The sequence below is a fragment of the Jaculus jaculus genome, chromosome 3, assembly GCF_020740685.1.
Source record: "Jaculus jaculus isolate mJacJac1 chromosome 3, mJacJac1.mat.Y.cur, whole genome shotgun sequence".
Classification (NCBI taxonomy): Eukaryota; Metazoa; Chordata; class Mammalia; order Rodentia; family Dipodidae; genus Jaculus; species Jaculus jaculus.
The window spans coordinates 106,278,497-106,422,675 of NC_059104.1; the positions used below are offsets into that span (position 1 = coordinate 106,278,497).

General features: G+C 37.9%; 1 protein-coding gene and 1 long non-coding RNA gene across 4 annotated transcripts; one reads left to right on the forward strand and one right to left on the reverse strand.

The window, feature by feature from the left end:
* Window positions 1–808: 808 nt before the first annotated feature.
* Window positions 809–60,409, reverse strand: Zc3h12c (zinc finger CCCH-type containing 12C). 2 transcript variants are annotated; one of them, XM_045145623.1, is made up of 6 exons: window positions 60,321–60,409; window positions 27,385–28,136; window positions 11,067–11,206; window positions 7,215–7,449; window positions 4,245–4,351; window positions 809–3,378 (listed from the first exon to the last, which is right to left on the reverse strand). In XM_045145623.1, the coding sequence occupies exons 1-6, from the start codon at window positions 60,342–60,344 to the stop codon at window positions 1,982–1,984; spliced, it is 2,655 nt and encodes an 884-aa protein (XP_045001558.1). In that variant the 5' UTR covers window positions 60,345–60,409; the 3' UTR covers window positions 809–1,981. The 2 variants fall into 2 exon arrangements, with proteins under 2 accessions (XP_045001558.1, XP_004666554.1); XM_004666497.2 differs by lacking the exon at window positions 60,321–60,409 and adding an exon at window positions 34,820–34,922.
* Window positions 59,646–105,757, forward strand: LOC123459362. Of its 2 annotated transcripts, none has more exons than XR_006636243.1 (4): window positions 59,646–59,703; window positions 101,128–101,199; window positions 105,126–105,220; window positions 105,705–105,757. It is a non-coding gene; the product is annotated as an uncharacterized LOC123459362 (long non-coding RNA). The 2 variants fall into 2 exon arrangements; XR_006636244.1 differs by having other exon boundaries at window positions 105,126–105,227; window positions 105,705–105,744.
* The last annotated feature ends 38,422 nt before the right edge of the window (window positions 105,758–144,179 follow it).

The window sequence follows — 144,179 nt, forward strand, 5'->3', positions numbered from 1 at the left end:
AATTAAGTTTGCTGAACATGGTTCAGATTATTGGATATGCCAATATGCACAATGCCTTTTAGAAGCATTTACTGTATACCCAAATCCTACTCCATGCAACACACAGTGTCACACAAGTAGTGAAAATGTTATCCTAGTCAAAGTTGCTTGGACATTATTTTCAGGCAGCATTTTACCTTTATTTTAAGTTTATACTAGGTAAGTTTTAGGAGAAAGAAAATGCCAATAAATTTAATATATTTTAATATATAAAACTAAGACAGACACTTTTATTTACCTTGTTACTTTTATTTTCTACCCTATTCTAGACCTCAATTTTACCTTAAAATTTTGTGTTTAAATAAGGGATAAAATGTTGCCCAAAAGTCTAATTATAGGTACACATTTGTGTTTTTAACTAGATCTACAAATCAAAATAGTTATTATTGTTAAAAAGATACAATTTGTATCAACAGTAAAAGGTACTTTCTAGTTTTGCAGAGTTTTGCCTCAAACTGCAGAAAAATCCGAATGATCAGAGCATCCAGGCAAGTTAAAGAAACCGATCTGAATGTGCCTCACAAAATGTGTCCAAGTAGAATTCAGAATCCAGAAGGAAGTCAACTTATATCCATCATGTAACTGCCTGCCTCTGATTGCAAAATCTAACTTCTAATCCTCAGATATGTAACTGCAGTAAGCAAAACCCATGACTTTGAAACCAGAAATATCCCTTACTAATACTAGGACAGACTTTTAAGTCTGTATCTAAAACTACACTATTTGTGGCAAGAGTCTGGCCTTAATAATATAACAGGCCCTCAAAAAAAAAAAAAAAAAAAACCCACCCACACACACACACACAAATAACGAAAACAACAAAACTACCTTCAGGAAAATGGAAAATATACAATATCTTACAAAAGTTTTAAGATACCATATACAACACCTTGTCACCATTTCTATAGTGCAGTATCATTGAATGTTGCATATCCTTAGTTACATAACCCACCTCAGGCAGCCTTGGTACAGCGGGAAAGCTGGAGTACAGTGAATATAAAAGTTGCATTGAGAGAATAATTAGATTCATTAAGAACAGGCAAGTACTGTGAAAGGGTTATTTATCCAGATTGTTGTGCCCCACACAAAAAGACAAACATTAACAAACGGGTCAGTGGAAATCTAGGAATTCAATTCCATTTCTACTGCCTAGAAGCACATTATAGCTGGATAACAAAGTTTTAACCTGTAACAGTTACGGCTTTTGCCTTATGTATAAAAAAGGAAATGGAAACTTTTTTCCATTGATTGCATCGGCTTTCTTCTAAACTGACCATATTAAATTAATTTCTTAACAGAGAAATATCCAAACAAAAAAAAGTGCCATTCTGTGAATCATTCTAATATATACTGTTACCTATTTTAACATAACGGGTAACTTAGGTTTTGTTTAAAATATAAAGTCAGTGCTGTAGTAAGTATATCTTTGTTTCTATAAATAATGATTATAGCACAAAGAAGCCCACTTCCCCCAAATAAAAATAACTTAAAAAGCTGTAAAAGATTCTAGTTAAGCTTGGCTTGAAAAAATAGTTTGCTAGGTCTAGTCAAATGTTCCACATTCTGAAGGTATTGTAATTGCTTGCAATTGACAGATAAACACCAAGTTAGTAAAACATGAAACAAGGATAAAAAGTGCTGCATAGAAACCCCTGATGCACCAAAGATTAATATCAAAGATCACAGATACATCTATTAAACCAAACTGGAAAACTTCCAGCCAAGGATATATTGAAAAAAAAAGGTTTGAATGTAAAGCAATCCCGTGATACTTCCACCATGTGGGGCTATACATACAGATTCCATGATACAGTATTTCACATAAATGGATACTATATAACCTCCTTGCTGAGAAGGAGATTACATGTGCTATTGTAGCAAACCTCCCTCAGCATTTGAGCTGAACAAAAAACTACTAAACACCACAAAGATGCATCACCTTTCAATAACCCAGCTGTGATTTCTCCACTAAGATGGCTGCCGCCAGCTGCTGGGCATCTGTCATGTGAGGGTTCCTTTTCATAACAATTCTCACAAGGTCAGGTGGGAAGATATTACACAAGTTGATATAAACCTTCTCTCGGTTGTCCTGGTACCTTGGAGGATCTTGTGGCACTCCACAGTATGGGATTCGCCAGGTGGGCTCTTGCTGTTCAGGTAGGCTCTGGAAGGTAAAGGGCTCATAACATGGGGGTGTGGAGTTATCGGGTAAGGAGTAAGTCTGCCGATACCCATAGGCATCCATCCCATAACTCGGCCTATCCCAGCTGCCTAGCCCTTCCTGGCGAGTATAAGGCTTTCTCTGTCTTGATGGAGAACTATCATAGAGCCGAGAATCAGAAATGCTGTCTATTCTTGTGGCTACTAAGGACCTTCCTAGGTGTGGTGCCTTGGAGCGTGCTGAGCTTGGAGGAGAAGGGTAATCACCAGGACAGCTGGACCGTGTACCCACAGTGGGGTGCTGCAGATGCATAGCCAAGTGCGGAAGAGGAGGCTTATGATGGAACTTTGGTTCTTCATGACTGTAACTTTGCACTCTGGTTAAGGGGTCATGGAAATTCTGCAGGAAAGGCTGGGAATTAAGGCGGCTGTGAGGGTGCACGTGTTGACACTTCAAATTCTCATCAAGTTGTGGGTCAGGAGAACTGACATAGGACCTGTCGTTGTACCCTGCGTAGGAGTCACTGCTCCCACAGCTCATGCTCCCTTCACTGCTGCAGTCTGAAGCTACAGAACTCACTCTGTAATCTGTGTCTAATGAGAAACGCCTTTCAGGACTTCGTGGGCCTGAGATACTCAGATTGGAATATGCATTCAGCATGGAATAATATCCAATGTCAACAGGCGAGTCGCATTTTGGATACTGTTCATAAGGCATTGGCGTTCCATGATTTTTGGTTGCCATCATCATTGAAGGATATTGTCCCTGTGGTCTTTGATCCTGAGGTGGGAAATGAACTCCAGATGGAAGGCCATTGCTTAAAGATGTAGTGCTTTGGGGTTTTGCAGTAGAAGTGGCCGGTATACTAACTAAGGAAGGTACAGACCTGGTTTCCAATTTGTTTTTGGTGGGAAGCTTTTCTTCTAGGTCTTGGTAGACTTGAGTCCTTATGCTTGGATCTGATTGCCTCTTTGGAGCACCTCGTTTAACGTCAGAAGTGCTATCTGTCTTAGTGCTGCAAGGAACACTGTTGCTCTTTACCAATCCTCCTTCATTTGTAGCTTTGGCTGCTGTGTTTCTAGACATGGCACGAAGTTCATCAGCCACTGATCGCTGAGGCTGGCTGCCCCTTTCTGGATGGTAATATTTGCACTTGTGTCCATAGGTGCACTTCTTTCCTATGAAGAGTTAGATTTGTTAGGGAAAGGAGCATACCATCAGATTCTGAAACGTCAATGTGGTGATATTATCTAGACTTGTGAAAGAAACACAAGAAGACAAGGGATGTGAGCTAAGAGACAGTCTGACCCTGACTTTTAAGAAATGTCACTTTTCGGGCTGGAGAGATGGCTTAGCGGTTAAGCGCTTGCCTGTGAAGCCTAAGGACCCCGGTTTGAGGCTCGGTTCCCCAGGTCCCACGTTAGCCAGATGCACAAGGGGGCGCACGCGTCTGGAGTTCGTTTGCAGAGGCTGGAAGCCCTGGCGCGCCCATTCTCTCTCTCTCTGTCCTTCTCTCTGTGTCTGTCACTCTCAAATAAATAAATTTTAAAAAAAATTAAAAAAAAAAGAAATGTCACTTTTCATTCTTCTCACTATGAAGAATACTGAGGAAGTGTATCAGATGAATAATGATCACTTCTACATTTCTGGCTAGTGTTGAAATGTCTCTACTATATCTGTTTCTTTCCTTCCAGTAGGACTTTATAATCAGGTAGGAAATATTGTTATGAAGAGTAATTGCACTGCTGTAGTAATATGATACAGCTCATCTGATTTGTATCTACATGCAAGAATTTAATTTTCATTCACCTTGAAAATAACTTCATATAGAATTAATACTAAGTTTTCAATTATATATTCTTTCAGGGAAATTTATATGTACTGAGTCCAAAAGGTTAAAAAAATCATGGCTAACACATTTTTTAAATTTCATTATAATCAAAAGAACTACATAATAAATAGGTCATTCAAAAAATTTAAACATTTACTTTTATTAACAGAAGTTAAACAAAGGAAGACATTAAGTATGCAAAAAGAAAGTTACCATATGGACAAGGCTGTTTTTTATGTTCAGGAACAATGGGTTTTTTCCTCAGGAAATTATCCAGACTTGGGCCATGTCTGCCAAGAGGGTCATCAGGGGGCATGAACCTGTCACAAAGATTCAAAATAAATAAATAAAGATATCTAAGTAGGTGGTTTACAATCTAATTCTAAAGGTGGACAGCAAAGATTCTTTTCACTCCATTTTCTCTTGAAATTTAATCTGTATTTTCATTCAACATTTATAGGATAAGAATCAGTATACTAGGTCTTTCTTTTCTTATTTTGCATGTGTATGTGGTGTGTGTGTGTGTGTGTGTGTGTGTGTGTGTAAGCCAGAAGTTGATGTTGAATTATCTTCCTTATTCACTCTCTCTACCTTACTTTTTGAATCTTTCTATGAACCTAGAGCTCACATGCTTGGCTACACTAGTTACTCAGCAAGTTCCAGGAATCTTCCTTTCTCTACTTTTCCAGTGCTGGGATTATAGGTGTGCCTGATACCACATCCAGCTTTTGACATGGGTGCTGGAGTTATGGATTCAGGTCTTCAAGCAGCACTCACTTTTACCTACTAAGCCATCTGCCTAGTCTTTCTCCTATTTGTTTAAAAATATTTATTTATTTGAGAGAAAGAGAAAGAGAAAGAGAGAGAATATGACTGACTGAATGAATATGGGCCTGCCAGGGCCTCTGGCCACCACAAACAAACTCTAGATGTATGTGCCACATTGTGCATCTGGTTTACCTGGGTACTAAGGAAACAAACCTGGATCCCTAGGCTTTGCAGGCAAGTGCCTTATTCATTAAACCATCTCTCCAGCCCCTTTCTCCTTCCTTAATGCAAACAGTTTTAACCTGAACTTGTATTTTATTGTAATTTAGCATGTCTTTAATTTTTCTTTCATCTCAGTCTTGGGATTTTATGGGGATTTAAAAAATGATTTGGAGAGTACTATGAACATCAGAGTTGTGAAGTGGTATGAAGTAGGTGGGAAAATGAGGTGGATAAGCTAAGGCAGATAGAGAGGGGATGTAGAATAAACACACTGGAAGTTGTGTGTCAGATGTAATATATATGTGATTTCATTTCAAAGTATTAGTACAGATCAATAAACTTCCTAATTTAGGTTTAGAGAAGTTGATTTTTTAATGCCATACCATGGAATAATTGAGTTTCAGTTATATTCAGACTTGACTCTCAAGTCTGTGCTATTCCTACTCTAGTACTGGCATCTTAGCTTCAAAATAAAAGTATCTTAAGGAAGTCAAACATGGTGGTGCATACTTATAATCCCAGTTATATGAAAGACTTAGGTAGGAGTATTATGATTTTGAGACCAGTTTGTGCAATACAGCAAGATCCCATTTGGATAAAACAAAACAATTTAAGGCTATGCCTCATGGTACAGATCTGTAATACAAGCTACTTGGAAGGATGAGGCAGGAGGTTTGCAAGTTCAAGATCTCCCTGAGCTACAGAATGAGTTCTGCTGGAATAATTCATGAGACGTTGTCTTGAAAAGAAGGAAGGAAAGAAGAGAGGAAGGAAGAAAGAGGAAGGTTGGGGCTGCAGTTCGGTATGGTAGGGCACTGGCCTAAGATATACAAGTGATTTGAGTGATTTGATCCCCACCACCACCACTGGAGAGGAAGGAATCAATAACAACAACAAAAATATTAAGGATATAAGCTTATTATTTTGGATTGACTATCCAATGGAGGAATGAATCCATAGGATTCATGAAAATAAATTACACTACTTGTTACATTATTAACTTGAAATAAATACCTAAAAAATGAAAATAATGTGAGCAATATATAAATTCTAAGAGGAAGTATATAGCTAAGGATAACATTTAGCAAATACAGCATATTATAACAAAAGCAATATGGCAATATTAATAATGGAAAATAGGGGTCGAGAATATATAAGCTCAGTGGTGAATATACACTTTAGCACGAGGCACTTGGTTCTAGCCCTAGCATTGAAAAACAAATAGTTATTCAGTCCCAGAAATTTAAATGTGTTTTATGCTTTGTCATTTTAACATAAATATACCTTTAGATTTTTCTTTTTTCACTTCTCTCCCTCATTCTTTGTCAGTCTCCCTGTGTAACCTCAGGCTTGCTTGCACTTGTCTTGTCTTAGCCTACACAGTGCTCGAATCACAAGACAGTATCAATACATCCACTTTCTATGTTTCTTAATGGCCTTCATAATTACACTGAGTAGCCAAATAATACTGCAGCAGGATTTGTACTATAACTTGATTGATTTCTTTATGGTCTTGTAATTCTTAATACAGAAATGAACGTTTGTACTTTTTGTCCCTCATTAACATATTCCAAGAAATGAGATTATTGGGTTGGAAGCATAGTTTTAAAGATTCTGCTAACCTCTGCTAAAGTGTACATGAGTTTACATACATCTTTAATAGCATAAACATTCATAATTTTTTGAATAAAACATCTGAGAAAAACTCTCTTTAGGTTTAGATTAGCAACAGGTAGATTTCTTACACCCCCCCCCCCACACCCACACAAACACACACATACACACACTTACTGATTTCTCATTCATCAACTTGGGGACAGGCATCACACCTGAAGTCTTACCTTGATGAAAACAATTTTAAAAATGTATATATTTAGTAAGCTATCAATGCTCTAAGATGATTATTATAGGCTTCTTTTTTTTTTTTTTTGTGAAGATTGGAATTCTGTTAGCTAGTACAAGGCCCCCCTCTGCCTCAGGCGCTGTGCTGCTAACCTCAGAGAAGGGTACCATGCTCACAGTGGCCCTCCTATACACAAGTGTGGAGTTCTTCTGATTCCCACTGATGAATAGTGTAGAATCAGTATAGACCTAAGTCTGGTCAAGTGGGCCAAAAAAAAAAAAAAAAGATTCTTCACCAGCTGCCAAGGGACAGTTATATTTTCAGGAAAGTATTATAACTGGTTTACTTACTTATCATTGACAAAAGAATACATTAATAGCCGTTCATCTATGAACTTCTTCCACTCAGGTTTTTCATTAGCTAAATCCCTGTAGTTATCATTGGACACAATGATCCCGTCTGACTCAAAAGCCAACTTCACAATGAACCTGTCATCGTAGCACACCACTCGCCTTCCTTGGACTCGCCGGGATGGCGTGAACACCAGGATTTTCTCCTTTTCCAATTTACGTAAAATTTCTTGATCTACAAGAATAATGAATAGAATTCCAGCAATATATACATAATTAACATATATAGCAATTTTTATACAATATGAATTTTTAAAAGAATTGGAATATATATAATAACAGGTTATGGCTTGTAGATGTAACTTAATTTGTGACTATTGACAATGATCTTTTAAAATTCAATAACAGCTTTAGAAATAGTTTAAAAAGTATGTAGCCAGATGTGGTGACACACACCTTTAATCCCAGCACTCAGGAGGCAGGGGTAAGAGGATCACCATGAGTTCAATGACACCCTGAGAATACACAGTGAATCTCAGCTCAGCCTGGGCTAGAGTGATACCCTACCTCAAAAAAACAAAAAAAGAAAAAAGAAACTTCTTCATAACTGAGCAAATACTGATTTTTACTGCACAGTGTGTTTCAAAAACTATTTTCATAAGTGCGTGTGTGTATGGGCACACCAGCATCTTTGCCACTGCAAAGGAACTTCAGACACATGTGCCACTTTGCATCTGGCTTTACGTGAGTGGTAGGGAATTGAACCCAAGCTAGCAGGCTTTATAAGCAAATGCCTTTAACCATTGAAACATCTCCCAGCCCCTTGAAAGCCATTTATATAATTCACTGATTTTTTTTTTTTTTTGGCTTTTCTTTTTCTTCCCCTCTACCTTTTTAAAAATTTGAGACAGGGTCTTACTAGGTAATTCAGGCTAACCTTAAACTTGAGATTCTGTAGCCTCATTCTGAATGTAATGATTATAGGTGTATATCACACCATGACAAGTTGTTGCTTTTTCTTTTTAATCACAATCCACCCTCATTTATTAAATTGCAAATTCTCTGTGGGAAAATTCCAAAATAAAGGGACAGAACCACAAGCAGTTGTTAATGTGCCAATCTCAAGCTACCAAAAGGTGGACAGCACCTTCCTGCTGGACCCACTGGATTTATGTCTACTCTGGACAGAGTATGGCAGCCTAAGATTTCATCACTCTACTCACAACAGTGTGTAATTTACAACTTAGGGCCTGTTTGTTTCTGGAAGATTTTCATTTAGTATTTTCAGTATTTCAGAACACAGAAAGAGAAACTTCAAATTAAAATATACTGTTAGTAGGAAAGTTGTAACAATTTACATTTTCTCAGAAGTGTGAATAATAGCTATCTCAAAGCATTTTATATCATTACCTTTTTATGTTAATTTGGTGGTAAAAAGCAGTTATTTTGATTTGCATGTCTTTAACATAATGTGGTTAGAAATTTCCCCTTTATTTGGTACTTGTAAGTTGTTTATTCTCGTCATTTAACCTTTTTGCTGTTGTTGCTTGGGGTGGTGTGGTGTGTGTATAATATGTGTGATGTATAATGTGATGTCTATGAAGTGGGTGCATATGTGTGTGCAGATGCACACAGCCTGTACATACATGTAAGAAGGCCAGAGAAAAACTTTGGTGTCTTTTGCTCATTCACATTCCATTGAGACAGAATTTCTTACTTAGCTCTACCCAGAGCTGGTGTTTTGATGTTTTGTTTTCCAGTCAGCAAGCCCCAGCTTTTTTCTAGTATCTGTTCCACACTGGACTGAGATTACATACATGCATGACCAAATACAGACATGAATGTTTATTCAGGGGGGTGCTGGCATACTTGGATGGTCTTGGGCCCTCTCAGTCCCTCAGAGTTGTACAGCAAGTAATCTTATCTGCTGATCCAACTCTCTGGTCCTGCCATTTTATATTTCATATGTTAGAAACTTATCAATTTGTATGAGTTCTTTATGTGAAGGACATGAATTCTACTTGCCTCTTTTTCTAATTTAACTAGTGAGTTTTTTAAATGCTGTTTTCAAGTTTGTTTCTTTTTAATATATTTTATTTATTTATGAGAGAGAGAGAGAATGGGTGTGCCAGGGCCTCCAGCCATTGCAAACGAACTCCAGAAGCATATACCCCCTTGTGCATCTGGCTTAAGTGGGTCCTAGGGAATCAAACTTGGGTCCTTCGGCTTTTTTGGCAAATACCTTAACTGCTAAGTTATCTCTCTAGCCCAAGTTTGTTTCTTTTATTATTCTTTTATTAATATTTACTTATTTGAGAGCGCGAGATAGGAGAGAAAGAGAATACAAATGAATAAGCAAGGGCCTCCTGCCAATGCAACTGAGCTCCAGTTGTATGCACCACTTTGCACATCTGGTTTTATATGGGTACTGGGAATTGAACCTGAGCTATCAGGTTTTGGAAGCAAGTACCTTTGACCACTGAGCAATCTTTCCAACTCCATGGTTTATTTTTAAGAAAGCCTGTCAATTGAATTACATCCACCTTTCCCTTCCTAATTCTAAAATTTCTAAATTTAGAAAGGCTAACCCTACCTACAGACTATAATCTTCAATGGTTTAATTTTTGATAATTGATTCTTCAGCTATATAAAATTTATTGTTATATGGTTTAAGAATTTAAACAAGTATTTTTTGAAAGGGTTATTCCAAAATTATCATTGTCTTAGCTAAGTCATGTTAGTTCCCTTTTACCTTTTTTTTAGTGTGTGCAAATGTGGAATATTGTATGGTGTGTAGTGAATGCATGTGTGTGTATACATCACATTTGTGTGTGCAGAGAATAGAGGAGAATCTTCCTCTTATCATGCATCCATGTATTTCCTTGAGACAGCATTTCTCCCTCAACCCAGAACTGCTGTCTATCAGTGAGTACCGGTGATTCTCTAGTCTATGACCTCATGGACTGGGGTTACATACCAGCTTTTCACATGAGTTCTGGGATGTCAAATTTAGTGGCATCCAAGCCTGAGAGACTTTCATGATTAAGAAGCAACACTAAGCCTCTCCATAGCCTCCTACTTTACATGCACTATTTAGGATACAAACCTAGTCCATGGCTTTGACTTCCACCATTACTGGTCTTCTCGTCTTAGGCTGGTGAATAATGGCAAATAAAAGCAAAGCCTTAAAACGATCTTCCCCTTTGGTAGGTGCTGCCTAGTCTTTTTAAACATTTGGAAACTTCTATAGTTTCCTTCATATAAATTTATCAATACTGGAGGTAGACAGGATAGAGAAGCTTGATGCTGACTGCAAGTCACTAAAATTGAGCCAAATGTTCAGCAACAATTAATATTACACATGGAATCTTTGCCCAAATACATTTAAAACAATAAAATATTGCAAAATATAAAAACATTATTGAATCTGGTCATTTTTGTTTTAACTGTATAGCATACCACAGTGTCTTATAGGTCTATTTCTGACCTGTATTCATTCAAACTTGATAGCCTTGTACTCTAATTACACGTAATATAAGAGAAAAGTGGGGTCCAAAAAGCTTCAGGATATTGTTCAAAGTGCCATGATTAGTGAGTAGCAAATCCAGTCTCTGGATTCTTAGACTGTCTCTAAGTCAGTTTTTGTATAAATGAAAACAGAACCTGACTACAGAAGCGAACATTTGTATTTAGTTAATATGATCCGATGATTTTCAAGCTGAGAAGTAATGACTGCTCCACCTGTGACAATGTGACTGAACAAGCAGAAGCAGATTAAGAATACCTAGATTGCCAGAACCTGCCTAGGAATCCTATGGAGCAGGAGCAAAGAGCCTCCTGTAACGAGCTTACCTGTAATGAGTGCATCAGGTCGGGATTGCTCTTTTCTCCAAGCAGGGACAAAAACTGTAATATCTTTGTGACCTCTTTCCAAAAACCAATCCACAGCCAGTTTGATTCCTCGGCAGGAAAACACTTCTTTGTTTCCATGGCTGAAAGATTATTTTAGAATATTTAAAACACAAAAGCTTGAAATTTAATTTATGCTTCTATAAGTAGAAATGATCATATGATTACACTAGTAATTTGAGACCTGAAATTCAAAATGGACTTGCTAAACTCTGAGAAAAATTAAAGTAACTTAGTTGAAAATCAAAATCTGTGATAGAAAAAGAGCATGATAATAATTATATAGAGAACAAAAAAAGTAAATTTTCAAATGCAAAGTTAGAAAGGTTAAATATATAAAATCTCTTTTTGATCAGAATAGGGAAAAACAAAGGGCATCAATAAACAACAGGAAAATTCAGTCAAGTATACAAAATTTACACGAAAAAAAATCAGGGAAAAACAAGGGAATCGAAATGAGTTTCCAGAATCTTGTAGAGAATTTTTATGGCATATTTAATCAAGCTGAGTAATGCATGAAGTTTATTAGGTGAGCTGAGTAAGATAACATTTCTGAAAGGAGAAACACATTTACAATGCTTCATCTCACTCAGTGAATACTTTTCATACCCTGTAGTGAAGATGCCTAGTTCTGTTCAACAATGTTGTGTTGGACAAGGATTAATGATGACATAGGGGCATTCAAAATTGGATTAGCAGTCTCAGTGCCTTAGAAAATGCCCAACTCAATGAAGTCATTATATAAGTATTTATGTAGCACTAGACCCTGCTCACAACTAATCTAATAATTTTAAAATAATACATTCGAATCTTTTTTTAAAGAAAAAAGTTTCCTTCTTTGAATGTAATCTGTTGCCTTCTTTTAGGTTCCATTTCCTATACATACTCCCCCCCCTTTAGGGCTAAGAAGCTGAATAAAATAATGTAGGCAAATGCTTTGTTAATTTTTAGCATATAAAAACACTGACATATCAATATGTTGTCCAGTTCTAACCATTAGGAAGCACTAGAACCATATGAAAAATCTTTTTTTTTTTTTAGTAAAATCAGAAATGAATTTTCTTGCTTCAGAGGTGCTGAAGGTTAAAAATGCAAACACAGACTATTCATGGTTCCACAGAGCTGTCTCAATGATTCAGGGTAAGATTAGAGGTGACATTAGATGCCCTGAAGTTTCAGAAAATGGGACTATGAGGAGTTTAAGGTCATATTTCTTCAGCAAAAAGGGCCACCTGATATAAACACCCCAACAAAAAAGTACAATGTGATGTTAGGCTTTATGGAAATATACGGAAATTCAATTAGTCTCCTGAAAAACTAAAAACATCTCAAGTTATTCCTTCAGAGAATATATACAGTAAGTATTCCTAAATACACTCACTCAATTTGCTAAAACTTTACGTTTTTACTTGGTATTAGTGCTTTCAGATCTATTGTATTATGCTTTGCTAATGAATGGTGATAAAATTGGTAAACTGAAAGTTGACAATAAAATGCTTTTGCCTGTAAAAACAGACCTGCATAAGCATTTTCTTCCTGGTGATTACATTAGGTAAGGGCAATTGTCACATTCACTTACTCTAAAAAAGTATGATTCTATCCCCTTATGAAGAACTTTCATAAAAATTTGTGTAAACAATTGAGTATTTGCAACCATGGAACACAGATTATACAGGTGCTAAATAGGAAATTATATCATATAACTTTAAGAATAAAGGTTGCTTTCATTATCCTCTTCTTCCCTCCACAAAGCCTTTTAAGGAGAAAAGAAGCTTGCAAGTAAAGGGTACACATGCAAATAGCTTTCTGAGCAAAGGGACTATGTTCAAGCTTGTTAACTGAGAAAAAACCAGATACCAGCACAAGGGGGAAGGAGACCAACACAGAGAAAAATCAACACCTACCAAATCAGAGAGCCAGAGCCCCAGAGGCCCCCAACACCTCATCACTGAAGCAGACCAAAAATGAACCCAACATTACTCAGGGAAATTTTGCGGAAGAGGGGGCGGAAAGAATGTCAGAGCCACATGTTGGATCATGATATACAGAGACATTTATCATACCAATAACTGTGGGCTAAACCCACAATACACGACCCATATGCCTCAACAAGGAGGGGCAAATGGGGAGGGGGTAGGTCATGGATGAGCCTAATAATGGTACCAAACTGCCTGTACTTGCAGAATAGAAAACTAATAATAAAAAATAAATAAATAAATTAAAAAAAAGAAATACCAAGAATTGAAAGAGAAAAAAAAAGTAGAAATATTACTAGGAATCTAAATAGTTATTACATAAGTACAAAAGGGGAACAATTTATAGGAAGCTAATGTAATAATGAAATCAGACTTTGGATTAGTAAGGCAAGATATCACAAGGTTACTAGAAGAAATGAAAATCTATATTCATGCCAAGTGATTGATAGATAGGAGAAAACACTTAAGTAACTAGAAAACACTTAAGTAACTAGTTACTAGAAGAAATTAAAATCTTTATTCATGCCAAGTGATAGATAGATAGGAGAAAACACTTAAGTATACAGAAGATAGGCACAATCAATTACAAGCTGGTCTAATGGACAAATCCTCCAGAAAAACAAATTAAAAAATAAAATGATAATACAAATCAATGAGGAAAAGATGGACTACCCAACAAATCGTACTAGAACAAGTTCGATTTTATGGTAAAACACAACTGCAGGATTGTCTCTTACCATATGTAAAGGGATTTACATTCATAAAAAACACTGTATATTTCAGAAGAAATGCAGAGACATGCACATTAGATTACAAAGTACTTAAGAAACATAGCTACATTTCATAGAAAAGATGAATAGACTTGAGGACATAAAAGTTCTTCACACAAGACTCCAAAAATGTGGTGATCAACTGAAAGACCAGATCTGTAACATAAGAACCAATTAAAAGTCAAGATTCACAGCACATAAAGAACAGTTGATTCACAGAAGAAATCCACATGACTAATTAATATATGAAATGATATTCAGTAGTAGAAATGCAAATTAAAGCCAAAGTAAGACACCATTTCACAGCCATCAGAATGGTAAAAATAAAATCTGCAAACACCAGATGTTGCCAAGAATGTGTGAAAGTAGGAACCCATATATTACAGGTGGGAGTGTAAATTGGTGTAACTAATTTAGAGAGCAATTTGGCAATACTTATAAAGTTGAAGGCGTGCTTTCTCTAAAACATAGTAATTCTACATATAAGTATACTAGAACCTTGCAGTAACCTGAAGTTGAATTTGATGCAGTAAACTATCAGTATTCATTCTCTGCTCAGCCTTAACTGTCACATTGGGATAGGATACCGTCCCTCCTTTTGCAGGGAGAAGGAATACAAGACAAATGGGATTGTGCACATTAGGTCCTCAAGTCTCCAAGAATTCCCCCAGCCAATCTTCCCATCATTAGGTTAAAAAATGAGTGCTAACTAAGAGTTCCATACAAATGGCTGCTGTCTTAGTAGTCCCGATCCAAAAGCATCCCTAGTTATATATAAGCCTGAACAGACAACTAAATTCACTCCAAATTGTAGATGGGATTTGGGCAGTGAGATGTGGGGAGACTGAGCTTCAGCTGTCTCTACTGTGTGCTGAAAGATTTGACTAGTCATGTGGGTTAGATATTATAAGGAGTGAATGTAGGAGATTTTGACAAGGAGTAATAGAGTAAATTTAATAAAGAATTATGAAAAATAGGATGTTGGAGTAAGTTTATTATTACCTATTTACTTTAAAGAATTGTACTTTTGGTCTGGAGATGTCTTAGCAGTTGGGCGCTTGCCTGTGAAGCCTAAGGACCCCGGTTCGAGGCTCGGTTCCCCAGGTCCCACGTTAGCCAGATGCACAAGGGGGCGCACGCGTCTGGAGTTCGTTTGCAGAGGCTGGAAGCCCTGGCGCGCCCATTCTCTCTCTCTCCATCTGTCTTTCTCTCTGTGTCTGTCGCTCTCAAATAAATAAATAAATAAATAAATAAATAAATTAAAAAAAATGTTTTAAAGAATTGTACTTTTAACTGCAAACAGAGCAGGAAACTTACTATAGCTTTGTAGCCATCTATAGGCTATCAGCACCCATGTAGTATTTTGTCAAGTCTGTACATATGATTTAATATGTTCCATTGGATATCAATATCTTAAAATATCTTAGGAATAAGTATAGTAAGTATGCCTTATGTAAGTCCTTCTATTGGGTTAGTATGTTGGAGTATCACCTTGGGTTAGGTAAGAGATCCTGAATATTTTCTAAAAACTCCCTCTAACTATTTTGGTTTAATGGAATTGAATTTCCAAGAGTAATTCTAAACCATTATCTGCAAATTTGAGTTTCTGTGGAGCCAAATGGGTAACATGAGCTTGAAGGTTCCATCGGATTCACCACTTGCCACAATAGAAAGATATGAGAAGCTGTGGAGATCAAACTAATTGGATAGAATAGGATAATCTTTGCACAGGATAAGCCTGGGGACAGGGAAAACTATGAGCCTTGGGTTGAGCTTCTTGAAGCCAGGAATCTCACAGCGTCTCCAAGATTTCCTGATGAGATAAACCTAAACAAACAACTCATGATCTAGTCTGATGTGAACTTATGATCTGTCTCAGGCTCTGACTCCCAATAGTTTTGACTGCCTGAGTCTAAACAGAAGTTGTGAATACAGTCAACAGGGGAGCATTCAAACTCATATTCCTGACACTCCATTAAATCACATTTTGCCTGTGGTATATTCCCTTTCACATTTATACAAACACTTCTGGATGGTGGACAACAAGAAGCCTAACATATTGTTACCATATCTTATTCTTACAGATATAAAGTTAATTTTACTGGTTTGTGCTGGGTGTATATGCCTATGAAAATCTTGCTTTGCAGTGGCTATAGGAAGGCTCACTTAACATAAACAAGTCAGTATATTTTCAGATTCTTAGAAAAACTCTACTCTAAATAAAAGGGTTATTGGTATCTCTGGATAGCATTTTATTTCTCAGAGAATAAAAGAAATGATCTAGACAGCCACAAAGAATGACTTAGGAAAATGGAGAGCAACATTAACATTCTTGCCCTTCTCAGCTGGTGTTCTCCTTTTGTTCATCTCCCTCCTTCTTTGCCTCAATTGGGGACTTAGAATGGATGCTTCATAATGGGTGTGGGGATAACTTCTTCAAAGGGGAGAAACTGCAGCTTTATTAGAATATCCTACTATGGATAGGACTCCTCTAAACTAGACATGTAAAAAACATAGTTGAAGGAGAGGAAATGAAGAGGAAGGAACAAGGTATTTGACAGTGTGGATAAGAAATTGTTTAGAATTAAGGCATTAGGTTGACAAGTAGTTGCCCTGATAACTTGGACAACAGGGAAAACAGGAGTCAGGACACCAAACAGCAAAATGAGACTGAAACTACAGTGCATTTAAATCAATGTATTTTTTTAATCTCAATATGAAGACCATCAACCTAAGCTCCTAGATCATTTTAATAAGTGATCCAGGACTCCTAAGACACCAAGCATGGGACTACACAGACACTGTTTCTTAGCTGGTACTATTTATCTTAAAAGTTATTTTTCAGCACACTGGAAAATCAGCAAAAAAATTACCAAGGTGCTCTGTAAATGTTTTCTGCTTATAACTAACTCTATGCATGACTATGAAGGCTGAATACTGCATAGTGATTTTGCTTGACTAGTGGGAACAAGCAAGATGGGCTCAAGGCTAACACCCCTGTGTTTGAATATAAAAATGCTCCCCATAGGCTCATATGTTTAAACACTTAATCCTCAACAGGTGGAGTTGTTCTGAAAAGTTGTAGAACCTTTCAGAGGTGGAGCCTTGCTGGAGGAAGTGTGTCACTAGGGGCAGGTCTACATTACAGCTCTGTCCTGCTTGCTGTTGTTGCTCTCCTCTACTCTCTGTTGACACTGTGACACTGGCTTCCTGATTGTACCATGCTTCCCCACCATGATGGATTCCACTTTCTGGAACTATAAGCCTAATGAAGCTCTTTCCTCCCTAAGTTGCTTCTGGTCAAGTATCTGTTCCTTGCAAGGAGAACCTAACTTAGGTGCTCTCTTATATGTTCTCAGGAAGCTGACTACCTATTCTATGCTTGGCTGTTCCTTGTGCCTTGGAATCTATCATAAAGCACTTTTGATACTTGTCCATGAAGTTCTGCAAGAGGGGAGCTAGGAGGAGCTTCAGTACTGTTGCTGGGAGGGACTCCCATGAACTTCATCAGTGGTGCACTGAAGTGTTATTTTAAATCAATGAGAATGTATGTATGGGCATGTCAGAATGAACTATTACCTTCTCTACTCTGTGACTGGCTTTTGACTAGGCATTCCAACATAATTAAGAGGAGACATTTATACTTGGAAGGTAAAGATAGACATGTTTCATGTTTGTAGTTACCAGAGAAACAAACAGGTAGATTTCTCTACAACCTTTGTCATTCCTTCTCCCCTGAGGTTCTGCTTGTAGAGGAGTGGTTTCACTGTTATCTCTCAATACTGCTCATCTGTAGAAAGAACTAGTGTATTCTGTACCCAGGTAGATTTTGAAGCCCTGGGTAAACATCACAGATACCCGAGCTGGTGAATGTGTGTACATTTATACTGATAATTCATGTTGACAATATATCAGAATAATTTTCCATGTCTTGGGACCAACTGTGAAGAGCAGAAGCTTTCCTACACTAATGGAAACTGAAGTATCACATGGGAATTAGAGTACTGTAATTCACTGCAAAGCTAGTGCTGGACAGTAAAATTAATCTACATGTGAAACTGTGACACTGACTACCAAGTTTTAGACTAGTTAACTGGGGTCCCATTACTTCTATCCTAGGATGTCTAATCAGATTCAGACATACTTAATACCCTATGATCTAGTAAACTGGAAATCAGCAGGAGCTAAAATAGATACAAATTAACTACACAAATAAGTATATTCTTCATAAGACTGCCACTATTTTTCATTATTCTGTAAGTTTACTTTTTATCATATATTTAAAAGAATTATTTGTAATTTAATCAAATTTGTTATTGTAATATGTCAAAAAATATCAAAAATATCAATTTTACTTTTCTTTCCAGAGAAAGGCAATTCCATAAGAAGTCAAGGTTATATGGTATTTGTGGTATCACATAACATGAATATTTAAGAATGGAGAACTAAAATATACTTACTTGCTCATTGCCACTAAATGAGCTACTTAGTAGCATTAATAGTTAATAAAATAAATTTTTGAAATACAAAAAGAAATTCAGGGGACAATTTAATATAATTTGTGAAATATATAGGCTGGGGATGATGAACCACTCTGCCTATCTTATCTAATAAGTGCAAATCCACAAATCATACTTTCTTCAGTTATATCATTTACTAGGCTATCCAAAAGAAAAGAAAGGTGATTTTAGAATTATAAGTGTGATCTTTGAGAGTGTGATACAAGGAATAAATGACAAACATGGAGAAACCCTAAAAGTGAACAAAGATATCTATCACAGGAGACTACTTTTTAATGCATGACATGGCAGTCATGAACAAAAGGAGCACAGGTGTCACTTTTCACCTTCATTGTGATTTCCTCACAATTTTATTTTATTGCAGTCTGTATTTCACACTTGTAAGAAACCTTGGAAATTATAGGTGACCTTTTTTCTTTATATTTTCTAAAATTTATGTTATATATATTATCTATACTATCAGAGCAAATCTATTCTTGAAACTCCCTTCAATAACATATATGGTCTAATTATAAAAATTGTAACTAGAATGGCATGTTTTAATATTCCATATAAATATGGCTTTTCAAAAGTAGGTTAGCATGGTAAAAATATTAATAGCCCCTGAAATTAGACATAAGATTTGCTTTGTGATTTTCTGTGATGTCTTTGAGAAAATTCTTATTCTGAACCTTAAATTTTCATATTTAAAACTGTCAACCATGTGACTGTGAGAAACAAAGCATTATACATAAATAAAATGTCTAGTAAATAGACAACTTCAACAAATATTAGTTCATTTTCTCATGAGTCCTGAGACCTATGGTGCCCTGAGAAAATCGATAAACCCTTAGTTTGAATGAAAATGAAACAAGTAAAATCATTCTTAATAGCTTTAATCTGATCAGAGAGTAAAATGACTTTTACAGCAGTGTATCTGATGTGTGGAGCTGAATGAACAGTTTAATTTCAAAAAAATGGCAACAGGATCAAGGTAATTAGGAGACTCCAAGAAGCAAGAAGACAACCAATTGCTTGTCTCTAATCCTCTCCTTCTTTGATTTAAATGGAAATGACTTGTACAATATGCCTTTATATGGTACCTTCATCAGTAGGATTAAAGTGTGATTATAAAACTTCTAAGACTTTAATGGGTCATTATACTAAACCACACACCATGATGAGGAAATAGCAGGGCTTGACAACAAGCAAAAGTATCTAGAATTTAAAAGTTAAATAAAACAGTCTCTCTCTCTCTCTCTCTCTCTCTCTCTCTCTCTCTCTCTGTGTGTGTGTGTGTGTGTGTGTGTGTGTGTGAGGTAGGGTCTCACTCTAGCTCAAACTGACCTGGAATTCACTATGTAATCTCAGGCTGGCCTTGAACTCACAGTGATCCTCCAAGAAGTATCTTTTTAAAGCTAGAAAAGCTTGCTTGACTCTTTAGTATTAAAGTTCTTCAAGTTTAGATATTATTGTACTAGAGAAAATCAGGGTATATTTAATATTAATCAGAATAATAGCTATATAATAATATTAATAAATAAACAATAAATACTAAATTTATATAGTCTAGGTATCCTTCAAATATTGGAATTATTTTTTTTTTACTATAAGCAAGACTGTCACTAGGCATTTTTCAATGTTAAGTAATTAAAAGAAATTCTCTTAGGCCAGGTATGGTGGCACATGTCTTTAATCCCAGCACTCGGGAGGCAGAGGTAGGAGGATTGCTGTGAGTTTGAGGCCACCCTAGTACTACGTAGTGAATTCCAGGTCAGCCTGGGCTAGAGCGAGACCCTACCTTGAAAAACCAAAATTAATTCTCTTGACAGTTATTCTGTGTATCTTGAGCAGGGAGAAGTGTAGATAACTGACACCTTAAACATGGAAATTTGGAAGGAAGAGGACATTTTACTTTCAATTTTGTAGTCCAATTGAATTTATACTGTATTTGAGAATCTATGATTAAATCCATGCTCCTGACTCATGGGTATTACAGTTTTTCCCTTTGGAACTGAAGGCACATAACTGTGTGTTTACTTATTTAGGTATGCCTGTTTCATTGCCCTATGTTACTCAGCTTTATTGTCTATGATCTCTTTTCACTAACACCAAGATAATTGTAAAGCTAAATCTAGTTCTGTGGGTGCTAAATATTGACCATGCCACAAAATAGTAGATCCATGTTGCTACCGGTCATTTAAGCTACTGTTTACCAAGTTGTGTTCCAGACAGACAACCCAATTCACATAAAATTCTGCTTTTATTTCTTTGAAAGACCAGGCTTTAATGCAAGTTTGCAGAATTGTACTGCACTAAGGGTAAAAAAAGTCTCACTGATTTAGATAGGGCAATGAAAATCTTCAATAATAGAACATTCAGACCAATAGCAACCATTTTGACTTGAAAAATCTGTGTATGATTTCTAATCAAGCTTCAGAACAAATGCTTGATGATTCATTCACCTGGAATACTTTTATACATCCCAGTTGACATTTACATTTATACTAATATCAGCTGCTTTCCTAAAGTCTTTATGTTTTGAAGGGGGTGAGGGGAATATAATCTGTTAGGTGAATAGATAGCATATTTCTCTGTTCTGTACCATTTGATTGATATGTGAAAGTAATAATACTGTCAACTCATCTTTCTCTAGATGTTCACAATATGCCCACATATTTTTAAGTAGGCCAGTGTGTCCCCAATAATCTTCGTGCCCAAAAGCCTGGTCTCTAAATAACACGACAGAATAATGTTTCTAAAAGTGAAATATACTATGTCACTCTGCCTTCAAATTCTTCTAATGGTTTTCTGCCAGTAACAGAAGTAATACAAATATAGATCCCATTGGCCAAAAGTACCTCATGTAAGATTATTAGCTAACAAAGTATTGATCCTAATATACTATGTTGAAATGTGCACCAATAAAGTCTACTACCATTCAGGAGATTTGTACAACCAAGAAACCTGGGTTCACTGACCAAAATAGAAGACTTGCAATGATGGGACAGGGGGAGCTCAATAGTTTGGTCATATCAAAAGAAGACTGGTGTGCCCAGCTTCCATTCCAATACCTAGCAGGATAAGTTATGCTACAGAGTGGTGTGGAGGAACTGATGAAGTTCTATTATTTTTCTTACCTCTCACAATTTGGAAGAAGCTTAAGTAGGATATGGAGATTTAGTTAATTTTAATGAGAACAGAGACTAAGCCTTAGAAGAATACTAAAGAAATCAAACACTTTTGGAAACCTGGAGCTTCAACATCAACTTGTATTCTCATCCATGATAGCTCACAAATTAGTGCTTTCTTCACAACATATAAGTCATCTAAGCCTAAAACCATAGGGAAATTTTAAAAGTATCCCATTTGTTTAAGGCAATACATGAATTTAAACTAATGGGTACCTATTGATAGAGACTAACTCCATATTCCACTGCTAAGCTACCCCAAGCCATGATTTTGAAGGACTATACAACTATGAAGAGGCAATAATCATATTATCATAAGAAATAATTTAATCAATATGATTAAATATTACTTGGTTTTGTTTCCATGTCTACATCTAGAGTATAAATTTCAGGGCTATATTGGTATGGAATATTATAATAAGGAAAGGTTAGTTAATGAATGAACAATTTGTTCAATAACTTAAGAATATCTTATTTAAAGAACTTAAATTAGCTATAGCCATTTTTTAGAATATGCCAGTCTAGCTGCACTAAATATAAATTCTATTCTGTTCCATTTCAGAAACCAAGCACTTCCTTATTCTTACCACTTTATGAGAAAGTTTAGTGATTTCTCTAAAGTCAGTTCACGTTCTGTTTTAGTTTTGTATAGCATATTGTTGATTGTATACTAGTAGTAAAGTAGCTATCATAAGCTATGAAAGTCTAAATATTTGTCTCTCAATTTCTGCCAAATTGCTTATTCACTGAAGTATATTAAATAAAAAAAATAGTCAAGCTCAAACAAGAAACATGTTCCTCAGGTAACATAAAATCTCTATAATTTTAAGATATGCTATAGGTACTCTGGGGGCAATTTTGGAGTATTCCTAGCTTTAAGAGACCAAGTCTCCCTTATATCACTGTAGAAATCAACAATGAAGACATTAGAGATATAAACTGGATATAAAAAAAGTTATTGTTCATAAGAACAAGATGAACTATTAAGTTACCATGCTCATTAAATGTTCAACTAAAAAGCTGGTATAAGTTTGTATTTGTACTACATTCTGGATTCAAAGATTGGCCTTTTCAAGTAATAGTACCTATAATTTAGTGATTGTCTCTTACATGTCAAGCATGTGTTATCAGTAATCTCTAATCCTAATTAATAAACTGGCAAAGTAAGACTTCTTTTAAGAATTAGAAAATAGTACCTGAGAGGTTAAACACTTGATGAGAATGTTTCAAAAGCCTGTTTGCAGGATATAGTTCAAGGGTACAGTGTTTGTCTAACATGCACAAGGACCTGGATTTGATCCTGAGCACTGAATTAAAAAAAACAAACAAACATATTTTGTAACTTAAATAAAAATGTTATTGCTTTGCTACTTTTAAAGACTCATGTATAACAGTTCTATGGTTGGCAAGAGTATAACATTTTAAAGAAAAAATGAAGTTGGCAGTTGCTAAGATGTAAAGGTTAGAGCAGAGATCAATAAACTATCCTGCTGCCTGCTTTTATAAATAGTATTATGTACACACACAGAAAATGAAATATATTTCCTATATAAGTCATCTGTCAAGAGAAATAAGAAATGAGCCTTTAAACTAATTCCACATTTACTTAGTATATTTAATCTGTTGCATCTGCTAATACTTTATATATAAAATTGGTATGCTAAGCTTAGCATGTGTGAAAAAAATTTAAAAGCAAAAGTATATAATATTTATGCAATATGAAATGGTTGAAATATCTCTGCATCTTTGTTACAGCAAGATCTTGTACCTAACTTAGATATATATATTTTAAGTGGCTTTTAAAAAATATTTTATTTTTATTTATTTGACAGAGAAATAGGGAGGGGGAGAGAGAGAGAGAGAAAGAGAATGGGTGCACCAGGGCCTCCAGTCACTGCAAATGAACTCCAGATGGGTGCACCCCCTTGTGCATCTGGCTAATATGGGTCCTGGGGAATCAAACCTCGGTCCTTTGGCTCTGCAGGCAAATGCCTTGACCACTAAGCCATCCCTCTGCCCCTTAACTGATTTTTATTGTAGGTAGAACTTATAAATGCCACAGTGTAAAAGTTCTCTATAAATTTTCATGAGTTCTAGCACTTTTGAAATTACGGATGTGGTTCAACATTTTATTTTGACTGACAAAATGCTGCTGCTGCAATAAAAAAAAATTCCTGTGAACTTGTTCTCTCCTGAAATGCCTGAAGCACTTCAGTTTAAGTGTCAGATTAAAATATATGATGGAGAAAAAATATGAACCTGCATGGTTCCATCTGTACAGCAAGGGATGCTGATGGAGCCAAAATGATATGGCATAGATGTTTGTTTGTATAATTATATGAAAATGACTGTTTAAAATACTTTAATGATGACATGTATTTTTGCCTGAAAGTTCTCTAGGTAATTATCACCAGGTCAGATAAATAAGGTTTAGAACAACATAAACATTCTCAGTTACCCTGAGATAAATATTACTATTGGGGAGAAGGTTTTAGTCATGTGAGTTCATATGAGGTTGGCTTAATGTTTCATCAGTTATTTTAAATATTTTATTTATTTATTTGACAGAGAGAGATGGGGGAGGGGAAGAGACAGAGAGAAAGAAAGAAAGAGGGAAAGAAAGAGAGAGAGAGAGAGAGAAATGGGTGATCTAGGGCCTTCAGCCACTGCAAAGAATTCCAGATGCATGTGCCACCTTCTGCATATGGCTTAAGTGGGTCCTAGGGAATCGAACCTGGGTACTTTGGCCTTGCAGGCAAGTGCCTTAATTGCTCAGCTATCTCTCCAGCTCTTATCAGTTATTTTAAATGACATTAATCTTAAAAATAATTTTCTGTAAGTTTTATACTATTTTCTCACCTAAGTGTTTTTCTATCCATCCAAAAGTATATTTCTCTTGAATAATTTTTTTCCTTTCTTACCTTTTACATAGTTTTGCTTTGAAATTAAAATTCTCTTATAATACTCAACAAAACCCTTCCCAAACTCTTGCTCCTCATACTCCCTCTGTCAATATGCTAGAATAACAGTTGAGATCCATTCCTTCTTTTCTTAACATTCAACAACTAGTGGCTTGTATCTTTAATACCATATGGTATTCTTGAAGGCAATACTTTCCTGACCATCATGAATTGTGACTTTTTTTTTAGTACAATACAGGATATTCTCTTCTTCACGCCTCCCTCTTCTTTTGGCTTAATGACATTTTTATGTCTCTTGGTTTTTCTAGTAACATATTTTTTCCCCTTAACTAATGTGCCATTCACATGAATGTTTGCCTGAATCATCACATTCTTCTATTTCCTGGTCTAGAAATACCAGTACTTTAATATTAATATTAGATGGGTCTCCATATTGATGATGCCTCTGGCTTTACATGGATATTTGGGATTTAAACCCAGGTTGTCAGGCTTTACAAGCAAGTGCCTTTAACTATTGATCCATCTCTCCAGCCCTGAAAGATACATTTTTAAAGAACTCTTTCTTTCTTTGTTTTGTTTTTTTTTTTTTTTTTTGAGGTAGGGTGTCGCTGTAGCCCAGGCTGACCTAGCATTCACTATGAAGTCTCAGGGTGGCATTGAAATCACTGAGATCCTCCTACCTCTATCTCCCGAGTGCTGGGATTAAAGGTGTGTGCCCATACCCAGCTTGGTAAATGTAATTCTGGCATATAGCCATGACTGCTACATGTTCTCAAGGATCTATGATCTTCTTTACTGCTCTTTTGGCAATTTCATGGCTCTGGACCTATATATTTTCAATATGGCACTCATTCAGTATTCTTGACTGCTATATGGGAAATCATTCTGTCACCAAATATGGGAAAGATCAAACGACAGCCCTTACTGAAATATTTCTCAAAGCTATGTGCACACTTCATCTCTATGGCACTTGTCTTCACCGCATTAGAAGGCATCAAGTTGATCTACTTTATACACACATATCCTTGCCAAGTCAGCTTAAGGCACTATTCTTGACTCTTCTACTTCAAACCCTTCAGTTACCCTTGGATGGCAAAATCAAGTTTATATTCTCTAGCATAACACTCAAAGCCTTGTTGTAGTGCTCAGGATCAAACCCAGAGAAGTATACATAATAGGCAAATGCTCTAAAACTGAGCTATATCCCCATTCAACTTCAAGGCTTTACTAAATATGGCTAGAACTTTTGCTGTTTTTTTTATTGTACGATAAAGAGTGTACTTTGAAATCAGATATACTTAGGTTTGAATAAATGTCTAGCCATGTCAAGTAATTTAAATATTTTATGCTAATGTGCTTAAAAATGAAAGATAATATTGCTTCCATCTTAAAAGGCTATTAGGAGTATTTGTTGGTCCTCAGACTTTATGTAGGATAACTTGGTGTACAGAAGGTAATAGTTCTTAAATTTCAGCATATGTTATTGTCAAAATAAGTAACTTTCTAAATGAAAGTTTGAACTACATCTTGAACTTCAGTTGGTAGGTCTGTGGGGGACTCTAGAACTAAACTAATATGGTAGTCAATAGCTATATGTGCCTCTAAGCACTTAAAATACAGCAATTCCAATCTAAGACAAACTAGCACAGTCAAGAGACTAAATATCATAAGAACAATGTTAGGTATTTTCAACTTAAAACATGATATTCATATTAATTTTAGCTGTTTCTTTTTATTTTATAATGTAAATTCTAGAAAATTTAAAAGAACGTATGTGTCTTGCATTGCATTTCCACTGAACACTGCTAGAGACTATGTACTTTGACCAATTTCTGACTGGGCATCAAGAACTTATGACTTACAGTAGTTCAAGCATAAGCTTTCTCAGAAGACTTAACGTCTTTTTCTTTCAACTCTCATGTGCACTGAATGTAGTAGGTGGGTGACTAGATCCTGGACGAATTTAGATGCTCTTTAAATTTTAAGCCATTTGAAAATGTTAAAAGGTTAACATAAAATGTTAAAATACAAGTTTTGTGCTCATTTTTATTTTCCTGAGTTCCCACAGAATTATTTTTGAATATCACGTCTTCAATGGAATATAAAACTGAAAATTGGGGGCTGGAGAGATGGCTTAGTGGTTAAGTGCTTGCCTGTGAAGCCTAAGGACCCCGGTTCGAGGCTCAGTTCCCCAGGTCCCACGTTAGCCAGATGCACAAGGGGGCACACGCGTCTGGAGTTCGTTTGCAGAGGCTGGAGGCCCTGGTGCACCCATTCTCTCTCGCTCTCCCTCTATCTGTCTTTCTCTCTGTGTTTGTCGCTCTCAAATAAATAAATAAATAAATAAATAAATAAATAAATAAATAAATAATTTAAAACTGAAAATTATAGCATAAGATTGCTCTCAAATCAATAAAATAAACTTCTTTCTCCAGAAGGGTTAGTTTTATTAATGACTATGTTTTTTCCAAGGCAGGTTCTCACACTAACTCAAGCTGACTGGGAATTCACTATGTAGTCTTAGGGTGGCTTTGGACTCACTGTAATCCTCCTACCTCTGCCTCCAGAGTGCTGGGATTAAAGGCACACCCGACATTAATGGCTATTTAGTTTCACGTAGAAATGGGCTATGTGACTAGATTTCATACGGGTGAATGTCATCATTCTCAAGTCATTTTTAAACCAGTATTAGCACTAAACCAGTCAGAGACAGAAAAAAGGGTAAATATATAACAAAAGAGGGTCTCTATTCAGGGACAGAAAGTAACATTTTCTAATGCCAATGCTGAGATGCAGAATAATGGTGAATTCAATGACTGAGAAGGGAAATAGTCACAAAACTAGACATAGCTTTTTAAAGGTGATTTAGTATTAATTCTCAACAAAGACTTTCCTCCCACTTACCTCATTGCCACATTACTGCCATCAATAACAACTGGCCTCAGATTTTCACCATCATCTGTTACAATTTCTTGCATTGGAGATTCAGACCTCTGAGATTCCAGGGATGATGTTTCCCGCATTATACTATTAATGGTACTAATCGTTTGATCAGCTTCACTTTTATTTCCAAGTTTGACAAGTTCTCCCAAAATATCATTGATTAAAGCATCAGTACCAAGTTTGTTAAGCACGAGCTGAACCTGTTCTTCAGAATAACCTAGCTTAAGTGCAAATTCCAGTTTCGTTTGGTATTCTCGTACCACATCAGGGGGTTTCTTCACTTCCTTGGTTGGAGTCTGGGACTCTTCTGGTTTAAAGTCCTGCAAAATTTCATTGCGTTTGAGTAGGTGAGGCTCTAAGCAGGGAGACCTACATAACTGCCTGTGAGTCTTGGTTAATAAACATGGCTCTACTGAAATGCTACTCAATTGTTCTGACTCATGATCAGAATTTGTGCTTTCTTCAGAGTCCCCAGAGCTCACATTCTCTTCAGATACTTCTTTTTCCTCCTTCCCAGCACTAACTGCATCCATTGTTGGTTTTTCTACCATTGGCCAAGGTACAGCTGCACTTATCTGTGGGTCAGTGTTCTCCACATAAAGGTGGTCCAGGTCATGCCCCAGGTGATCCTTCAAGCCCATGAAGCTGTTTCGTGTACTTGACTCCACTTTGCTGCTTTTTCTGTATTCTTGAATACAAATCACCCCGTATTCCTAGAGAAAAATGCAAAATATTTAAAATATTAGACTTGTTGATTCCTGTCTCATTATAAAAGTCAGAACTGCCAAAATACTTTGTATTTTGTCGACAGCCTCATGTCACTTATAGCACTACTGCCAAGACTGCTTCAAATGAAGAAATTACAAACTAGAGGGACCATGTACTTCCTCCCAGGCAACAAAGCAAATAAAAAACTAAGCTGTAGTTTTCACCCAGCTTTTGTCTAACTCCAAACCCATATTTTTCCCACTACATCATGCTGCTTCTCAATCTTGATGGAAGAGGTTTGCCCACTTATGTAGAAACGTGGAATGTTTATCCTAAGGCATACTCACATATTTCACGACAGCTTATATAAACTTTCCTGACAGAATGAATTTAAAAAACTGAAAAATAATTTTAAAGAGGGCTGGGGTATCATACCCATACCCATGTATAAAAGCTGGGTATAATGGCATCTGCCTATATCCCCAGTGTTGGGGAGGTGGAGACAGGCAGATTCCTGGCCTCAATGACCAGTCTAGGCTTTGGTGAGTTCCAGACCAATTAGAAACCCTGTCTCAAAAAGAGATGGATGGCATTTCTGGTCTGTGTTTGTCCTCTGGCCACCACATGCACACATATGTACCTGAACACATATACACACATGCAATTTTAAAGAGACATCTGGGCCTAAAGAGATCAGACAGTAAGTGTTTGGCATGCAAACATGAGGACCTGATTCAGATCCTCAGAACCCATGTAAATGCTGGCTCTGGCAGCACGCGTTTGCAATCCAAGTGCTCAGAAGGTAGAGTCAAGCAGATCCCCAGACAAGCTGACTTGACAGAATAGTCAAATTGGTGAGCTCAAGGTTCAGTGTGAGGCCCTGTCTCAAAAAATATGGTGGGCAGTAATTGACAAAGACAGCTAATATCAATCTCTGGCCTCATGTATGACTGTGCATACACCACATGCACCCCCACACCTATGGAACCCCCCCAAACACACTCACGAGAAAAGAGAAAGCCAGGTAGAAAGAAAACGTTAGCTTATCATACTTGAAAAACCAACAGTTTGGATAAAGATTAACAATAACCTAAAGAAATGCTAGAAATAATCTAGATACTAAAATGAATTAGCTAACAAGGAATTAAATAAACATAAAGTTGGCTGTAGCTCTAGCTAGGTATGTGAAAGTATGTCTGTAATACCCTCACATGAAAAACTGAGGCATGAAGATAAAAACTTTGAGATCAGCCTGGACTACTTAGTGAGTTCCAGGCCAACCTGGGTAAATTGGGGGACAGCCTGTGTTACATGAAGATACCCTGTTTCAAGATTTTTAACAACAGCTAGTTACAGGCTGGAGAGAGAGCTTAGCAGTTAAAGCACTTGCCTGCACAGTGAAAGGACCCAGGTTTGATTCCCTAGTACCCATATAAAGCAAGATGTACAAGGTGGTACATAGATCTGGAGTTCATTTGCAGTGGCTAGAAGCTCTGGCATGATCATTCTATCTGCCTTCCTCTCTCTCTCGGGATATAGAAGTAGGAGGATTGCCATGAGTTTGAAGCCAGCTTGAGACTGTATAGTGAATTCCAGGTCAGCCTGGGCTCGAGTGTGACCCTGCCTCAAAAAACCAAAACCAAAAAACAAACAATAAAATAAAAATGCTAGTTACTACCCATTTAAACATGAATGTAATTCTGCATTAATAATCATGACACTGTGAATACTGAGCATAGTAAAATGATATATTTTTTCACATTATGTTCTCTTATTAAGTGGCAGGGACTTGATAATTTTTTTTAATCCCAAGAAAAAAAAGGCCTTTTAGCTTATATGCACTTCGTGAGAGCAGAGAAATTAAATAGTCCATATGAAGTTAGCAGGAAATAAGTACACTAAATGTTGAATCAGTTACTTGATTTTTTTCTATATGTGTATGTGGTGCGCATACATGATATGTGTAAGAACACGTGTGTATGCATGCATATTGAGGTCAGGGGTTGATGTCAGGCATCTTCCTCAATCACTCTCTACCTTACTTTTGGAGACAAGGCCTTTTTAATTCATTTTTATTTTTAATAAAAAGGTTTCACATGGGGCTGGAGAGATGGTATAGTAGTTAAGGTACTTGCCTGCAAAGTCTAATGACCTGGGTCTGACACCCCAGTATCCATATAAAGCCAGATGCACAAAGTGGTATATGCATGTTTATTTGAAGTAGCTGGAGACCCTGGTGTGCCTCTTCTGTCTCGTCTCTCAATCTCTCTCTGCCTGAAAATAACTAACTAAATAAAAATAATAAAAAGGTTGCACACATAGAACCCCCTCTTCCCTCATCCCTTCAATCTGGCACTTACTGATGCAGGTTACATAAGCTAGTGGGCAAGCACCAGGGATCCTCCTCTGTCTCCCTCCCTGTCACTAGACTTACAAGTGTATGCTGAAACTCCTGACTTTCATATGGGTGCCGGGAATCTGAATATAGGTCCTCATTCTGCATGGTAAGTCCTTTACCATCTAAACCATTTCCACAGCTACTGTTATTTGATGTTCATGGTAGGAAATATTTTTGTACTCTTATCAGATTAATTAGTAGAATACATGCATTTTATTAAAAAGTAACCCTTTCTTCTATCTTCCCCTATAGGGATGTTTTTTAATCATCTAGAATGTTTCTGTGATTATACTATTTTCCCTTAAAACCTGTTGGAATAACTGTTACATCTCTACCAGGGAAAAGTTAGAAAAATAAAGTTACTTTCTTTTGTGCTTCACTGTCGGAACTATATAAACATCAGTAGCTTATTAATCAAGGGTATTCCAGTGTTTTACCAGGTATAATATAAGCAAGACAGTGACTCAATTTGAGGCTGTTATAAAATACCTATTTGAATAATCTAATGAAAACTGTGATGACATTTTCTTTTTTAAACATATTTATTTGAGAGAGAATGAGAGAAAAAGAGGCAGACATAGACAGAGGGAGAGAGAGAATGGACACACCAGGGCCTCTAGCAACAGCAAGTGAATTCTAGACGCATGCGCCACCTTGTGCATCTGGCTTACGTGGATCCTGGGGAATCGAACCAAGTCCTTTGACTTTGCAGGCCTCAGCCACTAAGCCATCTCTCCAGCCCCTGAAGACATTTTCTTAAAGTTTTTCAACTTAATCTTTGCACCAGAAAAGAACAATTGTATGCTAAAAGAAAATGCTAAGTGATTTTCCAAGATATTCAAAAGTATATCTGACAAACTTCAGAGAATCAAGTATTTTTACATAATAAAATGAATTTTATTAACTATGATATATACTACAGAAAAAGCATAAAATCTTTAAAAATGAACTCAAACTAAATTTCCTCACTGTAGAACTCTTCTACATTTCTATATGAGTTTCTTCAGGGTCTAGCCTTTGAGAAAATATGTAACTCTAATATTATTGTTCTGTAAATATAACATTCAATAAAGACACATCAAACTTTCTTAACTCCCATAGGCCAAACTGAAGAAAGAATGCATCCCTTTAAAGACCACTGTATACATCTGCTTCATTATGAAGCTATAACCATTTCATTTTCTCGTTATATGTATATGTTTGGGACCAGTTATTTAGAATTAAAGGATTTTGAAGACAACATTGTATTCGCCATGATTTATTAACTACTGTAATGTGCTAATACCAGAATGCAAGTAACAAATCACAACAGCATCCTAATAATGGGATACAGTTAAAAGAAAATCCACATCATGGCGTTCACTGAGCTCCCACCAAAAGTATCTTAAAACAAGGAAAACCTATTGGAAGTTGGGCTGCCTGGCAACCAGAAGATGGTTGCTAAGCTGCACTCCTTTAACATGCCACCATGAATGCTAGCACGGTGAAAGAATAATTTGGTATGAACAAAAGCCTATAAAAGAGACCAGGACTTAAGTGCGTCTGGTTTACCCTTAGAGAACAATGCAGCTGCCAAACCAATCTGGAAGCTCCGACATCATTGTTCTGTAAACCCTACAATCTGCTCGGACTGCAGGAAGTGCATTTAATGGGAAACATTTTTGATCTCCCCTGAAAAGTTTGGGTTTTGCATAAGTGCTATTGTGAGATAATTCTTTAAGATAATGACTTGCTGACCAAATCCCTGAATTGAACTAGGAAATATTATTATAATATTGAGCAGTGATTTTTTTTGTTGTTCTTGGACCAGTATTAGACATGATGAATACTTTAAAAAAATATAGCCAATGAAGAACATTAAAATAAAAATTCTGATCGAGGGATATGTGAATTTTCTTAATTTTATTTTTCAAGGAACAAATACAAAGTTTACAGTTTTAAAACAGAAAGTCAGCCAACTCTAAAAATGTATATGGATGGGATTTATTAGTTGTTTATATTTTATAAAATTAAAACATTTAAAACTTTTGATAATAGTTAGGGTTATTATATAGTTTTAAACTTGTGATAAACTATGTGATTTATACATGACATTTAAATAAAAGTCTATAAAAACCATGAAGATTTTTTAATGTTAGGGATAAATATAAGCTTGGCCTATTTTTGAGACTAACATTTGAAATAGCCTGATTTGTATTGAGCCAAATGGAAAAGATTTGGCTTTCAAAATTTTGGTCTCTAGAATACTTCTTAATAACATATAATTAGTAGAAGATTGCTCTGTATTAATATGGCACTTTGAAAATCCAGAATTTGACAATATTTTAAAACCATTTTGTAAAAAATTAAATGCCTGGCCTAAAATTTAAAAATAAAATAATTTAGAAAAATAAATATTTTCACAGTCTATAGTATGTTAATGTAGAAGAATATAAAAACTTTATAAATAATTAACATACAAAACTTTAGAACACTGAATAATACATGATCTATACTTTTGCTTAGTGCAAAAATGACTAACATATTTTACAAAAGAAAAAAAGACTTAAATAATATCACTGAATGTTTCTTACTACATGTAAGACAAAAACTTTCTTCCTCATTTCTAAATCATGAGTGATTTAGACTTTTATATTTTATGTGTACTCAAACTCCAGTGATGTAAATCTACACAAAGCTTAACTAAGTAGTAACTAATAAGGGTCACTTTCCTCACTTCATGAAAAACAACATAGTCAATAATTAATAAACAAAGTAGAACAGTGTATTCTCCCAGAGTTACTGTAAAACTGCAAGAAAAGAAATTTAAACTTTATCCCAGGGAATCCATTATAATTGGTGTCCCGTACTACATTCTTGAATACAAAAGGTTAGGGGCACAGGACAAAATTCTATAGATTACCTAAAAGTTAAATACGAGTATTTGTGGAAAAAAAACTAATTATGCTAATTTTCTGATGATGATGAAATATGACTAATTTTTAATTTCCAAAAGAAACTCTGTAATAGCTAAATGCTGGTTTATAATATGAATATATGTATATGTTATATATACATATTATATATACATTAGATTTTCTAATGTGTGTACAGAAATATATACTGAGATGTGATAATATTTATATGCATATAAGATTTTCTGAAAGTTCTCAATAGATAAGTTGGATAAAAATTCACCTCAAACCAAGTAAGACTTGTTTTAAGTATTCTAAAGGGTCTCATAGTAATTGAGAAAATTAGACCATAAACTTGTTACATCCAATTATTTGTTTGTAAAGTTACAATGTCATGAAAGTGGGTCCACGTTATTATCCAAATGGGAATACTAGGAGAACAATGAAAATAAAATAATGAATATGTAATAAATACCTACTGCTATGGTCTCTGTGTATTTAATTACCATTGTATTTGAGTGGGTGCCCTTGTCTGTATCTCTCTAGCTAACAAAAGAAGGATGTCCCTTTGAACAGATTGGTTAATGCTCTAGGGCAACAGATGTCTACTGGAACTGCAGGAGACCAGCAACTGGTGGCCTGCCCATCTTCTGAAAACTTTCAATAGACTTATGCATATGTTCACACAATAGGGCATGTGGTAGAAATGAAAATCTCTTCTTAACCCTTTACATTCTTTCTTTCTTTCCCAACAGATAGATGTCTTTGTATATTCCTCACTTTCCCTTACAGAACTCTTTAAAGCAACTGGAATGACATCTTCAACATATAAAAAATGCATACAAGGGGGAAAAGAGTAGGAAAGGAGAAATTAGAAGCTGTACATAAATATCAAAATCACTGACAGAAGCAGAATGCTTAGTCATCATATTTAAAACTGGCTGCTTGGAATCATCTACCAGTACTAATTCATTTCTGCAAAGTAGGCTTAATGCAATGGAAAACTTATCCAATCGTAACATCACTTTATAGCTCCTAGCAATGTAAATAACACCTTAAGAAACGAGTATATGGCAAGATAAAACCTAACTTCATTGATTAACAAAATATCAGAACTTTGCTACAACTTCACTTTATGTCTAAATGATTGCATGTAATACCTAATAACTTAAAAACATTCACAAAACAATTATTTACAAAAATTCAACAATACCAAAATGTAAAAATCTGCCTCACAGTTATATTTTACAGAATAATCCAATTTTCTGGTATACTGGCACTATGTAATAATTTTCAGGCTTTCATTTGAGGTGATTCCTGTCTTTACAGAGCTCAAAGTACTTCTCTATTTTGGAAGTCTAACTTCCAAAAAGCAGTATGTAGCACAGATACTCACGTTAGCTGGAAAATATAAAGACATTGGTTTCTATAGCAGCTTCAGCAGTTACTTCTTAACACAGTTTTTAGCCACAGACTTCCAGGCAGGCAAGAAGAACAATGAATGGTTGAACAGATGGAATGGCAATGTCTTTGCTTAACCTATTACGGAGTGGAAAACAGCCAATCACAGCCCAGAAAGCTTACAATTAGTTGGTCAGGCAGATGCAAGACAACCTCAGCGCCCTGCGTCAGGTTCGTAGGTTTCTAAGATAAGCAAGTTGATGTCATTCTTGGGTCCGCCTGAGGCAGCATGTGTATTAACAAGGGGTGTGCAGCAACAATAGGCCATGCAAAGCTGACTAGTAGGCAGCTGCTCTATGAGAGCAGAGTCATTAGGGAGCAGGCTGCCAACAAGAAACACCTGGCTTGGGCAGGCTTCAGCTTTTCCTCATAGTTTTTAGTGCATGAAAACAAAGAAACCAATTATATTTTAAAGTAGTAAAAGTTACGTTTCCAAAAAGTTGATGCTACATACTAGTCTATTAGGGTTTTGTTTTTATTTGCTAAATGAAGAAAATGAGGTGTGTCAAAGTGGCAATTAACTACTGCAGAATCGTTTTTCTTTAATAAATGAGTTACTGGTGAAATGAGACAGAAGGTTAGAGTTAATCTATTTCCCTGCCAATAATGGGAAATCTGTATTTTCAAGTGTTTGTTAATATGTTGCAAGACAAAAACTAAAAAGAGAAAGACAGTCAAGACTGCCAACTAGAAGGCATATGAGCTTAAAAAATAATTTTTAAAAGTTCACTAAAAATGTAGTAAAATAAAAATTCAGCCCAACTTTGTGCCAAATGAGTAATATAAACTGTATATTTAATAAAACTACCTTCAGCCTACAATCATCAGAACAGTCCATCTGATCTGTTCCACAGCAGTGTAAAACTCTTTTATTGTGGATCCTAGCTAGCCATGCAATTCAATGCAAGCAAAATTGTTGTTTCAACAAATAACACATTTGTGAAAATATCTTCATTTCATTATATTTTAAAGCTATAACATTCAAATTTCAGTTCAAAATATGTTAATACTAAAAATAATGAGCTGTTTGAAGGGTATAAAGTATTAAATATAAGTCTTCCTGTAAGGAAGTTTGTTATTCCTGATTTATTCCAATGCTCCAGATAAAGCATAATAACTGTAATACTTGGATTACTTTAGATAGCTGCATAGGTTCTACCTTGAATGAATTACTACCCATGTATGTGATGTAGACTACTTATTTATGTGACATGCTATCAACACATGCACACATATATACTTCCTGTTCATTGACTGTAAATTAAATTACAGTGTAGGCAATACATTTTTCTAATATTGGTTGATTAAAAAAGCACTCAGACTTTAAAAAAATTGTATGACTATGAACATTAAAGATCTACAATATAAAGCCTCCCCAAATACCTAAATCAATTTCTTTTTTACATACATAAATACTGGTTATTTACTACTAGGACTACTTATAAAACTTGAAACAAAGATACATTGGTTTGGGACTATTGGCCTTGCCCTATTTTGTTCACTCAAATGCAAATCAGATCTTTTCTCTTTACAAAATAAGAGAATGATCTATTATATATGGTTAACTATTTTCAGTTACCTTAATAGAAATTTTACTGATATCTACCAACAACCTGAAAGTTACTACTTCCATAAAGAAAGGGTATAAAGTATGATTAATTGCAGAGCACTGTATCTGTAGAAGGGTTTCCTCAAAAGAACTTGCTATTTTATTGAAGTGTGCCATTCCAAAAATGCCAGAAAAAAGTGATAATACTTTTGAACTAAATAAAATGTGAAACTAATTTTTAAAGCAAGAACAATTCTTTTTCTGCTAGCCATTATAGTGATATTACTAAAATAGTTAATCCCATGGTCTAATTTCATTAGCCCATTAAAGATCAAGATAAGGAATCTTTAGCACTATAGTTGATTGCAATTTCTAATGTGAACTACACAGAATCCAAAACCTCAGTTTTGGATTAAGCAAATAAACATCACAGAAGTAAATAAAATTGGAATTTATCCTTGCCTTGACTTGTCCCATCCTGGTGGCAATTCTTTTTTTTTTTAAGTTTTAAAATATATTTGACTAATTTATTTATTTGAGAGAGAAAAGAGGCAGAAAGAGAGAGAGAGGGAGGGAGAGAGAGAAAGAGAAAAAGAATGGGCACACCAGGGTCTCTAGCCACTGCAAACAAACTCCAAACACATGCACCACTAGGTGCATCTGGCTTACGTGGGTACTGGGAAATAAAACCTGAGTCCTTATGCTTCACATTCAAGTGCCTTAATTGCAAAGCCATCTCTCCAGTCCAGTGGCAATTCTTTTAAAAGGTAAAAAAGGCACCAACTCTGACAAGTTTAAGTCCTAAGATAAAAATGAAACACATAGCATACACCCATGAAAAGTGTGGACAATTAAAACCTAAAGGGAATCTAAATACCAAAACACTGACCAGAAAGGACAGTAAGATTGCTATTGTTGAGTTTATATTAAAACTGTCTTGTTTATAAATGGAAAACCACTTAGTATGAATGGTACTATCTTTTCCCTTGGGTTTGCTTCCTCTTTATCCCTTGCTACTATAGTTACTACTTTATAGCTTTAATTCAGGAATAGGAATCTCCTCACCATGCCATCATGAGCACAAAGAAAGAAAAAGCAAAAACTACCCAAGAGCTCAGCAGGCAACCTCATCTATAGCACTGGATTAAGCTTTTTTATTTTTCAAACAGAAAATAAAGGTGGCGATCTAAAAAGCTAACCAGATCCTGTGGTGGTATTTAGACCATCTCATTGTGAGTATTGGATAATGTTAAGCACATTGTAACATCTGTAGGTAAAAGAGGGCCCCTGTCCGGCTTTCTTGGTCACATGAGTATGGTGCACTTTCCACTGCAGGACAAGTATTAACAGCTGCACTGACCTCTGTTTTTGGGTCCCTGCATGACATGACTAAACACAGCGCACACATATGACAGGAACAAAACAAAAATGGGGGAATAAGGAGAAACCAGTATAGTCTTAGGTGTTTACTAAAATTTGTCAATGCAAAGGGTTGGTCTAACACTTGAAACCTGGATCTCATATATTTCTGAGGCATGAAAGGAAAAGCAATTCTCTTAGCAGTGGTGATTCAAATGGACTTCCTGGTACCTCTCTCTTAATATGGACTTACTCCCTTTTAATATATAGTGCTTCTTGACCCTAAAAATCACACCATGGAACTTAAGATTAGTAGGTCAAATTTCCCCAATTGCCCTGCCAAAATTTACATTTTTAACCAAAATCTATTATTATTATTATTTTTGAAAGTTAAATTAGCCAGGCTTCTAGCAATAAAATCTAATCCATATGTAAAAGATAAGAACAAATCAACTAGGTACTAACTTTATTATCATCTGGAAGTTTTATATGAGGAATTCATGAGATCTTTATATATAAAATTACTTTTCTAAGTGTTACTCAAAACTTTATACCATAAAACAATGATGAGAATAGTGACTTTATGAACTCAAGACAAATGGCTATAGATCTGTGTAGTACTAGTTAAAGAAAGTCATACAGTCAATTGGCACAAGACCTGGAAAATAATCTCTGACGTCCCAGTGAGAGAGATTTCTGGAGAAAAATGCACATTCCCCTAATTCCCCCTGGCCAAGGAAAACTAGAAAGAGGCAAATCATGAAAGTTCCAATACCAGGACATATTAGGATGTGGCCCTCAATGTAGTCCACCCAAATAAAGTGTATGCTAGGAAAGTGTACCTTTCACATTCAACTACAGCCACAAGAAAAGAGAACTCAACTAAAACTGGAACCTGTACTTAAATCGTCAAATATAATTTAGATTAAATGAAGCTTAAAATCTGAAAAAGTATTCATATTGAATAGAAATTAATAGGGCAAGCATGATTTTGGATGTCTCTAATTTCAGCAATTAAGAGGTGGAGGCAGGAGAATCTCAAGGTGGAGGATGCATACACCTGTCTCAGAACAAAAGTGCAAGCAAGCAAACAAACAAAATGTATACTAATAAGAGATAATAAGGAAGATAACAAAAACTAATGAAAATGGCACTATTTGAGCATGCAGTGCAAATGAAAAAAGCTCCAAACATTTTCTGCTAACACTTCTTTCACTTACACTGCTATCTCTGGCATTTCTCACTGGTATCACTAAACAATTTTGATGGATGGGGAAGTTGGTTAAATTATGACCAAACTATAGCTATCTCCAAGGTCATAAAAATGACTAGTGTTTTTTTCCCAGTAGTGGTTTTTTTTTTATTTTGTTTTTATTTTTATTTATTTATTTGAAAGCAATAGACACAGAGAGAGAAAGAGGCAGATAGAGAGAGAGAATGGGCACGCCAGGGCTTCCAGCCACTGCAAACGAACTCCAGATGAGTGTGCCCCCTTGTGCATCTGGCTAACGTGGGTCCTGGGGAATCAAGCCTCGAACCAGGGTCCTCAGGCTTCACAGGCAAGCACTTAACTGCTAAGCCATCTCTCCAGCCCCACCCCCCAGTAGTGTTTTTAATAAAGACAGCTATATTTCCTGTCCATATCAATATTCATCTTTTGGACATCCAAAATTCTATTTTACTAGAAGCCATATTTGTTCCCCAAAATACTACACAACACAAACAGTATTTAAAAGCAGAAAAAAATAATTAGCTGGGTGTGGTAGTTTATACCTATAATCCCAGCACTTAGAACAGCTGTGTGTTCAAGGTCAACCTGGGCTCCACTGAGAGTTCCTGACCAACTTCGATTTCAGAGTGAGAACTTTTCTCAAGTTTAAAAATAAGGATGAAGCCGATGCTGGTGCATGCCTTTAATCCCAGCACTTGGGAGGCAGAGGTAGGTGGATCACCGTGAGTTCGAGGTCACCCTGAGATTACATAGTGAATTCCAGGTCAGCCTGGGCTACAGTGAGACCCTATCCCAAAAAACAAAACAGCAAAATAAATAAATAAAAGAGGAGGAATGAGAGAGGGATGTATATTAACTTAATCCTTAATTAGAAACAAAAATGGGCTTTTTTAAAAAAAAAAAAAAAGGGCTTGGGAGAATTTATTGAAAGAACATTATTATTGAACTCACAGGATTCAATAGGGGATGACATTCAATACTTGGGAGGTCAAAGACCAGGGCAGAACTCAGGGTTTTAGCTATAGAGCTTTAACAATACTCCATCTGATTTACCATTTATATTCTCTGACCTTACTGCAGTCTCGATTTCCCAAGACGGAATCTGACCAGTAGTTTAGGTAATACATTCACATGCCCAATTAGTGTGGCCAGAGGTTTGTATGACATGGAACCACCTGGAGATAGGTTGAAAATTTCTCAGGTGAAGTGATATTAACAAAAGCAGAAGGAAAGATAATGTTGGACAGAAACATTACAGGAAGATTCTATACAAGTCCCATAAAATTTACCAAAATGACTTTCAAAAGGAAAGAAAATGGAAGGAATGAAAGTAAAATTTTTAAACACTTTTTTTTTGGTTCATTTTTTATTTATTTGACAGCGACAGACAGAGAGAGAAAGACAGATAGAGGGAGAGAGAGAGAATGGGCGCACCAGGGCTTCCAGCCTCTGCAAACGAACTCCAGACGCGTGCGCCCCCTTGTACATCTGGCTAATGTGGGACCTGGGGAACCGAGCCTTGAACCGGGGTCCTTCGGCTTCACAGGCAAGCGCTTAACCGCTAAGCCATCTCTCCAGCCCGAAAGTAAAATTTTTAAAGGTGAACTAAATGAAGGGCAATAACATTAAATAAAAATGAAAATCTACATTTAAAAATTTTCTCATTTACAAAAAAGAAAAAGTAGGCAACACACATACACCCATGGAGAACAAAGGTACCGGTTGGCTTTTGCAACTGAAGTAAATCATATCTCAGTCCCAACTTCCCTTAAAGAATACTGTTGCAGCATAACATTCTAAAAACTTCATTCACCTTTGTCTATTTTTCAATTATCACTCATTTAATATATCCTCAAGTTCCAGTTAATGAATTCCTGATTATTTTCCTCTTCTCAATGTTTTCATTCTTGTAGACATGAGCAGCCCCTAGGCTAAGCTCTTAAGATTACTTACTTCATCTCCTTCCTTTAATAACCTCTAGGTAACTTCCTGACAAAGTCATTTCAAATAATATCACTCTTAGGCTAAACAGATAAACAGCTGTCAATCACAAGTTACTGATTCTCTGCTTTGTTGTCAAGGCTTTATTCACAACCTGGACCTCTTCTGGTCTTTTAATCTTTTCTTACAGGGAAGGAACAGTGACGGGAAGCTACAGGTCCTCAAGCAACTGTCCCAAGTGTTCTCTTGCATGGTTTCACTTATTCTGATCACATCTGTTTTTTCTAAGTCAAGTTCAAGTATTATATTTTCCATAGAACCTTCTTGGCCTTGTCTAGTTTGTATTGATCCCCCACTCCTTTGAATTCCATAATATGACCAGACTATACTGCACTTATTTATGAACCAGCATAAGCTTGAGAGTAGAACCAGCCATGTTTCTGTGATTCACATGTGCAACCTATTTGTAGCAGTGTACTGACCTCTGAAGATCCTTCAATGAAGAGCAAGATCAATAAAAACATAGGTCCTTGCATATTGAATGCAGGCGTTCATGTGAACAAAATGGCTACACTGATAGTTTTTGTTTCTGTGTGACAGAATGAATTTGTTCAAGAGCCCTCAACTGAGAATAGGGCCCCTATAAACTCTGATGTTGCCAACATTCAAGGAAACTCACTGCTTTCCGGATAAGAATAGACTTGCATACCAAAAAAATCTCTCAGTAACTTTAAACATACCCTTTATCCTAAGCTATTCTCACTTTTGATTGGAGAATGTTCTATTTTAGAGATGGCACAGAAACTGGATGAGACCCAAGACCCATTGATAAGTCAAGATGATAGCCGAACGCTCAACATGGGACTAGCCAACTCTAGCATATCTGTCAGGGTCCAGAAGAAAATGCAGTGTAAACTGTAACATAAACATTGCTCTCACTGCTAGCCCGACAATCAGCTCTAGGGTGACAGTGACTTACACCTATCAAAGCAGCAATCCAGAGGCTATGAAGAATTTAGCACTAAATCAGACTGCAAAAGGCCCCCATGGCTCAGGGAACATTGAGGCAGAGCCACAGAGTGGGTAGGAATATCCTGAGGAAAGGGCTCCCCACTACCCCACAGGGACTGCCTAGGCCTTCATGACCCCACACTAATACCAAAACCACACTGAGGAGGATCCCCACAGAATGGTAGCCAGGGAGAGGGGATAAAAGCGTAACTCTTTTTTTTTTGGTTTTGTAAGGTAGGGTCTCAGTCTAGCTCAGGCTGACCTGGAATTCACTAAGTAGTCTCAGGGTGGCCTCGAACTCTCGGCAATCCTCCTACCTCTGCCTCCCGAGTGCTGGGATTAAAGGCGTGCGCCACCACGCCTGGCAAAAGAGTAAATCTTGTGTGTGTGTAATATACATACATATATCATTAAAAAAACCAAGACAAAAAGAAAGGAAACCCAAATCTTTCAGTGACAGTGGCTCCTGATATTTCTGAAAGTTCATGGCCACTGCAGCCTCACTGGAGCACCACTGCAGCCTCTGCCTTCTGATGCACATGTCTAGGAGGAGGGCTTATGCAGGCAAAGCCCAGCCTCTATTGTGCTCCAGGACCTGAGACTTCATAGCTAAATCTTGCAAATTCTAGGTCTCAATGTTACAAGTCATATTCTCAAATAGTATTATGAATAAAAAGAACTGCTATTTTGAGTTATTTTTGCCTGGTTCTTTTATTTCTCAATTGGTCCAGAACTAAGGCAGGACAATAACACTTTCAAACTAACAATACTCAATAACAAAAGCAATTTTGCTATAAAAAGCTTTTTAAAAAAAGAGGGGTTCATAGTGACTACATAAAATAGCTTAGTCAACTTAATACATATGGAGGGATATAGTTATTTTAAAAGGAAGAATGAATTCAGGAATAAATATGAAGATAATTTTGCTCCTCAAAGTCAAGTCTTAATCTTAAAGCTTATATAAAAATCTTCATGTCACCAAGAGTAGATCTGTTTTGGGTTCAGACCCAAATATACTATATCCATAAAAATAGTACTAGTTTCCTATAACTTCAAAATGACCCATCATCATTTTAAAGACATTACCTGTACATGAAAATTTCATTAAAATGTTTTCTTGTGAAAATACTCATATTCCTGTTAAGTGTTTTTTTTTTAAAGATGATCTTTGTTTACAGTGGCTAGAGGACTGGGCAGGCCTATTCTCTCATTCTTTCTTTCTTTCTTTCCTCTCTCTCTCATAAATAAGTAAAATATCTTTAAAAAATAAAATTGAAAAGATGGCCTTCAATAAGTACAAGACCTATAAGTACTCAAGGAATAAAGAATTCTAAAAAGGTTCAGGGAATACATATGGCATCTAAAATGCTTATGTAGCAGGTTTCTAAAATAGGCAGGTAATGTTTGGGGAGAGTAGAAAAGAGGAAACTCATGAGAATGGCACATATAATTTTAAAAGAAGTAGAAACATAGGACATCACCCATGTTAACAAAAAAGTTATTCTTACATTAAGAATAACTGAAATTGCAGTTGGGAGATGGATCACTGGTTAAAGGTATTTGCTTCCAAAGCTTGACAGCCTGGGTTTCATTCCCCAGTTCCCACATAAAGCTGGAAGCACAAAGTGGCACACATGTCTGAAGTTCATTTTCAGTAGCCAGAGGTCTTAGTGCACCATGCTCACTTTCTCTCTCCTACTCTCTCTCTCTCCTTCAATCTCTCTTAAATAAATAAATGAAATTGCTCACTTGAAGATAAACAAACAACAAGATTTTAAAATACATAAAGTGTATGCATGACATTTTTTGACTTTTTTTTTTAATTTATTTATTTGAGAGTGACAGACACAGAGAGAAAGACAGATAGAGGGAGAGAGAGAGAATGGGCGTGCCAGGGCTCTTTGACTTTTAAAACAATATGATGGTAGATACGTGACACTGTCCATTACAGTAGTGATAACATTTATGAAATTATCATTCAAGCTCCATCAGATCTTATGTTCCTTTTCTATGCTGTTCTCTATACCATTCCATCCTTTTTACTTGGTATATGCTCATTTATAAGCCTGATAACTTAAGGCCGCTCCTACCAACTCAGGATGCATGCATGTCTGTTTTATTTTTTTTTAAGTATTGAAAATTGTACTTGGCAAACTAAGTTAAAATTGCTTGATAAAACTGACAGACACAGGGCTGGAGAGGTGGCTTAGCGGTTAAGCGCTTGCCTGTGAAGCCTAAGGACCCCGGTTCGAGGCTCGGTTCCCCAGGTCCCACGTTAGCCAGATGCACAAGGGGGTGCACGCGTCTGGAGTTCGTTTGCAGAGGCTGGAAGCCCTGGTGCGCCCATTCTCTCTCTCCCTCTATCTGTCTTTCTCTCTGTGTCTGTCGCTCTCAAATAAAAAAAAAAATAACCTGACAGACACAAAGAATAATCATGTCATAATTAAAGGAAGATTCTGTCATTAAGTCTGTCTATTATTTCTTACAGTCTAGAAGACAGAATGCAAATAATATATAAAATGCACATAAAGGAGCTCAGGAAAAAGATGCAGTGGGAAAAAATCAATACAAAAGGAACTGCAAAGTTACTTTGACCCAACAGAGGTGCTTTGTTAATTGTATACTTGCTCTAAATATCAACTCTTAAGAATCAAGTAGAGGGCTGGAGAGATGGCTTAGTGGTTAAGCGCTTGCCTGTGAAGCCTAAGGACCCCGGTTCGAGGCTCAATCCCCCAGGACCCACGTTAGCCAGATGCCCAAGGGGGCACACGTGTCTAGAGTTCATTTGCAGTGGCTGGAGGCCCTGGCATGCCCATTCTCTCTCTCTCTCTCTGTCTGCCTCTTTCTCTCTATGCCTGTCAATCTCGAATAAACAAACAAACAAACAAAATTAAAAATTGTAAAAAAAAAACCCAAAAGAATCAACTAGAAACTAGCCACTTCTGGGCTAGGGAAATGGCACAGTATTAAAAAAAAAAAAAAAGAAAAAAAAAAAAGAAAGGTAATTGCCTTCCAAGCCTGCTATTCAAGGTTCAATTCCCTAGTATCCATGCAAAGCCAGATGCACAAAGTGGTATATGCATCTGGAGTTGGCTTCAGTGGCAAGCGGTCCTGGTGCAACTATTCTCTCTCTCTCCTCTCCCTACCTTCTTCCTTCTCCCCCCTTAAATAGATTATAATGAATGAATAAATAAATTTATTCAGTCAACTTAAATAAATAAAAATATTTTAAGAAAGAAATTAGTGACTTCAGGATAAATTCTCTTGGATGGGGAAATGAAGTGTGTGTAATGATAGACTTGCAACGGCTTTGGATGTTAAGTAACCACATAGTGCTGGTTTTAGACAATGTCCTGGTGAACAAGAAAATGAAAACTATTAAGAAGCTTAAAAAGTGAATGGCAAGGGTTACCGGAGAGGTGTAAAGGGGGTGGGAACTACTCAAAAGTAATGACAGCATGAATCAGGATGAGAAACCTCCCTTCTGGTTAGCTAGTTAAAAGATATAACTCTTAATAAGGTTGGTGTAAGGAATTATCCAGATATAAGTGTCCTGTAAAGGGGGGGGGGGCTTAACTCTAAAATCACAGGCTCTGACTGGTAAATCCCAGTACCAGAACTGGATTACCCCTCACAGAGGCTGTTGGTCGGGGAGGCCCATGAGGTCCCCAAACCAATACAGGCTATTGGTACAGCATTTAAGCACCAAAGCAAAAAGGTATGAATCCATCCCTAAAGACACCACAGGACACAGACATAGGACATCCAGAGATCATGCTGAAATATAGAAGGAAGCCACTTCCTGCTGGCTGGCCCTCACAGTGCCAGAAAGTGCTATGCAAGCTGCTAGGGAAAATAGCCACCAACAGTGGGAGCAAGCAGAGATCCTGCAAGCTACAAAATCAACCAACTTGGCAATATGTACACATGTACACACCTATGCAATAGTGGCACACAACCTATGCAGTAATCAATGGCTCTCTGATTGAAGATGAGGCCAGATAAGTATGAAAGAACTCACACCTGATATTGAGAACCAAATTAGAATCCTATGGATAGGAAGGAAGGTCATAGACTTTAGAGAGAAGCTCTCACTATTCTTTGGCTAAAAATAGACTATATGGTCATCAAAAAGTCTTTAAAAGAACTATACATGTCCCCTTTAATCCATGCTGCTCTCACTCTTGATTTGAAAATCAGCTTTTTATATATGGTAGCATATACTGGGGAGAACCAAGATCCATCAATAGCATAAGAAAAGATTGCCTGGCAGGAAACCCATCATCTCTACCACATCTGCCAGGGCCTAGGAGACACTGCAGAGGAGATGGTGATTTAAAAATGTGTGCTACTCTCAGAGATAGCCTGACAATGTTCTCCAGGAAGATGGTGGTAGACATTGAGAAGATCAAAAAAAATCACCAAAGCAGAAAGCTTAACACTAAAGCAGAGAGCTTAACACTAAAGGAGAATTATAATGTACCCACCAAGGGTCATGAAACATTGTGGAAGAGGGGGCTAAAAGACATAAAAGCTACAGAGTGGGATGGTGTACCCTGAGGCATTGTCCCACCCATAAAGACTTGGTAAATTTCTGACCCTATGGTGAATATCAAGAACCCCGCTGAGGAATGCCCTCAGTGTAATGGAGGCAGGGGAGAGGGGATATAAAAGTATAACCCAATGGGAGCAATATTTCATACTGTGAAGTTCATCAAAATAAAAACACTTATACTATTTGGAAAAAGGAAGGTGTTCAGAGGGAATAGGAGGGGACAAAGGAGGAAGACTGCGAATATAATCAAAATATATTATATACATATATCAAATTGTCAATAACTTTTTAAATAAAAAAGTGAATGGCTTTGCCACAAGGAAGTTAAAACATTTCAATACAGTATTTCATTGTGGATTTCTATTGTTATCAGAAGGTAATACAATAACTTACATATTAAGAATTCTGGAGCTTGAAAGATGTTCAGCAGATAAGGCACTTGCTTGTAATGCCTAATGACTCAGGTTTGATTCCCCAGTACCCACATAAAACCAGATGCACAAAGTGGCTCATGCAAGTGAAATTCGTTTGCAACAGCTGGAATTCCTAGTGTACCCATTCTTTCTGTCTCTTTCTCTTCTCTTTCTGCTTGCAAACAAATAAAGAATTCTGAGTATTTAGGACAAGGTTCCTTCAAAATACTCATGACCAACTGCCCTGTGAAGTATATGAAAACCTGTAAAGTATTTTATTTTATTCTACTCTGTTCTATTTTACTTGTTATTCTAGAGATCAAACCCAAGGTCTCACACACGTTCAGCCAGTACTTTGTCAATGACCTAAATTCCCAGGCCCCCAATTCATAAATTTAAAAATTTCATGTGATTCTAAGGAAAATTATGAAATCTCACATTGTCACTGCTCTGTCCTGCCTGGGATGTGAACTGCCCCTTTGTCCAGTGTTTCTGCTGATTTAATGACTTAGAAACCATCCAGGTTGTCACACTGCCATGGTATCCCAGTGCTTGCTTAAAAGGTTCAGTACTAGCTGCAGTTTAGGGCATCCAAGGATCTTAAATTGTATCCTCCACAGAAGGGATTACTGTACTTCCTCTAGGAGGACATGACTCTGTTCATTAACTCACTGTGGTAACTTTATGTGACAAAGTTATAATGTATCACAAGAATCCACTGTAATCTTTCCTTCTCTTAAAAATCCTAACAGAGGGCTGGAGAGATGGCTTAGCGGTTAAGCGCTTGCCTGTGAAGCCTAAGGACCCCGGTTCGAGGCTCGGTTCCCCAGGTCCCACGTTAGCCAGATGCACAAGGGGGGCACACGCGTCTGGAGTTCGTTTGCAGAGGCTGGAAGCCCTGGCGCGCCCATTCTCTCTCTCTCCCTCTATCTGTCTTTCTCTCTGTGTCTGTCGCTCTCAAATAAATAAATAAAAAAAAAAATTAAAAAAAAAATCCTAACAGAGCTACAGTCTCTAACACTAGTTTTCACTCAAAAATGAGAACATCCTGGGAGTTAGACATTGTAGATGCAGCAAAAACAAAGTGAGTCATTTTATCAAGGTTACAGCATAGTATATGTGGAGAGGTAGGGAAAGAATGTTAAATGCATCTCAGATGATGGTAGCTTATTTGATTAAGAAAAACGTGAAAGGAAATGTGTACCAGAGTCATGGTATGAGAGTGGGTGCCACTGCAAAATTCATATGTTGGGATGTGATTCCTAATATAATAGTTTTAAGAAGTAGGCTGGGGCCTTTGGGAAGTGATTAAGTGTTATGAATCAAAGAAAGATCTTGAACATTATGATTTAGGAAGGTGGGGTGGAAATTCCACATCTTAACATGTTCATCTTTGGTTCTCTTTAAGTTGCAAGACTGTAGTTTGCAGAAAGGATTTGGCTTTATTCTGAGATGGGAAACTACAAGGTTTTAAGAGAGAAGTGATGTACAGGTTTCATATTAATTATCTCATAAATTCGGGCTTATTTCTTTACATTTATCTGTGTTACACTGATCCTATTCTATTTCTATGACTACCATAAATTAAGAACTGTAGATTATAATACACTGGGTACTTTATATATACAAGTCTTTTATTTTTACATTTCCTCTCCCCTCATTGTCATATTTTTATCCTAACAATTTTGTATGTAAGTGTTCCCAGATATTTATGAGACATGTATGTATGTATATATGTATGTATGTATGTATGTATCCCAATGCCTCAATGTTCTCAACTGTGGGGAATAGAAGTATATGACTGTTTTGAAATTGAATGAGCTAACAGACACAAAACTCTTAACTGTGTCAGGCACTTAATTATTATTGACTAACACTAGTTACATGTTTATGTTCAAATATATCACACTACGCATAGCTCTTCAAAAATCATTTACAGAAACACATTTTTCTCCTATATCAAAGATTTAGGAAAAGCCAGGAATGTGTATCGCATAAAATGATTTGATGAGGTGATTGTATCCAGGAAGCTGAGGCAGAAGGATTTAAGTTCCAGTCCGGTCTGGCTATATAGCATGATCCTATCTCAAAAAAAAAAAAAAAAAAAAAAAAAAGCAGGGCTGGAGAGATGGCTTAGGGGTTAAGCACTTCCTGTGAAGCCTAAGGACCCCGGTTCGAGGCTCAATTCCCCAGGACCCACGTTAGTCAGATGCACAAGGGGGCACACGCATCTGGAGTTCGTTTGCAGTGGCTGGAAGCCCTGGAGCGCCCATTCTCTCCTTCTCTCTCTCTCTCTCTCTCTCTCTCTCTCTCTCTCTGTTGCTCTCAAATAAATAAATAAAAATAAACAAAAAAAACTAAGCAAACATCATCACACATTTTTTTCTTTAACTTACTAAGTACTATGGGTGATATTAATAGGCTACCTGCTATAGACCAAGGGGAGGATATACATGAGGAGTATATTTACTAATATTTCACTAAGAATTTTTGTGTATCTAATCATTGAGACTGACTTGTCATTTTCTGTAACTTACTCACTTTGCTGCTTAAAAGAAACATGGTTATTTCATTAAGCTATTTCTCAATAGCCAATGCTCAACTACTATAGATCTTTGTCCTTATGCCATTATTTCTAGAGACCTGATTTACTGGGTATTTAGCTATAAGAACCAATACCATGCCATCTACTCTGTCCAAACCTAACCTAGTAACCTGAAGAAGTTACTTGTCCTCTTTTCCAACATCACCATTGGAACAAGCTTATTAGGACTGTGAGTTAATGCACAGAACAGTGTCTGTCCCACAGTAAATGTAAAGTATACGTTTAAAAATCTCTACAAGTGAAATTGCAGTACAAAAATTAAAAACTTGATTTACACTATGTGCTCTGTATTCTCATTAACACAATTCTAAACATTCTGTTCTTGTTAATATAGAAGAATATTATGCAACAGTTATTATTGTGTTGCACTTGCTGTTCTAGCCAAGTATTTACAGAATCAAGATATCAAATGGGGGCTGGAGGGATGGCTTTGTGGTTAAATCATTTGCCTGCAAAGCCAAAGGGCCCAGGTTCGATTCCCCAGGACCCATGTTAGCCAGATGCACAAGGGGGATGCATGCATCTGTAATTCGTCTGCAGTGGCTGGAGGCCCTGGTGTGCCCATTCTGTCTTTCTTTCTCTCTCTCTTTCTCTCTCTCTCCCTCCCTCCCTCTTTCTCTGTCAAATAAATAAAAAATAAAAATTAATTTAAAAAGATATCAAATGATTTGAGAGTTCACATGCCCTATTATCTTTCTTGGTTCATGACAGCATATTCCATAAAACATCTATAACAATGTTTCTGAAAAGGAAAATAAACATAACATTTAGTTTAGAAAAGTCAAAGGTTTGTTTTTGTTTTATAAGAAAAAATATTTAAGATGAATGTGCTGTGAAATACTTTGGCTAGTGAGGATAATTAGAAAATGTTAACTGGCAAAAATATGTGAAAGACGGTTTGCAACTAGGGATGTAGAACTTATTTAATGGAGGGCAAAAGCAGGAGGAAGAGACAGAAAACAGAGTTGTAATTAGAAGATGATGTAACAAGACTTGAAAGGAAACATGCGTTATTTCTATAAAAAGCACAAATTATTCATTTCCGTTTAACAATGTAGATAAGAGATGGTGAAAACTCATTTTAAAATACATGTAGAAGCCAAAGGAAGGGGAAGATACAAAGTGGCCTTAGTATTCATGACCTCACAGGGGCTGATGCTACCTACACAAGACCTGCATAGTAGGAGGGAAAAATGATGGCATCAAAATAGAACAGACACTAGTTAGAAAGAAGGAATCAAAAAAAGGGAGGAAGGGGCTGGAGAGATGGCTTAGCGGTTAAGTGCTTGCCTGTGAAGCCTAAGGACCCCGGTTCGAGGCTCAGTTCCCCAGGTCCCACGTTAGCCAGATGCACAAGGGGGCGCACGCGTCTGGAGTTCGTTTGCAGAGGCTGGAAGCCCTGGTGCGCCCATTCTCTCTCTCTCCCTCTATCTGTCTTTCTCTCTGTGTCTGTCGCTCTCAAATAAATAAATAAATAAATAAAAATTAAAAATAAAAATAAAAAAAGGGAGGAAGAAAGGGGGTAGTGGGAGGGAATTATGATTATGATATTGTAAGAAGCTTACAATAGATTGGTATGCACAAAGTAGTGTATGTATCTGGATTTCATTTGCAGCAGCAAGACCCTGGCGTGTCCATACTCTGTCCCTGTCTGTCTCTCTCTCTCAAATAAATAAGTAAATAATAATTTTTAAGCATACCAATCTATTGTAAGCTTATGTTTAACTGCTATTGATATTTTTCAGAACATGTGTATAGCAGCAGGGAAATCTTGTGTTACAAACAGCCAGAGTATAAGCAGATGGTCAGCAGTTAAGAGTGCTTATCACATATGCATGAGGGCTTCTGAGACCAGAGATCACCAAGTCTGACTCCCCAGAAACAATATAAAAAGCTGAGTGTGGACACACACACACACACACACACACACGAATAATTTTATAATTTTATTAAGTAGCAATGTGGGAAGAGGAATTATTATAGCTTTAACCATTTTGCTAATTTATAAGAACTATAACTACTGAAAAGTATAACAATTAGCAATCTGTAATTTCAGTCTGCAATTTCAGCCAGTGCAATAAAACAAGAAAAATGGGTATTTGAAATATTGAAGAAACTGGTATTATTGAATTAAATATCCTAGAAATCAAAATCAAGAGACAACTGAAAAAGAATTGGAACAAACTCTTATGATTTATCTAGCAGGGCACAAAAGAGTTTGGTAAGACAGATAGATGATTATATGAAAATAACTTTCTTTTATACTAGCCACTACCAGGTATAAAACATAGTATTGATTATTTCTTACTCAAAGTATATGGGACCAGAACTGTTTTGGATTTTGTGCATGTGGGGATTCTAAAATATTTTGTATACATAATGATGTATTTTGAAGATAGTACCCAAATCTAAATATTAAATTCATTTTTGTTTCACCTGCACAGGGCCCAAAGTAATTTTACATAATATTTTATTAACTTTATGTAGCAAATAAAGTTTCATAGTATAAAATTTTTCACTTGTCCCATCATGTTGATACGGAAAAAGTTTTGGATTTTGTAGCATTTCTAATTTGAAATTAGGTGACATTCACTTCATATATAATGAGAAATTGCTCATAATAAACAATTACAGCTAAGAACTTAAGTGTTTCAATGCCTATCACCAGCCAATCCTAGGAATAATAACATATATGATTTTGTCAATATAGCAAGTATTCTTCTTATTATTACTTTAAAGGTAAGGAAAGTTTGATTTCAGGAGATGAAAAAGAAACTTACCCAAGATCTCATCCATTACCAGCAAGGATCACAACAGAAACTCAACTGGTTTCACTGACTCCAAAACATGCTCCTTAGCACCACGCCCATTCTTCTCTATCAAATTAACAACATCGACATCAAAAAAGGACTGTGTGTAGAGCTGGAGAGATGGCTTACCGGTTAAGCACTTGCCTGTAAAGCCTAAGGACCCAGTTCGAGGCTTGATTCCCCAGGACCCACATTAGTCAGATGCACAAGGGGGCGCATACATCTGGAATTCATTTGCTGTGGCTGGAGGCCCTGGCATGCCCACTCTCTCTCTATATATATGCCTTTCTCTCTGTGTCTGTCATTCTCAAGTAAATAAATAAAAATAAACCAAAAAAGATTTTAAAAAAGGACTGTGTGGAGAAACAGTCATGGGTACATAGAAATGGACCCTTGTGCAGCTAAGAGAAATACAAATTGGTGACTTTTTCTAGAGGGTGGTTGTCATGATCATGTCAGAATGAAAAATGTGTTAAATACTATTTATATCCATATCAATTATAGTCATTTATTACATAGTTTGTTATACTGAAAAGGTTACTATCTGTGTGCCCAGAAATTTATGTGCTCACTTCTGCTAGTCTTTCCAACTTAGTAGTGTATAACTGTTTATAACAGGCCCTTATGCTTTTCTTATGTCTGCTGTTTCAATTGTACTGTCTCTTTGATCATTTCTAATCCTACTTGGATCTTTTCTCTTTTCTTTTTTTTTATTTTGGTTTGGTCACAACCTAAAGATTCATTATAAAATTAATTAAAGTGAAGTACTTGACTGTACTGAATGCCATCTAGCCTGTAAAAATAACCCCAGAAGAAAATATTTAAGATCACAGGAAATCATTTAGGAAAGGCAAGAGATAAAACTATGCCTTTTGAAATGAAAAGAAGGATGTTAATATTTTAAATTACTCTAAATGAGAATAATAGGTAATTTCCATTATCATTTTATGCTTTTTTGTGTTTTACGTATGTGACAAAATATACCAAAATATTAAACTCAAATTCCATTTTAAAAAATAGACTAAAGTAATCAAAATTGGCAGTTTGGAAAACATTTTTCCCATTTAAAACTATTTTTCTTAGATATGGTATTGTAAATTTTACTTTAATTCAATTTATGCTCATAATCTTCATGTTACTTAATGTACTTTTTAACTTTAGCAAAACCATAATTAATGCATTTCCAAAAAATAGTTAATTTATTACACATTATAAATCTTCTACATCTATACTAGTTAAACTGTAGTTAAAATTCCAGATAGGTTTTAATACATAAAATCACTAACACAGCAGGGTTAAAGAAAATGACATAAACATTTAAAAAAATATAACTTGGGGTCTGGGAAAATGGCTCAGTTGGTAAAGTGCTTTCTGCACATGCAAGGGACCTGAGTTCAGATTCCCAGCACCCACAGAAACATGGGGCACTATGGCACTTGCTGTAATCCCCACAGCAGGGAAGCAGAGAGAGAAGGATTGGTAGTGGGTTTCTGGTTAGCTAGTCAGTGACAAAGGCCTGTCTCAAGAAATAAGGGGGAGAGTGATTGAGGAAGACACTGAATGTTGACCTCTGGCCTCCTCTCCTGCATCTGCATATACACATACATGGAATACAAATGGACCTACCAAGCAAAGCATAAGATGACAGTGAGATAGATTCCATTCTATGAGCAAACTATTCTCTGTAAGTGCACCAAACAATGCAGATAAATTACACAGTGAAAGCCAAGATCTGAAACAGACTAAGTCCCAAAATACAGATAAAATTAAGCCCACATAATTCTGAATAGAAAATGAGTACAGATGACTAAGAACAAAAACTAATTTTAGCTTTATCCTAAAAGACATAAAGTCAAGGTTTAAAATGCCTTTGAAAAACCAAATGAATAAACTTATCTATTGACAACAGAATTTAAATTTTATGTAAGTTTTATATCTGGTAATTCCAATTACTCAAGACAAAACTAAGAGCCAGGGATTAAGTAGAAAACCAAAATAAATAACTAAAGCCTCTATCCAATAAAAGTAATGGATACTGCTAAATCACATTGTATAATAGGTGAATGTGTTCTTTGTGTCAAAACTGTTTATTCATTATCTTACATCAGTAAAAACAATACTACCAAATAGTGTTTGATGGGTAAGAAAGAAAGGTGAAGTTAAGTCTTACATAGGACCAGAGTCATTTAGACTAGGGTCTAACTGATATCAGAAGCCTCACCTGCTCTCTCCATGCAGTGCAAACTTTTATTCTTTAACCTACATTAGCTGAGCATCTTCTCAGCATTCAGCCACTGCCTAGAAGCTTTCCTTTTACATGTACTATTAGCTGGCTGACATCAATTTCCACAGTCTAGAGTAGTAATCATCTGTAAATTAGAGGGAATGAATGACAAGGTCAGCAAAGAGTAGCTAATACAAGGAGAGAAGACCCAATATCACTGATGTGGGCCAACATAAATGATTCCTGCTTCCTCCCATAAAACTAAAACAAATAAAAACAAACAGCATAACGAGTACTGCTATTTAGTTTAAGATAAACTGAAAATCTCTGCAGCCTGGGCCATGTTTTGTAGCATGTATAGATGTCAGTTTCATCACCCAGAAGATACATGAAACAGTAGTCTATGTCTTATGGAGTTGTTGAACTAAATTAGATAATGTGAATAAAGTACAACACTGTGACTGGCACATGAGAGTTATTATCTTTCAAAATAAGTGAATCATGGACCACATATTGTTTGAAAAATACATAAAATTAATTCATATGAGGCCATGATTCTTCCATCTGAAACAGCTAAACTATTTTTCTCTTAAACACTAACTTTTTTGGAAATTTCAATTTTAAAAGTTTGTGCTCCTGTTTAGAGGAATAATTAAGGTTAATTCTATTCTTAAAAGGCAAGCCTGTATTGTTCTTTAAGATAATAAATATATCCTAAATTAATATTTAATGTTTGGTACCAATTGTATCTGTTCTACATTGATTATTGAAATTATATTTTATGCATCTACTTGTTTGCTTTATCATTAAGAACATTAATAGATTCATTGAAAGTACTGTATGTCTGGGGAGATAGCTTAGTGGTAGAGAACTTGCCTAGCTTGAGTGAAGTCTTGAGTTTGATCCCCAGAGACACAATAAATAAATAAATTAAATCATGTAAAATACTACATGGTTTTTAAACAATTAAAAATATTCACTAGGTATCTATTTTATATCAAACTTTGTAGAAGAAATTTGCTAAAATGATATAGCTTACAGAATCCTTGCCCTCAAGGATTGTGAAGACTACTGACAGATTAAAAAAAGGTTAGGCACAGTAATTAGGATAATCAGCATTTTATATTATCATTTACTCCTTATGAGAAACATATGCATTTAATTTTACAGGTAAAGAGCAATGACATAGCAAGAAAACAGAAATGAAGAAACTGTCATATAACTTGTAGGTGATATGAAGAAATAACACAGGATTGAGCAATTAAATTTGCTGGAAAGTTAGGAAAAGCTTGTGATATATTTTTGCTTAAATTCCAAATATAAATTCTGTAAAGTTTAGCTATATGAGTAAAAAATAACTTTAAGAGTATTTATTGTGCTGGTGAAATGGCTTAGAAGTTAAGGTGTTTGCCTGTAAAGCCTAAGGACCCCTGTTTGATTTCCCAGGACCCACGTAAGCCAGATGTACAAGGGGGCACATGCGTCTGGAGTTAGTCTGCACTGGCTTGAGACCCTGGTGTGCCCATTCTCTCTTTCTCTTCTCTCTGTCTGCTTCCTTCTTTTCTCTCTCTCTCTTTCTCATAAATAAATAAATAAATAAAATAATTTAGAAAGAATATTTATCAAAATAGTTTTTCCAGGGTAAGGACATTTCAGATTCATATTTATTTTTTTTCTTAATCAACTTATACTACATCAATAAATTAAAATATAAGTAGAAAAGCAAGTATTAGTATTACATATTAGTGTATATCAAATTGTCAAGGATTTTAATAGTTAATGTTTAATTTGAAAAGTATGAAATCAGCCCTCTTACTCTTTGTTAATGGGCGCACATATCAATACAACTTTTTTAGTAAAGCTTTATTCTCTTTCATCATTCTGTCTAGAAATACATCCTAAAAAGAAGACACCAAGAAAGTTTTTATTGAGATGTACAAACAAAGCATTATGTTAAGGAAAACACAAGTGTCTACTGAAATGAGAGAATAGTTAGACAAAATAACATTGTTAGGAAAAAAATGTCCAAAATATGTGTAATGATGTAAGAAAATACTTAGTGTATATTGGAACAGGAAAGTTGGATTTAACTCTATAAACAATATAAAGTCTCAGTATATAGGAAAGTGGCATATATGTTCTGTTCTTTTTAGAAACTCCCAAGAAAGATGATGCTATTATAGAATTTAAACTTCCTAATAACTGGTGAGTCTTTTAACATGCATTAGGTTACACAGATCTTAATATATCTTAGCAGGGACAGAGCATGGCTAAGTTAGACCCCGCACTCTCATAATTAACCATGGATCAATGCCACAGACCTATGACACATATCACCATGTAAGACAGTAAGCTTTTTTAGAGTACTTAGCAGACTGGAGAGCAAACTCCAGTCCCAATATTTTAAGATTAAATTTGAATGTGCTTCAGTTAGTGTTCATTATTCACTATCTTATTGATGTGGCATTTCTCTTCCTAAGGCAAATGGCATCTCATGACAGTACTTGGCCTCTTGATCACCCACTGCTGTCACCGCTCCAGTTAGGGGCTCACCCACTTTGCTTTCCTGCCCCAGGTCCCTGACTCACTTGGTAATGACTCTCACCAGCTCCAGCTGCTTGGATCCTAACTTTGAGGCCTTCCTTAGAATCTGCATTTCTTACAGATATTCCAGTAAGTATTCTTTTCTTTTTTTTTAATTTTTTTTTTTTTAATTTGAGAGTGACAGAGACAGAGAGAAAGACAGATAGAGGGAGAGAGAAAGAATGGGCGTGCCAGGGCTTCCAGCCTCTGCAAACGAACTCCAGACGTGTGTGCCCCCTTGTGCATCTGGCTAACGTGGGACCTGGGGAACCAAGCCTCGAACCGGGGTCCTTAGGCTTCACAGGCAAGCGCTTAACCGCTAAGCCATCTCTCCAGCCCATTATTTTCTTTTTATAATTGATCCTTTTCGAGGTTAGGAACCTTACTCTGCACCTAGATTAATAGTTATTTGCCAATGGAACAGAAGTTCACCAACTTCAAATGAGCAATAACTAGCATATATTCATCTGTAATCTTACAGTCCAACAGTAAAAAAAATCTTTTTAAAAATCCTTGTTTCTTTAAAACTGCACTAAATCCGAAAGAAAAAAGTTCTAAATTTACATGAAAATGAGAAGCATTAAAAATATATGCTAGCAAAACCTTTACACATTTATAGCAATCAAACACAGGATCTGCTAGGACTAAGACAAGGGAATCCAACTGTAGATGAGGAAAATACTTTAAAGATACATTTTCTTTTTAAAAAATATTTGTTAGTTATTTGAGAGACACAGAGAGAGAGAAGCACAGAGAGAGAGAGAGAGAGAGAGAGGGAGGGAGGGAAGGAGGGAGGGAGAGAGAATGGGAGCAACAGGGCCTCTAGCCACTGTAAACAAACTCCAGATACATACGCCAACTTGTACATGTAGCTTACATGGGTCCTGGGGAATTGAGCCTGGATTTTTGGCTTTGCAGGCAGATGCCTTAACCACTAAGCCATCTCTCCAGCCCTAAAGATAGATTTTATATTAACCACTTGGTATCCAATTTGCTAGATGTAACCCAGTAGCATAGCTTCACAAAATCCTGCAATATAAAATAGGCTCATTTTTATTATGGCAGTTAAAACAAAAATTTGGTAAAAGGAAATGACTAATACAAACTCCATCAACATAGAAGCATTAAAAGTTTCTGTTTCCTACCCTTTAATATTTTCCATTATACTAAAATATAGACTTTCATTATTAAATGGAAGCTAAAAATATTGATCCTTTTGTTATTTTATTTAAAAGTTCATTTGGATACAGGCTCTAGCTCAGTGGAGAGTACACAGCATGCAGAAACTCCTGGTGGAAACTCTAGCATCAAGAAGGAAGAACAAAAACAGCTCATTTTATCTTGTTTATAGTGTTTACTTTTTAGTGCCCAGATGCTAGAGGTAGAACTGTAACTTACTTAAAAAGTAAGGCCAGTTCTTCAAATAAAAGTGCATAAACATTTTTAAAATTATGGATTCATATTCACTAAACAGACCACTTTTGATGTTTTCATGGCAGCTTCGCTTAGACAGATTTAGGTAACTTCAAGTAAGCATGCTGAACTGGAAGGAAAGACATGAACAGAAGGGCAAGTCTGCAAGACGCAAGGTCCTGGATTGTCCCAATGAGACTGATTCCATAAATTTTTAGTGACACACTATCCACATATTCAAAGGTAAGAGAATTGCAAGATAAAAAATTACTACCAAAATTAATAGCATATATAAGGGGTTAAATAAATTAAAGCCATATCCCTTATACCCTTGATTTTTTTTTTTTCCAGACTCGGCTTTGCTATCTAGCCCAGGCTGACCTTGAACTCCTGACCCTCCTGCTTCATCTAGGTGCTGAGGATTGCTGTTCTTTGCTGTACTCATGGTATATTATGGGTCTTGGGAAGTCTATAAAGTATATTTGAGGCATGTCCTCTGTTTTCTGCTTATGTTAGTATTAGCACATGAAAATCTCCACAAACAAGGGAAGGACCCGTACAACTCCCCCAAATTTCTAACTATAGAGTATTAGGCCCAAGTATCTGCTTATATTCCAAGATGGTTTAAAGAAAAAAAAAAAAGATACGAATCAATAAGCGCTTGATGGGCCTGGAGATACACCAATAAGTCTCGCAACCAATAGAAAAACTTTCCCTAAATGTGGATTAGTGTTTCATCTCTTTACCACAAAACTCAAACACAAGCAGAGTGTTAACAGATATCCAATTGGCAAGAGACCCAGTTAGAGTAATGAATGCTTGGAAGCTACCGCTGTTTTGAAGGACTTTAAGGAATAATACAGGACGAAACGGTTTAACGACGAAAAGCGGGATTCATTTCTCTAAGTTACAAACAGAGCACCTCGTTGCAGGGAGTTAAAACATGTGAAGAAGACAAGCTAAACAGGACCTAGCACGGAAAAGGACATCAGGCAGGGCCGAGGGGTGATGGGGGCGGGGGAGGAGAGAGGAAAGAGGGCGGAGGGGTTTTCCTCAGGACCGGCCCGGAGGGGGAATGGAAGGACGGACGATAAACGCCGACAGCCGGCCGGGGCTGGATCCCAGGTACCGGGTGATGCCCGCCTCCCCCACGAGCGCGCGACGGTCCCGGCGCAGGAGCACGGCCCGCCGTGGGTCCGTTTCCAGGCGCGGCGGCCGTGGCCCGCCTCCATGTTCGCCGGCCGAGCCCGGGGGCGGCCGGGCGGCCGGGCGAGTGGACCAGCGTCCTAGGCCGCGGGCCGGAGGACGGGCTCACCTCGCCAGGCACCCCGCGGGAAGAAGGATGCGCGGCGCGGCGCGGCGGGGGCTCGGCGACGCGGGGCCGGGGAGCCGGCGCGGCCTGGGCCTGGGCAGCCTCGGGTGCGGGTGCGGGTGCGGGTGCGGGTGCGGGTGCGGGGGGACAGCGCCCGCCCCAGCCCGGCGCTCGGGCGCGGCCTCCGCGGCCCGCGGGCCTCCCGCGTCCCGGTCCCTCGGAGCCCCTCGCCGCCGCCGGCGCCCTCCTCCCCGCACGCCTCGTTCCGAGGGCCGCTCTCCGGCATGCCACGGCTCGTCCCGCGAGGCCGGGCTCGCGGGCGGCGGCAGCGGCCACCCGGCCCGACCCGGCCCACACCGCCACCCGCCCCCCGCCGGCCCGGCCCGGCTCGCCCCGCGCTCCCGGCTCGGCTCGGCTCGCCTCCACCTACTTGCAGTCCTTTCTCCGCGGCCATCACAACAACATGCTCTGCAAGTCCCGGGCAGCCCCGGGGCCCTCCGGCAGGCGGCCGCCTCTTGCCTCGGCCCTGGGCCGCCGTGGCCGCCGCTAGGGCGCGGGCCAAGCGGGAAGCTCCCCCATGCCGCCCGCCTGCCCGGCTCGCAGCCGGCCGCCCGCCAGGGCCGCGGCTCCGAAGCGGCCGAGAGCGACCCCGGCTCGGCCCCGCCGCCCGCCGCGTCCTCCTCCCCGCCGCTCCGCTCCTTCGCCGCCGCCGCCTCGGGAGCCGAGGTTGGCAAACCAGCACCTGCTGCTGGAGATTGCCGAGAACTGAAACAGGAAACCCCAAGCCAGGGGGGTGGAAAACCCGGGAGGCGTGGAGAAGGGTGAGGGGAGCTGCAGGAACCTGCCCGAGGCTCGCGCGCGTCTCCTCCCCTCTTCCCGTTCCCTTCCCCAGCCCGACCCGAGGGTCCCGGACCTCCCCTGGACTTCTTCCTCGGCGGCTCCCCGACGGCGACTCCCCACTGGGCCGCACTGTCTCCACCCCTGCCACAGCCCGGGATCAAGCCCTGGGCGGGCAGTCAAGGAAATGCACGAGCTGCGATCTTAGGTCATGCTCCCGTGCTTGTTTACCTATTCTAAAACGACTAGGAAAAAAAAAAAAAAAAGGAAAGAAAGAAGCCCACACCGTTTGTATGCAAGACCAATAAGGAATTCAAACAAATGAAGCTGTAGGGATTTCACCCTGGGAAGGGCTACCTTCTGCTAGGAAATTGGCATTGTTGGAAATGGTCATCATGTTGACCCAAGGTAAATCCTGATCTCTTTCAGGAGGTTGGGAGGGAGGAAACAGCCCCTGCACTGAGGTGGACACCCGGGTGCTCACTCTGAATAACTCTGAGAGCACACAGCGTCCCTGCTTTTTTTTTTTTTTTAATTTATTTGAGAGCGACAGACACAGAGAGAAAGACAGGTAGAGGGAGAGAGAGAGAATGGGCGCGCCAGGGCCTCCAGCCTCTGCAAACGAACTCCAGACGCGTGCGCCCCCTTGTGCATCTGGCTAACGTGGGACCTGGGGAACTGAGCCTCGAACCGGGGTCCTTAGGCTTCACAGGCAAGCGCTTAACCGCTAAGCCATCTCTCCAGCCCGCGTCCCTGCTTTTGAGAATCAACACCACCCAGCTCAATCTAGTCTCAGAGGTGGTCATAGAATCTTATTCACCTGCCTATGGAATTGTTAACAGGTGACTCCTTCCTAGCTCTGGGTAAAATGCTTCAGATTCTGAGCAAAAGACAGACACCAATGGACTGTGTCTCTACCATGTTCCACCACTGGTAGTTGGTGGTAGTTGGCTTTACCTTATTTGTTGTCGCCACAGCCAGGTGAGCGATAGTGAGTAATGTAATAGTTTGTCTATAAGATAACCAAATGGAATTTGCCTGTAATTGTACCATTTGAATATGAAGACGAATCTATATCTGTTACATACAAAGGACATATTTGCTTCTTTGGACCAGGCTTGACGCCTTTGACCACTTTTCACCTTTTTTTTTTGGTTTTTCGAGGTAGGGTCTCACTCTGGTCCAGGCTGACCTGGAATTAACTCTGTAGTCTCAGGGCGGCCTTGAACTCACGGCGATCCTCCTACCTTTGCCTCCCGAGTGCTGGGATTAAAGGCGTGCGCCACCACGCCCGGCTCAACTTTTCACCTTTAATAGAATTCTTAACCTTTCTGGGCTGGAGAGATGGCTTAGCAGTCAAGGCGTGTTTGCCTGCGAAGAGTCAAAGGACCTCTATTTGAGTCCCCAGGACCAATGTAAGCCAGACGCACAAGGTGGCACAGGCGTCTGGAGTTTGTTTGCACTGGCTAGAGGCCCTGGTGCGCCCATTCTCTCCCTCCCTCTGTCCTTCTCTCCCCCCCACCCCTCTCTTCCTTCCTGTGACTTTGTCTCTCAAATAAATAAATACATATTTAAGAAAAGTGTGGGTCACTCCTGAAAAAAAATTATTTCTTACCTTTCTAAATTGTTTCCAGTAGGGCATAGATAAATCATTGAATGCTGGAACCTTGGACTACTTACCGTTAGTAATATTCATAAAGTTATTAAGGCTTAAATTGTATAGTTTCTAGTTTAGTGCTCTTTACAAAAAAAAAAAAAAAAAAATCTAAAAATTTATGGTTCAGGCAACCAGCGCAGATTCATGTTTGACCAGCAACCATTGATCTTCAGCTACTGATGAAGTTGCAATGGAGAACATTCTTCGAGGGATACCCTGGGCACAAACACTCCATCTCTTAGGTGAAATAATACTGTCTTATTGAATCACATTGCAGTTTACCCAACCTTTTTAATAAAACTGTAGATAGGAGGCTGACTTCTGTGATTCACAGAACTATCATGTTAAAGACCTGAGAAAGACCCCTTTCTGCAGTAGGGCCAGATTTAGTTGGCAGGAAAGTTAGAATACTCTGGGAAAGCAACCCCTTTACAATGGGTAAAACCCCAAGAAATCTGTGAAGCAGGATTAGAAGGTGGCAGGGACTTAAAAGAGTTTGGCTTGTTCCTGAGAATATCACAGTCTGCATGATATGACTTTAGTGATGCTGGGATGTTCCATAACATCGTCAATGTCCTGCCTACTTTTTTTTCTGTGTGTCCCACAGATAAGACAGCTGGGTTCTGGGTAATATCTATTAAGCATGGCTGCTGCTTAGGGCATTCACTAGATCTTTTGGAAATGAGTAGTCTTGCAATAACTGACATTTATTGACGATTGCAAGGTTTTGGGCATTATTCTTTGCTTATTCTGTCTCACATAATGGAAACAAAACCCTATAAGGGAATACTTGCCATTATTTACATTTCTCTGATGAGACAACTGAGGTGGGATTTGAGTCAGTAAGTAAGGGTACAAAGGCTAAAATTGAAGTCTAGCTGTAGAATTAATATCACTTATGTGGCTACCCTTAGTCGCATTGTTATTTTGTTTGGCAGATAAAATCACATGAAAATTAAAAGAAAACTAATTAGAAAAAAATCACTTTATTGTCATCAAATATGTCAAAAATTACTTGTGCATCATAAATACTGTGAAGTGTCAAAAATAGTAGTACTACTTCAGGTTGGAGCAGTTGGGAGGGCTTGCATAGAAGATATATCTGAACTTTGAAAGGGGAATTTGAGCTGGATTGTGATGATAGTATTTTGATAAGGGGAGAGATAAAGATGATCATATCTGGGCTGTAGAGATGGCTTGTGGTTTAAGAATTTGTCTGCAGGCCGGGCGTGGTGGCGCACGCCTTTAATCCCAGCACTCGGGAGGCAGAGGTAGGAGGATTGCCATGAGTTCAAGGCCACCCTGAGATGGCAGAGTTAATTCCAGGTCAGCCTGGACCAGAGGGAGACCCTACCTCGAAAAAAAAAGAATTTGTCTGCAAAGCCTAACCACCTGGGTTTGATTCACCAGTACTCAAGTAAAGCCAGATACAAAAGTGGCACATGCATCTGGAGTTTGTTTGTAGTGGCTAGAGACCTTGGTGCACCCATTCTTATCCCCCTCTTCTCTTCCCACCTCTCTCTCTCTCTCTCTCTCTCTCTCTCTCTCACTCAAAAATAAATAAATAAATAAATAAGATGGTGGAATAAAGAGAGCCCAGTAATTTGGGGAGCAGGTTTTTGTTTTTTTTTAAGTTAGGGAAAAGTTGCAGAAATTTGTAAAACAAGAAAGAGGAGGAGAAGGAGGGAGGGAGAAAGAGTGAGATTGAACTTCATGTAGTTTACATACCAGTGGAAAATCTGAAGGATTTTGTCAGAAAATTGTGTGAAAAATGTCTTCTTTTAGGACAAAGACTATGATGTTTATTTAATGGGTTGGAAAGATGTGGAAGCAAGTTTTAAGGCTCACCTATCAGCTTACTTCAGCAAATAAAATGGAAAGGAAATGAAGCGACAGGTTATGGGAAACTGAGGTTTAAGCCTTGTGCATGATGGAACACTCTCCATAGTGATGAAGTTAAGCAAGGGGAGGAGTCAGATTGGAGAGATGGCTCAGTGGGTAAAGCAAGCCTGATGGCTGAGGTTGGGTCTGTCTCTAGAGCCCATGTAAAGCAGGAAGAGTACTGTGAATATGTGTAAATCCAGTCTACTGGGAGAAGTGTGGGCAGAGACAAGAGAATCCCAAAGCTTGTGGGCCAGCTAGCCTGACCTATATAGTGATAAACAAAAGAGATCTTGCTTTAAACAAGATGGAAGGCAAGGACTGACACTTGATGTTGTCCTCCAGCATTAATACATATGCCACAGCACATGTGCACCCCCATTCATAGGCACACAAACATATAATACATACACACATTTTTTTAAAAAAAAAGGAAAATGATAGCCGGGTGTGGTAGCTCACGCCTTTAATACCAGCACTCGGGAGGCAGAGGTAGGTGGATCACTGTGAGTTCAATGCCAGCCTGAGAAAACATAGTGAATTCCAGGTCAGCCTGGAAAATGAAGGCTGGAAAGATAGCTTAACAGTTAAGGCACTTGTCTGTGAAGACTTTTAGAACCTAGGTTTGTTCCCTAGTTCCAATGTAAGCCAGATGCACAAGGTGGTGCATGCTTCTGGAGTTTATTTTCAGTGTCTGGAGCCCCTGGCTCATCCATTCTCTCTATGTGTCTGTCTCTTTCTCTTTCTCCAATAAATAAATGTAATTTTTTTACAATAAGGAAAATGTGTCTGTTCCCATATTTACATGCCAACATATTATATGAACAAATGATCACCCACACAAAATTAAAAAAAAAATGTAAACAAAAGGAATGAGTCCCAACTGTGTATCCTGTGTAGCCCAGAGCATTGCGAACAGAAAGACTATCTTTCTTTAATTTTCATTTGGTTTTAAAGATGCATTTGAGGTAATGTCCGGATATGCACATGGAAATACCATAGTACTATCTTTCAACAGCAGCTGTTTTGTTAAATGACATTCTTCCTTCTTAATGAGAGCATATGTGTGAAAATTTAACATAGACTCTATCACAGTAAGTAGGTATGGCTAGTCATCTCTATAAACCAGAGTTGAAAGAAATTTCTAATAAAAATAAAGTGTTTCTATGACTGTGAGTTAAGTGAACATTAAGGAATTTTAACATATCTTTTCCTTTACCCCAAGTTATATTTACTTGTAAGGAAAATACAAATTATCCAGAGAAGAATTTTCATGAATTCAGGAAATAGATGACGAAAGGACACAGAGGTGATCTAATGTGAACTCACCTGTAATTTTGTTGGTGGTGAGACTGAGCGTCAATTTCTGAGTGTTTACTAGTTAGGCTTCACAACAGACATCAGGAAAACAGCACAAAAATAGCAGAATTTAATTTCAGTTACAAAATCAAGTCGAGTTGGAAAGAAGAGATTCAGTAGAGGGGGAATAAGGGAAGGAGAAAAGGAGGATGGTGAGAGGAGATTATGATCATGTTAAACAATCTGTATGTGTACAAGTTATCAATCAAAAGTTTTAAAAAATCAAGTCTGGACCCCGAATTGCACATAATTAAAGACTATGAGTAGCCATGACTACATATTGGGCAAAATCTTGGAGCAACCCCACTCTTTAACAATAATTTGAAATGAACATAGAAGAAGAGAATGGTTGTGAGGGCAATGCTCCTGCCTTTGCAGATAGAGTTCCCAAGGAGACTGTCACACTTAGATTCATGTTTGAGCCATAAACGACAGTTTTTAAATGTTGGTGCCATCCCACTGGGGCTGCCTTACTTGGGAACTTCCACTTGCTCAGTCATTTTATGTAAGATCTTTAGAGGATTTGAAATATTACCTGGCACAGGGTCAGAACACACCCCTAGCAAATGGTTCTTCTAACCAAAGGTTCCTGGGTAATGTCCTTGAGACTCTTCCCATAGGACATTTTATAGACCCTGTAGCTACATATGGGGTTGTAAGAGATACTTCTTCAAGTCCCAGGTCTCATTCCTTCACCATTTCTTACCTTAGTTGAAAAAATGCCAAGCCACTTTGATGAGTCTTTATTTCTTCGTCTTCAGCTTCTTCAGCCAGCAATTGATTTCTTTGGGCTGAAGGGCTTCACAAGCAAAGGCAGTGACTGCAGTGATGGTTTATCCACAGCTTCTATGTCCTTGAAAGAAGTTCCATGATTCCAACAGCCTACAAAATATCTAAGTTCATTTATCACTGTGGCACCACCAAAACCCTTTACTAAGCCTATGCACACAGAGAGCTATAACACATTCTTGCCCATGACTTGCAGTGACAGGTCACAGTTTCTTATTAACACTGACTTCTTAGGGAAGGAAACTATAAGGTATGAGATACACACTGCTGACCAATCTCAGGACTTCTTTCTTTTGATGGGTAACCACAAGATTGCCAGCATCTTGACTTTTTATTTCCTTGGGACATTACGAGATAAAGCCACCAGAGAGTCAAACTGCATAGTTTTCAGTATGCCACATGCTGATGTTTCTACTCAAGCCAGAAAGGGTGGCTGCCCTATTCTTACAAATATTTGGCAAGTACCAAGATTTTTGAGAATACTGATCCCAACATAGCTGGCCCTTTACCATCTTAAGAAGGGCCACACTTGTCATTCCACTGCAGTTCCCACTGCTTAGAGGTTTTAGAAGTTTTGCTTCACGATGGGATTTCAAGTAAACTGAAACACCTTCACTCCTTTAAGCATCTGAAAAGGAAACCTGTGCTCAGAATTAAAAATGTATAAGACTAAAATCATTGGAAATAGACATAAAAAAATGAATTATCAAGTTAGAATTCAATGGCCATATTGAATGAACATTAATTATAGCATGATTGGTGAAGGCAAAACCAAAATAGAATCTACTTAAATGTGTAGTAATAGAAGACTGCTGTGATAAATTGTAACTTCTCCATACCCTGGAATGACATTCTGAGTTGGTTTGCATTTATGTAATAAATTTCAAGAGATAATCATTTGTTGGAAAAGATGGCAAAAAATTATTTTTGTGTAGAGAAAAATCAGCATATAATATCTCTGATAAACACACAAGAAAATGGTAACACTGGTTGTCTATAGGCAGCATAGACAACTGGATCATTGAGAAGAAAGGAGAATAATTTACTTTTACTCTATACATTCAGAGTTTTTGAATTTTAAATTGTATGCTTGAATTCACAATTCAAAAATAAGTTTAATAGTGACACTTATTGCTCATGTGTTTTGTCTATGCCTTTCTGCTGAGTTCTATAAATAGCTATCTATTTTAAATGGTAATATAAATAATTGGGTTCTATAAATAGTTAACTATTTTAAATAGTAATATAAATAATTCTCACCTTATACATTGCTCATGGGAATGTAAATTCATGTAGCCACTATGGAAATCAGTCTGGTGGGTCCTCAGAAAACTAAGAGTAAAACTGCTGTATGACACAACTATACCAGGGCTCAATAATAACACCAAGGAATGAAATTAGTACACTTACTTCCAACAGGCATGATATGTAATCAGCCTAGGTGTCCATTTACAGATGAGTGGATATAGACAGTGTGGCACATATATACAGTGGAGTATCATTCATTTACACTGAAGAACTATAGGAACAAGGACACTGAAGAACAGAACCATGTTGTTTGCAAAGAATGGATGCAATTGGAAATCACTATGCTAAATGAAATCATCCAGACTTAGGCTTATTTGTTTATTTCTCACATTTTTGGAATCATGATTAAAAAAAAGTAGAACATGAAAGTAGAAGGGGGGACTGTTTAAGAAGAGGAAGGGGAGCAGTAGGAATGAAGGAGGGAGAGAAGATAAGGTAATGGGGGGCTGAATATGATCAAAGTACATTAAGTATATGTCTGAAATTGTAATGAAACACATTATTTTGTACAATATATGCTAATAAAAAAAAAGAAGTTCCTAGCACCAGGGAAGAGGAAGTTAAGGGAGTCCTGTGAGTTACACGTGTGGAGTCTGGGGCTTCCCAGTCATGGGAAAGATTCCCATGATCACGGGGAAGGGGAGATCCCATAATTGCTCAAGGATTCCCAGTCAACATTAATGAATGGGGTTACTCACTGCTTTTACAACCTCGTTGTTAATGCTCTAAATTCAAACCATATGAAGGATTTTGAGGGAAGCTGCTTTAATCAGGGGCAACATTCATGGATGTTTTCATGAGCATAGGAAGGAAGTGCACCTAAACTGGAAGAGTCCTAGCAGATCAGCTATTGTACCAGCAGAAGGAATATATGTTTTCGCTTAAAGTTCATCATGTAGAATTAGATTTGCTTATCTGTCTTACTGTGCCCCTACATCAGAATGTAATTTCCATGGAGGCAGAGGTTATGTCTGTGATGCTCCTATAGTGTCCTCAAGTCTTTTGTGCCTGGTGGGTGGAGGCACTCAGACTGGCTCCCTACTATGGAACATCCAATGACTCCAATCTGTGGCGATTTATTTTGCACTCATCTGTCAGAAGGCAGTGAAGACATGACTATAGGAACCAGTCTCTGAAAGAGTGGGCATGATAGAGTTAAAATCCCAGGGCTACTGGGAAAGTAGAAAAACACTCAAACAGGGCAATAAGGCAAGGAGTTAACTAGTAGCAGAGGGTAGCAGAAGCTTGGTTAAAAAAAAAAAAGCAAGAAAAAGAGGTCAATTGTGTAGCAAACAAAGCAGTATTACAAGCAACAACCAGTGCAACAATAAAATAGAAGACAGAGTCCTGTAATAAGTGCTGCAACTGACAGGAAATGCAGGATTATCTGCAGAGTAACTCGCTGCTGAGTCACTGTGGAGCCAGAGAGTTGGGTTCTGGGGGTGGATCCAGTCACCCTGATTTGAGGTCTAGATTGGCTTCAGGGTCTAGAATAGGGGCCTGAGGAGTACACTTAGCAGCTATCGGCAGATAGATATGGGGGGAAAACCAATCTAGATAGCTTCAAGTACTCACTTTCAAACTTTGAGTAGAAGTCAGGGGAAAAAAATGACACTGTCAGTTATTTTTATTTTAACACTGAAATCAGGAGCTGTTCAGGCCAGAAGCCAAGTATAGTGCTCTATACCTGCAATCCCAGCACTCAAGCAATCTGGGGTGGCAGGACCAAGAGTTTGAGGCTTTCCAGGATAGACTACATACCTAGAGACCCTGCCAGGGGAAAAAAATAAAAAAGGTAACATAGAAAAGAAAAGAAAAAAGACTGTAAGTATCAGAAATGAGGACTCCAGCCAGGCGGGACATGTTAAGCATGTCTTCAGGAGTTCCATAAGCAAGTGCAACAGAACTATGTCTGAATAATTATTTTTAAATGGATAAACATGTCGGAGGTATCTGATGGATTTTTAATCATTTTGGCTTGCCATATCTGAGATATGGTATTGCTGACCATAGAATAACTCTGCCTTCTGCTTTCTCTATTCTATGGGGGATGTAAAGCACACACATGGAGTGGGGTGGAGGTGGGGTTTAGGTTGAACAGACTGGCAAAGAGAAATCTGGCTGTGTTTCCAATACCGTAAATCCATTAGCCTATTTATGTCTCATGGTTCTTCATTTTGGTCCTGTTATTTGAAACAATATTGATAATCCTCTGAACTGTTTCTCTAGTTCTTTAGTCATTGTGTGACTTCTAGATTTTGAGTTTAGACACAGAACTCAGAAGAGTTATTGAGAAAGGCTATATCTACTGGATCATTCTTACAAGGTCCATTTTAAGTCCATTTATCTGTGTTGGGCAGTGCCTACTTTCTAATGGTGACATTGCCAGAATAATTCAAATATTTGCCATCAAAGCATAAATGGACATTATGCTTTGGCAATGACAACTCATTCATAGGAAGACATCACTCTGCTAAAATGTATTTACACCCCTGTCAGTGGTGCACTTTGCTGTAACATGCATTCATATATGCATGTACATATGGTTAGAGACCTGACAATTACTTGCATTTTCTTAGAGCTTAGTTCTTTGGGTACAAGTGTAGATGCTGGCATTTTCTGAGCCCCTTCTATATGTATAGCTGAGCAATAGGGAATCAGATGTGTAGACAGTTCAGCTGTCTAGATCTTAAACAAGGACTAGTGGCAAGGATTTCAATGGTTTTAAATTTTTAATGTTATTTTAAATTATAACAAGGATACATACTTCTTGTAGGAAGTTTTAAACTCATATAAGGTTGTAAGTCCACAAATCATATCTAATCCTATTACCTAGAAAACCAATCATCCTTACCATTTTTCATTCTCTTCTATTTTATACCTATATTCCACTGCCTTCCATGAGTTAATTCAATCAAATAAGTGTTGAGTACTAGCACTAGACTAATAATCATAAAATAAAGTACATGGTCCACATTTAAAATTTTTGGGGGGGCTGTGTGTAAGAGATACAGTTGAAAAAAATACTCAGTGTTCAAGTTGCCTATGTTAGGGCTCATTCAGTTGTTTGGGAACCCTAAGACTCAAGTTTTCTAAATAATCTAGACATCTTGGGGATTTATTTAGCTAGGCACTGTTTATATGAACTGCCAGTTCCTGAAGCCTCCTTGGATAATTTCTGTTTTTTAGTTTTCATTAATTTATTAGAGACAGAGGGAGAGGGTGATACAGGGCCTCTAGCCACTGCAAATGAACTCAAGACTGATGTGCCATCAATGTGCATCTGGCTTACATGAGATCTGGGGAATTAAACCTGGGTCCCTAGGCAAGGGTCTTAACCACTAAGCAATCTCTCCAGCCTACCTTAGAGAATTTCTAAGTCAAAGAAAGATATTTTGCTCTGTCCAGCCAACTCCTCATCTTCTATAAGTACTTTGCTCATACTCCACCATTAATAATGGCTTTCATGTCCCTGCTGTTCCTCTCCATGGAACATTCTTTGCCAAATGTCTAGGCTTTCTCCTTAATATATTTTTGTATTTACTGAAAAGAAAACTAATAAATTAAATTTAAAAAATATATATATATATATATTTTATGTTTTTGTGCCAGTATCACCTTATTAGAGGAACATCTCTCAGCACCCTCTTTGGAATATCACATATACCCTTCCTTTATATGCATTTCTGGCCCCTGTCTGTCCTCTCACCTTAAGCCAGAATGGAAACTAGAAAGCCATGATATGATGATGATTTGAAGGCTGAGGAAGAAGGATGAGCTAGAATATAAGAATCATGAATTCTTCCTGGATAATAAAAGTATGATCTTATATGAGAAGCAGAGTGGTAGTGTATGAGTGGAATTTTTTTTCTTTGCAGGTAAAACTGAAGGAAAGTTTATGTGACTGAGGTAGAAAGAAAACAGACATGGTATCATTATTGAGGCATATCACAGGAAACCCAGACAGATATAAATACACAGGAGTTTTCTTCAGTGCCCATGGGCATGAGAGTGAGGCAAAGGAATGAGACAAGCCTTGGCTAGCCAGCTGTCTACTGTGGATTCTCCTCAGCCTGAAGTAGGTTGTGTCTGATAAAGAGTCTTAGTTTGGGCCTAGTGAAATGGCTTAGCAGCTAAGGCACTTCCCTACAAAGCCAAAGGACTAAGGTTCAATTTCCCAGGACCCACATAAGCCAGATGTACAAGGTGGCACATGCATCTGGAGTTTGTTTGCAGTGGCTGGAGGCCCTGGTGACTCTGTTCTCTCTATATCTGCTTCTCTGTCTCTCTCTCAAATATATAAATAAATAAAAGAGTCTCAGTTTGTATTGTGGACTCTCATTTCCTTTGGCTTCTGTGATATCATTCCCTTCTTGGTTCTGACCTCATTTCTATGATCAATCTTTTTTGTATGAGAGAGAGTGAAAGAGCAAGAGAGAGAGAAAGAGAGAGAGAGAATTGGCACACCAGCACCTGCAGCCACTGCAATCGAACTCCATCCATATGCATGCACCACCTCGTGTGCATGTGCAATCTTACCCCTGAGTCATCCTGTGTGTCTAGCTTTTGTGGGATCTGGGGAGTTGGACATAGGTCCTTAGGCTTCACAGGAAAGTGCTTTAACTGCTAAGCCATCTCTCCAGCCCTATGATCAATCTTTTATTTGTTTTCTTCAACTACCTACTCCTACAAAGAATTTCTCTTGCCGCCCATTGTCTTTTGGCTCCAATATGTTGAGAGTTTTCTCACCCATACCCATGGCAATAGGTGCTCCCTACCTAAATTCTGACTCATGGCTGCCAAATCTATACCTGCAGTCATAGTATGTATGTAACACAAGATAGGTGTACAATATAAGCATCATTTATTTATTCAAAATGAAGGGTTTTATTAGGTGCTTACTATGTCAGCCTTTCCTATAGGTGCTGATAAAATTTCTCATTCAAATAGAGATATGTCATATCAAACAAATGCAGAAAATATACAAATAAACAAATGAGAAAAAAATAATTTCTTAGCTAGGTGTGGTGGTGAATGCCTTTAATTCTAGCACTTGGGAGGCAGAGGTAGGCGGATTGCCACGAGTTCAAGGCCACCCTTAGACTACATAGTGAATTCCAGGTCAGCCTGAGCTACAGTGAAACCATACCAAAAACAAAAACAAAAAAACAAACAAACAAAAACCTCTTATAGCAGTAAGTGCCTTGAAGAAACAAAGTGTTACTAGCAGGTCTGCAAGCTGATTTGTGGGAAGAGACATTGGCTTGAGCTGAAAAAAATGTTAAGGAGCCAGCAAAGCACATTTTGGGTAGAGCAGACAGCAAGTAAAAGAGGCTCCAGATAGCATAAACCGGGGGATTCAGAGAAGAGGATGGAAAGTCATGTACTGGGGCATGGTAAGGGAGGGAAGTCTCTTGGCACATGTACAGGCTGTTCCCTTGAGACAGGAGCCATGGTATGTGACGCTAAATAGGTGCTCTCTCCCGTTTGCTTTGGACCTCATATCTTCCCCTTGTTTTACTCAGACCCAACCTCCCTTCTTTTTGTGACTTGCCTGGTCTTTTCAGACTCTGGAGTTTTTTCTTCTTGCTAAACTTCACTGGCCATGATTAAAAGGTTCTGTACCTTTGCTTACTGTGGCCTTTACATAGACAGGTTACTCTCTTTGCCTATAACACCTTTCCCCTCATAACTTTGTGAGTTAAGATTCATCTCAGCATTTCATTCTATTTTAGATCATTCTTTGATCTCATCTGACTGTGTTAAATGTCCTTCCTCTGTGTTCTTTGAATCCCATGCAGAAACCAAATCACAGAAAAGCTCAGTGGGAGAATTGCATGGTATGATACAAGAAAAGAATTTGGCATAATCTTTGACCTTAAATGTTAGCTTTAATTACAGGCACAACTTTTAACTTGAGATGCTTATGGTTAAAGAAAGACACTGAAAGTCTAGTCAATAAGTGCATCTGAGAAGACAAATTGATGATCTAGGAGGCTCTTCATTATCATTCTACTACTTTTACTTGGAGTCCTTCCTGTATTTTCGTTTTTGAACCTTAAGGGTTTTGTTTTGATCAAAGAAACCCATTTGAAGGGGGTGTAGATATTGTGGGAAAAGCGATGAATTTAACTTTTGACCAGTTGTACTTGAAGTGACTCTCTGGAACGTCCAATTACAGATGACCATTAGGCTGAACAAATGGCAGTACAATTCCTTGTGTAGGTACCACCTTCCATTCTTCCTGTGCTACACTTCCACATTAAGGCAGTACTCATGGCTTATTGGTTTTGCCTTTAAACTGTCTCCATAATATGCCTTGTTAGTCAGTTTTCCATTTCTGTGACAAAATACCTGAGAATCTCACCTACAGATTTATTTTGCCTTATGGTTTCAGTCCTTGGTTGGCTGGCTGGCTCTATCGCTTTCAGGCCTGTGGCAAAGCAAAACATCATGGTAAGAAGCAGGCGGTAGAGCAACACTGCTCAGGTCATGGAATCTAGGAGGGAGGGAAGGAGGGAGGGACGGAGAGAAGAGAGACAGACACCAAGATTTCAATATATCCTTCAAGGGCCTGTAATCAATAATTAACTTCCTTTTAGTAGCTCTAACATCCCCAAGTTTCTACCATCTCCTAATTGTTCATTAAATGAAGAATCCATCAAAGTAATGATCCAATGATGGTCAGAGCTCTCATGATCCAAACGTCTACAAAAGGCGCCCCCTTCTGGAAACACGGGAGATCAAGTTTTTAATACATGAGGTTTTGTGGGTCATTTAAGATTGAGACTTACCTCCTTTTCTCCTCTATTTCCTTGATATGAACCCTCACCATGTCTCTGCATCTCATTTTCTCCATATGTTAAATGGGTACACTAATAGGGTTTACAATATTGGGTGGTTGTGTACCTTAAACAAGATAATTTATGTAAAGCTTTCAGAATTCTATTTAGCACCTAGACAAAGGAAGGACCAAAATGTATTGAGAAAGTACAAAGATTGTAAGGGCCATAACAAATGTTTCTAGAAGAAAAGTAGCTACTCGATGTTAAAAATATTGGAAAGTTCTAAACAAAATGTTTTGTTCTTTTAGGGCATGTTTATATGGAAAAAGAAAAGGGTGGAACAGGGTTAACCTATTCAGTCACTTAATCAAAGGAGTATACCCAAGTGTTACCTGCAGAAAGGTTGAGTCAACTGGAATCTGTTGGTCAGAAGGAGCTAGACTGGTCTGGAATCTTGATGACATAAATCACCTCTGTTGGGTCAAAGCTTCTTGTGTCAGGCTTTCTAACAGGCTGCCGATGGCTTCTTTGGGGATTATTTGCCTGCTGCTTTTCAGTATGTTGAGTCCCTGTGTGACCCATACACCATGAACACTAGACACTGCTGCATCAGACCCAAGACTGGCTGCATGAACTTCTAGAAAGCCTTTAGGACAGTATGTGTCCTATTCTCCTTTCCAGTTAAACCCTCACCAGTGGCTCTGAGCCCTGAGGGTAGCAGGTGTCATGGCTAACATGTACAGGTGAGAAACACAGTCAGTTGAGGAAAAGCAGGAGGGCTAAGGTCTAGTGGCTGGCTATGAGTCTGAGCATAGAGATAATAACGACTTGACTGTGCAAGTTGGTGAGCTTCACTCATGCCTCACTTTTCCACTGGTAAGTGGACATGTTCATAATCCCACAAGTGTTAGATTTGGTTGTTAAAGATAACCACCCTCACTCATCTGACTCTCAAATAATCTTTTTGTTGAGTAGGAAAGGCAGTTGTAATTAAATTATTTAAAGTAATTTCTGAAACTCTTTAAGATACTACTTAAAGGGATACTATTATCCAGAAACAGGACAAACATATTCTCACAAAAGTTTATCTTCTTTCAGAGGCATATAAAAAAAGACTTCCTTCATCTTAGTGAGAGGTAATATGAATCAATTCTAGCAAGAAGAGTCCACATGGTTTAATTTTATGCTACAATTAGCATAATTTACTGTCATGATTGTATCTTCTAAAGAGTAGGATGAAATGAAGTAGACTAGCCAAGACTCTGTTAAACCATCTTCCTGGTCCCTGCAAAGCTATATTTTTAAAAATATATTTAATAAACTTGTGTGTGTATGTGTGTGTAAAAGAGAAAGAAAAAGAGAGAAAGGGCTGGAGAGATGGCTTATCAGTTAAGGCATTTTTCTGCAAAGCCTACAGACATAGGTTCAGTACCCCAGTACCCACAGTAAGCCAGATGCACAAGGGGTGAATGCATCTGGAGTTCATTTGCAGTGGCTGGAGGCCCTGGTGCACCCATGCTCTCTATCTGCATCTCTCTCTCTTTCTGTCTCTCTCCCTCTCAAATAAAGAAAAATAAAAAAATAAAAAATAAAAGAGATGGTGAGCATGAGTGCACCAGGGCCTCCTGCCACTACAAACAAACTTCCGACACATGCTCCACTTTGTGCATCCAGTTTTACATGGGTACTGGGGAATCAAACCTGAGCAGTGAGGCTTTGCAAGCATGCACCTTTAACCATTGAGCCACTTCTCAAGCCCTAAAGCTATATATTTCTTTAAAGAAAGTAGTTTATGACCACATTTAAAGATTAAGTAAAGAAAAAGTTAAGTAAAAATATGAGCTGGTTTATTTACTTAAACAATTTCCTTTTGGAAATCAAATTGTAAGGTGGTTTATGAAGTACATTGTTTGGATTTATGGATGAGAGAGGCATGCTGATAAAGTTAAATTTGAAGATCAAGTATGAGTTAGCTTAAGCAAGAATGATTCATGTGCTGTTTTAACACTCTTGTTTGAAATATCTCTTAAGAAAACAAGCATTATTCTTTTTTTTCCCTTTTTACAGCTTTGTTTAATAAATAATTTCCTTGTAGAGGACATAAGAGTTCTACCAATTACATAAGAACAAATATATCTGCACACACATTACCTTGTTAAACAAAGATCCTCTTCTGTATACTCAAACTCATAAACAGGTCTAAAACTGGCAGTACCTATTATTTATTTTTATGGGTAGATTTCCCATTTTACCAACTTCTCACTTATGGGAAGAGGTTCTGGGTTTCAGAGTTTCTTTAGTATTTATATCCCGATTCAAGGACAGAACCGCCCTCAAGCATTATTCTTGTAGCCAACTGTCATGGTAGTTTATTCTTTTTGTTTTATTTTGTTTGTGACAGTTGTGTTGAAGTTCTTGATTCTCTGCCACTGAAAAGCATAAACAAAATTCTGAGGTAAGGGTCTTCTTTATCTTTTTCTCTTATCTCTTTAATGTCTCCCATTTTTCTTTCCTGCTTTAGTCTCATATCACATGTTTCCCTGTATGCATCTTTGTAAGGGCACACAGTAGTAAAGTATTCTGAATACTATGTGATGCATGGTTGCACTGTCTGCCCTGAGGAATATTATGGAAAAAGAATTTTTTTCAAAATTTTAAACATTTACCAGCATTAAAAATCAAGATCGGAGCCGGGTGTGGTGGCACATGCTTTTAATCCCAGCCCTTGGGAGGCAGAGGTAGGAGGATCGCTGTGAGTTCGAGGCTACCCTGAGACTCCAGGTCAGCCTGAGCTAGAGTGAGACCCTACCTTGAAACTCCCCCCCAAAAAAAAAATCAAGATGGGGGCTGAGAATGGAGGCATATACCTTTAGAGGCAGGGGTAGGAGGATTGTTGTGAGTTTCAGGCCAGCCTGGGCTAGAGTAAGACCCTACCTGAAAAAAAAAAATCAAGATATGTGGCTGGGAGATGGTTCCATTTGTAAAGTGCTTGCTGCACAAGCCTGAGCATTAGAGTGTGGATTCTTAGCACCCATGTAAAAGCAGGACATGGTGGGGTGTGCCTATAATCCCAGTACTGGAGGATCCCTAGCATTCACTGGCCAACTAGTCTAGCCAAGTTAGTGAGCTCCAGGTTCAGTGAGGAACTCTATCAAAAAATATGGTGGAGAGTAATTGAGAATGACAACCTTTAACCTCCACAAATGTGCATGTGCACACACACACACATGCACAAACATACATGCAAACACATGCACACTAAACACAAGGCAAGACATCAAAATGTGTTTTTGTTGCATAAGTGTATATTCATTAGTACAATTAGTATATAAGTGTATTCAATAAGAATGCATTAAACAATAAATAGACCAGTATAAGCTATAGGACTCTTTCACACTTAAGATATGCTAAGATTAGGTAGCACTGAATGATGTGTACCAATACTAAGTAAGGAAGGAATAAAAACACTAAATATTTTATTTATTATTGGATTTTCCTTTAGATTTCTGCTACACCTCTGACGAAATACACATGTAGTCAAGACATGTTGATCTTTTATTTATTTATTTACAACTGGTGGAATATTTTTGTGTTAGCATTTACACTGTAATTACAAGTTTTTTAAAAATCAAATCTAATAGTCATTTTGTAATTAATCAGCAGCTGTTGTTGTGATGTAAATGAGTGCTACTTGTAAACATTTCTAGGATCCATGGCCTCTGCATTCTCTCCCAACTCCTGGTATGTCAATGTATACATTGGAAATTTCATAAACCAGATGAAAATGAGAACACCCTCAAAAGCCTAGGAGACTTTTACTCTCGTGTTTCTGGTTGTTTCATCCTCAGGCCATCCTTCTGAGTGATGGTAATGAAGGCATGGGTGGCCTTTCGTGGCTGCTTACTCAGTCTCTGTCTTTCCTGTGAGTCATTATTGTTTTCCAGCTCAATGCTGTGGCCAGCCTTGCTTTCGATATGTCCTTTCTATTCATTTGGAAACTAAAGAGCTGTGCTTTGCATCATGTCCTTCATGTCAGCAAAGCTGCTCTGTTGGACTCAAAAGAAGAAACAAATTTACAGTTAGTGCAAAATGCAGCAGGATGCCTGTTTCAGGGCAACAGTCACAAAGGTTGTTAATGGCATGCTCAGAGGGCCTGAGGGCTAGAAGCCTGTGGCTAACAACACTTCAAGGCTAGCCTTGGGGGAAAAAAACAAACACAAAAACAGCCCTTTGTCTTTGTGAATGGGTATCACAGGGAACTTTTTCCTTCCTTGGGGAGACTTGTCTATTCAGGCCAGATAGGACACAGATGACAGACAGTTTTGGTGAGCCAGTGAGTTATTTGGAGTTATATTCAGAGCAGAGTGAAGAGTTGCTTATGGGAACATGAATGACTCAAAGACAGCTGCATCACTGCAGAACCCATGCCAGCATAGGTGACGACTCATGGAAGCTGCATCTTCAGGATACATGGTTCAAACTGCAGGCAGCTGGGATGATCAGAGTCTCTTCCCAAGCAGTTGTTTACCCTTTAGATAACCTTGGGGAGGGTCTTGCAACCTTTTCCCCAGACTTGTTGACTCCTGAGTATCCTGAGCCTTCCTCCTCCAAAGAGGGACTAGTCTAGAGAAAATTGTTACACAATCCTTGCCAGGGTCTGCCCCTCAACAGTTTTGTTGTTGTTGTTGTTGTTTGTTTGTTTTTAATCCTATAACCCTGGGGAGTGTTCCTGTGACCTTTTAAGTGAAAGTCCTCCCAGGCTTGAACTCTCAAGTCTCCCTTCTCCCTTCAGAAGGCAATATTTCAATTCAGAGGAATATGTTATACAATACTGGGAGATTGAAAACATGACATTCAGACAGAGGCTTGGTAGAACTCCCTGTGAAATGGATATTTATTCCTAGGATACTTTATTCTTATGACACCTGTTGGATAGGGTAAATGAATTAACTTATGCAAGTTACTTAGAACAATGCTTGGTTATTAAGGTGATGTAAGCTTTTTACATGTTATATTGACTCATCTTTTATATATGTATATGTATGTATGTATATATGTTCATATATATGTATATATATATATATATATATATATATATATATATATGATTTTTTGAGACAGGCTCTGATGTATCCCTGGCTGACTTCAAGCTCTGTATGTAGTCAAGAATGACCTTGAACTTATGATCCTTCTACTGTTGAGTGCTACTATTACAGGCATGTGTCACCAGGTCTGGTTTATGTTGTATTGCTGAGCTCAGATGCAACCTAGAGCTTTGTACATGTTAAGCTAGTACTCACTCAGCTGAGCTACATCCCCAGCTCTAGCAAACTTTCTAGCAACTCTATTTAGATGAGGAAACTAGGTTAAGAGATGTTAATGAAATTGCTCAGGGTTATGTACCTAATTAGTAACGAAGGCAGATCACATCCAGTTTTGCTTGACATCTAAAGGTCTTAAGTTTCCCCACCAAACTAAACAAAGTATTACATTTCACATGGAAAGGAAAATGCATGATGTTCAGGTAGGGGAGGAACCCCTACTATATGGCATGGATCTTTCAGAATGGAGTCACCCAGGGTGAAGCCATTTGACACTGAGGGGGGCTTCTGCTGATTGTTGCATTCTTCACCGTATTACCTGATGACACAAATAAACCAACAGGTGTATAATTAAGAAAGGAAAAAAGAATTCAATAAATCAAGATATGCTAACACTTAGGCTAGTAATAACAACTATGATGCCACAGTAGATGGTGAACAAATTAAATGAAGGAACCAGGAGATCATCTCAGAATGTTCTGCATGTAAAGGATAGATTACATGACAATAGAACTGAGGCTTTTTAGATCAAGACAATAATTTATGCATGCATAATTTTAGTTTGAAAATGCCTGAATCTTACAAGAAGAGACATGTTACATGACCTAGGAAGATTTATTATGGTGCATTATAAGAGGCCAATGATGCTTTAGTTACAATGGCCCCAGGCATCTCGTGGCTTTCAAAGCATATTTATATTAAGCTGTTCAATGTTGAAAACTAAATATCCTTTAGAAAGTAATGCCACAAAAAATCTAGGGCTTCCCAAGACCGAAGGCACTGCTCCAGAATACTCTAGTGACTGTCATTCCTGGTAAGGAAAAGGTGCCTTTGGGCAGTCATCTGCCTGGACAGCTAATTGATCTGTTTTAAACTTAGTGGAGAAAAAAAGCTATTATAAAACACTGTTCTCTCAGTTTCAGACATATTTTTCTTATCATCACCACAAGATATTGGTTAGTTGATGCTCTTATATTTTCCCATGATATTTTGCAAGTGATCTCATTGTGTCCTCCTCCTAAATGAGCACGAGCTCCTGACCCCTCATGATCTTGAGTGTATCTGTACTACATAGCATATAGCACACTACATTGACACATAGCAGACACTTGATAGATAATTGTTGAAGGACTGATCCCAAGATATAAGGCAACAGGCCCTGTGATATAGTTTCTATTCTCAAGACGCTGCCAATTTAGTGTTAAAAGTGAACCTGGGTAAATAAGTATATCTCAACCTCATGTGATCAATGAAATAGTACTTGCTCTTTCAGCATCTAGTTCATTCTTCATATCATTTAACTCAAGTAATTAATGTGATAGATACTATCACTGTTTTCTTTTCAGATGAGTAAACCTGAGTCCTAAGGAAGCTGAATAAATTGTTCATGATTTCAGTAAGTTGTAAAGGTAGGAGATGAACTTAGATTAATTTGGATTCAAACACCAAGCTAGAAATTGTTGTGACATACCACTCCAGTACAACAGAGGGAGAGATTATTCAGGGGAAGGTAATGTGAATGGGCATAGTGGAAGAGGTGCTCTTTAAATCATTATATGGCTGATAAATGGAACTATTTCAGATGGAGGAGTTGACCAAGAAAGGGTAAGAGGGAACTGAATTTGCAAAATTATAGAAGATTCAGCACTAGTGAGTGGTCAGGGAACTGAGTTGGTATGAATTAAGGAAAGCATTCAAGGAACAAGGTGACTATTCCAGATTATTCCAGCAGTTCAGTAGCTGCTGGAATAATCTGCCCCTTTGCAGAGGACTGCAAATGAATAAAGGAATTTTCATTACCTTCTGTTCAGGTATCCAGTAGGTATGTGTCTGGTAATGGTTTTAGTGGGCTCTGTCCCAGAGAGATCAATATTGATGGGGTGACAAGTGGAAAAGAACCTAATTTGGGGGGGGTATGAGTATCTGGTATGTGTGGGGATGTGTGTGAGGGTGTGCATGCACATGTGGATGTGTGTGTGTATGATGTGTAAGGTGTGCATAAAGTTAACCTACCTCAGGTATTTCATTATAGTAGCAAAAATGGACTAATACAGATTATAAACACCACAATTATTTCTGTATCATTCACAATAAAGGCTACAAGGCAGTGGGTTTCTAATTAATCTCAATACATTTTGTGGCACAAATGGAAATAATAAGACTGAGAATTTTCCACTAGAAAAAGTTCAAATCTAGGGCTGGGGAGATGGCTTAGCAGTTAAGGCACTTGCCTGTGAAGACTAAGGGCCTATGTTCCATCTCTTTCCAGATCCCATGTAAGCCGGATGCACAAAGATGATGCAAGCACAAGGTCACACACACATACTAGGTGGCACAAACATCTGGAGTTTAATTGCAGTGGCTGAAACCCTGGCACACCAATTCTCTCTCTCTCTCTCTCTCTCTCTCTCTCTCATGCTCTTGTTCTCACTGTCTAAAAAAAAAAAAAAAAAGAAAGAAAGAAAAGAAAAAGCTCAAGTCTAATGAAATTAAAGGAAAAAGAATGAATTAGATTAGAGACAACTGGATTGTAAACTCAAGAATAGAAAACAAGAGGTAGAATGGACAGTTTAACTGATAATGGTTGAGCAGAACTTTTGTGGTGAGCAGGGTTTGTTAAATGCAAAGAACCGCAGGCTTCTGCAATAAGCTTTTTTTTAAATATTTGCATTTATTGACTTTAAAGAGAGTGAGTGAGAGAGGGAAAGGAGAAAGAAATGGGGGTGGGGAGAATGGGCATGCCAGAGCCTCTTCCCATTGCAGGGAAACTTCAGATGCATGTGCCACCTTGTGCATCTAGCTTTACATGGGTATTGCAGAACTGAACCCAGGGGACCAGGCTTTACAAACAGGTTACTTTAACCACCCAGCCCACTGGGATGCAATTTGATTGATCTGATCAGAAAAAAAGAAAGCACACATAATTTCTTTCAGAATAGCCAAAATTTCCCTAATCTGGTTGTCCCTCCCTCCCACCCATTCAATCCTTTCTCTCTTCCTCTTTTCATTCTCTTCCCTCCCTCCCTCCCTCCCTCTCTTTTTATTCTCTTATTTCCTCCATTTCATTTTCCATAAAAGGAAAGATGACACTTGAAGCTTTATTTAAGTAGTAGTCATTAATGAGTCTAATGCTACTTAAAATAGGAAATCAAATAGCAAATTTCTTATATCTTACAGGTTTTATTGTTAAAAATATCATGTGACAATTTGATTTGATTCAAGGCTATAACACATACCTGGTGGAACAGAAGGTTTGCATGTCACGAAAGGTAATTTGTAAGCATTACTTCTCTCAGCAAGGCTCTTATCTTCCTAGGAGATAGATAATGTTGAGGGTGTCTTCTCTGTCCGGGACCTGATGTGTCAGTGGTCTTTGTGGCTGGTTGAAATCAATACATGCCATGAAAATAAAATAGCAGAGGTGAGACTGTGACTCCATTGTTAAAAAATAGGAATGTATGCCCCTTCTCCATAACTGCTGGGTACCTCCACAATGCATGACCCACAGTCACCATGGGGATAATGGGCATTTCCAAGGAGAAGGGTCCCTTCAAGGGGTGGGGAGCAAAAGGAATGAGGGTAAGAATGGTACCAACATGTACTGTTTACACACTGAGTGTGTATAACTAATAAAAACAAAAACAAAACAAAAAACAGGAATGTAGAGTACACTCATGGGTGAACATTTTCCCACTACATGGGAGTAAATCAGAGTATTTTAAGTACAACATCTATGCTATCATGGGAGGGGGAGTGGAGAGAATTTATTTTCTTCTTTAATCCAACTTTATGGAATTAAAAATATTAGGCGACTGGGGAGATGGCTCAGTGGATAAGTGAACACCATGCAAATGTGAGTACCTGCATTTGGACCTTGCAGACTCCATGTATAAAGCTGGATGTTGTAGCAGACTTCTATAATCTAGTTTTACCTATCCATAGGCAGGAGGTAGAGGCAGGAGATTATTCCAGAAGAATGTGGGCCAGCTAGAATGGTGAATGTAGTAGTGAACAATGAGAGCCCTGCCTCAAACAAGATGGGCCACAAGGACTGACATCCACCTCCATGTGCATGCACGCGTACACACACACACACACACACACACACACACACACACACACACACACACACGGAGAGAGAGATTCAATACAGCAATCCAAGGAAAGACTTTGATCAGATTATTGCTGATTTTGTAATGGTAATCTTCAGAGATGCTTATCATATTTCCTGGGGACCAGACACCTGAACAACTGATGTGATATGTACCCTGATGGGGCATATATGTTCATCTCATTAAACAGTAGAATCAGCTATAAACAAACAATTTGTTACTATATTATCTTGGGAATTGAATGGCAGTCCCCTTAACATAATGTGACACTAGTTGAGCCAACTTTCTCTTGTCATTTTTGTCTATAAGAAAATTTAATCAGCTGTAATGATTGGAGATGAGAAAATTTGTGTTCTAAATTAGGATTTCAATGGGGAATAATATATCAAGGCACACTACAAGACATATGATTTTAAGATGCTGTCTATGGCACATATTAGGGAAAATCTGTGTTTAATGGAATGCTGCTGGAAACCTCCTGGGGCTGAAAGGAACATTCTCTCAGCAGGGATGCTCCTGAGTATGGAACAGCCTCCAGAAGCTCAGCTTTGACTGCGGACTCCACTGGTGGCTAAGGAAGGAACCAACACTTACTATTCACGGCTCATCAGTACTGTGCTGACATACACAAGGCAAACCAAGACCTACCCCTTTTTTGAGACGAAGAGCCTGTGAGCCAGACACACAGCAGGCTCATGATAGTTCTCATGCATCAGCTGGCTAACCAAGAATTTGTGTACCCTTGTTTGTAGAAAAGTAAAGAAAATGGGAATATCATATTGGTAAGAGAAAGTCTGAGGGTCTAAGCCTCCCCTGAACAGTTTTTCAATGAAAGAAAACACAATGATAATGTCAACTAATTAATCTTTGATGGTACAGGAGAGGGAAAGGGAGAAGGGGGGGGGATGGAGGGAGAGAGAGAGAAGATATACTCTTACTTAAACACATTCACATGTTTTTCAGGAAACAAAAGTAAAAACAACTTGTCTAATGTTAATATATTATATATAAAAATATGCAATCAAGTTTACCACTATTTTAAAATAAATATTTTAAGTTAAAAAAGAAATATCCACTGGTAAAATCTTCCTTAGCTTTGGGCAATTATAGTCATAGCCTAAATCCTAATGGATCACCAGGTTGATATCAGAAAAAAATTTAAAATAGTCTTCTGTTTGCTTTGAACTAATTCAGTCTAAAGTGTATGTGGGTGTCTTACTCAGGCCCCTATCTGGACTGGAAATCACTCTTTGTGGGAGAAGGACCCTTTGAGGCACGTTTCACATTCTTGTAGGGTAGGGTTCACAGTACACCTTAGATGTTTCCTGCAGCTCTGGCTTTCAAGTGATCTGGCAAGAAAACACTGAATATTATCCACTTGTCTATCAGTGATCTATCTACCTATAATCCAAATATCCTGTACTTATCCACAGCCTAAAAAAATACCCAGACCACATCCTCATCAGGGATAATTCTTTCTATAACTTATTGCCCCTTGAAACTAAAGGAAAGTGAAGGAGATAGATTTCCCCCACTCAAAAATGGAATTTTTATATCAAGTTTGGAGAATAAATTAATCATATAATAGATAATATAATATATATCATAATTATATAATATATAAAAATCATATAATAGATAAGTTGAGGGTGTTCATAGTTTCAGTTTTTTAAAGTTACCTTTAATATTATTTTATTTTTGAAAGAGACAGAGACAGAGAGAGAGAAGGAGAAGGGTGCACCAGGGCCTTTCAGCCATTGTAAATGAACTCCAAACACATGCACCCCCTTGTGCACATGTGTGACATTGCATGCTTGCGTTACTGTGTTTGGCTACCTGGGACCTGGAGATTCGAACATGCATTCTTAGGTTTCACAGGCAAGCTCCTTAACTGCTGAGCAATCTCTCCAGCCCTACAGTGTGACTTTTGTTGTTGTTGTTGAACCTTGCGTAATGGTTTCTTTGGGGGAAAATTGCTCTAATGTTTGAGACTCCCTTTGTTAACATGTACTTGGGAAAAGGATGAAAGAAACCTGGCACTTCCTTTTCCCGGGTGAAACGGTCCTTGCAGATGTGGTTCCCATGCAGTGGTTTCGTACTGAGAGACATGGACTTCTGACCACAGAAGCTCTAAGAGAAGAACATCACAGACCATAGCATGAGGAAAAAATGCTGTTTCAAATACTGATCAACTTTCTATCAAAGAAAAGAAAAGGACAGATACTACTCAAACAGATTATATTCCAAGCTATGGTATCAAATAAATACAATTCTAAGTATTGCCTTACTTGGCTAAGCAGTCCCTATGGGGGGGACAATTTTGTGTATCTACCTTTGACAACTAGGAAAATTATAGGAGCTATGACTGTTGTATCTCCTGAACTCTCTAGGTAAAAGTTTTTAGCTGAGAGTTTGGAAGTATAAAGGGAAGAAGTCTGTTAGAACTGGAAGGAAACCTGGCATGGTGGCATGTGACTAATTCCAGAACTCTAGAGTCTTAGAGGGATATTCACATGGATTTGAGGCCAGCCTGGGCTACATAGTGAGTTTTAGCTAACAAGAGATACACAATGAAACAGTCACAAACAAGGGAGAGGAGATAAAATCCTGGAAAAAAGAGGGCAGTTAGTTAGCAATCCAAAGAACGTTAACTGCAAATAATTAAAGCCAAAAAATAAGTAAAGCTATTGTTGAAAGTAGTAAAAATTATAGAACTCTACTTAAGATATAGACCTTTTAATATGTTCAAAATATAAAATTTAGTGATAAATAAAAATAAAAATAAAAATAAAATGAGCTTGAAAACCAGTTCGAGGGAGATGGTGAACAGACACTGTGGTCACTCAAACCTCATCAAAAACAGAGATATAGAGGTCACAGAGAAAGCAACACTAACGCTATCTTGCCCATCAAGGCTCAGAGAACCTTGGGGAAAAGGGGGCAGAAAGATTGTTGGAGCATCAAGGTAGGTAGGAATAACCTGAGCCACCCTGCCCCCCTCCCAGAAGAGACTGACTGAGGCCTCTTGGTTTCCACAGTGAATACCAACAATCGTACTGAAGAAGACCCTCAGCAGAGTTGAGGTGGGGTTAATGGAGTCTAAGGACAACATTTTTATAAGAAATACACATACATTAATAAAATATGCTTCCATGCCATTAAATTATTATTTTTTTCAATAAATTTAAACAATAAAAATGCAGTGAACTAGAAGAGAAACTGAAAATGCAAAGCATAAAGATTCCAATACTTCACATCTCTATATAGGAACAAATCACTGAAGCTTTCAAGATGAAGCCCCATAAATTACCTTAGAGCGATGGGTCCAGCACAAGTGCCAGTATCTATTTGTACCAGTGGGCTGGTCATCAACTACCCATGCCTTGTGTGATTGAGTAGTCTCTGTAATATTGGGCAGTTGTTTTTGCCTACCCTCGACAGTAGCTCTGCATAGCCTAGCCTGGCACACCAAGAGTAGCCAGAAATTTCTGGGCAATGTTGTCAAAGGCTGGGCTAGAGACAGGCCATCATGACACTATCGAAGTGCAGAATGCTTTAATGTTTCAGCTTTAGGTATATTCAATATGGCAATATGCTCAGAGCTTTTGGTTCACCTTAATTGCTTACAGGTGGCAATGAAGTTGTCCTGCCCAAGTGATGAAATTGAGTCACAAAAACAAGTACAACCTAAACATGTTTTATTACTGTGAAACTGTAAGCAGAGAAAAAAGGGTTGAGAAAATGCTGGGAATTCCATATTCCCAGCCTTGGGGAGGTGCAGCACAGAAAGCAGTTAGGACAGTTGATGACTGGAATTCGGTGGGATGCATGGGAGACAGATCCTTCCTTTCCCCAGTGCTTCAGAGGGCTAACATGTGTAATTCTGGGCATATTTTGTACTATGGTATTTCATTCCTAATGCAATGACCTAGATTTCAGTGACTTCCTGTAATGTCGAGATAGTTACCTGACTCAAATCTCAATGCCACTTAGAGAGCTGATGTTTTCATTCATCATTGAAACTTGCCAAATCATGTCACTTCATTTGTACATGTTGTTGTTGTATTCAGATGGTTTTACATATGTTGTACATGTAAAGATGTTTTTAAAAAAGGTTTGTTTTTCTGGAACCAAGTCTATAGCCAAGATTTGATTTTTATGAAGTTTACATAGGATTATATAAACATGCACTTATATAGGGCTGATGAACTTCTCAAGTTTATAATACACCCAACTCCATCTTTACTTCAGTTGATGGTCATGCTTTCTATTTCACTAAAATATTAAGGTAAATGTGAAAGAAGAATTGCAAATTCCTGTCACTACTTTTATCCACTCATCTTCCCCAAAGACCCATGAACTCTGCCTATACTCATAACTGTTGGTGAATACTCTGTGTATACTCTTATTTTAAAAAAATGTCAAAATGAAAACTTTTATCCTCACCTCTGATCTCCCTATGGAACCTATAGGGGCTAAGAGACACAACAGGGAGATCCTGAGCTCTACATTTGCTTTATTATCCCCTAAAACCAAATGTTGGGATTTCCCAATGTAAAGCCACAGGTTAGTTTAATTCCTAAGTAGACCAGAAAAAAACTAAAAACATATGAAAATTTAATTCATTAGCCAGAAATTAAATCAGGACCTTGTCTTAAGAAGGGAAGAGTATAGCAGCACAGCAGGCTCTAGTAAGAGTTGTGTCAGAGACTTCTCTGGAGAAACCATTCTCAGAATGGGAAGAGGGTGGCCAAGCCCTGCTCTAGAAACCCCACACTGTTACTGTGTGGGAAGTGAAGCCTGAGGACAGGAAGTATGAATGCCAGGGCATAATTATGGGAAAGCACCAACTTCGAGATGGACCAAGACAACACAGATGTTCAGGGGTACCTCTTAGGTGTTAAGGATGCAAGAGAGCCAAGAAATATTGGGGATATAGTTGGGGGGATCCAAAAAGGTGTTTCTTGCTACCTCTATCTGGGAGCTCTAGTCTAGGAAAAATTCCAGGGCATCCAGGCAAGAGCTGGGCATGGTGGGCAGGGACAGCCTTATTGTCCTCTGTTAAAACCTGAGGGTCTCAGGCCAAACACTGTTCCATGCACAGCTTCATCTTCCAGGGGTGACCCAGGCTAGCACACTACTGGGAAAAGTCTTATTTGCCCTTTGGGGTATTCCAGGGCTGCCTCAGATATCTTGTCAGGGCTGAGCAGAAGAGAGCATTGCTGGAGTGTTCTGGGCTCAGGTTTTCAATGGTTTGGAAGGATTTTGTTAGAGAAAAGGAAAAGGTGGTATCAGGAATGGATACTCAAAAATATCTCTCCAATCATGTAAAAATTTTATTTCCCTTTCTAGTGGAGCATAAACAGCAGCCGATATTTCTATAATGCTACCAGCTACAAAGCTTCCACACCATTTCTCTGTCATTTTATAACCTGATTTAACCCTGAATAAACATAGAGTAATACTGTTAAAAATATCACATTGTGTTATTTCTCTGTTAGAAATTTTCCAATGAGTTCCTATGATAGAGTCAAGGTGAAAGCCTCAAAATGGTCAAATTACAAAATAATTTCCTCTCTTCCCCATTCATTTCTTTCTTCTCCCTCATTTGCTTACTTACCATGTGTTACACATGTTGTACTAGTTGCTTTTTTGGTAAAGCTTCATGAGTGAAGTATATATCTGAAGGTAGGATAGGTTTCTTGTAGCTCATAGTTTAGAGGGTATATCCCATCATGGTAAGGAAAGCATGGCAATGGGTGTGGGTCACCTGAGGCTGTGGCAGTTGGTGAATTGAAATCCTGACATCTTAGAGGATAGAAATCAGAGAACAGAACTGGAAACAGTGCTAAACTATAACCCTTAAGGCCTGTCCCTATGTGTGTGTGCCAGCTAGACCCTACATAGCCAATCTACAACCACCCCAAATAGTTCCTAACAGAACCGGCAACCCCCCACCCCCACCATGGTCCTGTTGTAAGCCGTCTTTAAAGTGGAGATATTAGTAGATCAGAATTTGGTTTAAAAAAATTTAGACTTTAAACTTATCAGGCAGAAGTTTTTGTTCCTTATCCTTTTGTCATTATTGTTTCATCTGACATTAAAAAAAAAAATAGATCGTTTTGAAAGCATCATGGTGTTTAGCATTGGTTTCTGGTGGTGCAACATTCTTTCAGGTGGAAGGAGAATATGAACAATATATCTTCTCTTAAATATCCAGCTAATTCCTACTAGTGACATTACATATCCAGGAGCAACTCATTTTATTACTTGTGCATATTTGCATATCAGGAACAAGTCCATCTCTTGCTCTACCCTATCTTTCTCTTCATTTCCTCCCCCTATTTCCTAGAATCCTGTACAAAACCAAAACATTGGAAAAAAACTAATCATATAGTTGGATGCAGGTTATTCCTCTCTTCATGGGGGTAAGTAGGTAGTAACAGTTGATGACACAGATTAATATCAAAAGCCTGATTTTAATGATGAGTATAAAAAAAATAAAGAGAACACTTTGGAAACGGGATGTCATTTCACCACATATATGGCCTGAGGGGAGTCAGTTGAGAGAAAGAGACTTAGAATGATTAGAAGAGAAAGGAAATGATTCCATCGTGACCAAAAGAATGAATTATTATGCCAAGGCTGCTGGGGGAACAAGAAACAAGGGGGCTTAAAGAGATTGGTGAAGCTAGCTGTCCTCTAAACCCATCAGGGGCAAACATAGAATAGTCACTGCTGGCTGAGGCCCTGACATGCTCAGCAGCGCAGGGGTAACGGGACTGATTTACAGGAGCTGGAACTAGCAATGGTGTTTGTGAGGTTCCAGCTGCTATCTGGTATGTAAAAGCATTCAGGGGCCATCCAATGAATCCTAAAATAATTTCAGAATTTACAAAGTTGTGTAACTGTTGAAGGTATAGCTAAGTGGTAAAGCCCTTGCCAAGCATGCACAAGGCCCTCAGTTCAATTTCTAGTACTATACAAAACAAAAGGAGGATAAAGCTGAAAAGTTGCAAAGCAGTAGAACAATTTTTGCTTACCTTCCACCATTTTTTCCAGATGTTTACATATTACTGCCCTTGTTTATAGTTCATATTATAGTTTATCTTTCTATATGTATATATCAAGATATAGATGAGAATAAGTTGGAATATAATGATTACTTACTCAAAATACATCCATGTATATTTCCTATAAGCAAAAACATCCTCCTACAAAATCACAATGTGATTATCAAAATCAAGAAAGGAACATCAGTTTAATACTGTTCTTCAAATTTACTTTGATATTTAAAATGTTATTATTTGCCATTAGACTAGACAAAAACTTAAAAATTTGTATAGATAGATTTTTAGTAAATTAATGCAAAGAAAATAATAAAGTATATTTCAAAAATAAATGAAGCTTTTAACAACTGTATATTCAACTAGGGAAAAAGTGGATTTATTTCAAATTGTAGTGGTTACAGGAAAAGGCTCACTCTATTGAACTAAAATTGCTAATGGGGTTTTCGGTAATGGAAAAAAAGATGCATGGTCATTATTTTTACAGTAATATGACACAGAAACCAGGATTATTTTAGAAAATTGCTAATGGAAGTATAGAAACAGTGGCTACCATATTTTCTGAAGTTTTGTTTTTTTGTAAAATGTGTAATTTTTATTTCCAGCATGCAAAAACTGTCATGATGCATACAAAGAGGAGTACAGAGTTATGTGGCTTCTGTCACATTCAGTAAGCAGGGCCCCAGGGTCGAGGAGAAGGCAGGAGGTTTTGTCTCTCCAAGACTGAGGACATTGTAAAACTCTGGGGCTAATGGCAGCAAGGACAGCATGATGGATGGGCAGCCGTTGTGGTGGGCATGACTCTGCTGTCTGCTTTTCGAGAGCCCTCCTGAAACCTGAAGTCTTGCCTAACGTGGCTCATTCATTTCATCCCAAAGCAGTGCCTATGTTCTATCTGTGTTTTTTTTCTTTCTTTCTGAAAAAAAAAAACACTCCATAAAATTCTAACCTTGTTAAGATAAATCTTAAGAAATTTCCATTTGTGTAGGTCAAAATGGTTGAACAAGCAGTCATACCACATAGCCTCATCCAGTAAAGAGGAGCAGCCTCATCAAAGATTCAAACCCAGTACTAAATGTTCAAACTATTTTTTTTATTCTTCAGGACCCAACCACTGCTAAATTTTTGTAGTGTATCATTGTAGTCTTTTATTCTTCTAAGTGCTTATGTCTCACACACACACACACACACACACACACACACACTCAGGCTCTCTCTCATATTTTATTTATTGTGTAAAATTTACTTATCAGCTTAACATTCATGAAATTATTATTGAGCTTTTCTAGGAACACTGGTTTCATGGGGAGAAAATGAGTATCCTAAATTTTTGAAGTTTTCTACCCCAAAACTTGCATTTTTTTTGTATTTTGTTCTTAAAAATGTCATTTTTTCATGGCTTTCTTTAATCTTTTACTCTTTGCAGCAGATTTATTTATACTCCCCTTTTGATTTTAGTGTGAAGTTATTTTCATGCTGTGTAACCAGTGATTTATGTTTGACCATTTAATTAAAATTGTTAATTCTAGTAAAGTTTCAGTCTGCTGTTTTTAATTCTCTGGTAAACATCACTGATAAATGAGAGTTTTCTTTTATAGTGTTTATAGCTCCTCTTTCCTTCAGCATCTTTTATCCTTTCTCCCTCCCTCTCTTCTTTCTTCCTTCTCCCTCTCTCTGTCCTTCCTTCCTCCCCTTTTCTTTCCCTTTCGTGTAACATTGTTTGGCAAGCACTTCCAAGATGTAGTGGTATTAACAAGAACACTGCTTTATATTAGTTTAATGGGAATGTTTCTAATGTTTGTCTTAAAATGATGTTTTCTGGACATATCAGGGAATATGCTTTATTATTAAAGGAAAATTTCTTCCAGTTTTATCTTAGCAGCCTAAATCTAAAAGCATCACATTAAAACACCTTTATAGGATTGAAGAGATGGCTCAGCAGTTAAAATGTTTGCTTATAAAGCCTGGCAATCTGGATTCAATTCCTCAGCTCCCACATAAAACCAAGATTCACAAGTTGCCCATGCATCTGGAATTCCTATGCAGTGGCAGGTGGCCCTGGGGTACCCATATTTTTATTCTCTTTATCTCCTTGAAAGTAAGTAAATATACAAATAATAAAAATAGCTATATAATTAATACAACTGATATACATAAATCTATGGTGTTTATTTCTCTTTTTTTCCTGATTTGAGAGAATGAGGCAGATAAATAGATACATAGATAGAGGGAATGAGAGAGAGAGAGAGAGAGAGAGGGAGAGGATGAGAGAGAGGGAGAGAATGGGTATGCCGGGGACTCTAGCTACTGCAAACAAATTGTAGACACATTCACTACCTTGTGCATCTGGCTTGTGTAGGTACTGGAGAATCAAACCTAGATCCTTTGGCTTTGCAAGCAAGCACCTTAACTGCTTAGCCATTTCTCCAGCCCAGGTGTTTAATTCAATTCTTTATACTTATAAACTGATATACAGTTTGATAAAATTACATATATTTACTATAAATATATTTTGAAATTTGTACAGTAGAATGGCTAAGTTTTACCAATTAACATATGCATTACCTGAAACACTTTTTTATAGTGAGACTACTTAAAAGCTACTTTCAACAGTTTTCAAGAATATATTGCATTAATTATGATTGGCATGTTATGTATAACAATTGTGTGAGGTCATAATCCCAGTTATTTTAAGAGGAAAACAGTGTAATGGAGTCAAGACCCCTGCAGTTCCTTCTGACCTTGTAGGCCTCAAGAAAGGGAAAGCTGGAAACCTTGCCAGGACTGCAGGACGAGAGAACCCTTTGATTCATGACTCTGTACACTTTCCTGTGGCTCCTCTCAGACCCTGTCACTAGTGACCTAACACTAGTGACAGTCACACTCTTTACCAAGATATTATATCTAGTTATGACTTTTACAACTTGAAGCAGTTATAAAGGCAAGGCATTTCCTTTGTCTTGAGAGTTTCTGCATCTTAGAATCAACCTACCATAGAGTAGTTGCTATTAATAAAGGAATTCTACCTCAAACACCATAAACTTTGCTGTCTTTCCATTCCAGTTGGGTCAGAATCCTTTTCAAATTGCATGTTGTAAATAAATATCTTGAACTTAAGCCTCCTACCTAACAGAAATTTCATGTTTTTTGATGAATGTCTCTTTTGTGCTAACCATCCCTCTAACTACTTCTCCTTCTATCCCCTGGCAATCACGATTTTGCTCTCTATTCCTATGTGTTCAATTTATTACTGCTCTTTTTAAAATGTTAAATTAATTAAAAATCTTTAATTGGGGACTTTAATATATGAGCATACTATAATTTGGTGGTGTTCTCATTATGTTATCCCTTAATCCTCTATCCCCTGCCCCCATTTCATTGAGGATCATAGTCCTTCCTATGTTTTGTTGTTGGACTCCTTTTGTCTTCCTCCATCCTCTATTCAAAAGCTTTCCAGGCTCAGAACAGTGCAGATCTTGGGCTATTAACAATCACTGTTAGGTCATGAGTTTACCAGCTGGCTCATGCCAGGATTATGAGCTCCACAGTATGCCTTTCTACCCTGTGGCTAATTTATTCTTTCTGTCCTCTCTTCTGCAATGTTCCCTGAGCCTTGGAAAGTGTGGTAGAAATCTCCTTCAGTGTTGAGCTGTCTAGAGTCTTTTATTTTCTTCTTTGATGAGGTTTTACTCTCCTCAGTGTCTACACTCTCTCCATGGAGAAGGTTTTCCAGTTAGCATTGAGAAAAGTCCAATATTCATCCCACCTCTCCTCTACTGAGTCCTGAGGCCTGGTATATGTGATAGATCATAGAGATGGCTCATCTAGTGCTAAAAACTAGGCTTTATCTTCTCCCGTCATGTTGATTAGTATTGGATCTCCCTGTTGTTCACTGCCATCTGTAAAAAGAAGACTCTGACTAGTGGTGAGAAGAGCATTAATCAAAGGACATAATCATATACATTTGGAAGGCCATTAGATGGGCATACTGTCTCCCTTTAACCACAGAACAGGGGAAGCATCCCTCTAGGATCTATGACCTTCCATTTTGATTCCTTTGTCATCAACTAATTTTTAAATGGATACATATAAACATAAAAATTAAGCACATTAATGAGGTACTATGCCATGTTTTAGTACCTGCATGCATTGTATAATGTTTAAGTCAGGTTACATATGTCTATCTTTTCAGACATTTATCATTTAAGTATGGTGAAAGTATTCAAAATCCTTTCTTCTAGATTTTTGGGATGTATAGTACCAAAATATTATCTCCTTACTTTATAACATCATACTGAAAATTGTAACACCTTCTCCTATACAATTCCCCATGTTCTGTACTTATGGTAACCTCCATCTTATTCTCAACTTCAATGGGAACAACTATTAAATTTCACTTTTGAGTATGATCATGTAGTATTTGCTTTTTTGTACTTGGCTTATTTCATTTAACATCATCATCTTTTGTTCCAAGCATGTTGTAGAAAAGTGCTGAGATTTCATTCTTAATGGCTGAATAACATGTTACTGAGTGCTTATACATTTTTGCTTTATCCACTCATCAGTTGACACAGACTGCTTTCATATCTTGGCTATGGTAAAGAGTGCTGCAATTTCCCTGGAAATATGCATTTTAAGAAACAATTGTTGACTTGTATATGGGATTTCTGCATCACCTGGTAATTCTATTTTTAATTTTTTGAGGAAATTTCATACTTTTTACATCTTTCTGTACTAACTTACATTCCTATCAAGGGTTCTCTTTGCTCCATACCTTCTCTGACACTTAATTTTTCTTTACTAATTTTTTTGACAATGTCCACTATAACAGTTATTTGGAGATGTCTCATTGCAGTTTTAGTCAGCACTTCCCTGATGATAGTCATGCTGAGCAGGTTTTCATATACATGTTGGCTCACTGTATACCTTTTTCTGAGAACCATCTGTTCTGACTTTACTTTTCCTTTCCTTCGCAGTTTGATGCAGGTTCTCATATATCCCAGGCTGACCACAAACTCTGTGTAGTTTAGGATGATTTTGAATTCTTAATTCTCCTGCCTCTTCCTTCTCCTCCAAAGTGCTGGGATGACAGGCATACTCCATCATACCTGGTTATTGTCCATTTCAAGATAAGGTTATTTACTAATTTTTTGATATTGTTTGTATTTTTTTTTAATTTTATTTATTTATTTATTTGAGAGCGACAGACACAGAGAGAAAGACAGATAGAGGGAGAGAGAGAGAATGGGCGCGCCAGGGCTTCCAGCCTCTGCAAACGAACTCCAGATGCATGCGCCCCCTTGTGCATCTGGCTAACGTGGGACCTGGGGAATTGAGCCTTGAACCGGGGTCCTTAGGCTTCACAGGCAAGCGCTTAACCGCTACGCCATCTCTCCAGCCCTTGTTTGTATTTTTTATATTAGCTATTTAGCAGATATGTGTATCACTGAGTTTTGACAATTGCATTTACCCAATTCACCAACACCTAAAAGAAGACACAAAATATTGCCCTTTTCTTGCAAATTTTTCTTGTTCTCCTTTATAACCAATTTCTCCCACTCTTACCTCCATTGAATTAATGATTTCACTTAAATGGAACCACTTGGTATACAATCTGCTGTGTCTGTTTCCTCTCATTCACTGTAAGATTCCTATATGTTACATGTTTCAGAAATCATCCCTTTAAAATGTATTTTATTTATTTTAGAGAAATAAAGAATGAGAGAGAGAGAGAAGGAAAGAGAGAGAATGGGTGCATCAGGGCCTCTAGCCACTGCAAACAAACTCCAGTTGCATGCAACACCTCGTGCATCCGGCTTTAAATGGGTACTAAGTAATTGAGCTTGGGTCCCTTGGCTTTGGCAGCAAAATCCTAAGCAATCTCTCTAGCCCTAGAAATCACCCTTCTGATTTGTCAGTAATATTCCATTGTATAAATATGCCACCATTTATTTATCCATTCTATTGGTGAACACTTGGGATTACTTCCAATATTTGCTTCCTATGTGATGTATATAAGCATTGTTGTGTTGTGTATTTTTTTTTTTTTTGAGGTAGGGTCTCACTTTAGCCCAGGCTGACTTGGAACTCACTATGTAGTCTCAGCGTGGTCTCAAACTCATGGTGATCCTACTATCTCTGCCTCCCAAGTGCTGGGATTAAAGATGTGCACCACCATGCCCGGCATGTTTTGTATTCTTTTATTTTTTTATTTGTAAGTGCATGTTTCACCTCTCTTTGGCTAATATCTGTGGATATATAATAACTGGCTCATAGTCTACCAAAAAATTTCTTCAGAGTGGTTGTATATTTTGCACACTCACCGACAATACATAAGAATCCCAGCTACTCCTCCCCCTTGTCAACATTTGGTTTAGCCAATATTTGAAGAGGCTGTCTTAGTGTGGATGATATGCTGATTGTGATTCAATTAGCATTTCTCTGATGACACTGAGCATTCTCCTGGACTTTTTGGCCATTTATATTTTTTATTTCATGAAATGTTTGTTCAAATCATTTGCCAATGTAAGATGGAATGTTGCTTTCTTATTTATGCTTGGATATGTTTTTTTTTCTTTTTTGTAGGCACAGAATATAAATTATGTGTGATTGCCTACTTATTTTCCACATAGTGTCATTTGAAAAGCAGAAGTTTGGGCTGGAGAGATGGCTTAGCGGTTAAATGCTTGCCTGTGAAGCCTAAGGACCCCGGTTTGAGGCTCGGTTCCCCAGGTCCCATGTTAGCCAGATGCACAAGGGGGCACACGCATGTCCATTCTCTCTCTCTCCCTCTATCTGTCTTTCTCCCTATGTCTGTAGCTCTCAAATAAATAAATAAAAAATGAACAACAAAAAAAAAAAGAAAAGAAAAGCAGAAGTTTAACAATAATAGTACCTTTCAAAGATTAGGTTAAATTTGCTGCTTTATTAATGCCTTTTGTATTGTCGTAAGAAACACTGATATGACCTTAAGTTTTCTCTTTACCTGTTTGACAATTTCATAAAAATATACAATGCATTTTAATGCCCCCGCTTAACCTCTTTCTTCTTCTTTTTTATCCCACTAAAATCCTTTTTCTTCCCACTAGATCCTGATTCTACTAGCATGATTTGTCTACTTTATTTTACTTAAAAATATTTTATTTATTTATTTATTTGACAGAGAGAGAGAAAGAGAGAGAGAGGCAGATGGGGGGGGTGGCTAGGGAGACAATGAGAACTCCAGGCCTTCTAGCCACTGCAAATGAACTCCAGATGCTTATGCCACCTTGTGCATCTGCCTTTACATGGGTGCTGGGGAATTGAACCTGGGTCCTTGACTTTGCTGGCAAGTACCTTAACTGCTACACCATCTGTCTAGCCCCATATTTTATTTTATTTTTTGATACATTAATTTGTTTTCCATATTAATTATGCTAATGGGTCTGGAATGGTATCACATTTTTGGTTTCATTTGCATTTTGCTAATGACTAGGGATGTTAAGCATAATTTCATGTGACTTTTATGTATTCATATATCTTTGAAGAAATGTTCATTCAAGTTCTCCATTCATCAGGTTTTGCATTTTTGTCAAGTTGTAGACATTTTTTATACATTCAGTATTTTAACCCATATGATTTCTGTCATTCTGTGGGTTGACTCCACAGTGTTTTGTTTATTTATTTATTTCTTTTCTTTCTTGAGGTAGGGTCTCACTCTAGTCTAGGCTGACCTGGAACTCACTCTGTAGTCTAAGGCTGGCCTTGAACTCATAGCAATCCTACAACGTCTGCCTCCTGAGGGCTGGCATAAAGGCATGAGCCCCACCATGCCCCGCTGCCTTCACAGTCTTTAGAGTGTCCTTTGATGCACAAAAGTTTCAGTTCTGATGAAGTCTAATATACCTATTGTTCCATCTTTTGCCTGAGTGTTAGAACCAAGAACTTACTGCCAAATCTGAAACCAGGAAGCTTTCCCCCTATGTTTTATGCTAAGACTTTTATATTTTAGACTCTACCTCTTATCAGTATGTTGTGTATTTATTTTGCTAAGTACTTTTTTATGAGAGAGAGAAAGAGAGAGAGAGAGAGAGAGAGAGAGAGAGAGAGAGAGAGAGAGAGACAGAGAGAATTGATGTGCCAGGGCCTCTAGCTACTAGAATTGAACTCCAGATGTATGTGCCTCCTTATGTGCATGTGTGACCTTGTGCATTTGTGTCACCTTGTGTATCTGGCTTACGTGGGACCTGGAGAGTTGAATATGGATCCTTAGACTTCACAGGCAAGTGCCTTAACTACTAAGCCATCTCCCAGGCCCATGTCCAGTACTTTTTCCATTGGATTCAACTTCATTTACTTTCTCACAATTATAGAAAGTGAGTAGGCAAAATAGAATACAAAAATTATGGCAGCTAAAGGGAGTAAGGGGAAGGCAGGTGGTAGAGACACTCAAGCTGAGTAGAGTCTCTGAGAAAAGAAAGGGACAAGGGATAGGCTGAGGTCAGAAGGATTTGTCCAAATTTCCTCCCACTCCCAAAACTCTCCATTTTAAAGAATGGTTTATGCTTCCTGATTAATTATGCCACAGATGGAACTATTTTGTGAGCAAAGGTTTTAGTGGCTAGGACCAGAAATTTATCTCCTACAGTTTATGAGTCTTTTGATTTTAATTAAGAATTGAACTCTTTGCTACACTGTTGGGGCACATGGACTTTCCTGTGTATCTTGGAAAAGTAACAGAATATTTGTTGGCATTGCAATAAGGAGGAAATGAAGAAGAATAATTGGTATAAGAAGATTTAGATATTTAAAATGTTGTATAAAACCTCAAGGAAAAATGTCTTCTTGCATAGGAAATTAATAACTTACAGGGGTCAAATCTCCAAGGCTAAAACTTAATGAGAAAACATTCACTTTTGAAATAATGAAATGCATTCAATATTTTAATTATTCTATTAATGCCCCTTTTATGTATATCTGCCTTAGGAATTATTGCTTTTTACTTTGTCTACAAATATTTGTTCTGTAAAAATCTTCAGAATGAGTTCCTTTCTTATCTCATATTTCTAACTTCATAGTCCTGCTCCAGATGAGATTAGTGAGATTAACTGTGTCCTAGAAGTAGGTAGCTTTTGGCATGGATGATAAAACATGTTATAGAGGTGTAATCAAAGATATAGAAACATTGATAACACAAAGGTACAATCCAGGACTAGTTCAAGATCTGGTCCTTTTCTTCATTTAAGTGGTATTTTGAAAAGGTAGGGAATTAAATTTTAAGGGAAATAATATTCCCAAAATAACTAATTTTCTTATTTTTTCTAGGTATCTATTGGAAATGAGTAGCTGTTTTGCAGAATATTGTTCAATTAATCATATTTAAATTTTGAGTGGAGAGAGAGAGAGAGAGAGAGAGAGAAAGAGGAAGAAGAAGAAGAAGGAGGAGGAGGAGGAGGAGGAGGAGGAGGAGGAGGAGGAGGAGGAGGAGAAGAAACAGCAGCAGCAGCAGCAGCTTTAGGCATCTAGCCAAGTAGGAAAAGGACAGAAGTTCCCCTGTCATCCCTTCTTCCCACCAACTTACTCCAGAATTCACATCACCCACCTGAGTGGTACATTTCTTACACATGATGAACACCCATTGATATATCTTTATCATCAAAATTTCAAAGATTATATTAGGGGTTTTTGGTTGTACATTCTATGTATGAATTTAGATAAATATGTATAGTGTTGTTCCCATTGTCATAATGTTATTGGCAGTATTTTACTTGGCTTAAAACTCTGTGTTTCACATATTTACCCCTTTCTTCCATTATCCCTTGGCAACTTTCTTATTATCTGCATAGTTTAGCCCTTTTACAGATGCAATAGTTGGAATCATGGGATATGAAGCTTAGTTGTGATACCAGATGAAGAAGTTTTGCCCTAGTTTTAACTACTCTATAGAGTATTAATTCCAGAGTATCACAAGGTTCCTAGTCACTTAGATGTAGAGCATATAGCATACCCACTATTCTATGCTTATTCAGAGTTAGAAGTAGCCTCAAGTTTTAGTAGGAAGCGTAATCATAAGATTTGGGAGAAAAATAATGTGCTCTTTGTTCTCTGGAAAGCTAAATTATTTTCACATTTTATTTTACAAGGTTTTCAAATAATTGAAGCCTGGCAGAAGAGAACTACACAGAATGGATACTGGCTTGGTAAAAAGGCTCAAGGTGCTAATAAATTTGCTTTTCAATAAAGTCTTTCGGGGCTGGTGAGATGGTTTAAATGGTTAAGGCAATTGACTGTGAAGCCTAAGGACCCATATTTGACTCTCCTGATCTCATATAAACCAGATGCAAAAAGGTGAAGCAAGCACAAGATTGCACATGCCCACTAGGTGGCTCAGGCTCTGGAGTTTTCTTTCTGTCTGCCTTTATCTCTCTATCTCTGTTGCTCTCTCTCTACTGTAAAAATAATAATAATAATAATTTAAATCAGTCTTTTAAAACACCCCCCCACACCACCCAAGCAAAGTCTTCTTATAAATCCCAGACTAGCTTCAAACTTGGGATCCTCCTGTCTTGGGAGTTGGGATTATAGGCGTGTACCACTATGCATATAGCAGGATTTATTTGAATTTTAAAAAGGTAGCTATAATAAATAAAAGAAATAAAGAATTTTATTCCTATAATTCAGTAATTTGTTTGTTATAGCTAAATATCAAGTTGTATCTTGTTCCCTTGTAAAATATGAAGATAAAGATTTATATCCCTATTTGGGAAACTGGAAAGCAAAGGACTTAAAAAAACTTAGTGTGAAGAATCTTGGAAATGATTGTTAGCACCAGGGTATAGCAGCTTTTTGGCACTTGGTTTTTGTCTGTCACTGAGGTTTCCTTTCCTCTCATAGTGACAGAACACTGTGAAAGACTTTCAAGGCCAAATGAACATTGACACATGAATCAGCTCCTGCCATGAACACAGGAAGGCATAGTGGTGTTAAATACAGCATTTAAGAGCTCAAGTAGGAAAAGTAATCATGAAGCCAGCAAACCCAGCCAAGTTGTAGAAAAAGAAGACTAACTACTGTCTTCCAGACACAAAGTGGCCTTGATATTCATGACCTTACAGTGGCTGGTGCTACCTACACAAGACCTGCATAGTAGGAGTTATAAAAAAGAGATGCATCAATATAGAAGAGAGACTAGTCAAAAAGAAGATGGAAGACAGGTGTAGTGGCGCAAACCTCTAATCCCGGCACTTGGGAGGCAGAGGTAGGAGGATTTCTGTGAGTTCAAGGCCACCCTGAGACTACATAGTAAATTCCATGTCAGCCTGAGCTAGAGTGAGACCCCGACCTCAAAAAATCAAACAAAAAAAAAAAAAAAAAAAGGAATTCATTGGAGAGGGATTTGGAAGGAAGAAAGGGAAGGTGGTGAGAGGGGATTATGATCATGGAATATTGTTTATATTTATGGAAGTTGTCAGTAAAATGTTTTCTTCTAAAAATGGGGAGGATAAGGAAGAGGGAGAGAAGGAACAAGAAGAGGAGGCTAAGAATGAGACCATTAATAATACCATCAAGTGATAGGAGACAGAAATTGGCTAGTCAGGGTAACCGAACCACAGAAGTGAATGTCACCCAACCTGCAGAAACCTGGATGTTACACCCCAGAGGAAAGATTTCTAGATTAAGCTTTCTCCCTTTCTAGATAACAGAAACTCTGATCCTTACCTAAAATTATTGGAAAAGCTATAAAATCTGGTCTTTGTACTAACCTGTTGTAAACTGGTCTTCCTCACGTAGCCACTCCCCATTAAAAAACCCAGATCTGAGTTTAAGTGGGCTTCTCAACCCCTCTTTACCTCTCTGGGCAAGAGCCTCACTTTTTCTCATTGATAGAAGAGGAATAGCAATGCCTAGTTTACATGGGAATTATTGTGAGGATAAAATAATAAAGTGTACTTGCTTAGGAAAAAATCTGATTAATAGTGCTCAATGAATGGTAGCCCTTCTACAGTAGGTTCTAATTATATTCTTACCAAATTTGAGAAAACAAAATGCCCTTCTCTTTCCAATACAGTAGTCTGCCCGCCCTTACCCTCAGAATGGACAGTTTGCCCTTCCTATTCATGGGCTTTTTCATTATCTGTGGATTCATGTTTTTAAAAACCATGGCATCTCTTGCATTCACATTTATATTGCTGACAGAAATCACCCGACTAAGAGCTGGTGGTAGGGGAAAAAGGATTTATTTTGGCTTACAGGCTTAAGGGGAAGCTCCACGATGGCAGGGGAAAATGATGGCATGAGCAGAGGGTGGACATCACCAACTCACCAATATCAAGTGGACAACAGGGACAGGAAAGCATTCCAAATACTAGCGAGGGAAGTTGGCTGTAACAACCACAAGCCCAACTCCAACAATACACTGCATTCAGGAGGCGTTAATTCTCAAATCTCTGTCAGCTGACAACCTAGCATTCAGAACACCTAAGTTTATCTGAATCAAACCACCACAGCATCTATATCTACTAAACATATAAGTTTCTTTAGTCATCAATCAAACAATATACTACACCAACTACTCATATAGAATTTCCATAACATTGGGCACTGTAAGGAATCTAAATATGATTTCCAATATATAGAAGGAGATTTTAATGAATACTTGTGTCTGTCTTTGACCCAATTCCTCAACATTACTGAGGGATGAACTGCAGAAATGGTAGTGTATACAGTTTTAAAAATTTGTGGGGCTGGAGAGATGGCTTAGTGGTTAAGCACTTGCCTGTGAAACCTAAGGACCCTGGTTCAAGGCTTGATTCCCCAGGACCCATGTTAGCCAGATGCACAAGGGGGCGCACGCGTCTGGAGTTAGTTTGCAGTGGCTGGAGGCCCTGGAGCGTACATTCTTTCTCTCTCTTTCTCTGTCTGTCACTTTCAAATAAATAAACATAAAACAAAAAAAATTAAAAAAAAATTTTTGGTTTCCTTTTCTCAGAGAGCTTCTCCAAAGTCCAAACTCCAAATTGGCTAGATAGGAAGATAATAGTAGTGTCTATGCACAGAAAGTGCTATGAAATGTCAACCTGATCAATGAATTCTGCCCCTGTTCTCTTGAGTAGTCCCTGTTCAGGTTTCATCTCTGTTCTCAGGCATGTTACGCTTCAGTGAATGGCCACTCGGTTCATACTTGCAAGCTTTATTTTGGGTACTAGGGAGGCAGTGCTGTGTGCACTGTGAAATGACAGATATAAACTCAAAAGCAATTAATATATAGTATTAACTTCAGATAAACCCCCTTGAAAAAAATGCAACACAGCAGTTGGATAGAGTATGAGGACAGGCAGGAAATGGGTTTTCTTTGGGAAGATGATCAGGGATTTTATTTTATTTCATTTGTTTAATATTTTGCTATTAATTTTGTGAAAGACAATTTACTTGAAGAGAATAAGGAGGTGAGAGTCATACAAAGGTTATAGGAATATCTTAGCAGATGGTGGCAACGGCTGGGATAGGAGAGGGTCTATGATGAGTTTGTGGCATTTGAAAGATTGAAATGAGCTCCGTGTGGTTGAAGTGGAGTGGTGAGAGGAGGTCAGAGAAGGAAGCAGGGGTTGGGTTTTCTTCCCCTGTAATGGAAAGCTATTGGAGTCCATAGCAGCAGAGACAGAAGGGCCTGGCAGGGTATGTGAAATGTACTGGACTTAGTTGAACTGTAGAATTTACTAATTGAGCTGGATAGAAAGGAGCAGAAAGAATTCAGAAAAACCCCAGAATATCAGTATGGTCTCAGTCATCCATGGCTCCAAACCTGAGTCTTCCCGAGATGCTGACATACCTAATAGGCATCTTGAGGACTGGACAATAGAGAAGGTGGGGTATGAAGAAAGGATAACAGGGAAACACAAAAGTGTAACCAAAATGGAAATGGCACCATAAATTCCTATATCCTGAAAGACAGATTAAAAGTTTGAATCTTCATCAGGTCCTTAGAGGGAACACATGAATCAAAGGGTCCTGGAGAGTGTATGATGAAGATTAATCTTTATCTACTGTTTTTCTTTCTCTCTCTTCTTTCTTTCTCTTTTATATTACCTATCTTTTTCTTCCTTCTTTTCCCTTGGTGCTGGCCTGTAACTCCCGGTACCAGGATGCACATCCATAGTGAGCTTTTGACCAGAGAGACCTACAAGGTTTCCTACAAGAAGACAGATTTCTGTCAGAGCACTTGATTACCTACCAAAGGTAAATGGTAAGACCCTACTTTCAAAGACTCCATATGCTGTTGGTACAGAATGTGGAGAGACCTGGCTGGAATCAGGGAAGAACATCAGTCCACAGTTAGCTTGTCTAGTGCCAAGGGGTGCTACATGAGCAACTGGGGCAAAATGACCAACATCTGTTCAAGAAACTTGTGATCTAAGCTACTCAGTAGCAAACAACCTGATGTGATATTCACACAAGTGCAATATTGGCACACAGCTGGGTAACCAGTTGCTCTTGAATTGGTTAACAGATCCACTCAGTGGAATGGAATCCATAGCTGAAACTGGTAAACAAGTCAGAACTGTATCCAAGAGTTGAGTTTGCTCTCCAATATCAAGCTCCCACCAATCTTGGACTACAAGAGGACCTACACCTATTAAATTCCCTCTAAAATTATAATGGTTATCCCATTTATCTGGTGCTGACTTCACTCTTCATTGGAGAATCTGCTTCTCTTTTTCAGATGGACACAGAACCTAAGGAGAGATTCAGCCCATTGCACCTCACCAGGGGCCCAGCTGAAACCATAGAGTAATTGGGGAAATGACCATAAGTGCTGCTTTCTTGGTGAACCTGGTACCAGCACAAGGGTGAAGGAGATAGACACAGAGAACACTCAACTCCTTCCAAACCAGATATCCAGAGACACAGAGGCTCCCAAGACCTGATCACTGAAGTAGACCTAAAATGAACCTAACATGGTTCAGGGAAATTTGTGGAAGAGGAGGTGGAAAGATTGTTAGAGCCACAAGTTGGGACATTATGCACAGAGACATTGCCTCTTTCCCATAACTGATGGCTATCCCCACTATGCATGACCCACAATCCCCAGCCAGGAGAGTCCCTTCAGAGGGGGGAGGACAGGGAGGACGCTAACAATGGTACCAACATGGCGTTTACATACTGAGTATATACATAACTAATAAAGAAAAAATAAGACTAACGGGGGTTGGAGAGATGGATTAGCAGTTAAGGGACTTGCCTGCAAGGCCTAAGGAATCACATTTGATTCCCCAGTGCTCATGTAAGCCAAATGCACAAGATGGTGCATGCTTTATGTTTGCAGTGGCTAGAGGCCCTGGCGTATCCATTCTCTCTCTCTCCCATCTCTCTTTTAAGTAAGCAAATAAATAAATAAAATATAAAAACTAATGAGTGGTGTTGCCATTTATTTAGAGGGAAATATTTTGGAGGAAAATGGATATTGGAAAGGAATGAAAAAATTCAGGTTTTATTGTGAAGTTGGAAGTGTTTATCAGACAACTGAATGGAATACTGAATAAACAAGAGAGTTATAAGTTTGGAATTCTAGGAAAGTTTAGCTTGAGTCATAGACATGATGAGAATAATTAATCTAATGGATTGGTTAGTATGAAAGCAATGAAAAAGAATGTAGATGGAAAACCAAAGATTCAAGGATAGAGACCTGTACATTCCAACATGGAGAATGATAAAGGTCACAATCATACCCTTGAGTTTTTACTTGTATCTCTATCCAGAGCTGTTCATCTTCCTGGAATAGTTCTACACAAGGGGATCCCTGTTTTTCTCAGTCTGATTTTGTCTTCATCTCTAGCCCAGCTGTAGTCTAATCTATTTCCCTCACTGTAACATTTCACCATGCCTGGTTTTGTCTCATTGCTTGTTTATTCTGTGTGCATTAGTCTTGTGTCTCCAGCTAGCTTGCTTCCTCAAGTACAGAGGACATGTCCTCTAAATCCTCACATCTCCTTCAAAATCTAGCAGATGGGCTGGAGAGATGGCTTAGTGGTTAAGCACATGCCTGTGAAGCCTAAGGACCCTGGTTCGAGGCTTGATTCTCCAGGACCCATGTTAGCCAGATGCACAAGGGGGCACATGCATCTGGAGTTCATTTGCAGTGGCTGGAGGCCCTGGCACACCCATTCTCTCTCTTTCTCTATCTGCCTCTTTCTCTGTCAGTTGCTCTCAAGTAAATAAATGAAAATAAACAAAAAAATCTAGCAGACAATATTTTTGTGTTTTTTAAAATACAAGATACACGCTGATTGGTCAGCAAGGGTTCTTGAGAAATGCCCACAGCAAGCCATGATGGCATTGCTGTATTTGTGATGGCCAGGTCTGGCACATCATTTTCATGGTGGTGCCACCCTGGTAGGGGTTTAATTTCTCCACTTGGAAGATTAAGTAAGTCCCAGAAAAATCTGCCAGCAAGGCAGGTAGATGAAGTAAAGCGCAAAGAAGTGATATTTTGTTCTTGGTAGATGAACACAAAATAGATGAGCAAGGAAAACCACAGCATTACAGCAAACGATCAGGATGTCATTGGAAGGAAGAGGGTTTGCCAGCACTTTGGAGGATGAGGTAAGAGGATTGTTAATTTAAGGCCAGCCTGGGATACATAGTGACACACACACACACACACACACACAGTTAAAGGCCTTCAGTACCCTCTCTAGTATCCTAAATAACAAGATCTATTCTTTGAATAAAAGATCAGCCAAATTTGACACTTGTTGGTCCTTGCCACACCTGTGTAACATTGCCATATATGAAAGATTGTGGCACAGAATGTTTCCCCACTTTTTGTTTTGCTTGGATATTGCATGTTGCCTGCTAATTAAAAGCTGTTGTGTTGTGGTAAGTGATGGCCAGAGTGTAGGCTCCTCATGGCCATCTCAAAGCCTGTGCTGCCTCCTAAGGGGGCACAGAAAGATGCTCACAGGCAGCCTTGGACAAGGAGGGTGGGAGAGAGGGAGATAAAAGGGAAACGTGCATTGAATCCAAGGAACAAAATAAAAGGACCCTGCAGTAGCAGATGTCTGCCAGTAAGAATACGAAAATGCTAATGAGTACAATGGAGCTGGAGCTATCAGAAACAAAGGAGGAGAATATTGAGAAATCTTCACAAAGGCATGCCATGAGCATGAAGCAGTGAATAGACAGCAAAAGGAAAAGTAGAAATAACAGGTGAAGAATGCATTAGGGGAAAACTGTACACACAGCTGGGAAAAAAAATAGCAACTACTTGTGAGGTATGCTTCAGAATACTGGAGGACCTTTGGAATATTTGGCCAAAAATGATTAATGGCAGTGACTCTATAGAAATTAGACTTAGTACATTATTTATTAATCTTAGTTGCATAACACATGGTTGAAATATTTGGAAAATTAAAACAAACAAAACAACATGTAACACATAATTAATGAAAGTCACATGGAAAATATTGTTTGCAGTGAAAATAATACATTCTTGCAAATGTATAGATTTTTAGAGCAGAGAGTTTTCACTGATCTTTCTACTGTTCATAAAAACATGCCTATTGACCGTGTGGTATACTGAAACCAATGTGTACACAAATCCTTACAAATGAAGGAAACACTTTTGTTTTTGAGGTTTTCTGTCTCCCTGGAAGATTTTTGTTTTTTCTTACCATAATCACATTTACAAAAATCCTAGTATAAGAAGTTGGAAGACATAATTTATTTATTCCTTAGGTCTCTAAATGTATTTTCCTAGGCTTGATTTACTTTTTTATTTTTGGCTTGTGTTTATGTAATGAAATGTAATATGGTGTGTGTGTGTGTGTGTGTGTGTGTGTGTGTGTGTGTGTGTGTGTGTTGTACACACAAACATGTGCTCTTCTAGCACATTATGGGCTCACCTGTGGTCGGGTCTCCTCATGTGTGATGCCCGGGGCAGAATGTCAGGTGTTCTGCACCATCACCTCCTCCTGTTCCTGTTTGAGCCAGCGTCTTTTACTGACACCGAGGCCTGCTGTTTTTGAGCCCAGGTGATGCCCTAGTCTCTGCACCCCTCTGTAAGACTGGGAAATCACTTTAGGTCTCAGATCAAATATAGACTCCAGTCTAAGGTCATCCTAAAATGAGAAGAAATAGTTTTAGTACTGGAAACCCTGTCTCAAAGGAGGGATGTTTGGTAATAGGTCATTACCTATTTGGTAAATAGTCATTACTCATAATTTCTGCAATCTGTTCAGTTCCTCAGTAGCTCTGGGCCAGGTTTTTCTCATAACAGTGGAACATCTTGGAGGGGACTTCCACACATGTAAGGGTCCTGGGTGTTCCTCAACTATTGTGGTTATTACCATGACCATTTTACTATTAGGAAATGCTTTGGTTAGGGAAAGTGACATATTCTGTTCCAGAATTTGAAGAGCAGAATATCTGACAAAGGAAATAACATGAATCATTGTGATTTCTGAAGGTGACATCTGTGACATACTTGGCCACACAGTCAGAGAGGTTAACAGACTTGTTTAAGCTGTAGCTCAACCAATCAGAGATCTAGTATTATACTTGTCCTTCTACAAAACTGCATTCCTTTTGTTCAACCCCAACTACTTCATGTCCACATAGGACAAAACAGAATAAGAGATGGCCCTAAACTCAACCCTTGACCCTTGGCAGGTGGCCACCCTCTAATGCACTTTACTTACAACATACAACCTCCCTCCTTCCCCCAGGGCATCTGGCAGTGAAAAGGACACTCCCTGTGGAGCACTAGCAGTGTCTTGATTCAGGCCTCCAGGCAGATATGACCCCTAGGACCCATTTGTCACTGTCATATCTGCCTGGAGGCCTGAATCAAGACACTGATTCATTTGCCTGTCCACATTCTTTCATTGCTAGAAGAATCCTTGGGTCATTTCTACTTTGGACCTTGTTTTCTCTCAGGCTTCATAGTAGAAAACATGGACAGTCTCCCTATTCATAGGAAGGCTTGTTTGGTTTTTCCTCCATTTCCTTTTCTTTGCAAGGTCAGTATTTATGGCTTCTCTTCACATAGTTTCTTTTTATCTGTTGGACACAAAGGAGGAACTTTAGACCTGGCCCATAAAGGCCCATAGGACTAGATGATATATGAATTCTCTTGTAGCCCATACTTACTCACTTTTCTTATGGTTCAACATTTTTTCTATGATGGATACCATTTTAGGGAGCGGATCTTGGCTCAATATAAGGACAAGCCAATAGCACTTACAGATGCCTGAAGAGTAAATGGATGATCTCCATCAGTAGCTAGCTTCCTAGACTTTGAGGGGTTTAATGAACACACAATGGGAAATGGTTACATGTCAGAGATAAGTAGGGGCTCAAGAGCAAACATTTTATGTAGGAGGCAAAGAAAACCAAACAGTTTAACAGAGTTAGAAGTTCCTGCAAGTCTATTTCAACCTTATGTTGTAGCTAGGTATATTAAGACATGAACTAAGAAAATATTAGATGCAGCTTATTTCTTAGAATTTTTGACTTACAGTGGATTTTCAGAGAAAATTTTTCTTAAACCCTCACCACATTATTTTAGTTATGATGTTGTGTATCCCAGGCTAGCCTCTAATGCTGTACATCTGGTGACCTTAAACTTCTGATCCTTATGATCTCTGATAGTCCTGTTCCTACTTCTCGAGTGCTAGGATTACTGGCTTACATCACTATACCTGGTTTATGTGAGTCTGGGAATTGAATCCAGTCTCCTGCATGGTAGGCAAGCATTCTAACTGAGCTATATTCCCAGATCATAAGCTCCCTTTCTAATAAGAAAACTGGGCCCCCAAAGGAGAAATGTTTTCTTTCCTTACACCGCCAGTCAGGTTGTCTAACATTGGTATCAATAATGTATCTGTGGACTACAGAATAGCTAAAACACTTTTGATACTTTCCCTATCTATTATTTTGGGTAGAATTTAGCAAAGAACTTAATTTGATCTTCTGGCTCATGAGACATATGGAAGGAAGAAAGTGGTGGACTGGGTCACTGGCAAGACCTCAGAAGAGAGGTAGTATAGCAACAAGCAGGAAGACAGCTGTGTTGCCATGGGGGCATTTAAAGGGATACCATGGTTACCACTCTGCGTATCAAGGCCAATATCTTTCTAGAAGAATAGTTTCATTGCTCTGGGGCTCAAAAATATTTTTAATCTTAAAAGGGGACTCTATTTAAGCTTCATGGTTAATGTGTCTATCAATCAATACTTTATTTGGTCAGGAACATTTTGACTATCTCTCATGTTTCTAGACCATAATGTTTTCATTTTGTTTCTTAGCTAAAACTTCCCCCAAGGAATTTGCAGTGGATAGTACACAAACAATAAGTAACGTGAGATGGGGACCTGTGATGATGAGAAAGACATTTGGAACTCAGGTAGCACTGGCTTGTAATACCAACTCTGCCATTTTAGAACTCAGATCTTGAGAATGCTAGAGTAATAAGTAAGCCTAAGTTTCTGAATTGTAAGGCAGAGATAGAACTTATATTATTATAGGATTATTTTTGAGAAGTGATTAAATATTGATTAGATATTTCTAGAAGACACCTGGAACCTGGGGCTGGGAAGAGGGATCAGTGGATAAATTGCTTACTACACAAACATGAAAACCTGAATTCAGATCTCCATAACTCATGTAAAAACCATATATGTGGTGGCACATGTCATTAATTCTAGCACAAGGGAGGTAGAGACAGGAGGATCCCTAGGGTTCACTGGCTAGCTTGTCTACTGAAATTGGTGAGCTTTAGACTTTATGTCTCCAAAAACAAAAGTAGAGATCCACTGAAGAGGATATTAAACTTTATATTAAACTTTGGCTTCCATGTGAATACACACATACTTTCATGAGCAGCCACCCACACATTGCCTGTTCACATATGAGCATGTATAAACACACACACACACACTCATACCATGAATGCAAAAATATGAGAAGGGCGTTAGACAGACAGGTCCAAGAGACATCTCCTAAAAGTATTATTTTAGAAGTTGCTGCAGAATAAAAGAAAGGAACTTGAGTAGGTTGGGGCAGAAGGCACAAGCAGGTTTTGCAAAGTCAGTTTCACCCAGGCACTAAAAAAAAGACCAAGGGGAACAGCTATGTGAGCCCTCTGCATTGAGTCTTGAGTACATTGCATGATTATTGATGTTCCCATAACATTTTTAGTCTGTCTCCCAGGCCCATATTTCCTTCTCACCCCAATGTTCTTACATGCTATATAGTTGTTATTTCAAATTTTTTAATCTCTAGGTAATTACAGGTTCTTTCTTGGCACTAGAAAATATTTCTGGTTGGTTAATTCTGACTTGAATTGCATAGCTCAGTTTACATGTAATGTCCTCTGGAAAGCTGTTCTGCCCCTTACAGTGAGCTGACGCCCCTCCTGAGTGTGTCCCCACAGGATCCTGCCAGAAAACTCTTCACACATACCCCATTGTTTATCTTCCCCATGAAGTTGTAAATTTAGTGACATCAGGAACCACATTTTACTTATTCATGACAGAATCTTTGCGCTAAGTATGTTGTCCTAGTTTAGAGGGACACAATAAATACTAATTTAACCACTGAGTAGCTGACTGAATTATATGCTGGTGATTAGGGGAGGAAATGTTACTATGGATTTATCCTAGATTATATTCTGATCTGAGAAGTCCTTCATGAGAATAATATGACTATTATGTAATTATTATCTTTCTCTTACTTATAGAAACATACCACAGGGTACATATATCTTATAGGCTTTCCCTATAGTTAAAGGAATGGTTTGAATATTTTTTTATGACCCCAAGACTCACATGCTAGAAGCTTGGTCCATAATGTATTGAGGTATTGAGGTCTCCAAGAAATGAGTACATCATGGGGGTATACTAGAAGGGATTAATGTCTGGGTTTTACTGCATTTTTGCTTCCCTCCATTGTTGCCCTGTGCTGTGACATAGCTGGGATGCTCTTCTCTGATGCTGAAGACCCAACCTGCATGGATTTTACAACCACCAAAATCTTGAGCTGTACAAGCATCTTTTCTGTATTGATTATAAGACATTCTTTTATAGCCATACAAAACAAAGATATAAAGCAACCATCTCTGTTTACCAAGTCTATGGCTTGACCAGTATTTTGGCACTTTGTTAGACAACAATGTTATTTAGAATGTCCTATAAATAGTGTTGAAAATATGACTTGATTATGCCTGGTATAATTCTGTGAAAACAGTGACCCTTTCAGCCTTTCACTGGGAATGGAAAACCTTTCAGCTTACATAGTAGAGTCTCATTCTTAATTATTCTCTGTTATCACAGTGCTTCTAAGATGTTAATAAGATCACTGTAAAAATCTTACAGACAACTGAATTTGAGGTAATCACAGAAGTTCTAATCTTATATAGAAAGGCTCCTACTTTTTCATCTTTACTGTCAAGACTGAGTAATTGGATGGAAAACCTGTATCTTTGGGAAGGCAAATGAGGACAGGCATGTCCTAGAGGCCATGGAGTATGCTGGGTCTAGAAATGGTAAGACTAGCAAAAGGCTCCTCATGTCTAACTTTGAACACTTATGTATAGGCCATTCATTTTACAGCTCAGAAGAACAGCTCTGCACCCACCTGCCTGAATGTCTTATAATCTTTGTGCTGTTGCGGTAGTTCTTTGGGTTCCATATTTTCCTTCTTCTCTTCCAAGTCTAGTTGGAATCCAAAGTTAGCTTTATGAATATGAATAAAAACTATGGGCATGATATTGTATACTTGTAATCCAGAATTTGGGAGGCTGAGAAGCAAGAGGATTGCAAGTATGAGGCAAGCCTGGGCTATATAGTAAGACCTTGTCTAACAAAAATAAACAAACAAAAACCAAAAAGAAAAAGAAAAACAAACAGCAAAACCAAAAATAGACTCTCAGTTACTTTCCCTTTCATTGAGATTTTTCTCATTTGTCCCGTGACCTCCTCTCACTCAGTGGTTAGGAGTGCTGTGACAACACATTTATCATTGCAATGTGAGTTCTAGCCTGTGACCTGAGCCAGAATTTAGTTCCTCTTTGGGTTATGGCTCAACAAATGAAAGAGGAATCACAAGTCTCACTTCCTCCAGGATTATGAAGGAGCACCTATTAATATGGAGTTTCTGGGACATGGGGGTGAAAACCTCAAGTGAGTTGTTATACAGTAGTCCCTCAGAATAAAAGCAAACCAACATGTGGCAGCATGCATTTTAACTTTTCATGAAAAATATTAAAAATGATAGATAAATACATAAACAGAACACACATGAGTTAAGTGCAAAGAGGCCTCATATTCTTCTCACCCAGTTTCCAGAACTGACTGATAAAAGAAGAGGGGAAAGGATACCCTTATTCCTAATCCTAAAAGGAAGAGGACTTGGGAAATACCTAAACAAGGAGGATTGGAAACTAAAGAACACGATTTTTTGTAGGCATTTCCTCTATGCTCCTAACAATTGTGCAGACCTTGCTTCTTTTAAAGTTTTGAACAAATTCATTGAAGTGGGTATTATTTCTCCCAATTTATACATGAGGAGGCTGAGGTTCAGAAAGGATAGCAGCTTGCTTACTGTGAATTGTAGCAGTACCCTCAATTTATGGGAATAGGGTATTGCCATGTGGTCTAGACTGACCTAGAAGTGGTGGTCCTTTGTTCTAGCCTCCCATAGATGTGGTAACACTAACACTGAGACACAATGAAGTTGATAACTCACCCAAAGACAGAAGCATGTACGAAGCAGAGCTGGATCTGAAATAGGTAATCTGTATGTCCAGGGTTGTGCTTCTCAGCACCACTCTCTATCTCCTTCATCAGTTCCCTTTCTTCCTTCCTTTCTTCCCTCCTCCCTTCCCTCCTCTCTCTTTCTTCCTTCCTTCTTTCTTACTTTTTGGTTTTTGGTTTTTCAAAGTAGGGTCTCACTCTAGTCCAGGCTGACATGGAATTAACTTTGTAGTCTTAGGGTGGCTTTGAACTCAAGGTGATCATCCTACCTCTGCCTCCCAAGTGCTAGGATTAAGGTCATGCACCACCATGCCTGGCTCATCAGTTCTCTTTCAAATTGCTTCTCATCACCCCCTTGTGAGGATCCGATGGAGCATAAATCTCTGAAGGAAAAGCCATAATTTGTTCTGGGGCTGAAGATCCCTCTTAGCTTGCTTTGGAACTAGATCCCTTAATTGTGGTTCTGATATTCTTACTTTGGATTTTCAATTACATTGGAATCTATCTGAACTGTTCATGGTTCCTTGGATCCATTTTGCCACTTGCCTGCTAAAACCCATAGGACAAGTTACCAAACCCAAAACATTACTGAGGGCAATAGAAATGATCTTTACTTAACAAGTTGACATCCCTAGCTGATGTAAGATATTGGATTTAAATACATCATTTTGTTTTAATGGTTATTATTTTATCTATTAATTTTTGACACAGATTCTCATTATGTACCCATGCTAGCCTGAAACTTGTCCTTCATCCTGGTTTGGAACTCAAGAACTTACTATGAAAGCTTTCCCGTGTGCATCATTCTATCCAATTTGTCAGAAGCTTATTATTACTTGAAGTTGTATACTCAAAGCAACCATTTAGTTTTCTGGCTATAATGGCTACTTTTTTTTTTTTTTTTTTTTGATGAGCAAAGAGGGTTTATTTCACCTCACAGTTTTGAGGGGAAATTTGATCATAGCAGAGAAAGCAAGGCATGAACAAAACAGGGTGTTATTTCAGCTGAGAGAAAGTAGTCTATGTGAGCTAGTTCTGAACATCCAGTGGGTTGAAGTAATAAACTTCAAGACCCACCTCAGTGACACATCTCCAGCAAGGCTGCACCTCCCAAAGGCTCTACCAGCTGGAGATAAGTATGAGGCTTAATCGCGAACACATAAAACTGTGGGAGACATTTTACATTCAAAGCACCACAGGTGGGCACCTGGATTGCCTCTTAATCCACTTTCTACAACTAATGCTACCATGACGACATTATAAATATGGACTATGGGTCAGGAGAAGACTCAATGGGCAATACTGGATAGTAGGCTGCTAAGTAATGCTAAATCCACTAATCCAATTCTACTCTCCTGATCCTGTATAAAAACTCCCAGTCACATGTGTAGATTCACAAGGATTTGTCTTTGCACATCTTCTCTGTCAGCAGTAGACACTGACTGAATTAGTTATGCCCATGTGATATATTACAGGGCTGTTTTCTGTATAATGACTACTTTTATCAAGTGTATATATAGTTCTCCGTTGCACCTTAGCAATAGTTGGAATAGATGTTAATTGTCATATGGCATAATGAAGCATTTGACTTTCTATCAGGTTCCCATGATTAATAACAATTGTTCAGGAAGAACAACTCTACTTTAATTAGAAAAGAGGAAAGAAAATATATCTTGGTGGTAGGTACTTATCTGGCATGTGTAGGACGAGAAAGACAAAGAGAAGCAGAAAGGAGGAAAGAAAGAAGGGAAAAATTCCTACCAAGAGGGAAGGAAAGAATTGAAATCAGCTGAAGCTCACTAAGTAGTACCGAACTAAGCTAGACAATATGCACTCAAACCCTAACTCTTCCATAAATTTGTTCTTATGACCTTGGACAAGAAAACATTTAATTTGTTTGAGTCTTGGCTTGTGTTTTTAAATGATCATTTCAACATCAACAATTGCTAGAATTTTGAGGAAGGGTAATAGCATAGCATTACAGAGAGGAAAAGGTAAAGCAGTATTTATTTTATCAATTCCCCCTTTCCCTCTACTCATTATAAAGCTGTGTGTGTGCTCTGTTCTAATCAGTTTGAGACAAATTACCTTGGATTGTTGTTTACAATGGGAAATAAAACAGATGGAAAAAAACAACTGGATGGATTTTATTGAAACAAATTATTATAATCACATTACTTCCAATGGTTTTCTTACTTCAGTTTTGCAGGTAGCTGGACATGTGAAGTCAGGGGTATATTAGGTTGATCAAACTGGGTTCACGTGATCATTTTATAATCTAGAAGTTATAGTAATAATTAATTTTTATTCATAAAGCTTATTATCTTTCTTCCCACATCTTCTCTTCTTCTGCTGTTCTTTGTCATTTCCACCAACAGTATGGAACTACCCATAAACCAACATTTTCTCTTTTTTGCATGTAAATGTATGCCACATGTGTGTATATATATATGTGTCTGTTCATATTTGTGTGGGTGCATGTGTTTACATGTGCATTTAGAGGCCAGAGGAGAGAGTTTTGGTGTCATTCTCAGATACCTATCTCTCTTTTTAAAAATATTTTCTTTATTTATTTGAGAGATACAGAGTGAAAGAGGCAGATTAAGGGAGAGAGAGAGAGAGAGAGAGAGAGAGAGAGATTGGATGTCCAGGACCTCTAGCCACTGCAAAGAAACTCCAGACACACACACACCAACTTGTGCATCTAGTTTATGTGGGTACTACGGTATTGAACCAGGACCCTTAGGCTTTGCAGGCAAGTGCTTCAACTGCACAGCCATCTTTCCAGCCTCCTATTTCTTTTAAAGATAGATTCTCTCATTGTCCAGAGTTCATCAGTTAAGCTAGACTAGCTGGCCAGAAAACTATAAGGAATCCATCTGTCTCTGCCTTCTAAGTTCTTAGTTTACAGGTACATGCTACCACACCTAACAATTACATGGGTATTAGGGATAGAACTCAGGTTCTATGCTTGTGAGGTATCTTACCAACCCATAAACCAAGTATTTATATTTATTAATTTAAAATTAAACAAAATATAAGAAGAAAAACAATATTGTTAAACTTAATTTTATGAGAGTCAAAGCATATAGCAAATGGAAGTATACTTTAGCAGTGTAATACATTTAATTAAATAAATAATTCTTTTAGTAAACGAGGGTGCCTTGTATATGATTTAGGAGCTAGGTATCAGACATGATGTGGCAACAAAAATGCATCTTTAAGTCCATAGGGGACTCAGATAATAATAAAACCATTTCACACAAATAACAAAATAGCATATATAGTAAGAATGCACACAAATCATGAGAATGCTTGCTTGATTGAATCTACTTAGCAGATATGCAGAAATGCTTGCACATCTTCCAACATTACATAGACAAATGTGTTCTTTTGTGTGAAACTTTCTTTGTTTTGCATTGTTTTGCAAATTGATCTTCACATTTCTGTGCATGATTTTACTATATGGCTATGCCACAACTCATTTGTTTACTTGGTGGTAGACACATGGATTATTGACTTTTCAGTTATGGATTTTATCACTCATACTTTGTATTGTCCTGATCCTATTTATTCAATAATATTTTCATTTTAGATGTTTATTTCTATCTCTAGGAATCCCACTGAGCTCTTTTAAATATATTCCATGCCTCTACTCATATGTTCATGTTGTTGTTTTATATCTTTCAATATATTATAAACATAATCAAACATTTGTAGTTTTCTAACTCCACCATTTCTCTCCTTTTTCTTTTTGTTGCCTTCTCTTTTCCTTTCTTTGAGACAGGAACTCACTAGGTAGTTCAAATCAATCTCAAACTCAAGATCTTCCTGCTTCAGTCTCCTGAGCTCTGGGATATGTGGTGTGTGTGACCATGCCTAAAATTTCTGAGAATATTTTTTATTAAATGATCTTTTCTTTCTCCATGTGCCCCACAAATGCTTGTGTTTATTCTAGTAATTTTGGTTTCATTATGAAAATAGTAAATTATATATATTGTCGAGAGCTGGAATTTCATACATTTCTTTAATGGATAGTAGATTTTGTTTTAGTGTGCAATTAAGTTACAGTTAGCTTACACTATTACCTCATATCAGATCAATACTTTAAATATTTTTCAATGGAAAAAGTGGAGACACTCTTTTCTATGTCTAATTATTCCTTATTATAAAATGTGACTTTTCTAGTATCCTGCATGAATGCCCTTGTGAATTCATCAACATTTATGTTCTTTGTGTTGGGAACTTGAAAGATTCTTTGTGAGGTCTAAAAGAACCCAGTGCATTGTCCTGTCTATTGAATTGTCTGGTAGGTACTTTTTCCCTAAGAAGCCAATTTTTTATCTGGTTTTCGAGGATTCTATCCTATATATGTGAAATTTAGTGCAAAACCCTAGCAGACCTGAATGCAGGTTGCTGGTGTTTTCTCTGTAAATGGGTCCTACTTTTGCTCTCCAAAATCTGGCCACCTCAGTCTCTCGAAACTCCAATACCTGTCTCCAACTTTCAACTACACTCCTGGGCACTATCTTTCTGAATTGACTCCTATAAACATCTCCAGAATAAAAGAAGAGGTATCTCTAAATTAAAGAAATGTCATCAGTTTAAAAGATTGTGGGGCTCACGTCCTTTGTATCTTTCATTTCAGACATCACAGTGTAGGTATACTAGTACTTAGTAGGGATTGACTAAGTTTTTTTTCTATTATACATATGATGTTGGCTATAGGCTTGTTATATATATTCTTTACTGAGATGTGGTATGCTCTCTTCATCTATAGTCTCTCCATTGTTTTTATCTTACAGAGATTTGTACTTTGTCAAAGGGCTTTTTTGCATTTATTGCGATGATGATGTGATTTTGGTTCTTAGGATTGTGTGAATTGTTTCATTTATTGACTTACATATGTTGAACCATCCCTCTATCACCAGAATAAAGCTACCTTAATCAAGATAAATGACCTTGGCCAGGTGTGGTGGCGCACACCTTTAATCCCAGCACTTGGGAGGCAGAGGTAGGAGGATTGCCGAGAGTTTGAGGCCACCCTGAGACTACATAGTGAATTCCAGGTCAGCCTGAGCCAGAGTGAGACCCTACCTTGAAAAACAAACAATAAAACAAAACAAACAAACAAAAAAGATTAATGACCTTTTTCACATGTTCTTGAATTTAGTTTGCAAGTATTTTATTGAGAATATTTATGACTATGTTAATAAAGGACATTGGTTTATGATTTTCTTTTCTTGTTCTGCACCTGATTTTGGTATTATAGTAATGCTCAAATAACATAAGGAGTAAGCAAATGTTCCTTCCATTTCTATCTTATAGAAGCAGTGATGATTTTAGTTCTTTAAAGATCTGATAGAATTCTTTAGTGAAGCTGCCTATTCCTGGACATTTTTTGGCTTAGAGATGTTTATTACTGCTTCAATCACATTGATTATTATACATCTGCTTAAATTATTTATATTCTCTCAGTTTAACTTCGGTATGTCATATGTCTATGTAGCAGGATACAAAATAAACACACAGACATCAGTAGCTTTCTTATATATTAACAACAAACACATAGAGGATGAAATCAGGGAATCTACTGCATTCACAATTGTCTTAAAAGATAAATTAGTTAAGTACCTTGTAATAAACCTAACCAAGGAAGTGAAGGATCTCGACAATGAGAACTTTAAAAGACTCAAGTGAGAAATTGCAGAAGACATTAGGAAATGGAAAGACATCCCATGTTCTTGGATTGGAAGAATCAATATTGTGAAAATTTCAATGTTGCCAAAAGCAATCTACACATATCTACACATCTAGAAATTCAACCATTTACTTTAGATTTATTGACTTTTGATATATGTTCTTGTGATTCTCTAAATTTTTTTATATCTTGTCTCTGTGAGCCTTTATTTTTCAATAAATTACAAGAGTACATACACAGTTACCACTGTTATTATTGCTGCTTTGAAATGTTTACTTCTTATAGCATCAGGGGCATCTTGAATTTAGCCTCTATTGTTTGTGGGTTTCCTTACAAACTGGTTATGGGTTTGAATTATATCCTAGACTTTCGCATGTTTGTCTGAGACACTGAATCATGCATGCGAGCATGGTATGGAGATCAGAGGTTGTCGTTAGCTACATCCTCAATTACAGTTCAGCTTGTTTTTATTTTTATTTATTTATTTGTTTTGGAGACAGTGTCTTCTAGTCAACCCTGAGCTCATGGACTGGTCTAGACTGGCTAGTCAGCAAGCCCTGGGGATCGTTCTGTCTATTCTTGCCCACCACTGGAGTTACCAACACACTGTTCCCTGCTTTGGGTGAGGATTCTCTAAATTTTATTGGTAGCTATTATAATGTCTTCTTTTTCATCATTAGTCATATTTAGTTGGGACTTCTCTCTTTGGTTAATTTGGCTAAAGGGTTTTTTCATTCTTATATATCTTTTCAAAAAGCTAACTCTGAGCTGGGTGTGGTGGTACATGCCTTTAATCCCAGCACATGGGAGGCAGAGGTAGAAGGATTGCCAGGAGTTCAAGGTCACCCTGAGAGTACAGAGTGAATTCCAGGTCAGCCTGTTCTATAGTGACACCCAACCTCAAAAAACCAAAAAGCCAAAAAAAAAAAAAAAAAAAAGCCAACTCCTGTTTAGTTGATATTTTTTATTTGTTTTTTCATTTCTATTTCACTGACTTTTCCCCTGACTTTTGAATTTGGGTTGCTCTTATTTTTCCAAGGCCTTCAGGTACATCATAAAGTTATTAATTTGAGATCTCATTGTTGTTTGAAATGTAGGCAATCAGAGCTATAAATTTCTTAGGACTGCCTTCATTGTATCCTATAGGTTTTGGTACAATGTGTTCTCATTTTCATTTCTTCTTAGTAATTTTTTGATATCCTTCTTTATTTGGTATTTCATTTATTATTCAAATGTGTGTTGTTTCATCTCCACGAGTTTATGGGTTTTTTGTTGTTTTTCTTGCTGTAAGTTTATAACTTTCTCACACTTTTGTCAGATAAAAACTAGGAGCTAGGACAATTTTACTAAACTTTTTCAGACATGCTTTGTACTTTGATATGTGATCTATTTTAGAGAAAGTTTCAGGAGCTGTTGCAGAGAATGTGTATTCTGTGCTTGGAGGACATGGTTTGTAAGTGTCTGTTTGGTCCATGTGGTATATGGTATAATTTAACTCATGTTACTCTGCTAGTTATCTGTCTAGATGACTTGTCTATTGGTGATAGTGGACTTTTAAAGTCACCTTGTATTACTGTGGCAGAATTTATCTTTGGTTTTATATCTAGTAGACTTTGTTTTATGAAATTAGGTGCATTTATGTTTGATGTATATGTTTAGAACTGTACTGTTATCTTGGTGGAGTGTTCCCTTGATCATGAGATGACCTTTATTTCTTCGGACTAGTTTTAGTTTGAAATCCATTTAGTTAGACCTTAGAATAGCAACACCTGCTTGTTTCTTGGTTTCATTTTCTCAGAATATTTTTTTCTGTCCTTTCACCAACAAGGTAGAAAAGACTCCATTTCTGATGCAGAAGACCAGCCAGATATAACTCATATTGAAGAGAAAGATTATGCTGTGGTCAGTTCATGCACCACTGCACCTGTGTATGCTAAGCCTGGTTTGTGCACAAAATTCACAAACCAAGTAGACCAGATTCCTCAATTAATAAAAGATCTTCAGGATCTAGGGATATGCTTTCATAGTCTGCAGAATCAGGGGTCCTATCTTTTAAGGAAAAGATCTTGTGTCTTTGAGGATTGTCCTCACTGGCTCCCATTTCCAACCACCTTTGTCACTAGTGATCAAGGCAGCACTTTCCCACTCTTCTCACACAAGGAGAAACAGAATCATGGCAGCAACACAGAAAGCTAGTTTCTAGTTTGAATTATCTTTCTGAGAGAGGTGAGAAAGGATTTCATGTTAATAGGCTTAAAAATAATAACCAGAAATATGATCTAAAACATAGAATAGTAAATAAATAAACTAGTAAGACCAAGAAATCATGAGCAGAAATAACATTAAGAAGGCTTGTTGGATGTATTGCTATAGTCTTCAGTGAAATATGGGGTATGAAGGATGATAAATCTCTGTTGTTATAGAGATGCCTTCTTTCTGTCCCTGAGCAGCCCTTTGCTAGTCTGGCAGGGCACTTAACTTTTGTTGGACCCACTCCTCTGTCTGACAAGATGTGCTAACACCTAACATATATAGCACCTGAATGTGAACATTTTCAACTTTTATGAGGTGCACCCTCTCTCCATTTCTAGCAGGCAAAAAGTTAAAGAATGATGCTCTACCCAGATATAGTAAGGCACAATGAATTTGAATGGATAAATCAATTTTAATTCTTTGTTTGTTCATTTGCCTGGAATTTCCCCCCATTTCCTGTTGTGAGGCTATAATATATAATTTCATAGGAATTTCTTGCTTGGAGAAAAAAAAATGATCCCAGGAGATTAACTCACTCTTAGAGCTGAAAGACTATTTTCCTTTAAGCATTATTCAAATAAAACTAATTATCTTTGGAGAGCTATGAGAATTTGCAATGACCTCTCAGGCTGAATTGTAGTGGCTTCATGGGAAGATTTTTGATTGCTAAGCCATCCTCATCTAATTTTTAATTTTAATAATTTTGTGAAATATTAAAACATGATTCATTTCAAAACATAATCGCAGCTGCTCCTGGGCTAGCTGCAACCAAGTCAGTGCTAACTACTGCATTTCACATTCATTGGTTCTATTTACTTGGTTTGTGTCCAAAAATGTATCACTAAAGAGAGACATACTAATATTTGGACATATGTTAGCCACACTAGATCATTCTCTGTCACCAGAACTAGGAGAAATATCATGGAACATTGAAGGGAAAGAAGACACTGGATTTCTGTCAAGTCCAAAGGAGACACTGAGTTTTGGGTGACAGGAGCTAGAGCGGGCTTCTTTAGGGACACATGGTGGAAATATTAGAAAAACAGGACATTCAAGTTTGGAAGCAACAAGGGGTCTTTAGATTCCCTGACATGCTCCTCTGGCTGATTAGATTAGAACACCACTTGTTTTTCCAAAGTGGAAATAGTGAGATAAGGGAATAAAAATGTTACATCATAAGTTAATTCAACTTTAGGGGTGAGAACCCTAGTGTGTTGTGTGGGTCAAAGAGATTAATTACTTCATGAAAAGTTCCCATAACAGTGCCTGAAACACAGTGAGTAAAAAAATATCCATCTCTCTCCAAGGAAATGGAGGGCTTATATGTTATCCCCAAGTTTGTTTGGGATAATCAGTTTTTAGATCTATCACTCTTTGGACAACAAAACTTCATTGTGTTTCATCACAGACTTGGCATTCCATAGAGGTGCCTTCTGAAATGGATGACATGATCCATTCTTTCCAATGCAAAATAATTCTTTCTGTAATTTGAACCTTACTTTAGCTACATTTTCTTGCCAGTCAAGATCTATAAATAAATGAAAATGATAGAAGAGAAAAGGTGTGCTAAATAAGAAAATCAAACACAGTTATGAGTTTTATGTGAGTTATATGTGGTATATGTTCCATTATGATTCATGTCCAACTAGTCTATGATCTTAGTTTTTTTAAAAATATTTTTGGTTTATTTTTATTTATTCATTTGAGAGCAACAGAGAGAGAAAGAGGCAGATAGAGAGAGAGAAAGGACGCGCCAGGGCCTCCAGCCACTGCAAACGAAGCCCAGATGCATGCGCCCCCTTGTGCATTTGGCTAACATGGGACCTAGGGAATGGAGCCTTGAACCTGGATCCTTAGGCTTCACAGGCAAGCACTTAACTGCTAAGCCATCTCTCCAGCTGTGAACTTAGTTTTTATTTCCTCTGACCCAAGTTATTTTAGTAAGCCAGCCTTTTCCCCTTCTCTCATTTCTTCCTTATTTCCTAACCTCCTTCATCCCCATTTTCATGTCATTCTTTCTTCCTCTTGCCTCCCTTTCTTGATTTTTCTTTCCCTACCCTTTGTTAAATTTTAAGTAAGAAAAGAATCCTTCTGGCTTATTCTTTATGATTATTTCTGGGTTTTTTTTGCATTGTGCTTAGATATAGTTTGCAACATTTTAAAATTGTAGAGATGTAGTTTTGCTACCAAATATATATTAGTTTTTACAAATATTTTATGACAGACTTAATTTATAATACGGTATACAATTTTGACATTTCTAGAGCTAGTAGTATAGTATAATTTTATTATTTGATTTTATCTATCTAATCCTTTAGGCATGAGGTAAATATATTAGTTTTTTTCATACCCATAGAATTTGTGCTTAAATTTTTAATATATATTTATATTGTGACTTATTTGGCATGAATGTTTATGATAGACAATATTAATTCTGAATTACTATTTTTAATAAAAGTGACTATAATATTTAATACTTTTACCTTAATTTATATTTTTAGGTTTGCATTATAACTTATGAGTTGTTTATTTTTCTTTCTTCTTTTGGAGTGAATATTGACTTACTATACTTACTCATCTTTCTTTTACTACTTAACTTACTTAATTCATTTCATTGAATTTTGTCTTCTGGCCAAATATGAGCCTTTTTCTTTTAACAAATGATACTTTTTCCTTTGTTTCTTTTCATAATATGCTTATTGCTTTTGTCATCTCCTTTTTTGTTTTTTGTTGCTCTTGTTTCATTTATATTCTACCTTGATTCATGATTTGTGGTTTTTCTTTAATGCTATGCCTTTCAGTAATTCTGTGGATGAAAGCCAATATTTTTTCAGTAGTGACATAAAAAAATACATTCAAATCTACTGAAATTTCTAATGTAAACTGTTGTTAGATTGTTGTTCCCCTTTAAGGTAAAGAGTTGACCTGAAATGTTTCTTTTAAATTGTTAGAATTTTGGTGATATACTTATGTGTTTGGTTGGTATATAGATTTTTGTAGATAATTACTATAATTCTAAAATGTTATTATTTTAAAATATATTACATTTCCTTTCAAGAATTACATTTGCACCTTACTTTATAGCATTATCTACCAAGTCATTTAAATCTTATTTTGTATTTTAGCTTGCATAACAGGGCCTTTTATACCATCTGTAACTTTATAACTTGCATCTTCTCTTTGCCATCAATATTTATTCTTGAGTCAGTTTTTTTTTTCTAGAGATAGTCCATGGTTTGTACATTTTATGAAGAATTTGCAAATTTGGTAAGATTTGGTTAGATTTTTTCTGATATGAAAAAAATAAAAACCTTTACTGAGTGATAGAATTCTTGAGTCATAACTATTTCCCCTTAAAAGTTAAGTGCTTCTGTATCTTTTGACATTTAATGTTGTAGAGATGTGGACTGCAGTCAGATATGTGTGGCACTACTGCAAATGAGTGTGTGTGTGTGTGTGTGTGTGTGTGTGTGTGTGTGTGTTGTGTATTACAGGTAAACCCTGGAGCTTGAGTGTTGGATAATATTCATTTGATATTGGCTTGAATAGTATAAGGTGGGGTTAGGGAAACATATGAGTCAGGAAGGAAGGAGAGGAGTTTGTAAAATCTTCAGAGAAGTTGTGTTTGCTGAGATTATTGTACCAAAGGCTGTCATTTTTGTATGTGCTTTCTGTTTGGCCCAGTCTGTACTCCAAGAATACAGAATGGACATAGTTTTATCTGGGACCTTCCCTAGGGTCCTAACTTACCAAACTGGGAGAAGTGTTTTGGCATCGGGGAGCACTATCTTTCTATTTTAGGACTATAGTTTTATGTAGAAGTGGCCAGCTAGGTAAAATTCCCAATGAAAGGATATGCTAAGAGCCAGAGAGTTTCACAATGCCCCTGCTCCAGTGTACACTATGGTTTGTTCCAGTGGAAAAGAGGCTTCTGTGAGAAATGGTTTTCCTCTTGCTCATGATCCTTCTTGTTTTTGTAAAGTGAGCTTGAGTATCTCCCTTCTCCCAGTTTTAGGAAAGCACTTCCTGGATCAGCATGATTCTATTCTTCCATAGAGGATATGGGTAAGCAACCAAATTAGTTCCTGACATATTTCCTGATGTACATACAAGCTTAATTTTCCTGCCCTGCCTCAAAGCCTCATGTCCATTATCCTCTCATTATCTCCCTCCCACTGAATACCACTGAAAAGCATGGACCTCCCAAATCCCCAGCATCTATTAACCACCACTAACTCCTCAGGAAGGGGAAAGGCCCCATGAGCCTTTCCCCACCCATTATGCATTCAGGTCTTATGCAGTTAACCACAATTGCTATGAGGTCCTGGGTAAAATGACCATCCATGCCTTTTTCTGAGAGTTCCATAGCACTCCTTCCCACTCTCCAGCTCTTACATCCTTTCTGACCCCTCTTCTATGAAGTTTCCTGAACTTTGGAAAGAATGATATAGATGTCCCACATAGGGCTGACCATACAACAGTCACTTATTTTCAATGCTTTAACCAGTTATGACTCTCTGCATCAACCACCACTCACTAAAAAAAAAACAAAAAAAACTGCTTTTCTGACCGCAGGTGAGTGTAGCACTCATGTGGGGGAATCCCAGTGGCACTAGTGGTGGGTGGTGTAGGGTGTCACACATTGTATTCTCTGATAGATATAATTTATTTTATAGATTATCTCTGGAAAGATTTCATCCCCCTTTCCTGTGCTCTTGGATGTACTTTTGTAATCCTTCTCCATCTATCAGTTAATACATACCCACTGGAATAAAACTGGGAAGATAAATCTGCTACAAATAGGAACACAATATAAAAGTAAATTTAAAGGACTATTGAATTATCCCCCCTGCTGTACATTGTTGTTAGCTTGGTTGGTGGCCCCAGAACTGTTGAGTTCTGATGAATTGTCTATAATTCCTCAGCCCTATTCCTTAAGTCAAGCTCTCTCTGAAGTAATTGCATATAGTGGCAGTTACATTTCTGCTGCTTTCAACATGACACAGTAGCTATCTTTCTATGTTATCTCTAAGCCATCCCTACCAAATAAGATTTAGATTTTGAACATTATCTATTTATGTCATCTTTTGAGAGAACTTCTGCAATACAAAATATGCATTCTAATTTACCTTGTAAGGAATTAGTGTTCTACTGATTTAGAACATTTCCATTTCTTTCTGACATTTAGTAAGCTGTTAGAGAAAAACTGATGAGTAGAGCTTGCTGTCTTCAAGTTACATCAGTTTAGTGAGCTGAATGAGAATACATCAAACTTATTTTTAGAATGTTCTTTCTTATAAATGCATCATGCACGTCATATAGTCTTAGCAGCTCCACTAATGTGGGAAGTGAACTTGTCAGATATCAGTCCCTTTGCAAGGTCAGGCTTAATTGAAACTTTGAGAGGGAGATAGGGAACCACTAAAGAAAACTCCAAGTGATTCAAGAAGTGGTATTTAAAAATCTGAGTCAATAGTGACTCAGCCCCAAAGCACCAGGCTCAGGGGACTGTTTGGTTAAAGCAACAGTAGTGTGAAATTGAAGCTGAGACCACCTAGGGTTCTTGTTTGACATCGTGGTTATTTGGCATTCTAAATAGGCAAAACATTTGGCAAAAGGCACTTTTTACTTTGGAATCACTTGTGTAACTCTGCAAAAACTTGAGAAACAAATTGTGATTCAATTTCTTCCTGCCAAGTTAAAAAAAAATTAAAAGCAAAAAAAGACTTCATGGGTTAGTTAATTTGAAAATAAAATTGGATGTCTCCTTAAATATTTTTGTCTTCAAAACTTGGATTTACAGTAGACTCTGTAAATTACTGAATAATAGAGATAACATTAGACATAGTCTTTTAATATTTAGGGGATAAAATCATAATATAAATGAAGATGAAAACTTCTTTGGTCTGATATGGGCAAAATTATAGCCTCAAATTTTCAGTTTTTTTTTTCTTTTGAATTTTGAAGACATATTCAGGTCAAATGTGTCACATATGTGATGGTTGCTAAATGAATATCTGAAAATCTTTCCTTTGGGATGACACTAGAATAAAATGAATTTTCTCAGTATAATATGTGAGGGAACAAAAATTCATGACTATTCTAACAGTTAACAATGTGGGAACAAACTCAATTAGGGATTTAAGAAAGGTTAGAAAGTATCAGGCTCAACAGCAGTTGTCAAGATAGCTTCATTGCTCAGCCTTCTAGGGTGGGGCCTTGGCTTGGCTCTCTCTGCATGGTAAATCTGCATCCTTGAATAAGTAAGGATTGTTGGTATTGCTGGCTCAAGAGCAATTTCAGAGAGGTGAGTGCAGAACTACTGCATTATGCACTTTTAGTCTGGATAGTTGTCTGGCCTTGAAAGGCCCAGGCGTGAGGCTTAGTGGAACTTCCTGAACCTAGCTAAAGTTTGGTGATCTGCCTCAGACTCAGCAAGACACCTAATGGCTTCTGGCCTGCTACTTCTGCGCAGGAGTTGGAATTATCATTTCAATAGTCACAGTTTACTATTGGCCCTTACCTTTCCCCCCATCCTAGAATCTCTGCCTTCATTCCCAACATTATATAGGCAACTGCTTGTAACAATAAAGTGAGTTCCTGCTTCAACAAGACTCCTGACTCAGTGTGGTTTTTCTCTGGTGACTAGGAGAGGCTCTGAGTCATCTGACGCTCATCCTTCTCCTCAACCCCTTGGGATGAACCAGCGGGCCTGATCCCTCCTCAGCACTACCTACCCGCCGGGGTGGAGCCCGGAAGATAGCCCTAGAGCTGGAGAAAGAAAACTACAGGAACAAGTGCTCCAATATGTTTGAGTTCCCAGAGTAGTGTGTTTCAATATGTTTGAGTTCACAGGGTGTGTGTGTGTGTGTTGTTTTATATATGCTAATTAATTTGGTGGTCATATGGTTGTCAACTTTTCATTTTTTCCAGGAAGCATATAAAAAAAGAAAAATCTTTACATCATTCTAAAAGAGCCTTTATAGCTAATAACAGAAGAAGGGTATTATTTCAAGATAAAGAATAACTTTTTAAATATATATATATATATATATATATAATATATTTATATTTATATATATTTTTTTCTTTTTTTTGGTTTTTCGAGGTAGGGTCTCACTCTGGCTCAGGCTGACCTGGAATTCACTATGTAGTCTCAGGGTGGCCTCGAACTCTCGGAGATCCTCCTATCTCTGCCTCCCGAGTGCTGGGATTAAAGGCGTGCGCCACCACGCCCAGCTCATTAATATATATATATTTTTATTGACAACTTCGATACCTACAGAAAACAAACCTTGGTATTTCCCTCCCCTCCCCTGCTTTCCCCTTCATAACTCTGCTCTCCATCATATCCCCCCCTCTCTATTAGTCTCTCTTTTAATTTGATGTCATAATCTTTTTCTCCTATTATGAGGGTCCTTGTGTAGGTATTGCTAGGCACTGCATTGTCTTGGATATTGAGGCCAAATTCTGTCCGGACAGTTGTATGTAAGGAGTGGTACCCTTCCTTTGGCTCTTACATTTTTTATGCCACCTCTTCTACAGTGGACCCTGAGCGTTGGAGGAGGTGAGATGTTTCAGTGCTGGACACTCCTCTATCCCTTCTTCTCAGCACTATGTTGCTTGTTGCTTGTTGGGTCATCCCAGTGGTCATCGCCATCTGAAAAGAGAAGCTTCTCTAACCAGATGTGAAAGTAGTATTAATACATGAATGTGAAAATTAAGTGTATTGCATTCAGGGCAATTTGGTAAGAATAATATATGCATTTATCCAGACAAGAACAGGCTTTCTAACCCTAAGGCTCATGACCTCTACTGCCACAGGCTTTTGATTAGGTTTTCAGTGCCAGGCATATATTCCTTCCAGTAGAACAGGCCTTCAGTCCAATTAGAGAGCAGTTGGTTTCCCCCAGAGCAGACATTCCACTACTGTACTTATTCAGTCTTTTGGCCTGTCTGGCCAAACATGAGGCTTCCAGTGTCCACTGTTTTCACTGCTGATGACTTCTGTTTCCCATAAGGCTGCATACAGTACAGTTTTTTCCAGCTTTCAGTTGGCTGGGATATAGGGTAAAGGTTTTCTGCTCAGTATCAGCTTGACTTCTCAGTGACTTTGCTGCTCAGACATGTGAAATCTTCAGCAATAGGGTCTTACCATCTTTTTCTCAGGGGAAACCAAGGGTCTTGACAATAGCCTATCATGTTTTAGAGGCAATAGGGACCTCCCTGGCCAACAACTCACTGGAAGGTATCCCATCCCTGGCACTGAAAATTTTCTAGTAATACTCTATGGCTTCTGGATGTGCCAGCATTCAAGAAAGTAGATTTTCATATGTCTTATTCAGAATATTTTGAATTTTGATTGACCCTCCCCCCTGCCATTCTTTTATACAATCTCTTCCCCTGACCTCACTTAGGCCTTTCCCCTCCCTGTAATCTGTTCTTCTACTTACATATATATAATATCATCCCCTTAATACCTTCCCTCTTCTCCCTTGTTTATAGACTTTTTCTAGCTTATGGGCCTCTGCTACTGATTTTTGGTTCCAGCTCACACACAAGGCCATACGCTTGCAGCTAGGGTCCACATATGAGAGAGAACATGTGACATTTACCTTTCTGGGCCTGGATTACTTTACTTAGTATAACTTTTAATAAGACAACTCTATTGCTGATGACAGTCCATGTTTCAGTTGTAGGACACTGAGAAATCAAGCTGGGACTGCTGGCCAGCTGTCATAATTCTTGAAATTGCTCTGTAGGCTGCTTTGGAATAAAGGGTATCAGCTCTCTTAACTTATAAGCTACAAAACCAACCAGTCACCAAAATGTGCCCACTAGTAAAATAGTGGTATGACTATAATGGTGGTAAACAGATGCTCTCTGATTAGATTAGAGGCCTGATCTATGGAAGTTCATGCCTGATACTTAAAATCTAGTCAAAGGCCTATGGCTATTAAGAATAGACATGCTAGGAGAGATGCTACTACTGTTTTTTTTTTTTTTTGTGTGTGTGTGTTTTATTTTGGCTAAATATATTTGTTGTGCCCATCAAATTGCCTCCTAAATATCTATATTCTGTTTATCCCCATATTTGGCAGAGAAGTTGCTTTCTGCAGACTACAATGACTACTAGGAAGACTCAAAATTCATCAAAGTGCTGAGAATAAGTGACTGTGCAGTGCTGAGCACTAAATGAGACACCCCACCACCCCAGTGCTCATGGAACATTGCTGAAGATGGGATGGAAAGAATGTAAGAGCCAGAGGATGGTGGGGTGGGGGATGAGGAGTAGTCTGGAACTCTGTCTTCTAGGAATGAAATGGCTACTGAATTCATGACCATTTTGGTATAAAGTGTTAGACAAAGGAGCTTCAGTCTTAGGGTTCAGTGCCCTCTCCTAAGGAACTAGTATGTCTTTATGGATGTCTGGATGGGAAGGACAAGTCCAGGTCAATCTGCATCAGTAGTATCTGAACATCTGAATCCCCAGGCAAAGTGTCCTCCTTGCCTTGTTGGGCTTCCCTGAGTTCAAAGAGACATCATAGTATGGTAAGGAGATCACCAACTTTAAAGACAAACAAATCAGCTTGGAATTTTTATTAGACTCATCTAAAGGTGCCCTTCCTGGCTAACTGAATTGAACAAAGGTATAAGTCAAAACATGAATATGAAAGTGATTATTTAAGTCACCTACTATAAAATTAAAGTTTATTTTTAATTTTTGAGAAGTTTTCTAATGGGTTTTGTTTTACATGTTTATTAAACCATTGGTGCATCCAGACTTATGACTGTTTCATGCTTTTCATAATGGTGACTTTCTTTTTTTTAAATTAGTTTTGTACTCAGTGTATACAGTCAAGTTTGTACCATCATTTGCCTCCTTCATATCCTCCCCCTGCTGCAGAGACCCTCCTGGTTGGGGAATATGGGTCATGCATTGTGGGGTTAGCCATCAGTTATGGGTAGGAGGCAATGTCTCTGTGTATCATAACCCAACATGTGGCTCTGACATTCTTTCTGCCCCCTCTTCCACAAATTTCCCTGAGCCATGTTGGGTTCATTTTAGATCTGCTTTAGTGATGAGGTCTTGGGAGCCTCTGTGTTTCTGGATATCTGGTTTTGTAGGAGTTGAGTGTTCTGTGTGTCTATCTCCTTCATCCTTGGGATGGTAACAGGTTCACCAAGAAATTAGCACTCTTACTCATTTCCCCAATTATTCTTAGTTTCAGCTGGGGCCCTTTTGAGGTATGGTGGACTAGTTCTCTCCTTAGAATCTGCATCCACCTAAAAAAGAGAGGCAAATTTTCCAATGAAGTTAGTACCAGATAAATGGGGTAACCTTTGTTTTTTTGGAGAGAGTTTAATAGGTGTTGACCTTCTTGTAGCTCACAATTGGTGGGAGCTTGGTAATGGAAAGTAGGCCCATTTTAGATATGGTTCTGACTTGATTTCCAGGTTGAGCTTTGGGATCTGTCCCACTGAGCAGATTCATTAGCCAAATCAAGAGCAGCTGGTTTCCCACCATGGCTGTGTGCCACTATTGCACTTGTGTGAGTATCACATCAGGTTATTTGCTACTGAGTGGTTTAGACAATGAGTTGCTTGCACAGATATTGGTCATTTTCTCCCAGTTGTTCATGCACTAGACGAGCTCACTGTCTGGGGACTGACTCTCTTCTAGCTATGTGCCAACAGCATATGATGTCTTTATCTGTAGGGTCTTACCACTAACCTTTGGTGGGTCATCAAGTACTCTGACAGAAATCTGTCTTCTTTTGGGAAACCTTATATGTTGGTGCCTTTCTTATGTTTTATAGCCTTCTTGTTTGTCCTGCATCAGGTTCTTGATCTTAAATGTAGTGCTGGCTCACAATGGCAGCACTGCTATTTTTTCCCCCTCCTTCTGTTTATTTCTTTTAAATATATATTAGATATTGAGGGCAAATCACTGTAAAATACATGATGGGGAAAGCAAGATAAATTTTATTTCAAATGTCAATATGATACTCTTTGTCTTTAAAAAATGAATATAACTCTTTGGCATTTATTTCACTATCTGATGTCTTTGATTTTATTTCTTCCATTTTATCTCATGCATATCATTTATTTTACCCTGTTTTTCTTTCCTTTAATGCTGGTGATGAGTTAACCAAGGTACTATTCTAGTTTCTTTGTTACATGGAAAGTGGAGAGGTTTTATTTTCTCATTCTTAGAGTGGTTACTTTCTGTCCTGTTTACTCCCATTAGGACATTTATTTCTCTGCTACTGCTATCTTCAATCTAAACAAGAAATCAACTATATCTCTCCATCAAAGTATCTATGTTCTTATTTCTTTTTTATATCTTAGTAATACATTAATTTCCCTTCAACTAGATAAAACAATATGAAAAATTTTACTTCACTCTTCTACTTATAATTTTCCCTCTATAGAATTTTTATTCTAGTTGTTTAAATATTAGTAGTACTTATAGTGTAATTTCCAATGACAGTATCACTTTCTATTTAGATTTAAATATATATATATATATATATATATATATATATATATATATATGGACACACATCTATATCTACCTATATCTATAACATTTATATCTATCTATCTATCATCTATATCAATGTGGGAAATCACACTATACACAAAAAGGGGAAAGAGAAGGATATTAGTCTCATTTTTGTGGCTGTTTACTTACCATCTTGTGCTCCTTTGGGATCCTTTATTCATGTTTTGTTGCCATAGGCTTTTCTTGGAACATGATCTTGGGTAGATATGTGGGTGACATAGGCCCCAAATCCTTCCATATTTGCACACAACTTGTCTTTCACTCCAGTAGCTGAATTGTAGATATCTAGACCAGCAGTAAGAATTGAGGTTGGACTTCTGAGTGTTCTTTGGGTATAATTCTTCTCTATTCTGTCTCTGGTGTCATTTTAATAATTCATGGTGATTCTTTTCTTGCATATAATTTTATGGATGTCTGATAGCCTGGAAAATTTTAATATTTGAATTTAGGAACTCTGCCACAGCATGTACAAGTGATTTTTAATTCCTCCAGCCCCATAAGCACTGCCTTCAACTGAATGAACATCTTCAATTTGAAGAAGTCAATCTTTCTTCAAATCAGGGAACATTTCTTCTATTAATTCCTTAATTAATGCATCCCTGCATCTTCTGCTTTCCTTCTTTGGAAGCCCATTATTCATAGGTTTGGTATCTGTATATGTCTTCTAAGCCTTTAAAGGAATCCTCTCATGATTTCTCGCCCTTTGTGCTTTTGTTTTCTGTGTAGAGGTATCTTTTGCTTGATCTTACATGTCCCCAATAGGCACTAATAGACCCTTTAATTCATCTTTGGAATATGTAAAGCTTATAAAAAATAAACAAATAACAACTAAAACCTTCCTCTTTGAATTTCAGAGGCTGCTGTTATAATATGGGGTTGAATTTTTTTACAGTGCTTTGTTATATTTTCTTATCTCATCCAAAAACTAAAGCTGTCTCTCATTTATAGCAGTTCTAATTAAGCAAAAGCTGCTTGTCTGGGGTATTCTGATTAGTTTACCCTTTTGCTGACTGCCAGGTCCTGTGGACATTATCGTCATTTTTTTCTTCCCTATGCATGACCCCATTCACCTTTGTGATACAAGTCAAACAATAGAAGATTGAACATGAGTCATTGCAAAGTCAGGTGGAAGCAGCAACCTGTTATCCTTTGAGCTGGTGAGGCACTTCCTGGCAAGTGATTGGCCCTTGGCTCTGAGAAAGGCCATTGCTTAGCTGCACTGAGGGCTCTCCTGGACACATCTACTTCATGCATCTCAGGCATCTAGGTATGTTCCTTCTACTGGATCTATGTAATCTTTTTAGCTATTTACATGATCTTCTGAGGGACCTAGTAAATGTGGTATATTTTATACTTTTTTTTTTAAAGGTGAAACTGCTATTGAAATAGAATACAAAGAAGGGTTTGTGGAAGATGAATGGGGGATAGTTACAATCTAAATAGAGGTGATCAGAGTGGTTTTGTTAAGAAGGTAGTATTTGAATAAAATATTAAAGAGGATGGAGCAATGAAGATGTTAGATGCGAGAGTACCCTAGCAAAACCCACAGCCATAGTGAAGACACTAATGTGAGAGCAAGCATGAGTGTCTGAAGAGTAGTCAGTGGTCATTGGGGTTGGAGTCAAGTGAACATGGGGGAGAGTATTAAGAGACATTTGAGGAAGTCATGATGGTCTGTTAGCTAAGTGGCTATAACCAGGCAGGAGTTAGTGGTGGCTTGCTCTATGGTGGTTGTGGTGAAAATGGTGGAACGTTGTCAGAGTTTAGATGTTCTGAAGGCAAAGCAAAAGGAGTTTTCTGACTTAATTAGAGAACACATGGATATAAAGAAATGGGCTAGGCATTTTATGTATTCAATTATTATTTATGTAGTCAATAATGTCAATTTCTAATTAAGTCTAAAGTCAATAGAAAGATAATAATATTGTTTCTGGACACACTGTAAGATTTAATTCCAAACTCTGTTTACCAATTGACTTCCATAAATTCTACTTGTTCTGTTACATCAAAGTGACATTTTGGGCTCCCAAGAATGTGTCAATTTAAGAGTCAGTCTTCAGTAATCCCCCAAAAGTTTGGGTATTTCCAGTTCTATACAGCAGTCTGATAAGTGGCCATATTCCCTTTGGGGAGGGTAGGAGGAAGATTCATGGTTCTTGTGACATGAGGTCCTTCTTCAAATGGCTCTATGACATTTTACTAGGATTTCTTTATGTTGGAGAAAAGAAAAAGTCCCCCTAGTCTGAGGAGCGAATACACTGAATCTGAGATTTTTGACTTGTGTCCATGGGAAGATTGATGGTACTGTGATGGAAAATATTGGGCAATCCAAACCTGAGGCTGACAGGAGAGTCAGGAAGTCAGTGTTGGGCATATCAATCTTGTGAAATGTTTTATTGACAACCTTCATATACATATATAATGTGTCTTACGATAATCCTTCTCACAACCTGTTTTTGTAGCCACTTCCTTATCCCCTCCCTCCACTGAGTCCCTTCTTTTCAACTAGTCCCTCTTCTATTTTGATTTCGTCATTTTTTTCCTCTGTCTTTTTTTTTTTTTTTTTTTTTTTTTCGAGGTAGAGTCTCACTCTAGCCCAGGCTGACCTGGAATTTACTATGGAGTCTCAGGGTGGCCTCAAACTCATGGCAATCCTCCTACCTCTGTCTCCCAAGTGCTGGGATTAAAGATGTACATTACTATACCTGCTCTCTGTCCTTTTATAAAGGTCTCATGTAGGTAGTATTAGCCCCTATGAGCTCATGAATACAAAGGCCACATTGTATATAGATAAGCATACAAAGTGCTCCTCTTCATCTTTTCATCCTTTCCACCACCTCTTCTGCAGTGGTCCCTGAGCATTGCAGGGTGTGATGGAGATGTCTCACTTAATGATGAACACTCCACTGTCACCTTTTCTAGTCACTTTGATAAGTCTGTGTCTCCCCAGTGGTCTCTACCATGTGAAAAGAGAAACTTCTCTATGTAAAAGTGAGGGTAGCATTAATATATAGACATAAACTTACATATTTATGGGGCAATTAGGTGGGCATAATGTATCCCTTTATCTAAACAACAGTAGCTTTCCTCCTAAGGCTTGTGATTTTCACAGCTATAGCTTTTGACAAAGTTTTCAGTACCAGGCAGGAATTCCCAGGCCTCAAATCCAATAAGAGAGAAATTAGTTTCATCCATAATAGACAAGCCACCATTGTACCAGTTGGCACATTTTGCCTGGCTGGGCAGCTCTGAAGTTTGTAGGGTTAAGTGTTGGTTATGACACTTGATGACTTTTCTCCCACAGCAGGCGGCATATGATTTTCCAGCACTATGACAGCTAGTCGACAGGGAAAAGGCTTCCACTTCCAGCTCAGGTCCAGATTGATTCCTTAGTTTCCTTTAGTCCCTGTGTGGTATCTTCAGCAATAGGGTTTCCCTATCTAGTTTTTGTTGGCAACCAGGAACCTTGGCAATAGCCTGAATTATTTTGGGGGTAATAGGGGCCTTGCTCACTAAAAACTCACTGAGATATTCCACCCCTGGCACTAAATTTTTTTCTGTAACAATCTATTGCTTCAGAGCACAGCATTATGTATCTACACAGGGTACTTCTTGGGTATATTAATTTTAAACATTCTCATGGTGTTGCAACTTAAATGAGCCAAAATTTCTAGAGTTAGCCAGGCGTGGTGGTGCACATCTTTAATCCCAGCACTCGGGAGGCGGAGGTAGAAGGATAGCCATGAGTTTGAGGCTGCCCTGAGACTCCATAGTGAATTCCAGGTCAACCTGGGCTAGACTGAAACCCTACCTTGAAAAACCAAAAAAATAAAAATAAATAAAAAAAAATTTCTAGAGTTACAAATATAACAGTTGTCAACATGTTAAAATATATTTAAGGACTTCTTCTATTGAGAGAGTTTACATAGAAATTGGGGAGTTTCAAAGGATAAACCCTGGCCTTGAAGAAGAAGATTCAGCAGCTGAGCAGGCAATATGCTGTCACAAATCTCCAGTGAAGAAAGTGTTTCCATAAAGCTGAATGTGGGCAGCTCTATCAAATGTTGCCAGCACATTAGATTGGATGAGGACTGAGCAGTAACCTTTGACTCCCAAAATGTAGAGATAGCCAATCATCTTGGAAAAGTGTTCATTGTGGTAAATACCTAATTAGACTATGGTAATTAAAAATTTGAAGAGGGAGAATGAGTGACAGTACATAGTGAAATATGGCAATAAGTGTTGTGCAAAGTAGAATCAAGAAATGGGCAATGATTGAAGAGGGAATAAAGAGTCCAGAGATGATCTTAATAAAATGATAAAGATCAACCCAAAGATAGGGAAAATGTAGTGCAGAGAAAGGCACACTCCTGGAGTAATTTCTAGGATGCTTAACAAAAAGTGTGAATCCAAACCATGAGCTCTGAACCACAGAGATTAACTCACACTGGCCCATTACTCTTCTGTTTGTCTTCCTGCTTCAACCCAATTAGTCACTGCAAAACCTTTGCAAAAGCAATAGGTCTTTATAAGCCACCATGAAAAGTAACCTTCACCTTAAGTCTTATCAGACTAACTTTACACTGTGCCTCCACAAAATATCCTCTGAGAATACCACCTACCAATTAGGAAGAGGTAGGCTAGGAGAGATTGTTAATCTTAGGACCTAGCAATTATTTACTTCCATTCTTTCCAAGACATTGGTGATTTTCCACCTTTGAATGCATTTATTTTACCTCTATGTCTCCCTGGCCACTTCATGAGGAGAGACCAGAGTTATGTAAGTTTTCACTTGGATATAAGTAAATTCTTATTCTTAAATTGTTACATTTATTGAGGGAAGTACCAAGGAAAGGCACCCAAAAAGCGAGAGATCCCATGTGGAGGGCCTAGAAAAACTATGGAAATAAAAGAGAGAAAAGAAACTTCAAGGAGCTCCTGCCATATGCGAAGTTGGAGGGGATAAAGAGTCCATGTGGAGAATAAGGGCTAGGAGGCCTCCTGTAGGCCCAGCCAAAGTATAAGCAAATTCTATTGGTCACTCAGAAAACAGACACCACTTTTCTTATTAATTAAACCACCCAGCTTGTGGGGTTGTTTTATTTGTTTTGCTGAGTAAGACTCTCTTGTAGCCCAGACTGGCCTCTAGCTTCTGAAATGATATGTAGTCCTCTTACCTCTACCACTCAAATGTAGGGGGTGCATGTGTATACCATCACACCCAGCTCATTGCATGTATGAATTTATGTATTGTGTGTATGTACATATGCATGTATATATACATGTATGCATGAATGTATATGTATGTATATGCATATATATGTGGCATCATTATCAAACTAGCAGAAGGACCTAACATAGTTCCTGGCCCATTACTTAATTTAAACACAATAAAAAGAGGCTAGAAAAAGAAATGAAAGAATGAAAACTTCAGATTAAAAAAGATTTAGCGAACACATCAACTGGCTGTAAATATGGATTCTTATTCAAACTATAAAAATAACTGAGGGACTTTAAATGCCAAGTGGCCATTTGATGATACAAAAGAATTAGTCACATTTTAACATGTGAGGCTGGGTGTGTTGAAAACACCTGAAATTCTTTTTTAACTGTCTACCTCTAGTTAGTTGTCTGTGCTATTCTGTTGACTACTAGAATCTTCACTTCTTTGCAACATTCCATTCTTCTTCCCAATCATCATACTCTGGTCTCCTCTCCATGTCCCTGCATGTTCCTCCTCCATTTCCACTACGGTCCCCTAAATATTACTGTTAGCTGGGTTCTCTACCTCCTTCTAGCGCTCATCCCTTTCTACTGATTTTGGATGATCTTCCTTGGTTTTGAGGCTCAGCAAGATTTACTTGATCATTTACCTCTTCTGGGTATTTTGAGAAGCACCAAGATTATAATGATGAATGAGATATGAGCAAGCATTGTTGCAGAAAGGAAATTCTGTCCATTATGATAGTATTATACTTTGTAATTTATAATCCTATTCTGAAGTCATTCATTCCTCTCTTAAGTTTTGTGGTGTCATGACAACTTTTGTTGAAAATCATATTTACAATTTCTTAAGCATCTAGAGCTTCTTCTTGGATGCTCTCCTCCTCTCTGGTTACACCATTTCCCTGGTGTCCCATCTTGTCCAAGGTCTTTTGAAATACTGGCTGGTCATCATTTCCAAATGTTTATCTTAGTTATGACCTCTCCTTGGAACTCCAATTCTTTAATGTGTACTTGTCAACTTGACATTTTTGCTTGGAATTCAATGGTTATCACAAATTTAGCATGGCCCAATAGAAATTCTCATTTCTCTCTCTATCCTTTATTTTTTTATTTATTTGCAAGGAGAGGGAGAAAGAGAGAGAGAGAGAGAGAGAGAGAGAGAGAGAGAGAGAGAGAGAGAGAGAAAAGAAAAGAAAAGAAAAGAAAAGAAAAGAAAAGAAAAGAAAAGAAAAGAAAAGAAAAGAAAAGAGAGGAGAAAAGAGACTAACAGAGAGAGAATGGGCACGCCAGGGCCTTGAGCCACTGCAAACGAACTCCAGACTCATGTGCCCCTTGTGCATCTAGCTTATGCGGGTCATAGGAAATCGAACCTGGATCCTCTGACTTTGAAGACAAATTCCTTACCATTAAGCAATTTCTCCAGCCCTTCATGCTCCTTTCCAAATGACCACTACTATAACTTACCCCTTGAACATATGAACATTTCAGCCTCAGCCTTTGATTCCATATTTATCCACTAGCAAGTCCTATAAATGTAAAACACGCTTCACAGGAGAGTCCATATCATGGAAGACTAGCACAACCTTCCTGCCTCTTCCTCCTGCTCTCAGTGTGTCACCACAAACTACAAGCAGTCCTCTAAGCACACATACCTGACTTGCCTGAAATCACACAATGACTGCTGTGGTTCTTCAAATAAAATCTAAGCACCTTGTCATGAGTCATCTTTTCTTTTAGTTCTAGTCCGTGTCTACTCAGTAAGCCTCATCACCTACCCTTCTCTTTCTTGTGGAATTCCCACTGGCCACACTGGCTATATTTCCATTTCTTGAGCTGGTCAAACCCTTTCTGTCATAGGGAGTTTGCAGCATCATGGCTCATTTTGCCTAGAACGTTCTCTCTACAATGCATAGTGTCTGTGTTGATTTTTCATTCATATTTCTCTCAGAAACAACTTCTCAGCAGGCAATTTAAAGTAGCCACTGAACACTCACTTTTCTATTAGCCAGTTAGAAGTTTTGCACAGTGATAAGCCTTATGATCTATTTTTTTTCTAAATTTATTCACTTTTCTGGTTCATCTGTCTCTGATAAAATGTATGCATGAAAGTGAACACATGGCCCCTCAGTTCATTGTTGGTTTGCTGGAGATTGAAACTGTGTTTTACAATTAAATGGCCCTAAAAAACTTATGATGAATGAATAAAATATCTCCAGGCCAGAAACTTTGTAGTATAATCTGTTAACAACTGCCAGAATCAACTCTGCAGAGCAGACATCAACTCATTTCCTACTTAAAATAGGGAGTACCAGAGTCTCTCCATAGCAAGAGAATATAATTTTACTTGCACATCAGATCTTCCACCTGACTGCTGCTCACCTCTACCCTCATTTCTCCCAAGCTCTCCTCCAAGGCCAATGAAATATAGGCATGTGGTGATTAAAAATTCTATAGGGTGGATTTTAAATAACCCCCAAAGATCCATGTTAAAGACTTGGTCTCATCTTAGTCCTATAGTGAGGTGGTGGAAACTAAAGAGGTGTGATCAAGTGGAAGGTTTTATCCCATTGGGTACAAACCCTTGGAGGGGATCGTGGAACCCTGGTGTCCTCCCCATCCTCTCTTTTTCATGCTAGCCATGTGTTGAGCAGGTTTGCTCTGTCATAGGCTCCTACCATGATGTGATTCTTCACCACAGGTCCAAAAGCAATGGGATCAACTGAGCATGGGCTGGAACCCGCCCCCCACCCGCACTGCTGCCCCATACTAGACAATATAAACCTTTCTTCTTTATAACTAGTTTAGGTCAAGTATCTTCCTATAGTAATGGGAAGAAGACTAATACAGCCTTTGATCCATTTATTTTCCATGCCTGTACTTACCCTCTTTTTCTGTCATTGCTCCTATTCCAACCCTGTTATTTATTCAGTTCTAAAGGTACAGTGAAGAAGCCATCCTGACTTCTGTATTAGGTCCCAAACTCCAACATGTTCCTCAACTAATTATACTTGGTTCTGTTATAGGCATTGTGATTCTTTACTGCTTTCATGTCTGTTTCTCTACTTGGACCATAAACCCAAGAGAGTGAACTTAGTGTGATACACGTCATCTTGTTCCCAGATGTGACTCGTGATTGACTGACTCACTAAATGTGTGGATCAATTTATTTTACTTGTCATAAAAATGTGAGGGGCTTGAGAAAGCTTGAAGTCCCTTGCCATTAGGGTTGACAGATGCTACTCATTATTCTGTGTTTACTGTGGCTTCAGCTTCACTGTGTGATAACTCATATTAATATAGACAAATGTTTTCAAACTCTTAAGACTGTTCATCCCAAAAGCATAAGTCAATTTATCACCCAAAGCCAACCCTTTGATCATTATAAAGGAAATGAATGGGTCTGACAAGTATTTGAAATACTTAAGGAAAAGTTCATTAAAGAAGACTTCATGAATGATTGATTATAAAGTTTAATATCTGTTAGGGCAAGTTTTACTGACATTTAAATAAGTGTGAATTGCACAAGCTGCATTGAGGTATTTTCCATGGCAAACAAAGCACCATTGAGGTGTTCATTCTGAATTATGATTATACAAAGGTGGAAGGTGTGACTGAAGTAGATGCCCATTACTGGCAGGGCCCATTGATCTTAATCTCACATTTTGGACATTTTGTTCATATTGTGATAATTCCAAGTCTTGCTCTGCAGAGGTGAGTGCACTGTACCTCCTTTCTCTGTGTTTCCAGCCCACTGTCCTCTGCTTTCCATTCATCTTTGCTTTCCCTGTGATCATCTAATTAATAAATCCAATGGCCTCAGCCTACCAGAGTTTCTGGAGCAGGTAATATGTTGAACCCATAGATATTTATTTACTGTCTACTGTCTACCAACATGAGGAACTGACTGGATGCATGGGAATAAAAGCTAAAACTGCAAAAGCCTCTTTATTTAAATATATATATTTACTGTATGTGTGTAGGGTTGAGGGAAACACCAGGGCTTCTTGAAACTGCAAATAAATACCTAATTCTTACATTATTTTTGATTCTGACTTATATGGGAAGATTGGGAATTGAGTCTGGGCTTTCAGGAAAGTTCCTTTAACTGCTGGGCCATCTTCTCAGACACAGCCATTGTCCTTTCCTAATATAACCCACCAAGAACAAAAAGACAAAAATAAATAACAGTGAAAACTCAGTCAAACTAAGCAACAACAACGACAAAAGCAATAAAATCCAAACTTTGATCCTATCTAGTAGAAAAATATACATTCAGCAAATGAGAACAGAGATAAGCATTCAAGGTGTGGTGATTGAGTGAAGGAACAGTAAGGCGTTCTGAGAAACTTGTACAAAATGTTATTTGTCAGGGATCAAGGCAATCTCTTTGAGAAAGAGATTCAAGGGAGGTGAAAAAAAAAGATGAAGTGGTAGCTTGGTAGAGGTATCTGAGTGGACAACGCATGAAGACTGTGAATCCTACTTGGCAGTCAGATTTCCTCTAGTAACACATAGAGATGTGGAGTCATTGGCTACCACCAAAAAAGCATACATTCTGGATGATAAACAAGACAAAGTAAGTGGAAAACATTCGTGGAGCCATATTTTACAGATAAGAAGGAGATCGGCTGACATTTCCTGTTGTAGTGAAGTGGTTCAGAATAAGGTAGAGAGAACAAAATTGCTTAGTCATAC

Coding starts and splice junctions, on each gene's coding strand:
- Zc3h12c (XM_045145623.1), bottom strand. CDS start 60,344: ATGGCCGCGGAGAAAGGACTGCAA. Junction 11,207..27,384: donor GGCAGTAATGTGGCAATGAG/GTAAGTGGGAGG, acceptor ATAATCTTTCAG/CCATGGAAACAAAGAAGTGT. Junction 4,352..7,214: donor TATTCTTTTGTCAATGATAA/GTAAGTAAACCA, acceptor TCTTTGTGACAG/GTTCATGCCCCCTGATGACC.